The 144179-nt window shown below is 32.5% G+C and overlaps 15 protein-coding genes, 3 long non-coding RNA genes and 1 pseudogene across 21 annotated transcripts; 8 read left to right on the top strand and 11 right to left on the bottom strand.

The window, feature by feature from the left end:
- Nucleotides 1–1353: 1353 nt before the first annotated feature.
- LOC128280719 (uncharacterized) lies at nucleotides 1354–2947 on the bottom strand. Its single transcript, XR_008270845.1, has 3 exons — nucleotides 2901–2947; nucleotides 2343–2428; nucleotides 1354–1480 (listed from the first exon to the last, which is right to left on the bottom strand). It is a non-coding gene; the product is annotated as an uncharacterized LOC128280719 (long non-coding RNA).
- Nucleotides 2948–9877: 6930 nt separating this feature from the next.
- On the top strand, nucleotides 9878–11277 carry LOC108456326 (protein SELF-PRUNING). The gene is made up of 4 exons (XM_017754924.2): nucleotides 9878–10140; nucleotides 10248–10309; nucleotides 10634–10674; nucleotides 10816–11277. The coding sequence occupies exons 1-4, from the start codon at nucleotides 9943–9945 to the stop codon at nucleotides 11031–11033; spliced, it is 519 nt and encodes a 172-aa protein (XP_017610413.1). The 5' UTR covers nucleotides 9878–9942; the 3' UTR covers nucleotides 11034–11277.
- Nucleotides 11278–14124: 2847 nt separating this feature from the next.
- Nucleotides 14125–15178, bottom strand: LOC108455859 (germin-like protein subfamily 3 member 2). Its single transcript, XM_017754425.2, has one exon. The coding sequence runs from the start codon at nucleotides 14983–14985 to the stop codon at nucleotides 14314–14316; it is 672 nt and encodes a 223-aa protein (XP_017609914.1). The 5' UTR covers nucleotides 14986–15178; the 3' UTR covers nucleotides 14125–14313.
- Nucleotides 15179–22823: 7645 nt separating this feature from the next.
- Nucleotides 22824–26950, bottom strand: LOC108454198 (iron-sulfur assembly protein IscA-like 1, mitochondrial; annotated as a pseudogene).
- Nucleotides 23010–25037, top strand: LOC108454197 (protein ABSCISIC ACID-INSENSITIVE 5). Its single transcript, XM_017752575.2, has 4 exons — nucleotides 23010–24125; nucleotides 24546–24617; nucleotides 24733–24762; nucleotides 24867–25037. The coding sequence occupies exons 1-4, from the start codon at nucleotides 23010–23012 to the stop codon at nucleotides 24957–24959; spliced, it is 1311 nt and encodes a 436-aa protein (XP_017608064.2). The 3' UTR covers nucleotides 24960–25037.
- LOC128280850 (uncharacterized) lies at nucleotides 25467–26216 on the top strand. The gene is made up of 2 exons (XR_008271036.1): nucleotides 25467–25762; nucleotides 25913–26216. It is a non-coding gene; the product is annotated as an uncharacterized LOC128280850 (long non-coding RNA).
- A 14761-nt stretch (nucleotides 26951–41711) lies between the features above and the next one.
- On the top strand, nucleotides 41712–48881 carry LOC108454039 (cell division protein FtsZ homolog 2-1, chloroplastic-like). 3 transcript variants are annotated; one of them, XM_053018888.1, is made up of 8 exons: nucleotides 41712–41943; nucleotides 42197–42953; nucleotides 43720–44019; nucleotides 45045–45135; nucleotides 45576–45700; nucleotides 47086–47178; nucleotides 48410–48475; nucleotides 48551–48881. In XM_053018888.1, the coding sequence occupies exons 2-8, from the start codon at nucleotides 42306–42308 to the stop codon at nucleotides 48677–48679; spliced, it is 1452 nt and encodes a 483-aa protein (XP_052874848.1). In that variant the 5' UTR covers nucleotides 41712–41943; nucleotides 42197–42305; the 3' UTR covers nucleotides 48680–48881. The 3 variants fall into 3 exon arrangements, with proteins under 3 accessions (XP_052874848.1, XP_017607826.1, XP_052874849.1); XM_017752337.2 differs by having other exon boundaries at nucleotides 41712–41908; XM_053018889.1 differs by having other exon boundaries at nucleotides 41907–42059.
- A 567-nt stretch (nucleotides 48882–49448) lies between these two features.
- LOC108455515 (protein CIA1-like) lies at nucleotides 49449–52066 on the bottom strand. 2 transcript variants are annotated; one of them, XM_053018891.1, is made up of 6 exons: nucleotides 51868–52066; nucleotides 51670–51734; nucleotides 50614–50676; nucleotides 50220–50271; nucleotides 49916–49983; nucleotides 49449–49674 (listed from the first exon to the last, which is right to left on the bottom strand). In XM_053018891.1, the coding sequence occupies exons 1-6, from the start codon at nucleotides 51928–51930 to the stop codon at nucleotides 49602–49604; spliced, it is 384 nt and encodes a 127-aa protein (XP_052874851.1). In that variant the 5' UTR covers nucleotides 51931–52066; the 3' UTR covers nucleotides 49449–49601. The 2 variants fall into 2 exon arrangements, 1 of the variants encoding a protein (XP_052874851.1); XR_008270762.1 differs by lacking the exon at nucleotides 50220–50271 and having other exon boundaries at nucleotides 49623–49674.
- Nucleotides 52067–57728: 5662 nt separating this feature from the next.
- LOC108454680 (cytochrome b-c1 complex subunit 9, mitochondrial-like) lies at nucleotides 57729–59614 on the top strand. Its single transcript, XM_017753213.2, has 3 exons — nucleotides 57729–57985; nucleotides 58309–58356; nucleotides 59243–59614. Exons 1-3 carry the CDS (start codon nucleotides 57863–57865, stop codon nucleotides 59291–59293), a joined length of 222 nt encoding a protein of 73 aa, XP_017608702.1. The 5' UTR covers nucleotides 57729–57862; the 3' UTR covers nucleotides 59294–59614.
- A 3964-nt stretch (nucleotides 59615–63578) lies between these two features.
- Nucleotides 63579–64346, bottom strand: LOC108456454 (uncharacterized). Its single transcript, XM_017755028.2, has one exon. The coding sequence runs from the start codon at nucleotides 64299–64301 to the stop codon at nucleotides 63936–63938; it is 366 nt and encodes a 121-aa protein (XP_017610517.1). The 5' UTR covers nucleotides 64302–64346; the 3' UTR covers nucleotides 63579–63935.
- Nucleotides 64347–71991: 7645 nt separating this feature from the next.
- Nucleotides 71992–73343, bottom strand: LOC108456226 (uncharacterized). Its single transcript, XM_053018890.1, has one exon. The coding sequence runs from the start codon at nucleotides 73045–73047 to the stop codon at nucleotides 72208–72210; it is 840 nt and encodes a 279-aa protein (XP_052874850.1). The 5' UTR covers nucleotides 73048–73343; the 3' UTR covers nucleotides 71992–72207.
- Nucleotides 73344–83920: 10577 nt separating this feature from the next.
- On the top strand, nucleotides 83921–85455 carry LOC108454942 (uncharacterized protein At3g28850). Its single transcript, XM_017753582.2, has one exon. The coding sequence runs from the start codon at nucleotides 84021–84023 to the stop codon at nucleotides 85191–85193; it is 1173 nt and encodes a 390-aa protein (XP_017609071.1). The 5' UTR covers nucleotides 83921–84020; the 3' UTR covers nucleotides 85194–85455.
- Nucleotides 85456–103898: 18443 nt separating this feature from the next.
- Nucleotides 103899–109746, bottom strand: LOC128280663 (uncharacterized). Its single transcript, XM_053018893.1, has 3 exons — nucleotides 109633–109746; nucleotides 109276–109381; nucleotides 103899–104248 (listed from the first exon to the last, which is right to left on the bottom strand). The coding sequence occupies exons 1-3, from the start codon at nucleotides 109717–109719 to the stop codon at nucleotides 104133–104135; spliced, it is 309 nt and encodes a 102-aa protein (XP_052874853.1). The 5' UTR covers nucleotides 109720–109746; the 3' UTR covers nucleotides 103899–104132.
- Nucleotides 104871–107367, top strand: LOC108455993 (putative pentatricopeptide repeat-containing protein At3g11460, mitochondrial). Its single transcript, XM_017754582.2, has one exon. It carries the CDS (start codon nucleotides 105166–105168, stop codon nucleotides 106996–106998), a length of 1833 nt encoding a protein of 610 aa, XP_017610071.1. The 5' UTR covers nucleotides 104871–105165; the 3' UTR covers nucleotides 106999–107367.
- Nucleotides 109747–110394: 648 nt separating the features above from the next.
- Nucleotides 110395–114231, bottom strand: LOC108457270 (rho GTPase-activating protein 5-like). Its single transcript, XM_017756242.2, has 5 exons — nucleotides 113387–114231; nucleotides 112554–112674; nucleotides 112354–112473; nucleotides 111865–112095; nucleotides 110395–111149 (listed from the first exon to the last, which is right to left on the bottom strand). Exons 1-5 carry the CDS (start codon nucleotides 113788–113790, stop codon nucleotides 110565–110567), a joined length of 1461 nt encoding a protein of 486 aa, XP_017611731.1. The 5' UTR covers nucleotides 113791–114231; the 3' UTR covers nucleotides 110395–110564.
- A 2151-nt stretch (nucleotides 114232–116382) lies between these two features.
- LOC108454770 (probable small nuclear ribonucleoprotein G) lies at nucleotides 116383–117625 on the bottom strand. Its single transcript, XM_017753339.2, has 4 exons — nucleotides 117458–117625; nucleotides 117305–117327; nucleotides 116778–116899; nucleotides 116383–116701 (listed from the first exon to the last, which is right to left on the bottom strand). Exons 1-4 carry the CDS (start codon nucleotides 117490–117492, stop codon nucleotides 116639–116641), a joined length of 243 nt encoding a protein of 80 aa, XP_017608828.1. The 5' UTR covers nucleotides 117493–117625; the 3' UTR covers nucleotides 116383–116638.
- A 3933-nt stretch (nucleotides 117626–121558) lies between these two features.
- On the top strand, nucleotides 121559–122425 carry LOC108456504 (auxin-responsive protein SAUR40-like). Its single transcript, XM_053018892.1, has one exon. The coding sequence runs from the start codon at nucleotides 121851–121853 to the stop codon at nucleotides 122232–122234; it is 384 nt and encodes a 127-aa protein (XP_052874852.1). The 5' UTR covers nucleotides 121559–121850; the 3' UTR covers nucleotides 122235–122425.
- Nucleotides 122426–123376: 951 nt separating this feature from the next.
- Nucleotides 123377–125820, bottom strand: LOC108454140 (uncharacterized). Its single transcript, XM_017752478.2, has 3 exons — nucleotides 124758–125820; nucleotides 124099–124267; nucleotides 123377–123949 (listed from the first exon to the last, which is right to left on the bottom strand). The coding sequence occupies exons 1-3, from the start codon at nucleotides 125544–125546 to the stop codon at nucleotides 123483–123485; spliced, it is 1425 nt and encodes a 474-aa protein (XP_017607967.1). The 5' UTR covers nucleotides 125547–125820; the 3' UTR covers nucleotides 123377–123482.
- A 3209-nt stretch (nucleotides 125821–129029) lies between these two features.
- On the bottom strand, nucleotides 129030–129971 carry LOC128280664 (uncharacterized). Its single transcript, XR_008270763.1, has 2 exons — nucleotides 129924–129971; nucleotides 129030–129234 (listed from the first exon to the last, which is right to left on the bottom strand). It is a non-coding gene; the product is annotated as an uncharacterized LOC128280664 (long non-coding RNA).
- Nucleotides 129972–144179: the final 14208 nt, after the last annotated feature.

A 144179-nucleotide genomic window follows, 5' to 3' on the forward strand; every position in this document is an offset into this window, starting at 1 on the left:
ATGCCAACATTCACAGAATTCCCGAAAATTGGGGCGTTACACTCTCTTTTCCCTTCTTTCGTTTGTGTAAAGAAAAAATGTGAACGCCAAAGTAAACAAAATTGAATAATATAAAAAGTTACCTTAAAAATCTGATTTGTATTCTCTTTGATTTCGTATGTGTATTCTTTAAAAAACTCCCCCTTACAATAGTTTTCCATGGCTTTTATAGCCAAAATTTACAACTTATAACAAGTAGGGTGATAGAGTTAGTGGTCGGTTTAGTGGGGTGTTTAATTTGGGCTGATTTGATTGGGCCCGGGCAAAAATTTGGTCCTACAGAGGTATTACCGGACAAGACACAATTTTCAAACAATCATAAATATGCACTTGCACAAACTTTTAAACCAAACAATCCTTATATATATATATATATATTTATTTATTTATTTAAAAATACCACATAGCGAATATAATTTTAATGTAACTTAAATAATATGCAAAACATACAAATTACATTACACTTCAAAAGCAAACTAAAATTATACATTAATAGAACCCACAAAACCAAATACACATAATCACTACAATTTGATCAACTTATATTCGACATTTGTACTTTATAACATGTACAATCAATTTTTATAATCATAATTAAAGTACTGACTTATACATTATACAACATTCATCTAACATCAAGTAGGTCACTTATATATGATACTCAAACTCATATAATTCCCATGGTTTACTATTCTCAAATCACTATTCATTTAGTCATTTATTATCGTCTCACTTACATACCATATTAAACAAAACAATCTCAATAGATAATCATTATTTAACTTCATTAACCATAACTATTTATTTAACCATTTAAACACTTTAAGTATACATACATTTTCCATGCAAACCAAACCAACATAATTTATGCATATTCGAACATACACATACATCATTAACATTTTTAATCCGTTAATAACCAAAGCCAAGTTTCATTCATTAAAACATAACATACCCTATATCATGCACATCTAAATATACCCTAAACAAGCTTAACATCTGAACTATTGTTTATAATTGACTATACATACACCAAAATCGAATTCACAAACATATACTTACAAAAACATTAACCAATTTTTTTAAAGCATATAACTCACAAAAGTAATAATTAAACTCCAAAGTTAGACATGATCAAGTATATATATACCACCATTATCAAGCTAATTCCAAATCATATAACACATAACTCAAACAATACTTATTTAAATCACATATCATTTTTACCAAAATGAACTCAATCCATAAGCAAACTTAACCAAAATCAAACATGGAAATTTAGCCATTTTTGCATGGCCTTATACAAACCATAGTCAACATTTCAAAAGTATGTTCCAGCCTATACAGACCATAATTCAAGTTCAACTATATAAATACAGAAACAGTGGATAGTGTGATGAACTTTACTGATGATCCCCGAGCTTGTAACTTGCTTCAAAATCTATAAAACAGAATCACATGTATACATAGAGTAGTCATAAGCAAATAAACAATTCAAATTATATAATCAATTCATTTAAGTTAACCAAATTATATTAAACTCATCATTTCTTAATCTCAAACTACAAAATTACATATATAATACATTTCATACTCCACTTTCCACCTTGGCCGAATGTTCAAGTGATCAAATTTATCAAATGTTATTCAACTTTCATAATCAAAATGTCATTAAATAACCAAACATACATATGCTCAATACACAAACTTAAGAATCATAATATAACATCATGTACATTTATTACTTATTTGGCCGAATATACATATTATAATCACATATATATTTCATTTGTATCAAATGCAATTTGTAATAAATAATCAAATTACTCACTTACCTTAATTTAATTAAGTAATAAGCTAATTCATACCTGGTCATTTAGCTCGTTTTACACATTTGATCACACTTATCATTTCCCGTTGAACCATTTGGAATTGGATAGGACACTCAGATAATCACACATAATACCAACATCCCAGACGTGGTCTTACATGTAATCACATATCGGTGCCACTATCCCAGACAGGGTCTTACTCGCACACATATATCGGAGTCACATATTGATGTTATGGTCTTACTCGCACACATAAGTCGGAATCCTATGTCATGACATATGTATCCTAACTATTCGTAAGGTTCATACAGGGCTTTCGGACGTCGTAACTTGATCGAAACAAACACGTGAACATGGTTACCGAGCTTATATACATTCGGCATTTGCAATTAAATATTCTCACATTTCATTTCAGCAGATATAATTTGCATTTAATTAAAATTAAGTATGTCTATTTGCTTATAAACTTACCTCGGACGATGAAAAACCAGTACAGATCGGCTAGTCGACAACTTTAGTTTTCCCTCGATCTAAATCTGATTTTCTCTTTTCTTGATCTAAATTAATATAAATTAAAATTATTAAATCAAATGTTCAATCAAATTTATCCAAAAACATACAAATGGATAAATTACACTTTTACCCCTAATATTTCACATTTTTCACAATTTAGTCCCTATTGCACAAAACACAAAATATGCAAAATGTCACAACAACATAGTTAGGCTGTACCTTACTTATATACATACAAGTCCTTACATTTCATTTATTTCACATTTTAGTCCCTCAAATTATTGTTTTTTCAATTTAACCCTAATTACTCAAATTCATCAAAAATTCCAATACAAAACATATTAATCCAAAACATATCTTCCCAAATTCATCATCAAACATCACAAAACACAAATATTCATCAATGACATAACTCAAAATATTCATCAAAATCAGAAATTCTAGCATCGATCGGATAGTATTCGAAGCAACGATCTCAAAAACGTAAAAATTATCAAAAACCGAAACCAAACTAACCTTGAATTTCAATCAACAATGGTCGAATACCTAACTTGTCTTTTTTTCTTTCTTTTGTTCGGCAAGAAGATGATAAAATGGCTTTATTTTCATGCCATTTGTTTTATTTATTTAACATTAATAATATATTTACCTAACCATCCATTAAAATATTTATAATTACCAAAATGCCAAACCATAAATTCCATTAAAATTTTAATGGTCAAATTACAACATAAAAACCTTCCCTTTAATAAGCCTTAACAATTAAGCACTTCTAATAAATAGCCAGTCACTTTATAATTTACGCGATTAAGTCCTTTTATTTAATCAGCACTCAAACAACAAAATTAAATCACGAAAATTTCACACACACAAATTCACACATAATAAACACAGAAAATAATTTTTAAATATTTTTTTGACTCAGATTCATGGTCCCGAAATCACCGTTCCGAATAGGGTCTAAACCGGGCTGTTACAGTAATTAAGCTTAATTATTTAACAGATTTATGTTTTAATTACTCAAACATTAGTGGATTCTTCCATAATATTCTGCTAGCACATAATATAAAATGGTTTAATTGCCATTTTGTACCTTTAGCTAACTGTAATTTAAGTTATTAAGTCTTTGGCCAAATAAAAACTTATAGCAATAAGACTTTTACAATTTAGTCTTTGTACCCTAATTAAGCAATTAATTCAACAAATTACTTGACCAAACTTTGGGAAACTTTAGTGGAGTATTGGAAATCAGATTGTTACACCGTTGACTGGTCAAAAATTATTATAATATTTTAAAAATTGTAAAAAATAAAAGCTTGTAAAACTTATTGAAAATTAGTAAAATTCATTTAAAAATATATAATTATATATTATTTAAAAGACTAAAAGTTCTAGAAATTGTAAAAATTATAAAAATTCTTAAAATTATAATTCTTTTAAATATAAAATGTGAAAATTATTAAAATTTCAACCAATTCACAATCAATTATCAATTCATACAAATTTTACAATTTATTTAATTTTGTCCTTAAAAAAGGGACAAGCATAACTTTCAATTCAAAGCCCAGATTAGAATCCAACTTCACCAAAATTCATTAGAGACCTTCTATTTTCTATTCATATCAACATTTCGTAACATTTTTCTATTTTATTCAATTTGGTCCCTAATGTACTAAACTAACAATTAAACTTTACAATTTAGTCCTTTTCATATATTAAGCTTAGTTTCTAACAACTCCACATCAAATTCATTCAATTCTCAACAATGACAACTTTTGAAAATTTTAACAGTTTTACAAATTAGTACATGGGCTAGCTAAATCAAGCTCCCATTGCCTCAAATCTATAAAAATTAATGAAAAATGAAAAGGACTTACTTGAAATTAAGGGATGAATATGCAAAGTTTTCAAAAGCTTCATCCAATGGTTTTTTAGAGTGGACGGTGGTGTATAGATGATGAAGATGTTTATCAACTTTTTCCACTATCTTTAATATATATAATTAGTTTAGTTTTAATTAAACTTAATTAATTAACTTAATCATAACTCATTAATCACTAATAATTAATTATTTTAATCTAATGGTAATTAACATCACATCTCACTATCATCCCTTTTTAAAATGAATAAAATTATAAAAGTTATTTAAAAATTATAATAATTTTTTATAATCTAAAAATTATAATAATTCTTACAATTTTTCTTAAAACTATCTTCTAATTTTCAAATTCAATGCTTCTTTTTTTAATTCAAAGTTTAGTTCATTTGTCAAGGTTTTCCTTGTAACACCCCTAACTCGTATCCGTCACTAGAATAGGGTTATGAGGCGTTACTGATCAAATCACATCAATATTACATACTTTAAACATTCATAGTCATAATTATGCAAAAACACAATCATATTGTCCCTTACGAGGCTCTTGAAGGCCTTAGAACATGCTTAGAAGTGGTTCGAGACTAAACTGATAAAATTTGCAAATTTTGGGAAACTTATAAAATTTTCAAGCATTCAAGGGTCATACGCCCGTGTGAACAGGCTATATGCCTCACACGGCCACCAGACACGCCCGTGTCACAGGCCGTGTGAAAACAAGGCATACATACTGACTTGCACCACACGGCCGGAGAAACGCCCGTATGCCATGGCTGTGGAAAAACTGAAGGGGTTACTAACTTGGGTCACACGGTCGGCCACACGCCCATGTGCCAGCTCGTGTGTCACACACGGCTAGTAGACACGCCTGTGTGTCTAGGCCGTGCCAAACCTGTAGGGTATACTGACTTAATTCGAAGGGCTACCCCAAGGGACACACTGCCATATACCAAGGCCATGTGTCACACACAGTCAAGCCACACGCTCGTGTGCTCGGCCGTGTGGAGTGAAAATAGGCTTGGTTGAAGCCACATTTCTCACCCTTTTTCAAGCATACCTAAACCACCACATTTGTACCAATCCAATACATTCAAAGGCAGCCAAAACATACTATTTCATACACATAATATGACATTTATAATCCATTCAATCAATCCCTAAAATCATAAACAAAAACATACCAAAACAACAAGTCTTAACCTTAACTTCTATATGTATTTTCTCACCATCTTATCAACTATTTTATGCCTCATAATATACCATTTCATCATCAATAAACCAATTCATAACATACCATTTCTCAATCATGATACATCATTGATAATTAACCAAATCAATTACTCATCTAGCAAACACATGAATCCATATTAATCTTGCCAAAACATAAGACATTATATGCATCATAAATCACTTATCAAACTTATGAATTAGGCTAACTTATATGCCCATATACACTCCAATATTTACAAGCCAAATCTCATGGCTAATATCATAACTCAAAACATTCCAAGATAATACTAGCCTATACATGTTATATACCATATATACAAAGCTTCAAAAGTACCAACAAGATGATCGATAGTGTGACAATGTTCCTGATGATCCTCGAGTCCAAGCTAGCTTCGATTATCTATAAAACATGGAAAGAACACACAAAGTAAGCTTTAAAAGCTTAGTAAGCCAGACACAACTAAATTACCACATGAATCAACATCATTTCCATTAATAGACAAAGTTCGAGTAAGCACATATAAATACACTAACCTTTCTCAATTAGTGCTTATTCAAATTCACAGGTAATTTCATCAAATACTTCATTTTTCAATACTCGTATAAATCTTGTACGTATCTGTATCATATAACTCGTCCACACATGATTTATCAACTTGACTTTTCCTGTTAAACCATTCGAAATCGTTAAGGATACTCGAAAATCATAATAGCTCGTACAATGCCATATCCCAAATATGGTCTTACATGTCGTCACATATCGATGCCACTGTCCCAGACAGGGCCTTACACGAAATCATATAACGATGTCAACGCCCCAGACATCGCCTTACACATAATTACAATACAATGCCAATGTCCCAGACATGGTCCTACATGTAATCACATCTCGGTAATCTAATGTCATGACATTTGTATCCTATACTATTCCTAAAGTTCGTGTGGGGCTTTCAGATATCGAAACTTCGTCAATTCTTGCTCATATTTTCTCGTTAAACATTCATAGAAATTCAATAACAATTAAACATTTATAAATCAATTTCAATGTATTTATTTGCATATGAACTTACCTCCTATTCAGGGATAAACAGACTAGATCGACTATACGATAACTTTCGATTTTTCCCCGATCTAAATCTGATTTCTTTCATTCTTGATCTAAATATATTCAAAATTAATCGATTTAATCACCAACTCATTCAATTTAGTCCTCAAACACACATTTGGGCATTTTTACACTTTAGCCCCTAAAGTTTCACATTTTTATAATTTAGTCCTTATTTCATAAAAAACATAAATTACACAAAATCTCAATATTCCATGCTTGGCTGAATTACCCTTAAGCCCCTAGTAGCCCATATTTATCAACATTTCACACATTTAACCACACAGTTTACAAATTTCGCAATTTAATCATATTTAAGCATTTTCATCAAAAATCACTTTACAAAACATATTAATCTATCAACAATTATTCATTTTCCATCATCAAAATTCAAAAAAATTAAGCTACCATCAATGGAAACTCACAAATTCATCAACAAATTCAGAAATTAGGGTACAGGCTAGTTAGTACTCAAGGCAACGATCACAAAAACATAAAAATCATCAAAAATCGAACAAAATCACATACCAATTTGAGCTCACAAATATTGAACCCTAAGAAGCTTCAATGGCTTCTTTTCTCTCTTTAAAATTCGACTAAGTGATGAATAAACAAGATGATACCTTGTTTTGTTTTTAATTTATTCATTTTATTACTAAATTACTTTATTAACCTTTACTAAACCATTTAAAATCATCATAATATATGCCCATTTATGTCCATTCCCACTATCAATGGTCTATTCACAACATAAGGACTTCACATTTACTCAACCATAGCAATTAAACACATTTAACATATAGAATGCCACTTTTGCATTTTACGCGATTTAGTCTTTTTTTCTCAATTTGAGCTATTAAATGATAAAATTAGCTTAGGAAATTTTCCAACATATATAATCACATGCTATAAACACCAAAAATAATATTAAAAATAATTTTATGACCTCAGATTTGTGGTTTCGAAACCACTGTTCCGATTTAGCTAAAACCGAGCTGTTACATTCCTAGCATATCATTGAAAAATTTTCAAGCAGACAATTTAGGTTCCATTTCATTTTAAAAATATATATATTTGGAGAAACACATCTTAAGGATTGGTTTGAATCGGATCTAACAAATCGAATCCACTAAATCAAGGATGTTGGATTGGTACAAACTTTGAAGACTCATCTGGGACAATCCAATTTACATTAGTCTTTGTTACTATATTGTATCTTGCTATTTTAGCCATTGTTTGTATCTTGCTATTTTAGCCATTGTTTGACAGGGAATTGATTGTAATTGATCTCTACTATGTTAGCAAGTCTCAAAAACTCTTATGTATTGAGAGACTTGTATATGTTTTGGAACTAAGCATTGATTGAACTTACTTGTTCAGCAAAGAACGTTTTTGAGAGAGTAAAATTTTTGTTGTTTGGTTTTGTTGTTTGAGATCTCAATGGGAGAACTTAGAGGTGAGAGATCTAGCCTTTAAATACACAAGTGAGGTTGCTATATCGGGGAGTGATAGCACTTGAATTACTTATTATATTGGGATTAAAGATTAAGGAAACTGAATTGTGTAAACAATTCCTCATCCCCTAATTTTATTATGTTTTACAAAATATTACATGAAGTGTCCACTTTTACTATCACTTCTTTCTATATTTTATTTTACTTAACTAGCTAACAATAACAAAAATATAATTTCATTAATATAAGCTATGATGTTTGAAAGCATTCCACTATCTTAATCACACAATTGTCGAAAACGTTATTGCACTATTAATTTCTTCTAATGATGATCATCAAAATAACATTATAGAATTAAGCCTTATATTTTCTTTTTTCATCTTATTTTCCTTCTAATGTTTTTCATCTTCCTCTCATTCTTGCTAGATGGCAACAGCATGATTCTCTGCTGAGAATATAATATTGTATATATTGGAAGTTTTCAAATCATAATGAAAATAAAATAAATATATATATTGTTAAGGAGTTGAAGACTGAAAAAAGAAATAACTAGTGTATAATTGAAGCTAATTAAGAAGAATATTAAAATTTATAAGATGCTTCAATTTGACAACTATTAACATTGCTGCGCCTGCACTTGCACTTAACAACTATTAACAAATATCGTGATAGTACGAATGGTTTCTGACAAGACGTGTTAGCTCCCCAAATGCAAGAGAATTTGGTACCGTGTAGCTAATATTAAATATTAATGTTCTTTTGGTATGGAAATCTTTGAACCATATACACTGTATTAAAGTTTCTAGAATGTATATGACATCACAATTTCATTAAAAATTCATCATTTAAAAGCTTAAGTACTAAACTATACACGCATGAATTAAATGAGTAGAAAAGGTTGGAGAACACAGGACAAGAAAGGAGGAAAAATAGTAAATCTCTTAAGGGTTGGGTTAATAAGTAATCATCAAGGGCTGTTTCCGAAAAAAAAATTAAATGTAAAAATAACCCGTCCCTTGAGTGAGATAAGGGCAGGCTCTAATAATAAAAATAAAATTTGACTACTAGCTATGGGAAAACCACCAACTTTAATTTACACCAAGGGAATTTGGAATTCCACTGAATTTGTTAATATTATTTAACATTGAAATGACCCAGGTGCACTACCCACTCAGTGCCCTAAACCTTTATGCTTTCTCTTCTAAAAGAATCTCTCTTAAAATGGTAAAAAGTTGTTTGCAACTGTAATTTTGGGAAAGTTCTATGAATTCATAAACCAATTAATAATTTCTAAGTATCTTTTCTCATTTGCCTTAAATGAAAAAGTTGGAGTTTCCTTTATCAGGCATTGTTAACATTCATGCATTATTGTAAAAAAAAAGAAAAGAAAAGAAAATGATATACAAAATTTGAATCTCAATTACACATAACTTAAATATAAATGCTTTGTAAGTCGATTGTCACTAAACCAATAATTTTTTTCTGCTTATTTTTGGACCCACTTCGTTTATAATTCATTTTTGACCTTAGCAAAGCAGCCAATGAAGAACCGATTCGAGGGTCCCCTAGCTGAGAAATAGGCATGCAATTCTAAGCAATTCTAACTCATATGATTGAATGGAATATGTACAAAGGTACTAATCTTTCTGATTCATTTGTCACCAAAGGAGTTTACAAGAGACTAAAGAGCGAGAGAGAAAAAGATATATACTCCAATCCTTTATAGCCTAGTTTTATTTATAGCTTAGATCTAGAGAGCATACAGTGTTTCCATAGGAGTTCCATACGCTATATAAAGAGCTTCTGCTTGTTCTCGTCCTCCAGCAAGGAACTCCAATCGAGCATATAAGATATATATATCCCTTGATTCTCTGTCTTTAATTCAGAACTCCTCAAATGGCAAGGGAAGTAGAGCCTCTCATGGTTGGGAGAGTCATAGGAGATGTTATGGATTCTTTCATCCCAAGTATTAAAATGTCGGTCACTTTCAACAACAAACAAGTCTTCAATGGGCATGAGTTTTATCCATCAACTGTTGTCACCAAACCTAGGGTAGAGGTTGTAGGAGGTGACATGAGAACTTTCTTCACTCTGGTAATTAAATTTAAAACCCTTCTTCTTATGATGTCATTTTTAACAAGTTGTGCTCCACCTAGGTCTTTCACTGTTTAAATCGAGCTGGTGTTTATGTTGCTTTGCAGGTCATGACGGACCCGGATGTTCCTGGACCTAGTGATCCTTACTTAAGGGAGCACCTTCACTGGTACAGCTCTCAATAATATGTGAACAGTAAAACTTATCAAAACCCTACACAATTTTGGTTTCATCACACACTCATACTACACTCACTGAATGATCTTGAAAAGCAAAGCTTTATGTATTAATTAATCATATTAAAAATTTAAGATAACAAAACCGTATACTTATAATGATGTCATGTCTTTATTATGAATCATCTGCAATAATCAAGTAGTCTGCATGCATTTGACTCGAGAGCTCTTACCAATGGGGAAAAAAAGAGCTACATACAGACAGCAAGATAAAATAATAGCCTGACAGTTTCTTTTGACATCTGACCGTTTTACAGGATTGTGACAGACATCCCTGGCACCACAGATGCCACATTCGGTAGGGTTTACTGTGTAATTAGATGTACTGTTGAACAATTTAAGAAGATACAAGAAACACTGATCTTCTCTTCTCTTCTTACTTTTTATTTTCTTTTTTTTTTTTATGGTTTCTGGGGGTTTGTTTTTTTAAATCAAACAGGAAGGGAAGTGGTGAGCTATGAAAACCCAAAGCCAAATATAGGGATCCACAGGTTTGTGTTCGTTCTTTTCAAGCAGAAACGTCGACAGATAATCAAGTCACCTTGTTCAAGGGATAACTTCAACACTCGACGTTTCGCTTTTGAGAACGATCTTGGCCTTCCTGTTGCTGCTGTGTATTTCAATGCTCAAAGAGAAACAGCTGCAAGAAGACGTTGATTAACCTGCACAAAAGTATATCTGTGATGGGGTGGTCTTGATCAACTAATATTTGTGTGGTTTTTCTATTCAGTATAAAGATATATATGTATATAGGCTTGTTCTCTATTAAAAATAAAACTTTGTGCAGAGATCCATCCTCCTCCAAACTCTGCCATTGGTTTGATTTCAATTAAGAATTGTTGAAGTTGAAGCTGAAATGTTTTTCAGTACTTAAATCTGAAAAAGTGCAACTTTTGAATTATTTATCTGTATGAATTATTACTATTCACTAGTGTAAACGAGGAGTAGTACTTATTTTTCAAACTGCGGAATCATTGGAATTACAACGTGGCACAAAATCACCCATGCAACTCACTATTTGACAAAGTACCATGAGAAAATAATAGGATAAATCTTCAAACTGTATATCACCTTATTATAGAAATTATGATTTTGTATAACTTCATATATCAAAATTTCATTTCATTTAATTAATAAAATAATTAATAATATATAATCATTTTACATATCTTATATACAAATAATTATATTTATATAATATATAAATAAATGAATAAAATATAAAATAGTTATAAAACTATTATCTTTATTTTATTTTGATCACCAAATTATTAATTTTTTAAATTAATCACTAAATTTTTGGAATCAATATTTGTATTACTCTCCTTAGTCGTTGTAAAATGACTGATGAGAAGCTGGTATGAGCATTTTATTAGTATAATTAAATAATCCTTAAATGTTTATACATTCTATCAATATAATTCTAAATATAAAATATTTAATAAATTAACTCTCAAAGTTTATAAAATTTATCAATTTAGTTCTAATTCTATTTTTTCTATCATTTTAATTTATATTTGATGAGTAAATAAAATAACAAATTTTATAAATATTAAGGGTTAAATTTATTATTACTAACCACGAGTTTACAGTAACCTTCAGAGCCTGTTAACTCTACAAGGACAAGATTCTCTCAAATACTTGGACCAGATTGAAGATGTTACCGCCTAGACCTCCCTCAAAACCCCATTAATTTTCAAACAAATCCCGTCTCAGTCTATCCGTTGAGCGGCAGTTACAACGCAGAAGCTTCAAGTTATGGGATTTTCAAAGAGGTTCCGAGCACAAAGGAGAATGAGATTGAGAATGATTCTGCAGGAGGCAACGATGAGTCAGGCCAAGGAGCTGCTATGGAGAAAATGCCACTAGCTCTCTGGAAACACTGGAAATGGAGTGAAATTCTTTTGAAGACCGTGAACCAGACCTTTCCAGTTTTTTGCAAGCACTGAATGAACTTGTACCTATGAGTTTCTAAGCGTGGTAAGGCTTATGGTTGACAAAAAATGAAAATCAATGAGGAGTTTATTTGATTATAAAGTTTTATTCTAAATGTATTGAATATTTTATATTTAGATAAATATTAACGAACTAAATTTATTATTAAATTAATAAAAAAAGCCAGGTCAACACTTCCAATCACTCATCTATGGTGATGAAGTTTGACCAATCTCATCATCTTTTGGACACTCACAAACACAACATGAAGAGAAAAATTATTTAGAGAAAACGGGTCTACTTATTTTATTGGTTTTAGCTGTAATACCTCCAAAAGGAACCCAACTCAGTTTATACAAGAGGAGACTGTTAGCTCATGATGAGGCTGTTATTAACGACTCATCCTAAACAACCAACTCAGTTAGCAGAACTAAACTGATACAAACATACTGAAACAAAACTAACTAATTACTCTAACAGACTACTAAACTACTCTAACAATACCTAACTAATAGGAAAGTGATCAAAATATTTTCTATCATTTTATATAAAATCTAAAAATATACTTATTTACAATTATATTTAAATCTAAAATATTATAATATTCGTTTACAGCTTTATCATTTTAATCAAATCTTATTTAATTATTATATATTTTTCAACATTTGTTACGTGCATTTTTTTGCAATGGTGGGTCTGTGATAATATAATAGTAATTATAAGGCTTAATACTTCCTTAAAAAATATAAGGCTTAATATTACGTAATTACACATTTCAATAATTTTATGTAATGTTTTAGAATTAATATTTATATCCTTTCTCTAGGAAGATGGTATATTTAAGCACGCTCAAATTAATGCCTGTTTACATTAATCAATATGTTGTGATTCCAATTAAAGTACTATATGATGAATTGATGTTAAAATTATTAAAATTACTGAATAAATCAGGCAGAAACTCACCTGAAAGAGATGCTATGTGATAAAAAATGAAAAGCTGTTAACGCAAAGAGAAAAAGAACACGTGTCAAAAAGTAACAAGTGGCCACAATGAGGGGCAAAGAAATTTTCTTCCTACATCTTTAACTTTGAATAAATTTATTTATACTAGATTACGAAATATTCGTGACAAATAAAAAATACAGTTATAAAATTGGATTAGGATTATATTATATTATATTCAGTGTAAAATTACGTAAGTTCAAGTACTTCTTATTTGACATAATGCTTAGAATTAGGCATAATTTATCTCCAACTTATAAATAAGAGAATAATGCGTTTTAGCGTGCTCGAACCTATATCTTCCTGTATTGACAACAATATCCAAGTAAATCGAACTAAGATTCAGTCAGCAATGTTATAATATTTTTTAATTTATAAAATATAAAATAAAAAAATACTTTTATAATAATATAAGATGCTTTGTAAAAAAAAATAAAAATCACAGTAGAAATAATAGTACTTGACAGTAGAAGTATAGATATATAAGTATTAATTCAATAGCAACAATATATATAATTAACCAGTCGCAGTGCATCTGTTCAATTGATATGGAACATTTTCAATGTTGATTAATTTGTTGCAGTGTGAATTGATTCTCTCTTTTTCTTAGTGTTGAACTTTATTCTTTGGCAAGTAGTAAGGCAGCAAGGCCAGGTGATACTAGGATTCCAACATTACAATTCCTCATCCAGACTGCACTACCCCTTTACTAACATTAATCTCGTAGAACCAATGTTTTACCAGGTCAGTAATTAAATTGTTATGTAAATACGGCATTGTTTGGTCAAAGGGAAAAAAAGGAGAACCGATGGAAAACTAAAACATGGACTTTCCTTCATGTATCTGTCTTCCAAAATTACTACAAAAATAGGAACCAAGCTATTGGCAATACATTGAAAATTAAGGAACAGAAACTGTAACATAAACAGAAAACATAATTAACCTTTCATCCAAATTTTTGTAACTTACTCTTTCATATTTTCCAAGACAAGTAAAATGTTTAGTTCACTGTTTTAGGATCAAATCTTCTTCTCATGGTCCCAATCTGCTTATGATTGAGGCCAAAAGCCTTCTCCAAAAGCTCCTCGTTGATACCAGACCCAAAAATGGCAGATGGAATCTTTTGAAGTCCTGGGTTTTGGCTATTAAGACATGCAAATATTGTAGAAGGCTTCTCACCCACATTCATCTGAAAGTGAAGCAGACCTTTTGGAAACACCATAACTTCTCCTTGCTCAATCACCCTGGAGAAAACTCGGTTGTTTGAATCAACAAAGCCTGAATAAACACTTCCTTGCACCACGTAGGCAATCTCAGTGGCTCTGGGGTGAAAATGGGGTGGATTTATCCCACCAACTTTCAAGTCGGCTCGCACAAATGATATCCCTAGTGTGTTGATCCCTGGAAAGATTGTGGGATTCACTGGGAAGGTTGCCAGGCCTGTGTCTGTGAAGTTTCCACTGGATTTTAACCCCGAGAAGACGAAATCATCGGTGGTGGCCTCCGACGAGTTTTTGCAGGGTAGAATGCTGAGATGAGCTGTTTTTATAGATCCAAATTTGGGATTTGGAATGCAGAAATCCTGAATCGGATCAGGGTCCGAGGCTAAACTTTCATCCCCATGCATGATAAATACCACTAGTACAATCAAAACCCATGATTTTTCTACCATATTTTTTCCCTACTAATAAATCAAATCTCTTAACTCCTAGAGGATGTTCAGATCGGTATATATAGAAGCAAATGAAGCATAAAACTTGCTTTAAAGCTAAATACGCTCTAAACATGATTACAAAAGCAATAATCAACAGTTTCGAAAGCAGAATATCAGGAAGTGTGTACTATTTAGGTAGAGGCCTGCATTATTATCACTTGTATATTTTCATTATATAAACAAAATTAAAAAAAGGAAGTCATATTTTTAAATTTGAAGAAAATGATGAAGATTTCGGTAATGGATAATCGCAATGATGATTGCATATTCTTGATGTCGTCCGCGTGGGAAGGTCAATTTACAAGTGTCGAGCCAATCTAATCAAAGTTGAATATGATTTTGTTGTAAATTCGGGAAAAAAATTAAAAACCAGGAAAATTGAAGCCATCCTTTGCTTGAATGTGAAGGAACGTGAAATTTGTCATGATTAATTCCACTTTGTTGTTTTATATGATGATATTTCTTAAATTCAGTGGCGTGTAAGAGTTGGTGGAAAATAAAGGAAAAGTGTTTTTTTCCCTCCTTCTACTCACTTTTGGCCTTGGATATTTATCTAAAATCTTTTCAAACTATCCTATTTTCAGTTTTTATATGCTTGGATGACAAGATAAATAACTACGAAATATTATTTCATAGATTTTATTATTTAGATACTTTAATTTGGATTTATATTTTAATTTTTGCATTCAAAATTCTTTATTTGGGAGAATCACAAGCTTCCTTTTATTTAATTTGTAATATTTTAATCCAACATTCAATAATTTATCCTAAAAAACTCAATAATGTAAATTAAATTACGAAAGAACACAAAAAATAAAATAAGTATTATTAATAAAATATTGAAAGTTTACATAATTACATTGCCTTGAAAATAATTATGATAAAATAAGACGTCATCATTATTTTAAAAAGATATATTATTTAATGTTTTTATATTTGTGTGATTCAAAATTCTTTATTTAGGAGAATGGACCTCTTTTTTGTATTTAATTTGTAATATTTTAAGCCCAACATTTAATAATTTAAAATATAAAAGAAACACAAAAATAAAATAGATATAATATGAATATACAAATATACCAAAATATTATTAAAAAGCTTACATAAATATATTACCTTGAAAATTATTATGGTACAAAAATAATATGAAAACACTAACTTTACGAGAGAGTCGGGGTTAAAGTTTTTGCTTGGCATCCCAATGACTAGAATTCAAATCCTATTAATATAATCCCCTCCCGATTTATAAGCTACCAAGAAATATATATATATATATTTAGTGAACACAACTTTAACATTTTTCCATACAACATAATTATATATACAGTTGAATGAGAAAGTTGCCCGTTCTTTGTGGGGTTAGGCAGTCTCAGACCATCGTTTGGAGCATCAATGCTGATAGTGTATTAGCGTTAGTACGGTAAATACTAGTGTTAGAAGTCAATCAGCATGGACGATGAATTACATGAAATTTGCTTCACAAAGGAATAGCATGAAGCGGAGGAAGAGGAGTTTGAATGCAACAATGCAAAGAATAAATTCAAACACAGGATGGTACCATCCATCAATCCAGATGCATTAACTACAACTTTTTCAAGGGTTTAGAAATTGTCAGAGTTTGTTAAAATCTTTCCGATGGAAACAAATACGTTTATTTTTCCAATTCTTAAACAAAGGTGTGTACTAGAGAAAGGTTTTAGAGGAAAGTCCATGGATTTTTGACAACCACCTGTTAACTCTCGCAAATTATGATGGTCACTTGAGACCAAGAAATTGTGTTTTAAAAATGGTGCAGGCATGGGTTCACTTATATGATTTACTGCTTGGATGGTTTCGACAAGATATGACAATTCGATTAGGCAAAACGGTTGGTAACCTGAAAGCTATGCATATTGCCAGCAAAGATGGTGCTTGGATAGTTACCTATGGTGTCAAGTTTGAAAAATATATTGTTTAAGGTGTCAGGTTGTTTAATAAATATACATGTAAATTTTTATTTATTGCATCAATATTAATTAAAATAATCTAGTCGATCATGTCAACTAATTAGTATATTTGAACCACTAAACTTCTAATTTACTATGCACATGATTTAACAATCTTAATGTAAACTTCTATTATCTCATATGATTTAGCCAAATTAATATATACATTATACTAAGTAGACGAAAATGTGATAGTTTTTCAACACAAAATTTTACCCAATATAATAAATTTAATTAATCATCTTCTCATCTACAATTTCAATATGATATCCGTTAAAATATATATCCTTTTAAAACATAATAATGTATTTGAGACTAACTAGAACATTGTGCATTAATTATCTTGAAAAACAATGTATAAGCTCTTATGGAGCCTTAAATTAATTTTGTACCACCAAATATTGGTTCATCCATTATCAAGTAAAAAATTTGTTTATTATCCCTAAGGATAATATACACTATTGTATTATCTATGAGATATATGTTTCCTTTTCTTTAAGAAATATTAATTGAATAATAAAATTTTTCAAGTGTATGATGTTGGATTTAGCGCCCTAATTGTAGTACATTTGTTCGTATACTTGTATTTTTTAACAGATTGATTTAATAAAATTATTAATGAATTACATTAATACCCTTTGTATATTGTCCTAAATGGTTTTTGCATACAAAGAAAAATAAAAGAAAATATTAGCTTACTGGTTATCTAATATTTAACTACTACTAAGCAGTATTACGTTGATGATAGATTTGTATGTGTGACCCGTATACTTTGATGTAAGTAAAAGTCTAAGTTCAAATAGATAAGACACGTCCAAAAGCTGGTGCATAGGGTATACGACTCCTCTAGTATGTAACATTATTCACAATAGTAGAATTCTTAGCTCAAGACATAGGTAAATGATAACCTCTCATTGACATTACATGATAGATGAAAAGTAAACATAGCCACAGGTCATTTGTCTTTGTGATGAATGATTTAGTTACTATTTGATTGTAATTGACTTTTAATGAAGAAAGGTGTAATGGTTACCATGAGATAAAATAGGATCATACTAGTTTGACGGATTTACCCCAAAGAGATTAATGATATTCTATGAGGTAACGCAATTGTGACAAGGTTATTGGACGAGCACGGATCGAATTTTTATTCTAAGTGTCCCAAAATAGTAGTAGATCACAAACTGGGTGTCCAGAATACAAACATGCAAGAATCTTAATTCAAATTTTATCTGTTCATGTTTTTGTCATGGTTAGACTCCAATTATAATAAGGATTGTAACACGCCTTGCCCGACTCGACCGTCGAGTTTGAGTCACTGGATGCTACAATCGTTGTTAGAGAAATTATGTGCAATCATGCACTTCTCGATTGTTTAAATATATAAATAAACATTAAACACATTCGCAACATGTCACATAATCATTTTTTATTCAAACATGATTTTACGAAAGCTCTTTTGCTAACCTGAGTATGACTTAAGACCAAATTAGAACCAAAATGTAGAGTTTTTAAAAGTCTTGGGCTGACGTCACGAACTCAAATTTTTAAAATACATTATTACTATTTCTAAAAGATATTATATTTACTAAAAAAATAAAAAAAATTATTATAACCACCAAAATATAATATAATAATATTAATAATGGGTAATCTACAAAAATAGTCACTTTTGTTTGCCTCAGGTTACATTTTAGTCACTTATGTTTAAAATGTTACATTTTAATCACTTATATTATTATTTTGTTACAAAGTGATCACTTTACCGTTAAGCTCTGTTATCTCTCTAACGGTAATCGTAGGTGGCAGTCCAACTAGTCCAACTAGATTTTAGGTGACAACTTAGATTTCTAAATGGGATGAAAATAAATTTTTAATTAAAAATTTTAATTAATTAAAATTTTCAAACCTAAACCTTAACTTAAAAAACTGTTCATCTCCTCTTTTTAATTTTTCTTCTGTCTTTTATTTTTTTCAATGGGTTTTTTTTTTCATTTGATTGGAAAAATTATTATTAAGATCAAAATAGTTGAAATCAGCAATAAGAAAGAATAATATGGAATACCCACAAAGAGATTGTGAACATACAAGTTGATTCAGATCATAAAAAATTTGATTGAGAAACCAATTATTCAAGAACTGTAAAAAAACTAGAAAATATAATAATTAGGAACAAAAACAGTGAAAGTAACGACCCTTTTCTGAAAATTTTAAAATTAGCTTGAATGAAACATGTTTCTGGTTGCATTTTATGGGATGTCTATTGACTCAAAATAAAATACATGTTTACAAACAATTTCAAAAAGTAGAAGAAAATATCAAGAGTTTTAATTTAGGGTTTTCATTAAACAATAAAAAATCTAATATTTTGTTTTTCAGTACTGAATAAAAGAGATAGAGGAATATAAAGAAGACATACCTGAACCTTCCATTGAATCCATCTTTATGAAGCAGTCAATTTGATTTCAACTATTTTGATCTTAATAATAGTTTTTCCAGTCAAATGAGAAAAAAAAACCATTGAAAAAAAGAAGAGATGGAAAAAAAATTAAAAAGAGGATATTAACAGTTTTTTTAGTTAAGGTTTAGGTTTAAAAATTTTAATTAATTAAAATTTTTAATTAAAAATCTATTTTCATCCCATTTAGAAATCTAAGTTGGCACTTAAGATCTAGTTAGACTGCCACGTAGGATTATCGTTAGAGAGATAACGGAACTTAACGGTAGAGTGATCACTTCGTAACAAAATAATAACATAAGTGACTAAAACGTAATATTTCAAACATAGGTAATTAAAATATAGCATGAGGCAAACAAAAGTGACTATTTTTATAAATTATCCTATTAATAATTTAAAAATATTGTTTTCATTGTTCAATACTTATATGAAATTTTAATAAAATATTAATGTATTTAATATTTGTACTATATAATTTTATTCTTTTTATTTCATTTTCACTCTCTCTCTCTCTCTCTCTCTCTCTCTAAAAGACGAACATTCATCCTCTTTCTTTCCAAAAACCCCCCACATCGACCATCGTGCGTTGCTGGCTGGCGTCTTTTCTTTCTCAAAATTTCAAGTTCGAATTATTTCAACTCCTCTTATCGATTTTCCTATTGTCTGCTAACGTCGTAGATCTACAAAAAACATTTGAAGCTTTCACCTATATCTCGTTATCTTCCCTCGTTCGACTGCAATGATTCTCTCCCTTCTTTCTTTTCCTCATTGCCTAATCAAAACCTACAAACCCATGCTTTCATTCTCTCTTTTACATTGTTGGCCTGCTGAATCATTCCAGTGTTGTTTTTTTAATTGTTTTGCATTTTACTTTGTTGCTTGTTGAATCATTTCAGTGTAGCTTTGTTTTGTTTTATGTTGAATTGAAAGAGTATTTTCAGAGCCTGAAAGGGATGTTATTCGATGGGGAGGTAGGAATAGCCATTCAGCACTTCCTCTACTGAATGATTTTGGAAATTCGATGAGCCAAATTCATGCTCTACTGTAGCACACCGAACCAACCCTAATATCTATGCCATTACGTAGAACCAAACAAAACATAAGATTACCAACAATGCAAAAGAAAATCAAAACCCTAATCTAATTTTTGCGATGGAAAAACAAAAAGGCATAAAGTGAAACTAAACCCTAACTTTAATAAAGTAGACTCACTAATTTGAGCGACTTGGACTTGGGGCTGCAATCGGGTCTCACTGGGACTTAGACCAAACTAGACCTTCAGTGTGCAGATCAAATTCACACCCTGGCCTTTTTCAAACGGGCTCTTTCAAGCTTAAGAATTTTTCAAAGATCCTAATAGTCTTCCTAGTTGGGCCACAGCAAGACATAATTTTAAGAAAAATTCATTTCTGAAAACGGATTCTATTTAAAAATTAATTCCATACGGGATATCCAAATATCCACCGCCCCATTCGGAATTTCATCCAACATTGTTCAATTACAACAACTAAACTCCCATTTTGATAACTTTGAATTCAATCATAAAATGAAAATTCAATGTAATCCTAAAATTCAAGAGTCAATCCCAAAATTTTACATGAAACTCAATTTTGCTTAATTTAGCTCTAAAAATCAATTTAATTTAAAAAGTCTACATACTCTCGTTTTAATAAAATCAAGAATTTGAAGCCAAAATTAAATGTTTTCTTTGATGAATGAAAACCAAAGGAAAAAAAAAAAAAGAAAAGAAAAAACAGGGTTCCTTAAAATCACTTGAGTTGATTCCCACCACCTCAACTTTATGTGGGATCAGTCCTCGAAATATTTCCAATAATAATAAATAAATAAATAATTGATTTAGCACCCCATAGTAGCGACAAATAAACTCATTTTTCAAAATTAGTAGAAACGCAGATTTCAACCCTTGTAAAACGAAGGAATTACATTACATGCTGATGCTTGAAGAGAGAAATTATAAAGGCCTATTTGTTGCTTTTACTTGTAGTACTACTTATTCAGCTTGAAATGAATACTACATAATAATGCATGGTAGGGTTTTCATTTACCATGCACGCATTATGAGAGTGGAAGCTTAAATTAGCAATTGGCATAGGTAAGATGAATGGGGTCTTGTTGATGAGCAGAGAAGGCCAAACAGCACACGCGTTTAGCTCAGAGCAGCAAAGCAAGGCAGAGGCAGCCACATGGGCAAAACGTGTCGATCAGAACAAGCCTCAGCCGCCCATCTACTACTATTTCGGGACACCCAGTTTTTATTCTCAACTTCCTGCCTGCGTTAGGGTTGATTTAGAATTGACTTTATAGCCTTTGCTGCTCTTTCATTGGGCCCCACTCCTCTCCCACGGGAAACTTATATACCCCCACCTCCCTTCATACAAACAAATGCTTTCATCTTCTTCTTATATACCCACATCTGCAACTCATCATTCCTCGTCTTATTACACACACACATATGTATAAAGCAACTTAGTGTTGGTTTCATAGAGCTTCCCAAACTAAACCCTTTTTTTTTTCAGCTAAATTATCTTCTTCTTCCTCGTTGGAATCAGGTATGTCATACTTACTTATCTATCATATAGTTCTTTTTTCTTTGTGTTTTCATGGTTCAAGTCTTCAAGAATCGTAGACAATTCAAGGAGAAATGTGTTATTAATATTGATTGAAGTTCAATTTTTGAAGCTAATTTGTTCCATGGCCTATCCCATGTATGTCTGTTGTAGTTAATAATGTTTTATGTTACATTTAACTAAATGTCATATGGGTTAATTATATAAATATACCAAAGAAAATTATTAAAGGTAAATATAGATCCATAATATACTAGAGTAGAGGGCGTATAGTAGTTAGCTACATAACTAGCTTTGATAATTTTTATTTTTTTTATTTTTTAGATCAGATCAGATTAAATTGTTGAATCGAAAGTACGTCCGTCTGATTATATAAGTTATTTGTTTGTCTAACTAAAGCTGCTTTGTTCAATTAAGTTGGATTGAGTCCAACCGAGTTTTAGTTCAGTTATTAGGGCAATAATAGAAAGTGATACCATTAGTATTCAGTGGTACTAAACTAAATGATGCCTGCATCCATAATCTTTCCCATAACGGAAAGATTCTTTTGCATTTAATTTGCTTCTCCGCCACCCATATCGATATTCGACTTTAAGAAAGTAGCCCACCATTTTGACTAAATCACATCACTTTTTGAGGTTGAATCACTTCATTGTACGGCTCTCATTAATCCACTCTCTCCTCGCCAGTACAACTTGGAATTAAATTTAGAGATTTGTTCAGCCAAAATAAAATGAAATTAAGATTTGGACATACTATTGCTAATATTTTCTTTTCAAAAAGAATGCTTAGGATTATGGAAAAAGAATAATTAGTATCCTAAGTTACAGAGGAAATATTTTAACTTTAGGGTTGGTTATATAAGAACTAGTGAAGATTAAATTTAAGACCTAGCTGTAAGAAAGTGGTAGTATCTGATTTTTTTTTTTCAGTGTTTAGAACAAGATTTTCATGCTCTCTTTCTTTGTTCTCTTTGTTCGGTCTGAATTAACAGGTTTTAGTCACAAAGAAAAAAGAATGGTGGTCTCCGAGTCTGAGATCGGCGAGGTCGAGTCACCATTGCAGGGGGCAAATCAGCAACAGAAGAACCACCCATTCTCAGAACTTGGAAGGCAATCTTCAATTTATTCTCTAACACTTGATGAGTTCCAGCATACACTGTGTGATGGCGGGAAGAACTTTGGGTCCATGAACATGGACGAGTTCCTTACCAGCATCTGGAACGCTGAAGAAAACCAGGCTATCAACTCCAACAATAACAACACCAATCATCAAATCAACTCTGCAAATAAACAAGATAGCGATCAAGTTCATTTGTCTTTTAATGAAACATCAAGCAGTAAAGGTATAGCTAAGCAGCCTAGTCTGCCAAGGCAAGGCTCGCTTACACTTCCTGCACCGCTGTGCCGGAAGACGGTCGATGAAGTTTGGTCTGAGATACAAAGAGGGCAGCAAGGACAAGGGCAGAGTAACAATAGCAACGTACAAAATGCTGATGAGAATGCCAGTACTCGGCGGCAGCCGACTTTTGGTGAGATGACCTTGGAGGATTTCTTGATCAAAGCAGGGGTAGTAAGGGAACAATGCATGCCACCACAACCACCATCGGTACTGCCTTCACCGCATCATCAGCCACCACAATATGGGCTGTATCGAACGGGCAATAACCCTACAGTTAGTCCAGGTTTTGTTTCCAGGCCTGTTGGCTTTAGTGGGACTGCATACCAGACAATGCCTCCAGGTTTGAATGATGGTAAGACTGGTGGTGCCTACCAGCCAGCTGCGCCACCACTAACAACGGTTATTTATAATGGGAAGGTAACTGGTGGTGGTGGCTATGGACCGGGAAAGACAATCGGAGGGGTGGCTCCAGTGAGTCCAGTCTCATCGGAAAGGCTTTGTACCAATCAAGTTGATAATGCAGCTTCACAATTCGGGATGGAGATGGTTGCGGTACGAGGAAGGCAAAGGATCATCGATGGTCCAATAGAGAAGGTGGTCGAGAGAAGGCAGCGTAGGATGATTAAGAACAGAGAGTCAGCTGCAAGGTCTAGAGCTAGAAAACAGGTACATATTGAATTGAGAGTTATACTATTTGCTGAAGTAAATGCATACAGTTATATGTGTCAGAAACCGGTTTCCCATTATCACAATTTTACTGGTGCCTTGGCCTAAGTGCCTAACAGTTACAAACAACGACAAGTGTCTTCCATAAGTATCCCGGCCATGGATGAACTTGACTAGACCTCAATCTTCTTAGTCTTTGAAAACCTAAGCAATTAGAATACTACAATGTAGGATACAACTCTTTGCTTTCATCTTTTCTCTATCCAACTGGACCCGACAATTTTAAGAATTAGAATACACATGCTTGATGGTTTTAATTGACAATTTCGAAGTTTTTGTTATACCAGCAACAGGTTATTGGAGATATTAAAATATGACTAAAAGTACCCATTTCTTACAAGGTTGGTTTGGTTTTAACAGGCATACACAGTTGAGCTAGAAGCTGAATTGAATCAATTGAAACAAGAAAATGCCCACCTTAAGCAGGCTCTGGTAAACATCATTGGTTTTATTTATTTTCATTAAAATTGATGATTTTCATGAAGCTTTTATCATCTATCATTCGAATAATTTTTCTCCCGTTTTACTTGTATCAATAACATAACAGGCAGAACTCGAGAGGAAAAGAAAGCAGCAGGTAAAGGCATTCATGTTAATGGCAATAATATGCACCCAACTAGTTAGAAAATTCTATACATGATTTACTCTTTGCTTCGTTTCTTCCTAATTTTTTTTTTTCAGTGCTTTGAGGAATGGAAAACGAAAACACAAACAAAAGCCCGGAAAGCTAGAGAAAGACTAAGAATAATGAGAAGTCTGAGTTGTCCATTGTAAAGCAAAAATATGTCACTGCCAGGAATACAAAGGAACAGGAAAATAGAACACGTGGCCTGGAGTTTCAATTCTTACAAATATCTATTCAGACACCTAAGACAGTCTTCATCTTACAATACATTGGCTGCAGTCATTATGAATAATCAAATAGCACATCAGCGATTTGTTCAGTCAAAACAGCCTTGAAGACGGCTTAAATGGAGGTGGTATTTGGCAATTCCCAGAAATCATAATAGTTTATCATAGAACCCTAGATTCCCAACAACTAAATGCCACTACTTGGCTTTGCAACTTGATAGTGACTGAACCATAGGCAACATATCATAGCATGATCCACATAAATTATAATGTTGTAACTATAAATATGTTCATTGAACTACGCCAAGTGCTATCATTTCCAAGGAGTTGATGGAACATACCTATAAGTTTGTATTTTGGCGAAGAATATTAGTTATTGCTGCAATATAAAAAGAACCCCATGAATACAACAATTACATAAACAGAACAAACTGGTATGTACAAAATGATGGCATCTACCATGCGAAATACGTGAATCTATGCACTAGCCATACTCGTACAATCAGTTAGGGGAAACTTTAAGAGCTCCCTGGAATCATTAACTACCACCCTGTTTAGCAGCTTCACCACTAACACCAGCTGTTGTCACGATAGATTTACCGTAACCACACTGACCTTTAGAGTTTGGGTTAATAAAAACAAATTCAGACCTGTGAAAATAAGGTTGAATACAAATCAAAACGCACTGGCCTTCATAACAAAAAGGTGCAGAAAATCAACAATAGGTATAAAAGCCTGTTCTGTAACAGATTGCATTCAGATTGATGCATAGACATGCGAATTGCAGTGAGCAAAACTTCGCTACGTGCAACATCCCAGATAATTACAAAATTCAGTTAAGGAATCTGCTAACAGAAATAATTTTCTTCCCACAGGAAGCTATGTCCATGAAAGCACTCTGAGCAACCGCAAGAAGGCTACACAGGGGAGGTGGATGGAGAGGGGGTAGAATGGCTATTGTAAGTAGCCGTCGTAGGAATGAATTATTACTCACAAAAGAAACGATGACAGACAGGATGAGCCATGCAGTCAAAATAGTCAGAAATATTATGCCCACGCATATGCCGGGTAGGGGTATTTTCAATCTTTTAAGTTCTTCTCGCATGTGTTGAACTGTCAGGACAACAGTATCCATAACAATAGTCAGAAATAGGCCAAGTGTTAGTGCTTTAAATACAATTATTCAATCTGGTAATCACTGCTAATTAACCGTACAAAGCTACGATATTTAGCTAGCGGATGAACCAAAAAATGATGTGAAAAAAACAAAAATAAAGCTCCGAGAAGATTGGAGTTTGAAATACCTCAGTTTATCATCATCAAAAACCATCTTGGTTTCAATCACATGCACAAAGCTTTAGGATCAATTGGTATTTTACGCCCTTGTCCTCAACAAATTCATCGAATTTTCCTTTCTCATCTATCAGTCAATTCCGTAAAATAAAAATAAATAATTTTCCAAAATATTAATGCATTTCGTAATATAAAGAAACAAAAGTCGGAACACTAAGAATATGAGACGAACCGGCGTAATTGAGGGTGTAGAATAAGCGGCTGCAGCCGCGAGCCTCAACACCCAATCAAGGAATAATCTATTGAGCTGTTGAAGAAGGTGACGAATTCTAGGGGCAGCTGATTGGGTCAAAGACAGCGCTTGCCGCCTTAACGCCGCCGGCTCGATTTTCTCTGCGGCGGCAGTCGCGAATAATCGAGAAGCCATCAGTAAGTAGTCTCTAAACAATGTGGTGGCCTGCGAAAGTGATGGAAAGGGGGACGAAACATAAAAATCTCAAAACTATGGTCAAATTCGTAATGCTATACTTAATTTTTTTTAAATAAAACGTTATACTGGAATTTGATTTTTTTAACTTTATATATAAGTTAAAAAAACCCTGAATTTTTTTTTTCAAATCTTTTGCTTCTTTTTGTTTTTGCTCAATTTGCTCTTCGTTGACTTTTTAGTTTATTTTTTTTTTGAGAATTTTACAATAATAAATGATTTTATGAGTCACTTTAGACTCATATTAAGTTTATACTTTTTTATTTATTTTTTCATTATTTAATATGTTTTCACTTTTAGAAGTTTTTGTCTACTCTTGTAGTATGCCTTTTAGTATTGTTTATGCATGTAGTCTTACTTTTGTGAGTAATTTTAGGGTTGGTTTTGTCGTCGTTCCTTCTAGTTTGGTCAGTTCTTCGTTGATTTATGCCTGCCGCTTTGAACTATCCAGGGTTGATTTTCTTATTATATTAAGTTCTTGCAATCACTTCTAATAAGTTGTGCTTGAGTTGTGACAGAATCGGTTGTCAATGTGCCATAATGCTCTATTGATGTTGAAGCTTTTGTTATTTTCTTCCCCAACTTGTATGGTCTTATGAATTTCTCTTTTAAAAAATTTACATATAATTTTGATAAAATTTTGATTTGATTTGATTTAATTTGTAAATTATATCATATAGCATCATTTTATATTTATATATTGTATTTACAAATAATTATATTTATGTATAAAATAAATTAATATTTATTGTTTAAATATGTATATAATTGAATTAACATTATATATATATTTGAACACTAATAAAAGATTCATGTGTGCCTTAAATTAAAATTTATATGTCAAATTGTACATTAAATTAATATTAATGTGTAATTTTAAAATTTATTATTTTTTAATATTAAAAGGAATTAAGTAAATTATACCATTAATCACATGATTGCATTTTTATTTTGCCCCTTTAAAAGCTTTTCTCAATTTAGGCATTTATTTAATAGTTTGTTGAAAAATTTAAATAATTGAAAGTCAATATTTTCAATATATTTTTTAAAACACTTTTTTATAATCCCTAAAAAAGATCATCTAATAGTCTGCCTTGTGGCATGTTTTAGGGTTTGTCTGCCTTGTGGCACGAATATAGTTTTCAGGGATTTTCTAGGGTTCAGCGACATTAAAAATTAGGTTTCGGATCTGGGGGAGAATATGGCTGAAGTAAACGTGGTGGGGGTAGATCTAGCAAATCTCCAGATTATGGAAGAGCCTTTGGTATTGAACGAAGATGCGGTTTCTACCGACTTAAACTACGAGTTATGTCTGGTAGGGAGGGTACTTACCGAAAGTATTGTTAATTTTCCATCTTTAAAAAATATTATGGTAGATTTGTGGCATTCTTTACAAGGGGTTTCGATTACAGAGATCGAGGATAGGCGAATTCTTTTTAGATTTTATAGTGAAGTTGATTTGAAACGGGTGGTGGATGGCATGCCATGGTTTTTTAACTGACATTTAATAATATTCCATAGAGTACAAAGGGGGGAGATTCCATCAGCGGTCCCATTATGGACCACGGTATTCTGGGTGCAGGTTCATAATTTACTGCCGGGATTCTTTACAGAAGGCATGGTGTGACAACTGGGGAATTTTATTGGGATGTTTTATGAGTATGATGCAGCATTGATTACAAAGAGGGTGACTAAATACATGTGGATACGTGTTCTATTGGATGTGAAGAGCCCACTCAAAAGGAAGAAAAAGATAAGTACAGGGAGAAATCAATGCATATATGTGTTATTCCAGTATGAAAAATTACCATTGTTTTGTTTCTTATATGGGCGGCTTAGGCATGGGGAGAATTTTTGTCCTATTCGACTAATCCTAAGTGATCAACAAGTGGAGTTTGGATGGAATATTTCACTAAAGGCAACGCCAAGGAGGGGAAGGCAAGTGGTAAGTAGATGGCTAAGGGATGATACTGATGAAGGAAGATGGACATGTATGGAGTTAGAGGGGGAACCAGGACAAGGAGATTCGGAGATGATGTGACGAACCAGAAAGATATTTCAGAGGGTTTGGGGGTGGAGGGGCGATCTAGGATATATACAAAGAAATCAATAGAGTGGAGGAGGGATGACGAGATTGGAATGCTTGAGGAGAGGGGGTGGATGCCGAATTGGAAGACATGGCTATGGATTATGTAGATGGAAAGAAAAGGTAAAGACACAACACAGAAGGAAGTAGTACTAACATTAGTTGGGGACCAGTGGAGGAAAGATTAAATAATACATTACCGGCGGCCGCTTTTAAGCAGGCCGACCGGGCACAATGAAAATCCTCAGTTAGAATGTTCGTGGTTTGGGGCAGCCACGAGCTATAAATCGTCTCAAAAATAAATTGAGACGCATTCAGCCCCAAATTTTATTTCTAATTGAAACAAAGGTTAATAGGAAGCGTATGGAGATAATAAGGAAGAAGTGCGAATTTGAGCATGGTATTGATGTTGATGCAGAGGGGACTAAAGGAGGTTTTTCATTAGGATGGAGAGATGAATGAATTTAACGTTGAAAAGTTATTCAAAATCGCACATAGATGTAGAAATGGAGGAAAATGATGAATCAATAGTGTAAAAATTTACGGGGTTTTACGGAGCGCCTGTAGAGAACAATAAAAAAGAGTCATAGAATTTGTTGCGACAACTGAAGCATGGGAACGATAAGGCGTGGCTAGTATTGGGGGACTTCAACGAAATTCTATTTGCATACGAAAAACATTGGGGACGTATAAGAGAGGAATGACAGATGAATACTTTTAGAATGACTCTTGAAGAATGTGATTTGAATGATTTGGGGTTTTCTGGGCAGTGGTACACTTGAGAAAGAGGTAGAGTAGCTGGGAATAATATTAGGGAACGGTTGGACAGAGGGGTCGCTAACCAAGAATGGTGGAGTCTTTTTAATACTTATTCGGTACAACATTTACAACATGGCTTATCAAATCATTGCCCGATGTTAGTTGATACGAGAGGGGATACGAGCCTACAAGCAATGTATGGGCAAAGCAATTTAGATTTAGCGCCGATTGGTTGTTGAGTGGAGAAATAGAGGAGCAAGTCAAATAGGGGTGGTTGTCAAACGAGGAGGACATTTTGATGAAGCTTAAATAATTGGGGGGTATGTTTAAGTAATTGGGCAAAGAAAGAAAAAAGGGGCTAAGGAATGTCATTCAAAGGTATTGAACAATATATTGTTAAATTTGAATGCTAAAGACATCAGCGATGAAGTATTAGCAGAGATGACGGAGATTAGATTGGAGTTGAATCTAGAAGCTGATAGGGAAGAGCTTTTCTGGGAACAAAAGGCGAAAGCGAATTGGTTAAACATGAGAGATAAAAATACGGCTTTCTTTCACAGATGGGCTTCGTATCTGCGGAAAAAAAAAAACAGAATTAAAGGGCTTGAGATATCTAAAATAGCAACAGATTATTTTAAAAATTTGTTTTCATCAAGTGCAGTTAGTAGAAGTGATAATTTAAGCGCGAAAATACTTCCTTGTATTACGGAAGAAATCAATGAAAATTTGAGAAAGGAGTTTCAAGCATCAGAGATTTTGGAAGCAATAAAATCTATTGCCCTTCTAAAAGCTTCAGGGATCGATGGGTTTCCGGCGGTCTTCTTTCAAAAATACTGGAATATCGTGGGGAGGATGTTACTAGGTACTGTTTGCAGGTCCTCAATGGTCAAAGGAGTATGGATGAGGTAAATCAGACAAGTATAGTTCTAATTCCAAAGGTGACTTCACCGAAAACTATGGGTCAGTTTCGTCCCATTAGTCTTTGCAAGGTGATTTATAAGATAATTTCAGAGGTATAGTCAACAGATTTTGTCTTATTCTACACTGTTTTATCAATGAGAGTCAAGGGGCGTTTGTGCCAGGAAGGCAGATCACAGCTAATATATTGGTGGTGTATGAGATTATACACTCATTTAAGAAAAGAAGGGGGGTTCAAATAAAGGTTTTTGGGGCAATGAGACCCGCTGAGTCCGTACTTATTCCTTATTTGTGCGGAAGGATTTTCACGAATACTTGATAAAGCGAAGCACGATGAGAGGATTTTTGGGGCTAGGATTGGTAGAAGCAATATTTCAATAGCGCATCTATTATTTGCTGATGATAGTGTGTTGTTCGGGGAGGCATCGATTGAGGGTGCTAATCAAATGAAAACTATAATTAATTAGTACGAAGCAATATCTAGACAACAAGTTAATTTTGATAAATCATTGATTTACTTTAGTGGAAATGTCAAACGAGAAGTCCAGGAACGGGTTGGGGGCATTTTGGGAGTGCGAATTTCCAATAATCCGGAGAGGTATTTAGGGCTCCCTACAATGGTGGGCAGAAGGAAAAAACAGGCGTTCTCTGAGATGAAAGATCGTTTTGCCAAATTGATCAACAATTAGAGTGTTCGGGTTTTTTCGTCTGGAGAAAAGGAGGTATTTATCAAATCCGTTTTACAGGCTATTCCAATATATACGATGCAATGCTTTAAATTACCGATTGCATTTTGCCAAGATCTTGAAAATATTATAAGCAAATTTTGGTGGCTCAACTCTAACAATAATAGAAGTATTCATTGGTGCAAGTTGAGTGATATATGCATTCCTAAATCGAAGGATAGGTTGGGTTTTAAAAACCTGTCTATGTTTAATACGACCCTTTTAGCGAAGCAGGGCTGGAAGATCATCACGCAACCGGATTGTTTATTTGCACGAGTAATGAAAACGAAGTACTTCCCATAAGGGGAGTTTCTGAGTACAAGAATAGGTTTTTACCCTTCGTTTACCTGGTGTAGCATCTGGGGAGCCTGACGACTACTGGAAGAGGGGATTGGCTGGAGAATCGGGAATGGTCAGGGAGTCAATATATGGAACGATGCATGGATCCCGGGAGCTGAAAATGGCAGAGTTCAATGTTAGCAAATCGATATAAGGTATTCTAAAGTATCAGATTTAATTGATAGAGATTCTGGTACCTGGAAACAAGAGGAAATTCGATCTTTATTTGGGGAAGAACAAACACAGAAAATTATCGCAATTGCACTGGCGAACAGCGAGTCACAAGATGCCTTAGTTTGGAGGGGGGATAATACAGGGGTATATACAGCAAAAAATAGATACAAATGGAGCAATACAATAGAAGTTTCTAATATACAACAAAATCCTCTAGCTAAGTTTTACAAAAGACTTTGGGTCATTAAGGTGCCAAGTAAGATTGGAGTCCACTTGTGGAGAGTGGCCAAGGAGTATGTGTCGGTTTTGTATAATTTGAGAATCCGCAAACTGGTGAATAACACGTTGTGCCCAGTGTGCAAAAAAGAGGAGAAAACAGTAAGCCATATCTTCCGGGATTGTTCTTTTACTCGACAAGTCTCACTGGAGCTGGGATGTAGTTCTTCAACATGCAACAGGGAAACAAATTGGAACTTTTGGTTAGCGTCGATATTTGAACATCTTACCGAAGAGAAGTGCACAAAAAGAACTATTCTTTCATGGGCTATTTGGCATAACAGAAACAAAGTGTATCATGAGGGATGTAGGGCTCAACTGCATGAAACCGTGGGATTTATTCATGTATATTATACCGAAATTGTACACATGAGTGAAGTGTTGAAAAGCATAAATGAGATTTACAATAAAACATGGCAGCCACCTAGAGGAGACAGAATAAAAATCAATTTTGATGCAGCTTTCAACAAAAGTCAACACAAATCAGTTTCTGGAATCATCGCGAGAAACAATGATGGAGAGGTTATGGCTTCGTGCACTTGCCCAGGTGTGAATATGGCGGATCCTACTACGATCGAGGCTAGAGCGTGTTTATAGGCAGTCAACATGGCAGAGGAACTGGGATTTCAAGAGGTAGATGTTGAGGACGACGCATTGACAGTTATTCGAAAAATAAACCTGGAATCAGAGGATAGATCTTTTATCCAAGGTTATATCTAAGAAATAAAAAAAAAAAGCAGGCAGTTTTAGAAGCATAAAGTTTTTTCACATACAGAGAGAGGCTAACAAAGTAACACACGGACTGGCGAATGAGGGCTAGAAATTCGAGGACCCACAGTACTGGATGGAAGAGGTTCCTAGCGAGATGGAGGATCTGGTAAATAGGGACCAAAATAGCAACAATGGCAGATGAGGCGTTCATGACAAGTCCGTATCGGAAAATGAAAACGTGATTCGATGAACTCTTGAAATAACTAAAGGCTCGGAATTGAAAAGTTATTTGCTGAAGACGATTCAGAGGAAGAGTCTTAGTAGCAACTGATGCAACAAGAAAAGGGGCTCGGGGGATTGGCTTGTCATTTTTTTTTCTTTTGCTTAAATGGTTTCATTTGTATTGGCAATTGTAAAGACTGATTCATTTATTTCCTGTTTTCATTTTCCCTAGACACCAATTAGGCTGTCAATTAGAAAAGGACAGTTGTAGGAAGAATTTATTGTTTGTGTAAGGCATTGGCTAAAATCCCATCAATAAGAGCATCAGTTGAAACGTTCAAAAAAAAAAAAGATCACCTAATACATTTATTTTTATAAAAATATAGAAAATGATAATATGATACAAATCTACTCACTACGGAGAATTTTAATATAATTTAATTTTTAACATTATATCTTCTTTTAAAGACTTTAGATTTTTAATTTGAATTTGTTTAAATTAATGAGAAATATTTTAAAACTAAAGATAAAACTCTAAAATAAATTTTTTCATAATTTAAAATTTTAATTATCAAACAATTGAGTTATAATTCATATCTAATTTTAATTAAAATAGAAAACATATTTTACAACTTAAATTCAATATTTAATTTCTTTTCAATATCTGAATTTTTAGTACTTATAATTTTAGTTTATCAAAAGTCTCTAAAAATATTAAATATTAAATTTTAGTACTTATTGAAAAGTTATAAAATATTAATTTTTTTAAAAAATTGAAAGCTTGGAGTCTTCGTTTTACTAATAAGAAAAGGAAACTTGAAGTGTAATGATGGTTAGACTTGTATATTTAGTCCCTATACTTTAATTTTATAAATTTTAATACTTATATTTTTAAATTTGTCAATTTTAGTCTCTGCACTTTTCAAAATTTGAAAATTTAGTCCTAACCCAAGCGGTAGCACTTAAATCTGTTTGTTTGCATTTAATTACTAATCTTGTACCATATATACAATTGTAAATTTAGTTTATATTCTTCAATTGGATTATTTTAAGTTCTGTACTTTTTAAAATTCTAAATTTTAATCTTAATACAAATGACAATCGTTAACTTATTAACTGAATTTTTAATAAGTAATATCGAAAATAGCAAATTGATATAACATCGCACATATGATAATGTGTTTACCACATTAAATTTTGAAAATAATACAATTTAAGTCAATGAATTTAATAGTTATCATTTGGTGATAATTAAATTTTAAAATTTAAAAAGTACAAAATTAAATGATCAAATTAAAATACAATGATTAAATCCACAACTTTTACAAAGTACAAAAACTAATAGCAAAATTTAATCTAAGTTTTATTAAAATTATTAAATTTTAGAAAATTATAAAAAATATAAATTACCCAAATATTATAAAAATAAAATACTATTTCTTTTATAATATTTAATAAATATTATAAAACTTTTATAGTATTTTGTACTTTCTTAAATGATTCTTTTATAATTTTAAAAATTAATTAAATCTTCATAAAATAATTAAAAACAATTTAATTATTCATATATCTTTTTCACACCCAACTTTATACAAACCGTCATATCTCATTAGGTACTTGGACGAAAAATAACCTCTATTGATTGTAGTTGAGACTTATTTGCCTTTTATAATTATTTTATGAGAGTTTCTTTAGGGTATTTTACCAATAAAGGTCCATTTCTAACTTTTTTTACGGAAATGGACTGAGTCTTTAATTATTTATCGAAATAGGCCGAAAACGGGGAAATCGCGTTCACGTCAGAGCGTAGTCAGGGTATTTGCCAGTAAAACGCGTCCCTGAGAAAGCGCTTTGTCCACATCAGTAGAAAACGCTTCCCTAAGGATTCGATTTGTGCTGATGTTGACAAAGCGCTTCCTCAGAGACGCGTTTTGCCCGTATTTTTCAAACGTAAAAAATTTGACCGTTGGGTCCCCAACGGTAAAAAAAAAACTATAAAACCCCACTCCCCTTGATTTTTTACACAAAAAAGTCCTCCTATCCAAATTCTCTCAAATTCTCTCAAATTCTTCCAAAAATTCTCTCATATTCTCTCAAATTTTCTCAAAGCTATCTTTAATTTTTGCAAAAAAGCTCTATTTAAATTTTTTTTTGAATTAGTTGTATTTTAAATTAAATTTTTGCAATGGAAAAAGAATTAATTCGTCTCGATAATAAACACATCTCCGTCGATCAAATGACAATGGTAAGTGATAATTTTAATATTTCAATAGTATTTAATATTTTTTTAATTTATGCAATTTTAATTAATTTTTCAATACAATTTAATATTTTTTTCATTTATACAATTTTAATTTTAATTTTATAATTTTTTATAATAGTCTGTAGATCGGGTGTTGCAATGCTATATTCGTAATATGTCTGGTCTTCCATCACCGTTGATAGAGGGTTACCTGCGGGACGCGGGTTTTTGGCATGTGGCCACGATAGGCCGGGGGTGCAAGTTGGACCCGAAACTAATCAGTGCGTTGATAGAGAGGTGGAGACCCGAGATGCACACTTTCCATCTTCCATACAGAGAGTGTACTATCACTTTGAAAGACGTGGAGTTGCAATTGGGATTGCAGGTAGATGGGTCTGTGATTCTTTGGGTGCGCTTATTCTACTGATTGGGGCGCCATATGTTACGAGTTTTTGGGTGCTATTCCGGACAATATTAACGGAGGTCAGATCGAGATGGGCTGGTTACGAGACACATTTTCGGAGCCAGATAATGATTTGACTGAACTATAAAAAGTACGATATGCTTGGGCATACATTCTTGAGATGATCGGAGGTTATCTAATGCCAGACTTGTCACAAAACTACGTACATCTGATATGACTGCTGAAACTCGTTGATTTTAGAGCAACTGGTGAACTTAATTGGGGGTCTGTTGTGTTAGCAACATTGTACCGGGAAATGTACGGGGCGACGCGACCGAACAAAGCCAAAATAGGAGGTTGCCTATCACTACTGCAATCATGGGCACGATTTCGCTTTCCATTTTTACGTCCTCGAGTGGACTAGCCATATACATTCCCACTTATAACGAGGTAAATTTTAAATTAGATTTTACAATTATTACGTAGATTTAAAATATAATTGTTTGCTAAAAATTTATTTAATTAGGTGGAACCATTCGACGAGTTATGTTGGAATACCTACATCTCTTGAAAATATACGGCTTCTATTAGACCAACGGTTGGAAGTACAAGTAAGTTTTAAATGAAATATATATAGATAATAAAATACTCGTTTCTTATTTAGTATTTAATATTTAGTATTTGGTATTTAGTATTTAGTATTTAGTATCTAGTATTATTTATACAACTAATATTTTTATTCTATTAATATAGTTTCAATGGACACCATACGAGGATCCGAAAATTCGGGCAGTAATTCCGGATGAATTATTTCAAAATCCGAACATTTGCCACGTGAAGGTCCCATTGGTCAACTATGCTATCGTAGAGATGCACCAGTCAGATCGAGTATTCCGACAATTTGGCTTCCGACAACCGATTCCCGTGGCACCTGAGGTGCTCGATGATGAGCACAAAATGGACTTACGATAATTACATACGGATTGGCCGAGATTCCACTCAGCATATATCGAAATGTGAGAGAATCGGTATGATTATATACCTATTCGGGAACTGATCATCGTTCCTGAGTTAGCGTGCGTACCAGAATACACGCCATGGTTTAAGATCTATGGGAAGCCATATTTACTGTCTGAAGAAGAGAGGCGACGGCAAATTCGTGTCCAAAGGGAACAACGAGGCCCTTTAAATCCAAGAAGAAGGGATAACGACCCGGGCCCATCAACAATGCCCATACAATCAGCTGGCCCATCAATAGCCCCACACAGTCACCGGGCCCAACAATTTAACCGACGACACCCATATCACAGCCTATTCAGATTATGCCAGGTGCGTATCCTAACCCTTATATATATCCTAACCCTTATATGCTTCCTTTTTCCAGTCCTGTGGTAGGTTGGAATGCATGGCCCGGTTTATCTCCGTTCCCAATTACTCCGAATCAACCGTCAATCTATAGGCTGCCGTCGCACGAGGCGCCGTCAGGGAGCTCTTCTTTTTACCAATCCCCATCACCTTATAAGATTCAAACACCTTCGCCGTGGGTGATGCAAACACCTCCGCAATCATTATTCTATCAAGGTGGCTCATCCTCCCAACACCCACAGCTAGATCTCCAGTCGGATGAACCACAATCCCCGCCGGAGCAACCAGAACCCTCTTCGGAACCTGAACCAATGAGGAATCCAACGCGTAACCGTCGACGACCCCCATGTGGCATTGATTCCGATCGGCACCAACATTGATTTTTTTAATATACTTGTATAAACTTTTTTATATTCTTTCATTTAATAAAATAAAAGTTGTTTTTAGTATTTTAATTATAATTTACTCTTTTATATTTGTAATAAAATAAAAGTTGTTTTTAGTATTTTAATTATAATTTACTCTTTTATATTTGTAATAAAATAAAAGTTGTTTTGAATAAGGAAATATTTTTAATGTTTTCCATCATTTTAATAAAATGAAAATAATGCAACATAATTTTATTACAATAACTATCAGCTATTCCGATTTGGACATGATCGAGTTGTATGGCCTGGGTTCCTACACCATCCGCACAACTTGTGTTGATTGGTTGTTTCTCGAATATTCATATTGTTATCTATTTTAGTCGATCAAGGTCGACCATTTGGTTTACGACTCAAATCTCTATTCGGTAACAACTTAAACAGAGCAAGCGACACAGACGGCTATTTACGTTCATCTGGGACCGGTGGGAATACATGTCTACACACGATGTACATGTATTCTATTTTGTACACTTCGTCAACATAGCTCATGGGATCCAGACGGAGATTCTGACAAGCTACAATTACATGAACGCATGGATAACGAAGTGCGTCAAACCTCCCACAGTCGCAGGTCCTATTTGTCAAGTGTACACGATATTGCCCGCCAACAAGACCTTAGTTCGGTCTGTCAAACTCCATCACACGAAACCATAGGTTGTCGCGATCGTGACACATTGTGTGCATGGTGTTGGCTCGTACCTTCACCTTGTTAATTTCTTACAATACCTTCGCGCATCATACTTGGCCTCCTTGCATTTCACCTTTATACCTCGCTGCTCGCTTCAGAAATAGTACTGCTAAACGAAAATACGTCTCTTGCACAACCGATGTTATCAGCAAATGACGCGTTCCTTTTAGAACAAAATTCATACATTCAGCCAAGCTCGAGGTCATTTGACCATATCGTAGGTCACCGTCGTATGCTTGTGTCCACTGTTCGAAAGGTATGTTACAGAGGTAGTCATGGCCTTCTTCATTAACTGAATGCAAAACCGTCAACATCTCATGAAAACGGTCCTTATTTATCTCATACCATGTGAATATAAGATGATAGTAAAAATTACATACCACTTTTCCATTCAGAATAAATTGAATATTACAAAAGAAATTATATTAGTAAAGATTAAATACCCATATTGGTCACTTGTTGTCGTTCACTTGTAGATCGAAATTGTCCGTAATAGTTTGATGCAACGTGCCTTAGGCAATATCGATGGTGTGTGTGATGCCATAAGCTACCTTGACGCTCAATTGAGGCTAGTATTCTGGTGCCCCGATCCGATATAATACAGATATCAAGTTGGGGGCAGACATGCCTCCTTAGCCTAGAAAGAAAGAATTCCCAAACATCAGCTGACTCTCCCGGTGTTATTGCAAACGCAATTGGAAGGGTTTTCCCATTGCCATCTTGTACCATAGCTAGCAGTAGTCGATGGGTATATCTACCATACATAAATGTACTGTCAATTTGTACCAACGCCTTGCAGTATAGAAATACGTCTCGGCATTGCTTAAAGCTCCAGAACAGACGCTTGAACACTTGGTATCCACGGAGTAATCAGTCGTTGTAGTAGCAGGTGCCGTTTCAAGGTCTGTTATGCAACCTGGGACATATCTCTCCAGCACCTGACACCACTGCCACACTTCATTATATGAAGGATCCCACCCACCATGCATATTTTCCAATGCCTTTTGCTTAGCTATCCAAGCCTTGCGGTAAGAGGACGTGTACTTCAATTGGCTACGAATATTGGCAATTAAGACCGGCACTGAAGTCTTGGGATCTGCCTTCACCGTCGGTAGTATTAAGTCAGCTAACATATCTGAATCCATCTTTGGATGATCTTATGAAACACCTGTAAACAAAGTACGTTAAATAATGCAACATTACGTAATAACAATATTATTCAGAAACCCTAGAAGTTTAGTGAAACTGTACCGCCAACACATGTATGTGGACCTTTGAACTTTTTAATCTCCTACAATCTTGTCTTTTTCCTCAATGAGGCCATAATTTTCTATGAACATGTGTTGTCTTTCACTACACACTTAGCCTCAAACTTATCAGTTTTGGATTTAACCACGTTGTAATTAACCCCGTCCATGATGCTATGCTGTTTCAATGCACCAAGAAAACTATCTTTATTAGAAAATACCTTACCAACTTCCAGTTTACCCAAATCCAAAAATAAACTTGTACGGTCACGCCTTCTGTGTGGTACATCTGTAAACTCTAACGCATCATCTTGAGATAGTTCGACATTATGCATGTGGGCTGGAGGCGAGTACGCCTTGAATCATGGATCTTCTTCTTCTTCATCTGAACCACCTTCAACATCTTCAGGTACGGTTGGAGTAGGCTCCGGTTCAAAAAATAATGCAACTTCTGCACCATTGGGCTTGGGCTCTCGAGGTGGATCCACATCGGACTCATCATCCGACCCACCATCATCTGTAACGAACGAAGTTCCCTTGCTGGTAGACGTCGTTGGGAGTAAATAGTCCCTTCTTGTGGACGTTTCATAACGTCCCCAATCAGATGTTGATTGCCAATTATTAGTAGTTGATGTCGTTCCCCAGTATGTATTTCCAGTATCAAATGTCGACCCACCGAGGTGCATGTCCCATGCACTAACGGAGTCTCGGCCAGGGGTTATGTATTCCATATTGTTACAAAACACGGACGCTTCCATGTTTTGCCACCCACTAGCAGAGTCTCGGGCAGAGGTTGTGTATTTCTCTTGAAAAACAGTAGATGTTGAAGTCGTAAATACATCATTTCGCGATACAAATTGTACATATAACTCGAGGTTGGGTGATCCATTAACAATATGAGTCTCTACTATTGCCTCCAAGCTAAAGGACCTTTGATGTCGAATGAGTCATATCTCACGGGATCAACCGAAGCACAAAATCGATACTTAATAGACAAAACTTTTATTGGAGTCATTTCGAAGATTTTACGCCTAATTCTTTTTCGAAGTTCTGTCAAATCTATGTTTTGATAAAAACTAGTCGCGCTGTGTTCTCCGATTAAAAAACAACACCGTTCTCGGTGTCATGGACCTCACCATCATAGTAAATAACAGCACTAATACGTTCACTCATCTTTAGTTTTTATTCTATTTTAACCTCAGTTTCTCTTGTTGTAACTTATGCAGCCTGAGAATGAAATTTGGCTTATTTACAATCTAAAGCCAAATAGGAACTACTGTAGAAAAAGAGCGTCCATGTGGGAGCTTTTCTCAGTAATTTTTCTGAAAGTGCATACTGCATGAAGCGTTTTTGACATTATTTGTTCAGAAAGGTCATCTCACAATTATTTTTTCAGATACCACTGTATCAAAAGAGCGTCTACGTGAGAGCTTTTTTCAGTACTTTTGCTGACAGTGCATCCTGCTTAAAGTATTTTTTACACTACTTTTTCAGAAACGTCTTCTCAAAAGTATTTTTTCAGATACCACTATAGAAAAAAAACGTCCACGTGGGAGCATTTTTCAGTAATTTTGCTGACAGTGCATCCTGCTTGAAGCGTTTTGGATACTATTTCTTCAGAAACTTCTTCTTAAAATTTTTTTTCCAGATACTACTAAATAAAAAAAAACCAAAAATTTATTTTAAATACACTAATACATAATTTATATTGCATATATTTTTTTCCAAAACCCTAAACACAAATTTAATTACTTAACCCTAAACTCGAATTTAATTAATTTTTTAATTAATATTTAATTTAATTAATTAATTTTACACCCTAATTTAATTAATTAAACCCTTACAAAAACCATAAACCTTAAAAAAACCTAACCTTAACCCTAACCAACCCTAACCCACCCTAACCCTAACCCTAAAAAACCCTAATCCCAACAGATGAAAAACACGGGCAAAGCGCGTCCCTGAGGAAGCGCTTTGTCCACATCAGCACAAATCGCGTCCTCAGGGAAGCGTTTTCTGTTGATGTAGACAAAGCGCTTCCTCAGGGACGCGTTTTGCTGGCACATACCCTGACTTCGCGCTGACGTGGACGCGATTTCCCCGTTTTCGACCTATTTCGGTAAATAATTAAAAAATCGGCCCATTTCCGTAAAAAAAGTTGGAAATGGGCCTTTATTGGTAAAATACCCGTTTCTTTATCATTTAAATTTTAAGGGCTGTTTTTTTTTTAAATTCTATTATCTTGAATATTAAGAGTAATTAAAAAAAATCTTAATCTTAAATATACTTGGAGAATCTAAAAGCACTCCTAACCTAACCGTCAATTAGATAATTTCCATTTTTATTTTGATAGACAAACAAAACAACCTGACAAGGAAATCACATAGCTAAAGCCAAAAACAGTTTCAAGCGTTGTAAATCAACGCACCTTCTCCCCATTTCAACTCCCTTTTCTGCTTGGCACCCAAATGCCTTTAGGGAACCTTGCCGTTTCTGCATGTCATCCAGGTGAGGTCTTTTCATTTCCTCTCTCTTTATCACCCGTATGCCATTTCCTCTTTCCTTTTTTTATTATCATTATTTGAATTTGTTTCGGCAACTATTTGATGTTAGACTTCACATTTTAGACGGTCTTTGTGCATTTATTCTGCGTTTTGAGGTTTATTTTTAACTTCGATTTTAAGTTGGCATTGACTCCGCCAATTATATTCTGCTTTAGCTAAAGGATTATGTTTTGCTTTTTTACTCCCTAATTTTTTTTAATATGATTTTGATTTTATTATGTGTTTTGTGCAGATATAAAAAATGACTGTGCTACTTGAAATTTAAGCTATTTAGGACACTAAACTTTTTGCGTTGTCTCTCGTAGCTTAAGTAAGTTTGATTTTCTAGTGCTGCCCTTAAAATGGCGACTGCTACATTTCCTTATTTTACACCTTCGGATAGTAGATCAATGGGGGTACTTAATGTTCTAGGAGGGAGAGTGTTAATGGAGAATCCTTTAGGGAGATTTAGCTGCCTTAAAATATATGAGGGAAAAAGTGGGTTTTCTAGTGCCAGCCAAAAGTCTACCATGCCAAGTTTTAGATGTTCTGCCGACGCTCGCAGTATCAGTCACTACCAAAATAAAGATCCTTTTCTGAATCTGCATCCTGAAGTTTCAATGCTTAGAGGTGAAGGGAACAATACAGTAACCAACCCAAGAAAGGATAGCTCTAGTGGAACTGTTATTGAAAGCGTAGGAGACATGTCTGGTTCAAGTAACTATAATGAAGCTAAGATCAAAGTCATCGGTGTTGGAGGTGGTGGTTCAAACGCGGTTAATCGCATGATTGAGAGCGCAATGAAGGGTGTAGAGTTCTGGATTGTTAACACTGATGTTCAAGCCATGAAAATGTCACCTGTCTTTCCTAAGCACCGCTTGCAAATTGGTCTGGAGCTAACTAGGGGTCTTGGTGCTGGTGGGAACCCAGAGATTGGTATGAATGCTGCCAAAGAAAGCAAGGAGTCAATAGAAGAGGCCCTTTATGGTTCTGATATGGTATTTGTTACTGTAAGTATGCCTCCATCTACAATTTTAATCATTCCAGTAGAATTGAGGTTATTACGTTTTACACTTACTAATCTGATTTAACGAGTGTCTTAGGTGTAAACTGTTTATTTTATGAAAAAATGTATTACAATTAGTAACAGAAAGTTGAGCAAAATATACCATACAAGAAAAATAGTTATGTTCTGTTTACTATTATTAACTAGATTAGTTAAAGAATGTTGTCAAGGTAAATATTTCAATTTTCCTATTTATAGTTAATATTCATTGATCTAATGATAAACACAACTCATCTGGCTACCTATACATGGTTTATTGTATATCCCTTCCCATCAAATCGAATGGTTTCAGAGTTATATACAAAGTCTTTGTGTCCAGAAATGGTAAAATTTATGTACTATTTCTGCAACAAGGAGCTCATCTTGTTACTATGCGCTAAGCATCAGATATGTATTAATAGTCATTTAAGTTAAAAATCCATAGTTCTTTTTCTTTATATTTGATCATACTGTTTCCTGGAGTTTGATTAATCTTTTAATTGATGATTCATGAACTATTTTACTTCATGATTCATCTTTGCCATTGATACTTTTGTTCATTAAATTGCCAGTGGCAAAATGTTTTTGTGCTGGTACTGTTGCGCTTGGTGTTTGATATATTGATATTTAGCAAGTTAGAAATAGGATCAGATCATTGAATCATGGTTTTCTTTTATCTTCTGCTATCTTCCTTTAACATTTTACCTAGGACTTCAAGTTTGCATTTGCAGGCTGGAATGGGCGGTGGAACTGGAACTGGTGGAGCTCCTGTAATTGCAGGGGTTGCAAAGTCAATGGGTATATTGACTGTTGGTATTGTCACTACCCCTTTTTCTTTTGAGGGAAGAAGGAGAGTTGTTCAAGCACAGGAAGGAATTGCAGCTCTAAGAGAAAATGTTGACACATTAATTGTTATTCCAAATGACAAGTTGTTGACTGCAGTTTCCTCGTCTACTCCAGTAACAGAAGCATTTAATCTGGCTGATGATATTCTTCGACAAGGTGTTCGTGGTATCTCTGATATAATTACGGTATGGGATTCTTCCAGAAACTATCACAAAACCCTCTAATCCGAGTTTCATAATTGTCTTAATATCCAAATATTTAGACGAAAGAAACATAACTGTAATGTCATTTCCTTTCTTTCTCCTTGCATGGTCCTTGAAAATTGATACTGCCCTTCCAATTTTATTGATGATCTTATGGGAATTTGTTGTGATATACTACAAACAACTATAGGATTTGCAAGGTTTTCAGAACCAAACTGGTGGTCAAATTGGTCAAGCCATTGGTTCGCCGGTCCAACCAGTCCGTCTAGTTTGATTAAATAAATCATTAAAAATTCATAAAAAATAAATTAATATTTAAAAATAAAAAAAAATCTGGTTCAACCGAGTTTTTTGCCTGGTTCAACCGGTCCCTACTAATTCTTGGGTCAACTGGTCGAATGCCTTTCTCCAGACTGATACCTCGATCAACCACTTCGATCGGCCGGTCCGGTCCAGTCCAGTCCAGTTCAAACAACTATGTTGCGCATCTTAAATTCGCCTCATTTATTAGATGGCAAGGATAAACTAATATAGTTTGGTGATGCTTTTCTATCTCATTTCCCCCCTTCCAATATGAAGTTTCTGGTTCATAGGCTTTGGGTGGTTAAACTGGTGTGTCCTTTTATACCCTTTATCCATATGATACTTGATGGGTGCACTTTTCGTTGAAATATCTTGAGCCTTTGCTCTGGTAAATAACATCTATTATTCAATAACGAGCATGATCTTTATGCTAAATATACCTGCATTTTCCAACGTTCATATGATATCAGACAAAGTTGTAGCAAGTGTCTCTGTATGTTAGAGAGTCCAGATACCTTTGGTCATTGATCTGCTAAATCTACTGATATCAGGGTTCTGGATGGAACCTTGGAGCCTGTAAAAATCAGTATATTTTCACAACTACTATTCGTATGTGTAATGTTTGGGCTGCATAAACATAGAAGTATTATGAGCTTTGGACTGTACCTCTGCAGTCTAATTGATTTTGAGTTTCCTGATTGCAGATTCCAGGGCTAGTGAATGTGGATTTTGCTGATGTGAGAACTATAATGGCAAATGCTGGTTCTTCACTGATGGGAATAGGAACTGCAACTGGTAATTCAAAGATTTCAGCTTGTTTGTCTTATCACACATATGCTCCTACTCCTTTCTGAGCAAAATGATATAAGCATGAAGTGGGGAAAAAGAGCATACCTTGATGCAAGAACCTGACCGACCATCCTGTTACATTTTCCTCACCTATGTTTTGGAAATGCCAAAGATGGCACATATTGGACAATATTTTTCTCCGAAGACAATGTGTCACTTTGAATGCATGAAGTTTTTACCTCTTCTTTTCTTTTGCTCTCTGACAAAAATAGAAGTGATGGTAGCTTGTCCATTTTCTTTCCTTTTACCTTTTATTGTGAAAGAAACTAATTTTTACATGGCAGATGGACTTTGATCTCTTCTCTTCATGATGCTTTAGTTTATTAATTGGTAATGCAGAATTTTAAATTGTCTTCTATTGACAAGTCACTTTGTCTGCTTTGTAGGTAAAACAAGGGCAAGAGATGCTGCACTCAATGCCATCCAATCACCTTTGTTAGATATTGGCATAGAAAGGGCTACTGGAATTGTCTGGAACATAACTGGTGGAAGTGATTTAACCTTGTTTGAGGTAACCCTCTGTCTCTAACTCCTTCAGTGTAGCAGTGGTGGCTGGGTGGCTAATTGGACACTGAACCTACTACCTATCTATTTTTTTTCTATATTTTGTGCCCAATATTGCTGGTTATATGTGAGTGGAGCCCTTGCAGGTAAGAGGAGTTATTGAAGCCTGAGCAGTCCCACCCTCTATGATAATGGGCTACTCCTTTATAGGGAGAAGCAATTGTTGGAAATGTCGCACCTTCAGCCTCTGATTGCTTCAGAAATATGTTTGAATTAACGCTTGAGTTCATTGTGGCCTTGTGTTTTCATGACTGGCCCTTGAGCTGCTAGTATTTCTCGATGATAACATGTAAAAGCGATGTGTTATCCAAGTGCTATCTATTGAAGTAAAGGGAGGCTTATGAAAGGGCTCCCACTTGATTTATTAATAGAAACATTTATTTATAGAGGTAAAAATAGATGATTACATTTAAAATAGAAATAAGATAAAATAATAATTTAAAACAAGGATAAAGATAAAACAAATTCATTTGAATATTTCAAATCCTAAGGTTATGTTATTATGCCCCGTAAGATTGATGGTCAATAGAGCTACAATCTAGGATTGATGATGACAAAAAGAATGTGGACAGCTGATGGGAAAAAAGGTGGATTTTGTCACTGAGAGAGCTGTGATGGCGGGCTCTTGTGAGTTATGGCAGCTAACTGAATCGAGACTATTGTGATTTTGGAGACTGCATTGTGATGTAGTATTGTGAGTTGTGGTTGGTGTATCCAAGATGTGGTTTGACATCCATTAGGCAAGGTCCATCAACCGTCTACCAATATAGTCGGGGCATGAACCTCACAACTTTGAACTAGTAGACAGGAGCCGATGATTGGTTGTTGATAAAGAAAGCTGATCACTTGGCTTTAGTGAACGAGAGTTGGCATTGTTCCAGCCAAGGATTATGCTCATTTGAGCGAAAGGGTAGAAAAACCCATATAGGCCAGGATTAAGAATCATGTCGCTGGACAAAAGACTCTAATACCATACCGAAGTAAAGAGAGGCTTATGAAATGGCTCCACTTAATTTGTTAATAGAAACCTCTATTTATAGAGGTAAAAACTGATTATTACGTTTAGAATAGATTATTTGAATCTTTCAAATATTAAGATTACATTATTGCTATCTACATCATATGTATAATATTTTAAGACATTTAGCAATTGCTCACAGCAACTTTAATCATCACACTCCGCACCAATAACCAGAATAGTCTTCAAAGTGATTGAAATATTATACTGCATAGACCTTGGTTATCTTGAATGTTCCTCTTGTTCTAGATTTCGCCTTCATGTTTCATTTCTCTTCTCATATGCGTCATGTGACATCTGATAATTTTCTGTAGGTTAATGCTGCCGCTGAGGTAATATATGATCTTGTGGATCCAGCTGCCAATTTAATATTTGGAGCAGTGATAGATCCATCTATTAGTGGCCAAGTAAGTTCATGCTTATTTTAACTTATTCCAAAATTCAAGACTCAGAAACAGTCAACAGCTTGTCTGTATTATGATCACCATGCTTAGAATAGGCTTACTAACTGTAGTTCTTAGTCAAGCATGTGTGCTAATTAACAGTGATTCAATGAATTAAGCATTCTGAAAGGTAGGATTAAAACCTGGCAAGAGGACTTTATGGATGATCTTACTGTTTAGGCTACATGTTGGTAGGATAATTGATTCCTTGCTTTTGTGCTTGTCCATATCAATACCAGCAAAGTATCCCAAGCATCTCTAACAATGAGACCATAGGATCTCATCTTAGCTTCCTGGAAGTTTATTTAGGGTGGGTTCTTCATTATGTTTCAAAAGTGCTTTTTTGGAGCTAAAAGCACTTTTGGCATGCAATAAAGAATAATGTGTTTTTGAAAAGTACTTTTGAACTCAAAGACAAAAGCTAAATTTGCGTCTGGAAAATGCACTTTTAGATTCGAATAACATTTTCAATCCTCATTTATAATCCAACATATCTTGTAATATTTATATTAAGTACACAATTATTTTCCTATTGAAATGCATTTCAAATATATAACGTCATATGTTTGAATTTGTAATAATTATTTTAGCATTTAAATTAAAATTTTAAAAACAATTTGTATTAATTGCTTAAAGAATATTTAAAATTTATATTTCATAGAGTGAGTATTTGGTACACTGGCAGTGTACAAAATATTTTCCCTCATATTATTTCTTATATTTTATTGAAATATCATAAAATTAATGAAATTTAACATCATTTAAATACATATTTTTTACTTTACAACATCATGTTTAAAATAGACATTTTCTTTATGGAAAACATTTTTGACAACAATACTAAACACTTCAAAAGCAATACGAAATTTTTTAAAAGCACTTCTTTGCAATACTTTTCAAAAGCAATGAAGAATAAGTTAAAGTGAATATTCGAAGTTATGTAGAATAAGTTCAAAATCAGCTTAAGAATACACATTGACTTCAAAGCAGACTGTTCATTGATGATGAAAGCCATATTAGGCTGGTCACCTCTGTTGGTTCCTCATTAGGATAATTAAATGAAGCATGTTGATGGCAAAAAAAAAAAAAGACACATTTTTGCATGTTTGCACAGACTAGCAAGACCTGCAACATTCATTGTCGTCAATATGAATCATTAATTTGATGGAAAACATCGTTTTGGGTCTTTATTTAGGTAAGTATAACTCTAATCGCCACGGGATTTAAACGTCAAGAAGAAAGCGAAGAGAGGCCCCCTCAGGTACTGCTCTCCCCTACCCCCCTCTCTCACTGTCTCGCATTGGCCAATTCATACAGGATTCTCATTAAAATGCAGGCGAGTCAGGTAGCACAGGGAGATACTGGTCTTGGAACTAACCGGTGGCTGTCTTTTGGTGAAGGCAGTTCTGTTGATGTCCCGGAGTTCCTGAAGAAGAAAGGGCGGTCACGCCATCCGAGAGCTTGATGGTTCTTTTGCATAATGTCTCAACTCAATCTGAGATTCCTGCTCTCCTTGATAAGTAGAGTATATTTCTGATTAGGTTAGAGCAGAAGTTGCTTGTGTTGAGTAAACTTGAGTAGCTTGTACATAGTGCCTTTGGTGAGAAAGTAAAGATGAGATTATTCAGTGTTTTCTTTTTATCCAATGGTGAAGTTAATTTTGTCAATATGATCCTATAATGGTCGTCAGATTTTAGTATAATAATGCAGCGAAATGCAACACGATAACAACGCATGACCTATACATGTTGTCACACCAATTTCACAAATGTATAATAAAAAGCTTTAGAAGTAGCAAATTACAAACACCCTACTATTGCCAAGGAATGCAACTAAACCATGTCATTCACAAATACCGCAATTCATTTAATCAATTATAATTTGAAATCATGTTATGTGAAGTTCATTACTGTCTATAAATGCTTACCGCCCATTCAATTGTAACGGAAAGTTTTACAGGTGAAATGCTATCCATTTTGGTGGATTCTATTTTAAGAAATTTCAGATTTTATTCATATGAATATAACTTTTAAAATGGAATTCATACTTTCAAAACCAAACCTTATACAACAGTCCAACATTTGTGACCCTTCCCCTAACTTAAAGCTAGCTCTTCTTTATGCAAATGAAAATTCATGTTCCAGGAAAAAACTAAAACAGCTGGTAGGCATCTACCATGAATCAGCTGGCTTGCCCAAACAAGCAGATTTGACGAGACAAGATGGCTAAGTCTATAAAGGAAGGGGAGTAGAATCAATCATAAATTTTACACAGCAATTCTGCTTTATATACTATTTCTTCCCAAAACCACAACCATTACAATCTCACTTATACAAATTTCTCAAACCGTACATATATCTAAAATCCCAAAGGTAAGAAAAAAAAAATCAAGGAATCCTGATCAGGACAAAGTTGCCAGCTCTCACACCTTGTTCTTGCAGAAGCAAGTAGACGTTTTTCCTGTTATTTTCAATGATAGCAAGAACAAAATTGTTAGCTAAAGTTGAAGCTCTAGACAAATACCACATGGTTAGTATAAGCTTTCTGTTTGTCAACATGATTCTTTCAATAAGCCTCAAATACCAGTTCTGAAAGCAATATTCTCCAGAAAACAAACAAAGAGAAATGCTGTAATTAAAGAGAAGAATGTTGAATTTATAAGAAAGTTCTAACTCAACATATATAGGAAAGAAGATCTTACCCCAGGGCACCACTGTCTTGGGCCTTCTCCTTCTTCAATGGCAATTGATATGAAGGTGGTCCATTCATCTGAAATAAAACCAAAAAATAGATTAACCTGCTGAATTGCCACTTTTAAAACTTAACAAGTATAGAGGTGTAAGGGGCAGAGACGGTTATCCAGCCAAGAACTCTTAATGTGCACAACAGGACAATTTGCCCAATTTTTTTGGCTGGTATTCAGCAACCAAAGAACCACTCCACCGACACCGAAGCATGTTTTAATTCACATGTGGAACGAATGAGAGGCTAAAAGAATCACACACCAAACCATCTTTGCTTTCTACAAACAACCGTACAGCATCATCAGCAGCTCCACTGTCAATAATTCCCTCTTGTAATGGTCGTAACCCATACACAATAGGTTTCAGATTAAAACTTAAGAGAACTATGTTACTCAGATAATAAATAGATTAAAAGTAGGACAAATTAAATAAAATGATACAATAAATTATATTCTTTTTGAAACTACAAATTGCTACTCAAACAAGTTTTTATTTATCGACTAAAATCAAATGCTTCCTCAAAAAAATTTACTTTTAACATTGAATTGAGCCCTTCATCTTCAATCTCGAAGAATGTAGAAAAAATGGGTTATTATCCTTTTTTGTTCTCAAAATAAACATAAATGCAGTCCAAACAATGAAATGGTGTCAATACCTTGACCAGTGAACTGAAAAGATTGTTCGATCATGAAAACCTGAGAGAATGCACAGATGATTCCTGGACAACCATTAAAGTGAAAAATATAATCTTTATGTATTACAAGGTCTTAAATGAGAATAAAAGAAAGGAAATACAATATATCAATGCCGGCTAAATTAGTTTTGATCCCTTCAAGATACATGCAATGCAATGCTTAAAAAAATTAATGATTAGACTAGATCTTATATATTCATTGCTCAGTATATATACACGTATTGAACAAACATGTTTATCAGAATAATTATGTTTACTGTTTGCTAGGAATGCTACAACTCCCAGGCTAAGAACTGATGTTTCAAAGTTTCAAACAGCAAAAATGAACTCCTTGACATTAAAATGTGAGCATTAATAGCTTTCAAATGAAGACCAGAGCCATTAGTTTATCATTGATCCTGAGTTTTCGTGGTGCAAGCAAACTTATTGCAGGTAGCCAGAGAAAGTTCTACACAAATGGAAACAAGACTCGAGGAAATCAACAAACATCTAAGTCCTAATAGCTGCTAACGGCCTAGGTTATGATTCAATAAACAACCAAGAATTAACAAAGGTGAAATTTTCCATCTTTTTTTTAAATGGCATGTTTCTAACCAGGGCGCATAACCCTCTCCAGATTGCATCCTTATGATGTCTGCTTCCCATAATTTCAGGGTAAGGTCATCACTGCAAAATCAGTTCAATTCATTTTAGCACTTCTTACAACTGATTATTTATTTAACTTTTTCTGATGCGATCAGCAGATACAGAAGTTCTAATTACTGCAGATAGAAAAAGTTGTTATAAATACCCACAAGTTACCAATTTGTCTCCCTTAGCATTAAAAGCAAGCGACCAAACGGTGGAAGAGTGACCACTGACCATAAACTAGTAGACAAAAATCTTTAAGGTATAATAAAATTTCAAAGACATCACCACAATACTTAATAGGTACATATAAAAGTACATGTCAGGCAATACAATGAACAAGAAAATGAACTGAAACAGAACAGATAGAAAGAGTTCTAGGCTTAGTACTTGCTAGATTCACCTAAAGTTTGCACACAGTCCCAACCACCATCAGCATCCTCTGACCACCAAACCTACAAGGAAAAGTGAATGTATCACAATTTGATCTCATTTCTCAATCTTGTTGGCATATAATGAAATTTGCAAAAACAACCAAGATTTATATGGTGTTGTTAAAGAGGGATATCCATCTAGCTTATACAGTACCTTTGCAGTGTTATCGTAGCTACAGGAAAACAAAATATCCATTGTGGGATGCCACCGAACCATTTTCACATCCTGAGTATGACCTTGAAAACCTGAATACACTCAAATTCATTCCCTGGTAGGATTTCCCAAATCCAAACAGTTTTATTTCGCCCACATGTCGCAAGAAGAGAACCTGATGCATTCCAAGATACACTTTTCACTTATTTTAAATTGCATATTATTGCACCTTATTTAAAATATATTTTTGCGTTTAAACTAATTAATAATATCACATTAACTATATTAAAATAAAAATTAGATTCTATTGTAAGTGAAATGAAATTTAAATTAATAAAGTAAGTATAGTCAAATTAGAATGTATAAAAATGTTAAAATAAAACTTTAGTTAAATAATAAATTTAATATTTTACTAACTTAATTAGTGTGGGTTCAAATCTCATCATATGCATATATTAAAATATTAAAGTATCTTCAAATAATATAATTTATTTTAAATGTGAAGAGACATTAAAATATTATTCGAATTGAGACTTAGTTGATGATCATGATACCAACTTAGTGAAGGGCTTTATAAATAGTATAGATGTCTACCTTAAAAGAGTAATTATTAAACACAAGACATACCACCCTAACATAACTCAAAAATATTGATTCTATCAAATAAACTTTAATTTATTTATAATAAAACAAACATAAATACTATCTTGATTTTATCAAAATAATAACAATATACCTCAATTTTTTCTCATACCAAATTTTAACTCAAAATATCTTACCAATCTCAATAAACTTGGGGCAAATCTATGATAATGGTTAGATTGGAGAATACCAAGAGAGATGAATTGAGTTTTTGAAAATTTCTACCAACTTTTTTTCTAAATAAAAATTAAAAGAGGAAAAAGTTTGGAACTTTGGATACTACGATTTAATAAAGTTTGAACTCAATTTGCCTATCTCCATTATTTTAATAAAGCTCAACTAAAAATGTAACACCCCTTAACCCCAACCCGTCGCCAAAATAGGGAGGCATTACCGAAATTAAACATTAATAAACGAACAATACCGAGTCATAATTCTGTATTTCAATTTAAAATTTCTCAAATCCCACCTTTAAGTCCCTTAGATGGACCTACGATGCCCAAAATATGCTTAGAAAGTGATTTGGAACTAGACCAGAAACTTTGGAAACTTTTCCTTGAGAATAAGGACACACGCCCGTGTGGCCTGCCCATGGGGCTCCCATAGTCGTGGGGCCAGCCTGTGGGTAGATCTGACTTGCTCACATAGCCGTAGAACTAACTTGTGGGCAATTCTGACTTTACCACACGGTCTGGGCACATGCCCATGTGACTTGGCCGTGTGAAAACATGATTTTTCGCCATTTTAAAGCTATTTTCACATATCAAACACACCTAATTCATGCCCAATACATTGACTTATAAATCTTGATCAAATAACATTCATCTATTCATTTCAAATACTTCTTAAATGTTACAAATTACTTACACTCAAAACATAAATATATTAAAGTGACTAAAATAAAACCTAATACATGCCACATTTCCAAAAAATAGATTCATCACCAGAAACTAAGTTGAGGTCGGGATTGACTCGGATGCTGCACCAAACTTCAACTTTACCTAGCCTGCGCACGGAAACAAACCGTACGCTGAGTATTGGAAATACTTAGTGGTATTACCATAATTCAAATTAAAGCAAATATAAAATATCATAAACATGCATAGATAATTAACAAATCATACATATAATTCATACCAAGTTATCACATTTCCATTGTATCATTTTCATTATTTGATTCAATATTTCATCAATAAGATTACCAACTATTCACGAACCTTTGGTTCATCTCTCAATCACATATAAATATCCAATTCACATTCAAATATGAATAATTCATGAACCTTGGTTTTATGCCTTCAATCTCATAGCACAAATTGCATTTCTCAATTCATCTTACAATATCACTTTCTCATTTCATTCAATAATTCAATTTATCAAATTCATTTGATTTTTCTCTTCACATATATTTCCCCTATTAACATAACTCGGACTTTGGAGGATACACGAATCCAACCAAACAAACCAAAGTGGCGGCCAACGCCTCATCGGATAGTTCGAAGCAATAAATGACGACCAACGTCTCATCGGTTAAACCAAAGCAAAGTGGCGACCAACGCCTCATCGAATCTATCTGAAGCAAATATGACACACCAAGTGTCTTATCGACTCGAGGTCGAAGAATCTCTAAACTCTTCCTATCCTATGGCATGCCAACTATATCCACCCTAGCCCGACTAGTTAATAGGGTATCGAAATCACATATTCATATCACTTTCACTTTCAGTTGATCATAATCATTCGAATTCAAATCCATCGCAATAATAATTCAATCACAATTTCAAATTCACCACAAATCATTATACAGTTCAATTTCACACATGTATACATTCATCAATCAAATCCAATTCTCATTCAATTCAAATATCACTACTTACCTCAATTTCATTTTTCATGCACATATATTGAAATTAAACATTTAATAATAAATAACTTGAATTAAGGTAATACAAAACGATATTTTCCCAAGCTACTCCTTGATCACTTTTTCCTTTCCCTTCGCATTCAACGTCTCGGTTTCCTTATTTTATAGAAAATAATAACTTTCCATGCAACTTTAACCTAAATTCCAAATTTGTCCTAACTATTTTTCATCTTCTTCCTTTTTATAATTCATATTATTTCCTTATTCAATTTCCATCAAAACTTTAATATAACCGTCAAACTTTTATCATTTTTCCATAATTTTGAATTTCTATCAATTTAGTCCCTACAACACAAAACTTATGACCTTGTTTACAATTCAATCCTTTAATCAATTTAAATCAAAATTTCTATCAATTAAACTCCTAATTTCATCATTAGTTCAACATAAATCCTACTTAAAAGTATATCATCTTTCAATATTTTCACACAAAATCAAAAGTATTCAACTTTAGAACTTCAAAAACATCAAAATCACTACGAAAGGGACTTAATTGATTTACCAATTTAACTTCCAAGCTTTCAAACCCTAATTTCTCCTTTTTCTTTTCTTTTCTTCTTTCTTTCTATTTCGTTTCTTCTCTGTTTCTTTTCTTGTTTTTCTTTCTTTTATTTATTCTTTATTTCATTTTATTTCTTTCATTTACTTAATTAATAATTAATTATAAAATATCTAATTAATACAAATAAAAATACTACATGGGTATTCATACACACATGTACACATGTAATATTTCATCACCATACATTTGTCATTATCTCAATTAATTGATAATAATAATAATAATAATAATAATAATAATAATAATAATAATAATAATAATAATAATAATAATGAGTAAATATCTTTTACTTAATTTATAAGTATATTTATATATTATATACACTTGTTCTAATAATTTAAATACACATGTATTTATTTTCTAACTTACACATGTCACTAATTTAGTTTAATTACTAATTTAATCCTTTATCCTTTCTCTATTCTATGATTAAGCTTTTATGCTCTATTCAATTTAATCATTTCTACTAATTACTTCTAATTAAAAATAAATTCACGTAATTAAAAAATAAATTCACGTAATTAAAATCTAATTCAACTTACAACTAACTTCGTAAATATTTTTATAAATATTTACGAACTCATTCTTAAGACGAAAGCCCTAAACTCACTTTTCCGGTGCCAGTTAAATATGGGTCATTACAAAAAATTTCACCACTTCATATAAGAATTGTTATCTTTAAATGAAAATGTATAACATTTACAATCTCTATCTTTTCAAAGGCTTAGATAGAACTTTCCTCTAACTTTTATGGTATAACTAGAATTCTCTAACTTTTACAAATGTTCAATTAAAAACCTTTTTAGTTTTTGTGGCTGAACTAGTAACTCTACCAATTACAATTGGTGAAAATAAAAAGCATACAAATAAGCCTCTACAAGACAAGTGTTTATAGAAATTAAGTTATTTGAAGAATGAAAGAGACTTGTAAAAGGTTTAACAATTAGTTCTCTAGAGATATGTATAAAAAGAATAAAGAAAGAATGACAAAATAAAAGTACATTAGCTTGCTTTGTTGCTTAGATGTACATCTCCTATATCTTGTAGTGTCTTTGGCTTGTATTTATATCAATAAATGAGTTTGTAGATGTTTGAAGCTATTGAGGGTGACATAGAGTCATTGCAAGCATTAAACTTGCCTTAACCTAGGCATCAATACTTACCAAAAGGGTATCTATACCCCTCATAAAAGTAGTCATTTATAGCTGTTAAAGGCCAAGTATTGATACATGAAAGGTATGAATCGATACCTATAGATCAGGTATCGATACATTGCCTTTTATTTTGATTATTATTATTATTATTAGAGAGAGAGAAAATTGTGAATGCTTAAAACAAAAAGAAATGATTTAAAGAAGAAAAAAACTAAGTAATGGGTGAATAATCTGTAATCTAATATTATTTAAATGAAAAAGATATGAAGAAAAGAATGGAGAGAGAGAGACTTATAATTTAGAAAGTGCCAATATTTTTTCATCTTTTCTAGCTTTAGCAAAAAAGAAATACTTTTTAGATTCACCACTATCTTAGTAAAATTTGATCAACCAAAACTAACACTTTTCCATCTTAAGAAGGGAAAACATACTCATATGGAAATTCAACATTAATGGAGAGTTTTCTATGAGATCAACATATTAGAACTATAACAACGAAAAAGATATAAGAGGAGGCCTTATTGGTATAAAGTGCCCCAAATTTTGGAAACTCAAACTCCCTCTTATGCGTATTATATTCCTATGGAAAATATGTTATAGAAGAATCCCAGTTAGAGTTGAGTTAGCTTAAAGTTCAATCAATGTCACAATTAATTGCTTTTCATGTCACAAGTTCTTTAAACCAATAAGACATCTTTTTGTTAACTATGAGTTTACTAGAGCTATTTGGTTTGGTAGTTCAATTTCTCTCAAAATCCAGGCTTTCAACCTTAATACAGTTTCTCAATGAATTTCTAAATGGCTTATGATGGAGGATCTTAGCTCTAAAGACGCTAAAGAGTTTTAGACTTCATTCATTTGTATTTTGTGGGGTATATGGAAGGTGAAACCTCAACTCAATAAAGATTTCAAGATTTATAATATATTTAAGCTCTTCCATTATTGAATTTTTTGTAGGAGAAGGTATAATCATGGCTCTAAATAATAATATATAGAATGGTGAATACAAGGGTGATAGAATTTAGAGTGGACTAAGATTAAAGAATGCATTAGAGCTTATCACTAGCAATTAGAAAAGGAAGAGGAGTTGGCATCTTCAATGGCGCAACTATACCCTATTGATAACAACAAATATAAGATTCTTATTTGTAGAAGAATTTATGTAATGTCATAACTACAAGTAAATATATACATTATACGTCTAATTATCTCTTATATACATGAATAGAGAATTAACAAATGTAGGCTTTTGAGCAAGGATAAAAAATGAAGCAACATCATCACAGGTCGATCAGAGGCAAACTAGAGGCTTAAGCTTGTATGACATCATAGCTTTGTTGCAAAATTTTAAGATGGTTAAATCTTTGGACAAGAATATTCTTGCAATAAGAGAAGTATATGGTTAAATTAGGTTTAATTGATCATAACTGAGTTATTTTCATATTTATTTTGTAAAAAAAAAAAGCCAATGAAATAGAAAGAAAGAGGTATATTAATTAAATTAAAAAAAAAAAGGAACAGAAAATCAACAAAATCAAAATCCAACCCAATTGGGCCGTTGGCCCAGTAAGTGTAAATCCATATTATTCGGTTCCACCGGGTAAGGTAACCCTCCTCAAAAGAAGTTCACCGTTAAACAGAAATCCCTATTTCTGCAAACCCTAATCTCAGATCCCCAGTAAGTGAGACTCCATTTACCTTTATCCAATCGCCATGGATTCTGCAACTCGAAGAAGAAGTCAAGGAGGCCTCTTCGAAGGTCTCTACAGAGTCATCATGCGACGTAACTCTGTATACGTCACCTTTGTCATCGCCGGCGCTTTTCTCGGAGAACGCGTAAGTTTTATCCCTTTTTCGCATTGATCTCACTTATTTTGACTTTCGTTCCGTTGTTTTAATCAAATTTTATTGTTGATTTTGAAAGAAGGTTCAATTTAATTGTGGATTAAACTTTATCCCTTGTTCGCTTTGGATCTCTCTTATTTCGACTTCTGATTGGGATTTTTTTGGTCCGAGGATTATAATTGCTATTGGTTTTGGTTTTTATTGTAAATGATGAGTTTCTAAGAAATCTTTAAATGTTAATTTTTGTTTATGAATTTTAGTTTGATGAGAAAGAAGGGCGAATATTCTTATTATAATTCATTCGACTTTCGCAGGCTGTGGATTATGGAGTTCATAGGCTCTGGGAATACAACAATGTTGGGGTAAGTTTTTCTAATTTTAATATCATATTTGTGGTGTATTTCAAGGCATAGGCAGCTTATTAGGTGTGGATTGTTTGCAGTACCAGTCGCAATTTTGGTTGTTTATTCAACGTTAAGTTGCACAATCACACTCGGATTGATATTTGATTGCATCGTGGAGAGGATAAAATTTAGTCAAAACACCCTAGTACCAGTCTTTTTTTATGGTTTTCCGTGATCATGTATATTTCTTAGTGATTATGTGAGGTTGCTGTGTCTTTAGGTTATCAATTTTCATTCAAGAACTATCCTATTTATTCTTCCATAGTTGAGTTAGTGCTATTAGATGCTTGGCTTGGGAAACTGGTCTTTAGAAGAATTTTAAACCGTGGGAATATGGCTGTTATTGGTAGGCTTTATGGAGAAAGGATCTTGGAATGATTGTTGTTTCCTTGCAAAATTAAATATCATGAATTTTGAAATTTGGCTGTTTAATGAGTAAATGCTACTATCTTTGTAGAAGGCTATAGGTCCTGTTCAACAATTCTAGCATTTTACATTGATATGCTGTGTGGAGGCCACTGGCTCCTTATTCATATTAAACCTCTTAGGTCACATTTCTAAATTTTTTCATCTGATGTCAATTGTGTGCATGGTTATGTCACATGTGTTGCTGAAAGTGAGTTGTTTTTGCTTCTTTGCTTCCTCGTCTCTCTCATTTCCTAAACCTTGTAAAATATTGCAATTTGATAATTATCATACAACACAGCTTATCCATTTTGGCTCATCATTTTTTGCAAAGTCCCTTGTCAACTGCATATTTGCTGATCTTTTTCTGCAATGATCAGCTGCATCCAGAGCTTATGTGGTTCACGTATTAACTTGTTCGTTTGTTTCTGTACTGCAGAAACGATATGAAGACATTCCAGTGCTAGGACAGCGGCAATCAGAGGAATGAAATCATTATGCCCTTTTCTGGATGTTTTGAAGAAGTCATTGAGGCTTGGGCCAGAGCATATATCTAATTAGGTAGCTATGCTCATTGTTGCAATAAGCTGTTAATTGTTTTTGGTTCTTGACCATAAGTTGGTTGAATTTGTCATTTAAGATTTTTGATTATTCTGATTTGTGGATGGATATAATGTAAGCTGGTCTGCAGCGCATCAAAATGACTGAACCTACTTTGTCGCCATAGTTGCATTTGCTTCAAAGGATTAGGTTCTGTAAGTTTGTGCTTTGATTGCATTTAGATCAATGTTTACAATAAGAGGGGTAAAAACTCGTCTCTGGTCATTTTTGGAAGGGAAAGAGAAACATGATGTTTTGCCCTTTGTTTTTTGAGTGCTCGGTTTCTATGAAACGTCAGAAACTACTCCTTTCATATGCCATGAAAAACGTGAATCAGTACCACTGACAGGCACTGGGGAAAAGAGCGTAGCATGCACTTTGAACCGTCTTTCAATTTGAAAGCACAACTTTACAAGGCAATGTTATTGTTAAGCCATTTTACTTTCATTATCTATTTAAATATTTATACCAGTGAAAACCGTATGTGCTATTGGGGAAGTGGGTGTTGCAGCCGATATTAGAGGGTAAAGATCATAAATTTATTTGAAATTAATTTTGCTTGCATATAATGTTGTTAACATTCACTGTTGGGGAAGGAACCAATCAAATCTTCAATACAGAGAGAAACCTTGGAATCAGATTTAGAATGTTAACTTGTCAGTAGTTGGATTTGGATCTACTTAGTAAATCATATTAGATGAAGCGGTAAAATGGTTCTTTCTTTAAAAATGGTTCTTTCTTTACAATTGTGTTTACTCTTTTATTAGGAGCTCTTATCCTTTCATTGTTATTCTGCTCTTTTATTAGGAGCTCTTATCCTTTCATTGTTATTCTGTGTTGTGTGTCCTATTATAAGTAAATTTAAAATTATAATTTTTTTTTAAAAAATAATAGCATTTTTGTCGTTACAAAGCTAGGTTGATGCTCGGTTGATTGGTGATATCAAATTCAGTAAAGAATTTAATGCATATTAAAAATATTATTACACGTGAAGTGATGATGGTATAGTGAGGCATGGTCGCCATGGTGGAGTCTAATGGTGGTTCAGCTAGTGATGGTGGACAAAGTGTTGCCTGAGTGTGGTGGCTAAGATGGTAGGTGTGAAGAATTTCTTTTTCCGAGATTTTCTTTTTGAAAATTCTTCGTGACATGAAAATTAAAATATTATGCGTAAATTATATAAATTATAAATTATTATGAGATAACGAAACTGTTTAAAATGAAAAAAAATTAGGTGCCCTAAATAAAAATTTATAAAAGTTGCGTGATCATTTGCGTAGGTTGCACATATATATTTTACAAAGAATTTTTTTCACTCGTATTGTTAGTGTGCATATGATTTGTAATATCTTTTCCCCCTAAATAACTCCATTTAAACAATGCTTTATATTTGATAGAATATTTTTGTGTAAGGCGGTGCTAGTTGGCTACTAAGCTTATGAACAAGATTTTCAAAACTGGATTGGGGTTGTATCGGTCGTGCCACTAGTTCTTCAGCTCAACCAATTCGATTGAATAAATTATTAAAAAACTACTAAAAAATTATTAAAAATCTAGTTCAGCCTGATTTAATCGGTTTTCAATCTATATTAATCCTCAGATTAATTGGTTCAATCTCTTCTCTAAATCGATATTTTAATTGATTCTTAGTCTAATTTACTGTTCAGTCCGATTCGTTTCAAACAATCTTATTTTTGAGGTTTCTTAGAAGTTCAAGAAATTGCAACATTTGTCCAAGGTAAAGTCAAATAGAGTGATATAGCGTCCTTTTGAAACGTTTTTAAGGAGAAAATGATGGTGGGACATAGACATTCATGTATGCCTGCTTCCCAAATTGCATTAATCGGGAAAGTGAGAACTCTTAATAAGTAGTTGGTTTAAAGTTTGAACTTAATAATTCTTACCACACAGGTTACTTGGACTGGGAGCTTGGACTTTGTTGCCGGAGTGTCGGTATTGATTACGATGATGTGATATCAGATATGGATTGGGAAGACGACCAAAGTATGGAAGATGCGGAAATGAGGTTTTGAGTTGGAAAATGCTGCGTCGGTTTGGCCCCTCTCCCCTTGAAGGGATTGGATTCCGTTCGAAATTAGGTTTATGGAGCTCCACACGGACTGCGGCCACTTTGCTATGCACAAACATGGTTCATCTAAGGTTGTAAGTAGTATATACAAGAAGTTGTCTTATGAGTATTTGTAATAAAAAAAGAAAAAGAAAAAACTTGTAATATGTAGCAAAAGAATTATCTTTCCCTAACCCATGATGTACTGTACCTATAATAATTATACAATTAGTGGTGGGTTTTGTAAAAATGGTGATTTCTACGAATGGTTGAATTTATTTTACAAGTTAACTTATGCTATAAGAAAAAAAAGTGAAATTTATTTTTCACAAATTGATTTTTAGTTTATTCATTACATCGCATACATCAATCAATTTTATCTCAACTCAAAAAAATTGTGAAATTATAAAATAAAAAAAATGTATTACTCTGAATTTAAAAAAAATTAAAATAAAAAACAAGTGTTGTACTTGAAATATCCACTACTGCACTTGGATTCGTGGTTAACTGCACAATAAGTTGGAATGCAGCCCAATAATTTAATATGAAATGTTTCAAACCATTTATAGAATTGGTAAATAAAAAAGCAAAGCAATAAATTGGGATGTAGGTAACTTACGTTTACGTGCATTATTGGCCACTACATTTAAAAGCTTAATATGCTTGTAAACAGTTTTCCCACTACCCTTTTCTTTAATATTGTCAAGGAATATCCAGGAACTGCATTTTCTGCTTCTTCATCTTTTTAGTGAAAAATGAAAGAACTTGCACATCAAATGAAATTTCAATAATATATTATATCCATATAAATCACAGCATCAAATCTTTTAGGTAATGGAAGACCAAGTGTGTAGTAATGTGTAGCTTAAGTGCAGGAAGCATTCCAGTCAACCACCAGGCCTCATAGTGGAGGATGTTCCATCAGAATCTGAACACCCTCCTGAGCTGCTACACTCATTCAAGGAAGTTTCAGGCAATTACATCGAATACACATACGTTGTTTTCCGATATTTCCCACGTTACTACATTTTGTACATTGTTTAAAACCCTTTCTACTAGCTTACATTCTAATGTAAATCTTTAAAAATGAACCTTCTTCCTAAGAAACAAATTGAGGTTTTGTTGTTTTCGTTCAAAGTAAATTGAGATTTTTTTATTGGTGCTGGCATTTCAAGAGTATCATGATTCTGTATTAGAAAAAAGAAAGGGACTATCATGATTCATTCCATGAGACACACCAAAGCAAAACTCGCTTGAACTTTTCCCACACCATATAATAATGGAAATTTTACTGGTTCAAAGTTGACTTTTCCTATCAGTTTATACAAGAATTGCCTATTAATTATGAGCAATAGCACCATTACTATCATGGGTGGAGCAGTAGACGCACCAACATAACTCTAATAATCACCTGCATCATCATATATTCTTACTGCAACTCAGAATAGTAGGAGTGTTGGATACATGTATATGCTCATTTCTTTCGTATATTTAAAAGATCATAACTCATATTCGAATATATAGCTTAGAGGTGCTTCTGGTATGATTGTGGTTTGGTTTAAAATCAGCCAGGCTCTAAGGGGCGCATAAGTTGCTTTCATTCCTTTTTCCTTTTCAAAACCTTCCTTATGTTGAGATGGCTATTAGAAAAGCTCCCTTTTAGTGACTTGGCAGGTGAGACAGAGACAGGCATAACCCTCAAGTTGGCTTATATAGATGCATTTAGGCTCTTTACAATGCGGTAAAATATCCCATCAAAATTTACTCTTATTCTCGCATAAAAGGGTGCTGAGATTTGAAAGTTACATGTTGTTAGGTGAATGTTAATTGGATGAGTCATTGGCTAAAAGCCGCTTGTACCATGCCTTTGAGGCATCGAAAGCACTACCTGTTGAGTTTCAGACCAGGAAATAGAGATCTGTGCTTTTGTTGGTAATTTTTAAAATACATTGGCATTTCCATTATTCAGAAAAAAATACAAAAAGCTTTTGTTCTCGTTACTGTTGTATTACACCCAGTTACAAGCCGAAGTTAATTACTTCATTGACCTTAGCATGTGCTAGAGTGACTGATACTCTGTTTTGCTTCATTGATCTCTCAAAGGTGATTGTATGAGGCAGCTAAGGTTCATTAGATTCCTTTTAAATGATAGCAAAATTAATGGATGTTCACAAGGACATGAATTCAACACCAGTTTATCTACTAATTCATTTTCATCAAGGAGACATCATCGTATCTTGTGGTGACAAGCAATATTGTTTTAGTATACTTAATTATATCTACTCTTTGTGTAAGATAATCCTAGCTAACAATATTTTCTACTACATGATATGCTGCGTTACTAGTTAACTTCAGCTATGGTTTGTAATACAGGCTTCGACCCTCTGCAGCTATCATCATCAACATCAGGTGTGATGATTCCATTTGTGGTTTGTTTACTTTGTATGTTGTGAGATGCAATGTCCTAAGCTGAAACTCCTCCATTTTGAAGCAGCTCTTGCAGTTCTTGCTTACTAATTATCAACTTAATTCTGACAACATTGGGACTCCTTACTTGGTCATCATTCACTTCTGGATTTGAAAACCTCACTTTCTTTTTCTTACCCTTTTTGGATGGTGATGGAAGAGGTATAAGGTAATACAACTGTCCTGAAATCAGCTTTGCATCAGGTTGAAGATGGTGGAAGCCTGAAAATGAATCCGACAGTGCATGACCAGAGAAGTTTGATAAAACTTGTTCAACTTTGACGGGGGCTTGATATTCAAGGATTTTGCCATCAGGCTCCATAATTCTTATAACTTTCTCTTCAACAACTAAGCAATTCCCCATGGCTTTGTTGCTCACAATAAGACGAAAAAGAAAAGATTGTTGAAATTGAGTGTAAGAAGTGCATAGATTTTGGTATTTAAAGAGAAGGTTTATGGCAATGCCCTTACAACATACAAATATTACACAAATTGCCTTATCCTGGACTGGACCCCATTTGTTTGATTTTTGCAGGTATATAAGCTGGACTTGAAAGTCGTCATTTCTCAATCAATCATTCCTATTTCACAGCTTCAAAGAAAAACAAAAGGAACACTTTATTGACTTAGGGAGAGTTCTTTTCAGCTAAATGGAGAAAACCCGGCAAGGTAAAGTAGGAGAAAAGCATGATCAACTTGGTTGTGCAATGCCATACAACTTGATCTTCTCCTTTTTAGGTACTGCAACATGACAGTTAATTTGCCTGTCTTTTCATGTCATTTCTTTTATCATTTTGAGGTTAAAATGACCATTATAGAATTGTGTCATCTGCAGACCACAATTTTATAGCGTAAGATGAGCTTGGATCCCGTTGGACCGCTAAAACTAAAAAAGTGTTTGACCATTATGCTCCGTGGACGCGGCTCTGTCGTTGACCCCATGTTTGCAACATTGACTATTTCCTTGCTCCACTTTCTTCATCAGAATACCTGCTTGCCGTATCTTACACTCTTCGCAAAGCCAAGGTTAAAGTATCATCAGTGTGATTCTCATTCATATTTTATTCGAATTTAAGTTGTGGATTTATCTTAATTTGGGTCTAGAATATAGAATACTAATGTTGTTTATACACTGTACTGATTCATTCCATCTTTTTATATTCAGCCTGCAAACTGCAATTTTCATTACTACTTGTACTTATCTGCTAAGATTCAAGTGCCGGCCAAACTGATTCAAATGATTGATTGAAGGTAATGAGTCCCCCCAAGTTGGCTGTCCGAGGCAAGTGGTGGTCCAGTAAACCAAGTAAATAAGGACAGGTGAGAGGATTTCAAAGGCAGAATTGGAAGTATAAAGGAAAATACATGTGGTGCTTTAGTTGGAGAGAATATGAATGAAAATGACGGAGACCCACTTGTGATAAGATAGAAGAAAAATATTGGATTTAGTGGTGAGTGATGGTGTCAACACGCATGCTTCGCCAATGGATCATGGGCAGGATAGGATAGATAGTAGTTCATGGTAGAAACAAATTAAAAAACCCATCTCTTTTTGTACCAAAAATAATAAAAAAGAGTAATTGAAAACAATTATTGGGTACCAACATTCTTTTGTTGCTCTAAATTTAAACCAAAAGCTGTACAAATATATTGATGCCCTTTTAGAAAGTGGGATACTTTATCTATTCAGTTGCAGTTAAATAGCCAATAAAGAAAGCACTAGTATGGCTTTACTACTGCTGTGATTTTGGCAATACATAAAAACTCAAGATTTTAATTATTTTTTCAATTGAAAAACTCAAGATATGTACAAATGCCAGAACCCCATTTGCTGGGTGGTTATGAAGTTGGGTTGCTTGTTCCAGTTTGGCGACCAAAAGATCTATCAATTCAAGTATAGCATAAAAATATCTTGTCCCCTTTCCTGTTGCTTTAAGGATATTTAAGATCTTAAGGATTAAAATGGTGTCATTAATTATGTCAGGCTGATGAATTCTGAAGTTGACTTTTACATTATGGTTATATGAAAACAGGAAGATACCCTATATTCCAAGAGTCCCCATAACGATGGTAAAGTAGCCCCAGGCATGGAATTTTAGGTTTGTGTCTTGATGTATTTCATTACAAGATAAAATTATGTCAGCCTGATGAATGGTTAAGGGGAAAGAATCCACTATGTAAAGGCATTGCTCCGAAATTTCATACAAATGATCTCACCATCATGGAAAAAGCAGGCAGGATTTAAGCGTAACTTGTAATTTCAGAATCACTTTTCTTATGAATGCCATTATCATCCCAATCAAAATCCATACTCCTTTGTTGATGAGTTCTATTTACATGGAATTTATAATGGTTTCATATCAATAAAAATATTCCTTTCTCGTTCCCCTTGTCTGATAAATAACTTATATACAAATGAAACTTTTGATTTTTCCCACAACATTCCCTTCGCGTCTGCAACTTTTGTTTTGACATGGCTCATGGAATTAGGACGCTTATCTCTCAATGGTTCTACGGCACCGCCATCTCAAATTCTCTTCCTTGACTCAACTATTGATTTACTTTAATATATCCTCCACAACATTGTAGGTGAAAATTTTGAGAAATACAATTACTTAAAACGTTGATATAAAATTTTTTTTAAGTTGAAATGATTAGGTAAATATATCGAAATTCGTAGTGTTTTAAGTTTAAATTCGTAGTGTTTTAAGTTTAACTACTTTATGAGCATATTTTCTATTTTTATAAAAATATATATTATGAAAATAATATAATTTATTTTAAAAATCAATTTTATTTCAATAATTATTCAGCTTAGTTACCAGCTGACCTCTAAAACTAACTCAATTAAGAATTTAATATATAACTAGAAATTTTATCACATGTAGGTGTGTGTAAACCATGTATTTAAAATATAGAGATGTGTTTTAAAATAATATACAATAAATAATAAAATATATAATTTGAAAATAATTAATAATAAATAAAATATGTAAGATATTAAAATAAAAAATAGATTAAATTGCAAGTAAAATGAAATTTAAACACATAAATACATCGTATTATAAATACTAATGAGTATAATTGTTTATCATGGTCTTGCCATTAATCTTGAGTTGGAGTTGAGTTAACTTATGGCACCAACTTAATTAACAATATTATTAATTTTAGAAATCCTATCACATGCGTATACGTGTGGAAACCACGTATTTAAAACTTAAATGTGTGTTTATAATTTGCATAATTTTTATTATTTTTAATTAAAAAGACTAAAGTACCCTTAAATAAAATAACTTGTTTTAAATATGAAAGGCCATTTTTGTAATTTTCTTAATAGACTTGGTACACAGTTGGCTCGTGACACCAATCTAATCATGGATTTTATTAATAGTATAAATATATAACTGGTGAAGGTAATGGAGTGTGAATAATAAAATTAAAATGTATAATAATATTAAAATAAAGTTTAGTTGAGTGGTAAATTAAAATTTTACTATTATAATTGGCGTGAGTTTGAATATCAACATATGCATATTTTGTTGTTTTTTGAAGTGAAAAGATAAAAATACCCTCGAATAATATTATTTATATTAATTTTGAAAAGACATTCTCATAATTTTCTATCCAAATTGATGTCCGGTTAACTCGTGATATCAACTCAATCAATTATTTTATTAACAATAGAGATATAAAGTATAGATAGCACATTTTTGTTTTTTATTGCCACGTGTACTAAAAAATTAACCGACACGTGAACTAATCAAGTAGTCAAGTCATCATGAAATATCTACATAAAAAAATAATTGAACGTAAATAAAATTAAGGATCAATTTACCGTTGACACTATCGTTGAGCATAAATAAGATTAAGTGCCAATTTACTGTTTAATTTCAAAAATAGTTTTCAAGTTTAACCAATATTTGTAAAGTCAAAAGTAATGGTGAATAGATAATTTTTCAAACCAAACAAAAAAGTTGAAAAAAACATATTAATTTTTGTTCTCAAAATCAGGTGTCAAATTATAAATTTCTCATTCATTTATAATAACTATAAAAGGTAAATATGATTTATATATTCAAATTAAAATTTACACATAATTTATATTAATTAATTAAAAATATTTAAAATTTATATTTCATAAATTATAATATTAGCAATGACTTATCATAAATTATTTATTATATTTGTATATATTTGTTAAAAAATATTAAAAAACATGTCATCATTGTAGTAATAATAATAATAATAATAATATTTACATTATTGGATAAAAATTTAGCAAGATTTTAAAAGATTGATATAATTAATCAAATATGATATAGATTGAAAGGATAAAGTTTGGATTCAAATGTGCAAGTGATTTCCTAAATTTTATATGAAAATGTAAAATTGTCTTCAAAATAATAATAATTTTTTAATATTTAAAACATAGTTTACATATTCAAATAAAATTTTATATAACAATTCATTTTGTTTGCTTAAAAGTATTTAAAATTTATATTGGATAATCAAAATATTAATAATATTGTTTTCTTATATTTTTGTTGAAATATCATAATATTAACTAGAAATCTTATCACAGCATATGCGTGTGAAAACCACAAATGCCAACTTAAAAATAATAATAAATAATGAAACATATTGTTTAAAAGCGATTAATAATAACACATAAAATATATACGTTATTAAAATGAAAAAATTAGATTAAATTGATTATCATGGTGTTGTCATTAATCTTGAGTTGGTGTCAAGTTAACTTATGACACTAACTCAATCAAATGCATTATTAATATAAATATATATATATATATATATATATATATATATATATATACACATATAACTGATGGAAGTAATAGAATGTGCATAATAAAATTAAAATATATAAAAATACAAAATAAAGTTTTAATTGAGTAGTAAATTAAAGATTTTTCTAATGCAATTGATATGATTTCATATCTCACTCACAATATGTATATTTTTATTGATTATGTTAGTGAAAAGACTAAAATACTCTCGAATAATATTACTTATTTTAATTATTAAAGGATATTTTCGTAATTTCTTAAATAAATGGGTGACTTGGTTGAAAGTAACACCAACTCAGTCAGGAGGTTAAATAATAGTATAAATGAACTTTAACATCATTTGAATGCATATTTTTTACTTAAAAACATCATGTCTACAATGGACATTTTATTTCTCAAAAGATGCATTTAAATCTTAAACAAAAGTTTTAAGAAACACTTTTTCAAAACAATTTTCAAAAGTAATGAAAAACTAACCCTTAATTTGTTTATATTGTAATAATTTAATTCTATTTTGTGATTAATTAAATATAGTTTAATTCTACTTCAAATAATTTATTTACGTTGTATTTTTAATGCACATGTAGAGCTCAAATATGTTACTAAAACTTGTTGTGGTTCTGGTTCGGCTTAATTTCCAATATTACAATGATGCACATCTTCCATTTATGGGAAATACTTCACCTTTATTTGTGTCTCCTCTCTATCCCAAACATTCTTGCTATGTGTAACACCTTCACATGAGCGATCCTCTCGCCCACAAAAGGGGCTCACACAACTGTCCATCAAGTGGCACTTAATGTGCACATCGCACCCCAATCACTATGCCACCCAAATCTACTCATACTATACGAACCAAAATAGCACATACCTTGTTGGTTATCCACCAACACCCCCAACATTAGCAGCGGTATCCCAACCTACCCCAACCAACAACACAAAATCCCATCGTGTAGAACCCAGTGATACTTCGAATTACGAGCTCAACTCAGACTCTTGCAAGAACAAGTAAAGCTGCAGTCGGAGACAATAAATTAAGAAGAATGCACAAGAAATATAGGAACTCTAGATCATCTGAAACCAACTGCTCAATACACGAGTTTTATTCTAAATTTAGCATTTAGTCTTCTGCAATCCATGGTCTAAGGTTTAAGATTTCTTTTTATATGCTTTGGAAATATTTGTTCAAATCTCACTTAAAGATTTTGATGAATGCGTCACTCTCCCTGTAGTACTTTTTCAAATACTTTCCTCGATGAAGAATTTAGGAATCATGGTAAAAAATTTTGATGCCCCTAAATATACTGTTGTTAAAAAATAATATATATTATCTATTATACTATAAATAAAATAAATTAGAGTCACGGGTTAATTCGAATACCAACTCAATTAGAAAAATATAAATATAAATCAAATTTATATAACAAATATGCAGGTTTTTAAACAAATAAAAATCACACTTGAACTTTTGCCCTTCAAAAACCAAATGTCTTAATTTGCTCATTTACAATTTCTTTTTATTGTTTTTATTATTATTATTTTAACAATAATTATTATATTTTCAAAAGAAAATCCTAGCCCAAGTATTTTTGTTTCTTTCACTCGTAAAACGAATGTGTCATAAGACTAATAATACAGAGTATTATTTCTTTTGTGTAAGTTAAAAAGGATTTCATCCTTTCTCTTTTAAAGAGTGTTTTAAATCACTTGTAAAGCCCAAAAATACTACTAAATTTTGCTTTGATTTAAGATCTCTCTTGCCTCTAATCACTAGCTCTTCAATTGTATGACTTGGGTTAATTTGACCATTACTTGATAAAATTTCTGATAAAAAAGTTTGGTTTAAGAATTATTTAGATTATTCTAATTTTTTAGACATTTTAAAGTGATAATATGCATTTAAATTTATTAGTATTATGACATTTCAATAAAAATATTGTAATTCATTATAAATATTTAGAAATATAAAATATTTTTTAAGCAAATAATATAAATTAATTGTAAAATTTAATTTGAATATATAAGATTTTAGTATAGTGATGGTACTGGAATTTGGCATTTTGGACTTTGCTCCTTGGCATTGCATCAGCTGGTGACGGTAAGAATGATGATGGGTCATTTTTTTTTATTAACAGAAGGAACAAACTAGAAAATATAGAGTACGAAAGTAGCTTGCATCAGAAAATAAAGTATTCGTAATACATAATGGGATCATAGCAGTTAATAATAAAATCAAAATCAAATATCTGAGGTTTCATAAGTTGCTGCCCAATCAAGTCGAAATATCAGATAATGTTTTAATGTTGCACTTTGAAAACCATTAAGGAATGTCCTTCAATTTGGACTCGCAGTGACTATTACTATTAATGAAATTAATTTAGTAAGGTTAAGAGCATAGTGACACTAGTGGCCCTTGGGTCTGCCGCTCAGTTACTCAGGTTCTTGATCCTTGTTTACTTCACCTATTAACATTCAAAACAACTTCACCCTCCACTCCGCTCCGCTGCACCACAACTCACGCAGGAATCGTAAATTATGCCTAGAATGTTGTACCCTCATGCCAATATATTTACTCTGCAGTTTCGACTTTAAAATGATGAGGCCCCACTGAAATTTGAATGCTAATAAATTTTTAGTGCTTTCACGACACGCTTGATTACAGTCGCGCTTTGACATGCATGCATTTGTGGCAATGACTACGCACTTAGACCAAATGCACCTACCTTGTTCATTCACAGCAGTAATGCACTTCCGTTCTCTGTCTTCATGTTATGTATCCTGCTTCATTCATTCAACTTTAAACTCACCCTCAATATAAGTGCTTCAAATTCAATCTTTCATTTTGTTTAATCAGATTAGAGAATAAGATCTTTTGTAAATTAAAATTCTTAACTTTAAAATAATATAAGTCACATCAGATAAGAACATTTGGAACGATTTCAAAAGAGCAGATAGCTGCAAGGCCATGTCAGCCATTGAATGGTACAAAAGCTGAGCTTTTTGGTTGAAAGCTTTGGAATACAAAATATTTCTCTACTTTAACAACACCTAGATTTTACTGGTTTTATTCAAAAAAAATTTCTTCTTATTGGAAAGAAAGAAAATTGCTTTCTTCATTTTTCTCCTCAAATTTAGCATTGAATGATTTGGTTCTAAATTTATAGGTAATTTAATAATAAAAAAACTGTGCCCATTTTGTAAATTTTGAATGTGACTTGTGACGATAATTATGTTTAAAAAATTACATTTTTAATTTCTTATTAAACGAAAACTTTTACAAACTATGTATTCCAAAATTTTAAATCACTTGTTATTTACAAACTGTTGCCACATCTAAAATTAAAAAGAAAAAGACAAGAGTAGACATTGGAAAATTGTGCTTGTTTTTACCTCCCCAAACTGCCACCGTAGACCACGCCTTAGCTATGGCCCCACCACTAACAGAACCTTTTCCAACACTGCTTAGATTAACGGCTCCGATCTTCTACCAGATGCGAACCGCTTCATTCCTCCTAGACTGACCGGCTCAGTCTCCGTAATTTCAGGCTCCATCGATATTGCTTCACGACCATCTGGCGGCAAGCGACACCTAATGTCGCTGTTCCTCGGCGGCGAAGGCGCTTCTGGAGGCAGACTGCGTGGTTCACGTGCTTTTTCAGTGGACCCAAAAATAGCACAAAAATTTGGAAAGCAACCGCTTCTGCTTCTTCTTGCCGTTTTCTCTTTAACTGTTTCGGCTTCGGCGGATTTTTGGCGGTTCTTTCTCAGCGAGCGATTCCGGTCTCTCCTCGATTTCACTCTTCCCATACAAGAGACCTTAGGCGAAGACGGTTCAACAACTGGAGGATCGGTTTTAACGGAACCGGATCGTTTAGGAAACAATCTTGTAGTTGCAGGCTTAGTATTCTTCCTGTTGTTGGTCTCAGCAAAGCAAGATTTCTGCGGTTTGGGCAATCCGATGATGGAAGCTCTAGGCTTTCTCACAGAAAAGCGTTGAGAATTGAAGTCGGGGTTCAAATTAGGATTAAGATTGGTAGAGTTGGGAGCTGAGTTTCCTTTATGCGACTCTTTCCGTTGGTAAAAAGCATTGCGATCGAACCAGTCGAACTCGGAGTCTTTGGATAACCAAAAGGATTCAGGCGGGAAATCGGCCGGGATTTCATCGTCGAGAGATGTGTCAGCCGTGTGGAGGTGGTCGTCTGGATCGTTTTGGGTGGTAGCTAAAGTCTCGCAGACGATTTTGTTATCGCAAGAAGCACCGGCGCAGGCCGAAACAAGGGTTTCTAAATTGCCCTGTGGCATTGTACCAACAAACGAAAGAAGAAGAAGAGTTAAACGAAGAAGGAGAGAGAAAGTTGGAGAGAGGAAGGTTGAAGAAAGGAAGCTGCCTTTAAATAAAAAAAGAAAGTTTTTTATTGTGGAAATTTGATGAACAGACAGAAAATGAGTTTTGGAGGGAGAATTTCTACGTTGTTGACTGCTGCGTGCCTTGCTTCCTCTCTTTCGTGGATTTTTAGTTTTACGTTATTATTTTATCATTTGTATTTTTCTTTTTTGAGTTTAAAAAAAAAGGAATACCGAAGCAAAAAGTACAACTTTTAGCAACAAGAAAATGGAGTTTCCCTTGTATTGTTGTATGTAGGGAAAAAGAATAATTACGTCGATGTAATGATGATTTGCTTTGGATCGATGGAATATTTCGACATATCTCTACTACAAGATTAGTTACCTTAATTATTCAATTATATTGGTGCGGTTTGATTAGGTTTAATTAGGTCTGATTGCTACAAATTCTCCGGTTATATTGACTATATCAACTTACGATACATGCAAGTTTTGGTCTTCACCTACTGTGTTTTTTATTTTAGCGTAATTAAGGGTAGGTTCTTTCCTTTTTAACATATAATTGCTTGTGATTGTATGTATGAATAATCATTATTATTGGATCACCTAATTATTTATTTTAATTCTGACGAGGTTATATATGATTGAAAATTTTTGTAGGATAATTTTTTAATGTAAATTTAAGTTATATATTTTTATAAGAGTTAAAATATGATTTTACTATTATATTGACATATATTTTTATATATTTTAAAATTTTATTATTTTAAAAATTAAACTATAATTTTATCATATATTAATTTATAATTTTATAAATTTTAAAAACTTAAATCACATTTTCTCCTTTTAAGAGGCAGAGGAACCTTTCGCCCTGTATAACTTTAAAATTCGCTTTTTATTTTTTATTTTTTAATGTGTAATTATATTTTGTTAAACAAGCACGACTAGAAAATAACTTTTTATAATTATAAATTTTAATGACACCTTTTTAACAATTAATCTATAATATTCAAATATACCTAAAAAAATGTAAATACTTAATAAGATTAAGGAGGTTGATTTTTTAAAATACTATAATTAGAGTTCTGACTGATCTAATAAGAATTTTTACAAGTTACTGGTTTCAAGTGAATTTTAAGGATGTGAATTAAAATTTAATTTATAAAATATACTAAAAATAATTAAGTTATCTTGAAAGGATTTTGAAGAATTTGTATTAAAATTTTATATGGTATATATACAACATCTCCTTGTTGTATTTAATATATTTATTCTTTATTAATTCAATATGTAGAGTATTTTTAAAATATTTTAATATTTTATAAAAAATTGACCTAAAATGTAATTAAAATGAATTTAATATTTACTTATTTAAATTACTTTTAACTCCCAATTTAAATTAATTTATTTTATTATAATTTTATACATATTGCATATTTAATTTTCACACTTATAAAATTATGATTATTTTGAATAGAATTTAATGTTTTTTTTCCTTTTTATAAAGACTACATAATTAATAGCACCGACATCAGATCTGAAAATTTCTGATTTATCGGTGTTTCCAACAAATTCCATTTAACTTGGTTTTTCCAATAATTAAATTCTATAATTAAATAAAAAAACTTGATTAACAAGCATCGATCTATATGAAATTTTAATTATTCTAGTCTGATCAACATCAAATAATTATAATATCATTGATCATATATTTACGAGTCTGTTAAAATTGATGTCGTAGAGTAATTACATTGTATAAAATATAAGCTGATTTGCTTTTGTTTGATTCTTCTACAACCTTCTTTGCACCAGATTTATGCCTAATGAATTTTCAACACTTATCCCAAAAAAATGAATAGGATGTTTTGTAATTTATAGTAATATAATCATTTATAATATTATTTTAAATTGTTTTAATTAAAATTTAAATATGTTAATTTGTATATCTCTTTTTAATATATTTTAAATTTTAATAAAATAAAATTAATTTAATATTTTTTACATTAAGTGATAGTATCTACTTATTTTATTCAACACATTTTCATTGAAAACTCTATCTTAAGTAGAATATTAAAATGATTATTAAACACATTTAAATTATTAAATGTTAAAAAAATCATTAAATATTTTTAATAAAATGAAAATTTTCAATGTTTTATCAAGCACACCCTTAATGAAAGAATAATCTAGATTAAAGTATAAAAGTGTAATTATAATTTACTGAGCGAATTATATTTATTAATTTATTGTGGATTACTTTCCTAATAAAATTATGTAATTTTAGGAAAATGTTGTAACTAATTAATCAAACTTTTATCTACGCTTATATTTGTATAACTGTTATTAGTAAAATTGTCCAAAATGTAGGAAAACAAATTCAATATAGTTAATCTTTGATGTATGCAATGGAATGTTTTATTACTTCATTAGATGAAGTAAGAGATTGTTGCATCTTCTTTTTAGAAATAGGTGAATCCGATACAACCAACTTTTGGAAATGTCTAATTGCATCTGTCAAAACAGTAATCTTAATTAGATGTTACGTGTATTTTATTAATTCATATGGTTTATGAACTTTATTAGATTCTCCCAACTTCGTTTTTATAACATAACATGATTGAAACTATAATTTTAAAACCTGGGATTCTAATATTTTGCCCTTATTACTTCATAGTTTTAAGGGTTAGTTTATATATTAATACGGTGGAAATAAATTATTTGAGAAATTAGGTTGAAATTTTATTAAATTTATCGATTTATATTTTTTTTAGAGAGAGAAAGAAAAATGTGTCTTACAGGACGAGTTTTCACTTCCATATAAGTGAAAACGTGTCACATAAGACATATTTTCAGGTCAGAAAATAGAAACTCATCCTATAAGGCGCATTTTCCTTTCAACGGTAACTATTTTAACAGCCATAAAAATTCCTATATAAACCCCTCCAAACTCCATTCTTTTCAACCAAATACTCCATACTCGTTCTTCCTTCCTAAATTCTCAATCCTCAATCTTCAATCCCCAATTTCCAATTTCAAATTTTAAATCCTCAATCCTTAATTTTTTTTTTAATTTTATTCTCTTCGATTTTATTCTTTTCTTATAAATTTAAATGGCAAGTCAACTTATTTGTTTGGATGATAATGCTATCTTCAACGTTCAATTACAACTGGTAAGAAAATTTATTAAATTATGTAAATTTAAATAGTTAATTATTATACTATTTAGATTATTAATTTTTTATGTTTATATACTCAATCTGAAGATCAGATTTTGGAGACTACATAAACAATTTAAGTGAAAGTGTACCGAAGATCATTTATGGACACATAACCTCCAACCCGTATTTTAACCCAATTTTTACCTGTATATTGGCAGAAAATACCAGTGCCACCATATGGCTATCCTTCGTCACTTAAATATATATATTTTTCAATCCAATGATGGCCTAATGATAGGCAACCGTTGGTGGATAAAAAAATGGTGGCGCCTTCATCCCCTTGTCTCTCCGGCCCTCGGCACTATTTATTTCACTCCATTTTAATAAAAAGTGATCGAAATATCATTTTGATATTTAAATATTATCAACTTAAAAAAAACCTAAATTAAGCTATTTAGAAGTTATTCTTTCCCCCTTTTTAGCAGTCCAAGATGTTATATCTAGTTTTGTTGTGGATTTCCATGGCCGACTTTGATTCTTTTTCCTTTTGGGTTTTAAAAAGTAAAAGATAAAATGATTGATTAGGTAAAGAAATAGTTGGGGGGTGGGAGGAAAGTTGGAGGTCATTAGGTACGACTAAGTAGAGACAACACCCTCTTAACAAAACACTGCTCATTCCCCCCTTTGTCTATAATCACACCCTTTCCTATTTGGAGGACAGATAGATTGATAATAATAAAAGAAAACTATAATAATGCTCTATTCATATAATATTCAACAATCTCAATTTATTCTTTAAGTTATAACGCCTTATATATAAATGACAAGCAATTAGTAATAATGTAGTTCTTATTTGGATCTTAGCTATATGCAATAATCCTTTCATTTCTTACTTATATCATTTCTAATTATATTATTATTCAAGTTTTTGTTGTGTTGTTATTATCAATTAATTAGATTTCTACTCTTTTATAAAATTTCAAAAAATAAATAAAACTATTCATAAAACTTAATCATGGGTTGAGTCGGGCCAAGGCAAAAGTTTACGAGTTTGGCATGATCTAAAAAATGAGCTTAAATTTTTACTTAAGCTCGATCCAGATAAAAATGCTAAATTGAGCTCGATCCAACCCGCTCGTATTAAATTTTTTATATGATTCTTTTAAAAATATATATAATACATCAAATACACTAAAAATATTAAAATAAATGTTTGTTAACAAATTAAAAATACACTAAAATATTTACAATTTAGCAAGCAAATGTCTCTACAATCGTAACAATAGAATAGCAAAATGGTAGCAAAACAATAACTAGATTCGGGCCAATAAAATTTTACTCGAGGCCTGACCCGTTTAGAAAACGGATGTTATTTTTTATTCAAGTCTATTTTTTAGATCTATATTTTTGCCCAAACCCTTTAAATTTTTAAACGATTTTTCGGATCTGGGCAGATGGCCCAGCTCATAATTAGCTCCAACTTAAACTTAAGATATCATAATTTATCATATTTATTTCAAATTTTTTAACATCTTCCATCTCTTAAATATGAAGATACAAGTGCTTTAACGCTCAATTCATATTCTTATACACTAATAGTAATATCGATACCAATCGAATTAAGAATTAATTAGTACATTATTTTTACTCTCATAAGTAAAGTATCATATGTGTTTTTATATAAACTTTTTTATTTTTTCATCTCTATCATATATGTATCATAATGAAGGCATGATATATAAAATATATATGAGATGATATGGTTTGGGCATTTCCTATGATATCATATGCAAACTCACGGAAAACGTCAGACATGAGCAGATTCCAAGGGTTATCTTTTTATTTTTGTTTTATTTTTTCTGTATGAGCTACTGCGCTTTTATATATAATCATGTTCCTCTGGCAATTACGCGTAGTTCGACTTTAGTTCTTTCCATTAATTTTCGCATATTATTTAATATATTTATAAATTTATTTTTATGCCTTTTTGGAAACTTTATATCTATATATATTAAACCTTAATAGAGTGTAAAGTAATGTATTAGATCTTTTATTAGAAAAATGTCTAAACGAAACAAAGAATAGTGTGATTTAGAGTTCACTGTTATGGGATCTTACCTCTCATCATCACATACTAATATTTGGTTCAATACAATTTCTTTGATCCAATCATGAAATATTAATGTGTTGAGATTTTGGTTCTTTTTAGATGGATATTTATTTTAATGTGATGTGTTTAAATTTTTTTTATCTTATGTTATAATATTTAATTTTATTGTTATTGTTGTTTTACACTAACAACAAGTAAATGAAATTTTATCATTTTAACCAAATTTACCTCAAGTACTAACAAAACAATTTCATTAATATAAATACTTGATCTTTTATATAGTTTGAAATGTTGGTTGTTTTTTTCTTTAAACCATAAAAGGATATTAATTAATAAGGTAAAAAGCTGTATTATTTGGCAAAAAAAGAAGAAGAAGAAGAAGAAGAGAAAGTCGTATGAATCTGAAGGGTTTAGCAGGCAAGATATGAAGAATGAAAAGAACAAGGCTTCCTTCATTTTGTTTATGTAGAATGGGCTCCGCCATCCCAAAAGGCGAAAGAAAGGAAGCAAAGCCGCCACCCAGCAGCCGCACTTGAGCTTCTAGATTACCAAACCCTTCTACCAAATTTATTCTTCCATTCCATGCTTTTACTGTATTTTAAAAAATTATATTTTCATCACTCCATTATAATTATGATTTTTTATATTTAAATCCTTAAAAAGAAAAAAAAAAAAGGAGATTGCAAGAAGTGGGTAACAAAATGTGATTTGAATCAATGTTTTCAAATTTTGAAATAAATCGAATAGGTTACTGTGTTATATAAAATATACAAGTTCCCAAGATTATCGTGGAATGATGTGATAGAGAATAAATCAATAAATAAAACCATTGTTCCAACTTTTCTAGAAGCTTAAATTTGGAAACCTTTTACCCACAAATATTAATAAAACTGACATGGGAGAATAACTGAAATAGTAGTGACCCGTAATGTCATTTGCCCTCTACTGCTCCCTATATTTAAAAAAGTTGAAATCTAATTTCTTTTATTTCCTTAATATTATTAGCGTTTTCTTTCAAACTTTGTTAAATTAACATCTTCCTTCAGCTATTCTCATATGGTGCAACATTAACCATGTTAAATTAAAAAATAATAATAGAAATTAAAAATGAAAATAGTGATTGAACTAGAATCTTTAAATTGAAAATATAAGAAGATTAAATTTTTAACTTTTAAAGTATAAGAATTAAAATTTAAATTTTGTAAAACTGTAGGGACTAACAACAAATTTCAACTTTTTGGACTTTAACTAGAGAACCAAAATAAAGGGTAGAAAATGCAACTCCTTCATTATTACATCATAGATTAAATTGATTGACTTAATTTTTCTTTTAACCGGAGATAAAATTAATTTAATATTTGAGAATAATCCCAAATCAACAAATAAAATCGTCAAGATTAAATTTTTTATAACTTTTCAAAGTAAGTATATATTATTATTAGTTTAACTAGAGGCACCAGATAAATTTATACATATTATATATGTGTTATTATTAATTTTAAATTATACATTTTATTATTTATTTTATGTTTTTGTTAAACGTCTACATGTGAAAGATTTTAAAACGATGTTTGCAAGTAAAATTAAGTAGTGCCAAAAGCAGTGTCAACTACTTCAAGCACTAGAGATGAACAAAACAGAAAAACAATAAACACAATATGATAATTTATATAGTTTGATTTCTCTATGTTTACGGGGCCTTACCCAAAAAGATAATATACTATCTTAGCACCGTGTACAACAAGTGATTACATATATTAATACTCACCAGATTAGGAGCTCACTTTTGCACCCAAGATCTAAACAATTCTTTTCTAAGTTTTCTTCCTAGAAACTTGGAACAAAAACTAACACATTTGATTTTATACTAAATACACTTTAAAGAAATGTTTGTTAACGAGCAGAAATAATTGCTCCCAGTTTAGTACATCACTTATACAAGTCTTCTCAATTTATAAGGAATTTAGACTTGCTAACATATTATATATCTTCAATGAATTTAGGATAATTCTTGAATCTTCAGGATCTACTTCCAAGTTTACTCGATCTAATTTCTTCAAAATAAAAAAGTCAATTTCCTTAATCCGATCTAAAGTAATTTTTAGAAATGTTGTTATAAACAATTGGAGTATCATAGATGGGCTTGCACACAACCATAATGTTAGAAAGGCAAGTTTATGAGTTGAGAAGTGTTAAACATCAAAGGTGCTCCTCATAAAGTGCCTTAACAAACATATTTTCCAAATGCATGATTTCAATATCTATATATTTTCCAAATGCATGATTTCAATATCTATATGCATGTGATAAAAATTTTAAATATTTTGATAACTTTTTTAAATATTAATTAATTTAAATTGAAATATAATAATAAATTTACATATTTAGATATGTAACTTTGTTAATTGTACAAATTAAATATTTATATTATTCAACTTTGCTGGTGAGACTTCGGTTGAATTCATAAGGTTTAATTTCTGACATTTTGAGTATTTATGTTCAAGTTTCACCCTATGTAAATTATAGGTGGATGCAAATTATTTTAGTTTAAATTATATCTACCAATAACTCTTCTCTAACTCTTAAATAGGAGGATAAGCACATTTCAATGTGTTCAAACTAACATCTTTCTGCACTGATAATAATGTTAATATTAATCGAGCTACGATTTAAATGCGTTGATTGTGTTTTTATATTCTTTAGCAGTCTCAATTCGAGGAAAACCAAATACGTGATAGATCAAAGTCTGGGCCTATATTAGTCTCTTTACTTGACATAGGAAACTGACCCAACAAAAGGTTACTCATCTGTTCCATTTAGTTTCATTTTGTGTGTTTGTTTTTAATTCGAATTTATCTGGGAATTGGTTTGCTTAGTATTCTGGTTACCATTAGCCAACGAATCCGCGAGAGGCTTCAAATTCCACAACAAATCCTCCTGGACCAAAGCTTCTTGAAGCTCAGCATGTAACTCTTTGTTAAGTGTCATTAACTTTTAGGATTTATGTAACTTCTAGTGCCTTTTGAACCCCTGCAATTTGAGATATGAACACAAATAAACCCCAAGACCTTTCCAATTTTCCTTTAAAAAGTGTGTGAAATTATCGTGTCTCAACCACCCCGCAAAAAAAAAAAATTGAAAAGGACCTCTGCTAACATTCCCAATATCAATCAACCATTACAAATGGTTCAACAATAGCCCCTTTAAGACCCATATCTCACCGGCCATGGTTAAATAACAAAGACAGGAAGTGATTGCAACCTCTACAGTCTACACGACTCATTGGCACGCCACCACCCTTCTCTTCTTATCATCTTCACTTAAAATCGCCTGCCGATTAGCACCGGTCTTCTAATTTCTGAGCAATCAGATCAAGGGTGTTCCATAACAGTTTTCTTGTGCAACCTATTAGGACTACCATACACAATAGATAAGCAGATTTGTTGTGAAGTAGTAGTATCCGTAACATGAAATGAAAGAACTGAAAGTAAAGAACCTGAACTAGTCTAACATACCCAGATGCCGACTGAACCCCCCCCCCCCAAAAAAAAAAACCAATCTCGCAACAACAGTATCCGCTTTACCTCCACTGAATCTTGTTTCAACAAATGCAAATATATTGGGCTCATGTTCTTTACAATATTCTCCGATAAAACACTGACATAAACAAAATTATCACCCACATAGTGTAGGAAAGGTAATCTGGTATGATATTACGAGATTCAAATATTAACAAATTATAACACGTTTGTTTGTGTTACCATATTATATATATATATATATATATATTTAAATATGAATTTATTTGAGTTTTAATAAAAACCTTTCTTTTAGTTTTAAATTATGATAAATAATTTGATAATAATTAATATTTTAAAATCGGACTGGTGGTTGAACTAATAAAGTCATCGGTTTGTATATCCTATTGGTTTGATTAAAAATCATTAAAAACTCAAAAAATTTTAAAAATCCGGTTCAATCCATTTTTAACCGATTTTATTAGTTCATATCAATTTCTACTCTAACCGATTCAAAATCATTCTTGAATTGATACTTCAAATGATTTTCGATTCAATCCAATTCAAATATCATTAATTAAAACATGTATATCTATCTATAATAATAATAAAATTTGTAATTTAATTTGATGCAACTATTTCATTAACATTGAGTCAATTGAAAAAATCTAAAATTTCATTTAAAAACAATGAATATAGTTACAAGATTTTATAAAAAATGTTTAAGAAAATACTTCTAGATTAAAACTACTCCTTAAAATACCCTATTATATCCATTTAAAATCTATCTTTTAAGTATTACAAAAATCACAATATATTATTTTGTATTCGAGTTTAGTATTTTTTAATGTAGTATTTATGTTATTTTTATCTAATATAGTACTTGTATTTGATAAAAGTTATATGTTTTGGCACTCAAAAGTAATGATATTAACTTTTAATTTTCATTCGAGTTTTAAAGTTGATTTAATGAAAGTTAATTGTTAATATTAGGTTTGAAATTTTCATAATTTTGTTAATAGAATAAATTTAGTGCTAATGTGAATTTGTTTAATTTGCATTTGATTTGTCAAATATAGTCTAATAGATGTGATTTAATTCGGATTTAGAGTTGATTTAATGAAAGTTAATAGCTAATAATATTAGCTAATTATAAATTGTCATCAAGTCAACTTTAAAAGCCGAATTAAATACTAAAAAAATTAACATTATTAACGTCTGATACCAAAATGTACAATTTTTGTCAAATACAAAAACCACATTGGACCAAAAAATAATACAAGAATCACATTCAAAAAGCTATCTTGACCCAATGACAAAAATATTATGTCGTAGGCATGTTCCAAATAACTCCATTCCTCTTTCCAACTATAAAAAACAATTGCTATGTTTAAGCATTAAAAAAAATACTATCTTTAATTTTAAAAGTAAATATATGGTTTTTTTGTTCTTTTCTTTCACAGATGTTACATAATCTTATTTTTATTTAAAAATACTAATTCTAAAATAATATATTCTTATAAATTTAAGATTCAAAATTTAACATTTCTTAATGCTTCCAAAACTATAATCCCTTTGCATTAAAAATTAAAATTGACAGTATTATATTTCTGAAAATTATAAATTTAATTTAAATTATTAATGATTATAAATTTAATTTAAATTATTAATGAAAAACCTTTCTTTTAGAATGTTTTATATACAAGTTCTATGATAATATATTCTTATGAAAAACATCATGCTAATTTGTAAAGTTATGATAAACTAAATCTTTTAAAATTAAGAAAACATGATAAAACGGTGGGAAATTGATGGGAAGGAAGAGAATAAGAAAAAGGACGAAGAAGCAAACAATCCGAAAATCAATAGGTCATTAAAGAGTTAAGGGAAAAGTAAGAGGCTAAAAGGGAAAACAAAAAATAAAGAACATAATTACAAGGGGCTTCCGACAAAAAATCCCCCATGATCTAGCCCCACTAACCCACATTCGAAAAAATCGACCGTTGGGGCCCGTTCTAAGACAACCAACCGTTACCATTCAAAACCTTAAACTAGTAACTCCTCCCTCTCTCTCTGTCTTTCTCTTTCATTTAAGAAAAAAAAAAAAAAAACCAGAACAAAGAAAAATTCCTCCCTGAAAAAAAAATGGGTTGTGTTTCTTCAAAACTGGTTAAGAAAGAGATGAAACGAGAAATGGTTCTCAACAATGGCGGCGACTTCGCCCATCACGTGGTTTCTCTCAAGTCAAGCACTTACGGGGTCCTGAAACTTGACAACGATGAACAGCAACAAATAGAAGAAGTTGGTGTTTCAAAGACTAAAAGAGCTAAGAGGTCGCCTCCGCGTGAAGAACCTGAGGTAATCAATGCCTGGGAACTCATGGAAGATCTTGATGAAGATCATCTTGTCAAAAGGACTCCAAAATCTCGTGTCAAAACTCCACTGAAGTTGTTGAATCAGATCGGTTCCCCATTGAAAGTGAAGAAGAGCGGTGGGAAAGAGAACAAGGGAAGCGTTGTTAATGGAGATGGTTTGGGGAATGGGAAGTCTGATTTTAGCCCCAAATCGATATTGAGAGTGAACAATTCTATGGATGGCTCGTCCTGTAAAGTAGTGTTGAAGTTGAGTTATCCGGTGAAAAGCACGAGAAGCGAGGGGCTTGAAGGTGGTGGTGGTGATTTTGGGTTTTCTTCGCGGAGAAGGATTTTCAGTCCGCTGTTTGATCCAGAACTTGTCGCTTTGTACGAGAAAGAGTTGTCTGAAGAAGAGGAACAAATCAAGAGGATAATTTCGCCCCAACCCGAAACCCGAAAGCCCAAGAAATCTCAGGACTCAAAGGTTACTCTTCAAGATTTCGAGCCAAAATGCCGTGCAGGTGCTGAAAATTCAGTTGTGATTTACACAACAACATTGAGAGGGATTCGAAAGACCTTTGAAGAATGCAACAGAGTGAGATCCATCGTGGAATCCTACCGTGTACAAATGTTTGAGCGCGACATATCAATGGATTCAGGGTTTAAGGAAGAGTTAAGGAAGGTAACAGGCTCAAAAGAAGTGAAAGTTCCACTAGTGTTTGTTAAAGGAAGGTTGATTGGGGGAGTTGAAGAGATTGTGAAGTTAGAAGAGGAAGGGAAGCTTGAAATGTTGTTTGAAGGGATTCCCATGGCGGTTCCCGGGTGTAAAGGCTGTGGTGGGGTGAGATTTGTGATGTGCAATCAATGTAATGGGAGCTGCAAAATTTTAGACAAGCAGCTGAACAAGATAAGGTGTGGTGAGTGCAATGAAAATGGATTGATACAGTGTCCTATTTGTTGTTGATACAGTTGAATTAACTGCCCCTCTTTTTATTCATTTTGGATTTGGGATTTCCACTAAGTAATGGTATTTTATCTGTTCTCAAGCTGTAACAATGGTATCTTGAAGAACTTGGTTCTTTTTTCTTTCTAAATCGCATTTAGGAAGTGGGGCTCTAAAGTGGGTTTTAGGCCTTGTTTGATTGTTTCTTTGTATAACGTTGGTTGTATCGTTTGACACGGCATGAGTGAGCTTTGCCTGACCTTCAGATTCATGGCTTTTTCAATTCTTGTGTCAACTCATTGTATGCTTTATCTGCATGGTTCTTTATCACTTCCAAAGATACAGAAGAGGTGTCTTGTAATCATGTGAACTAAAGAATAATGGCTTGAAGTAACCGTGTGTACAAGTTGGATAGCCCCATATACATCATGTAAGTGCGAGAAAAGTGAGATGGAACTCCTTTAGAAAGTTGTTCACAAAGATATGCTATAACACAAGACAACACGCGCCCAACTCTAAAAACCCCTTGAAAGCAATTTAGAAATGGAAATGTTGTGATGGTGGGGAAACAAATATCAGTAAAATAATATTTACAAATTTGAATTTGAGTTAAAAATCTGCATTTAGTTTTTTCAATAAAAATATTTTAGTTTTAATTTTAAATAGTTCAAAATTAGAATTGGAAATCAATTTTTGAATTTGTAAAATCAAAATTATATTAAAGTTATACCATTACTATAAATTGGTGTTGAATATTTAAATATATATTATTTGGTATTTGTGAATATAATATTTAATAACTTTATATATAGTTTCATTTATTAAAATTTATATATTTAAGTAACTTAATAATTTTTTAATTTTTATATTATAGTATTATATATTATACAAATTTATTTTTTTATGTATTATAAATTGCATAATACATAATATAATATAATATAAGTTTAGAAAACGGGTTAGGCTGAGTCCAAACCTTAAATATTTGAATCCGAGTATAGTGCAAGTTCACCTTTTGAGTCTAATATTTTTGTCTAAACTCTCCCAAATTTTAAAGTGATTTTCGAGTTTGAGTAAGTAACTCAATTCTTAAATAGATCTAATCACAAGTTAATTAAATACTAACTTAATTAAGAAATTACCGTAAGCTTATTATTTTTAAGTATTAATATGAAGATGTTTTTATATTTGAAGTTAAGAAAACATTATCACCTGATTTTTTTTTTAGCATGTCAACTAGTAAACCGCACCACAAACTTTTTCGTCCATTTCTAACTAATTTGAACAAAGGTAATAACTCAAAGAGATAAATAAAGGCATGTTTTTTATTATGGTTGGAAAGCCATTATCCAAAATACTGTTTAACTTCCTTTGTTAGATTTATAATGTTTTACTCACCCCAAATGTATGGTTTCTTGCTTCTTTAATAAAAGAAAACTGGATGCTTTTGATAATTGATTGATATATCAAAGACAAGTGACAATATCCAAGATCATGAAATTTCATAGCATCTATAAAAATATATCAAAGACAAGTGACAATATCCAAGATCCTTAAAATGAGTTCTTTTTAGGGTGTCAAAACTACTTTCTATTTTTGTTCTCTACTGTCCCTGGTATTTTGTAGTCATTAACTGATACCGGATGTCTGTAATGATAAGATTATCCTTGACAGTTATTTCCCACTTTAATGAATGATGGAGCCATGGAAAAAAAGGAAGAATTATAAGCTGGACTGCCAAATTAAGGAGTTGCAGCAAATGGTTCTCCCTACTGACTTGCAGAATGTGTTGGTTGCATCATCTAAGTTAAGGTCAATAGCAATAAGGCGCCGGGTGATGAATCATGATAGATTAAGAAGGCATTTGACTTCTTAGATTGGAACCTCAGGTCATGAAATTTCTCAAGCTCTTTGTCAATTGTATGAAGAGTTGTGCTACCCCGCCAAAGTTCTTTAGTTTTAGATATTGGTCTTGCTGTCAAGCCTTTCAAATACCGTTGTGCAGGTATCTTAACCTTACACATTTATGCTTCCAAATGATTGATTGATTTTTACCAAAGAAAAATTGGAACCAGCATCATGGACACATTTTTCAGGATCTTTGGCTTGAAATTAAATCCCTCAAAGAGTAAGTTGTTCTGTTTTGGGATCAATCAAAAACTGCTACAGGAAATAGTTGATAAAACTGGTTTTAAGATAAGGATCACTTCCTGTAAGATACCTACAAAAAAAAAAAATCAAGGTTCCGTGGAAGGGATTGCAATCCTTCGGTTGAAAAATAACCTAAAAGATAAAAGGTGTAATTTATCCTTTGCAGGGAGACTTAAACTTATTCAAGTGCTACTGTTTAGCTTTCAAAATTTCTGGTGTAGGAACCTAGTACTGCCTCAGAGAGTAGCGAAGAGGGATACTCGGCTATGATATGCGTTGCTTTGGAAGGACAGGGAAGGTAGTGCGAGCGGCTAACGTTAGTTGATAAGCTATTTGCCACCCAAAAGATGAAGGAAGGTTTGGTTTGGCTTAAAAGATCTGCTCACGCGGGACAAAGCCTGCATTATGAGAAATCTTTGGTTGATCATAACTTACGGCTTGCATGGATCGAAGCATACGAGTTAGAAGGTAAAACTGTTGTTCAAGTTCCCTATCTTCAAAGATACAGTAATCAGAGTTTGAAGAAGATCTTCAAATATAGAAATTTTAGGAATTTTTCATATCCAAGGTAGCTTGTCATAATCCCCGGCCAATACGACTAGTCGAGGTGGGGGTGAGGGTGGGTTGTTGGCCTTTAGAATCAAACAAAGTAAATAGGAACTTATTATCCATCTAAGGATCCTCCAATTGAGAATATACATAGGCCTGAGATGAAAATAAATGTCTATCTATTTTGTTTAGTTATACTGGATTAAAATAATGCTTATTAGTGGCAAAATTATAATGCTTTAGGCATGAAAACTTAGATTTCATCTTAAGCAACCCTATTCCCCTCCCCAATTATCAAATAATAATAATGCTTCATTATGGGAACATATATTAACAATTATTTTATTACATTTGTAACACCCTATTACCTGACCCAATCACTGAGTCCAAGTTACAAGGTGTCACATTCATTATCGAAGTAACTACGGTCAAATGACATTCAATTACAAACCGTTAAACATTCAAATGTAACTAAAGTAAGTGTATAAAAAGATACATAATCATTTCCGGGTCTTACACGAGCTTATGAAAGTTCTTTTGTTAAGCCAATGTCGAAATAAGACCAAATCGTAAGGATTCTAAAATTTTGGGTTGACATCGCGACGCCGGGGGTTCCTTGTCACTACACATCTTTTTGTTTGTTGCTCGTCGTGACCTTGAAGCAATGACGTCGCCACATAAATTTTGCTCTGTTTTTCATTCGACGTTAGAAGTTTTTCATCGCAGTTTGACTCATTGTTTTCATAAAAACCAACTTGGTACAAGTTTGAAAGACCTGAAATCATATTTAAACACATTACATACTACCATATCAATAACTTACCAAAGCATTTAAGACAATTTGTGCAAAATTGGTACTTCCCAAGTACCATCAAACTACTAATTTCTAACATCAATTAATTAATCTAATTTATACCATTCATATTTCTCAAAACCAACCAAACACATAAAATTTCATAGCCTTTAACTCTAAGGCTTCAAATCAACTTTAGAAGACATAATCAAACATGATTTCTAAACATTACATAAGATCACAACTTGTCAACCTAACTATTTGAGACATTAAACCAAAATACCCTTAGGTATATGCCAAAGAACCAAAATGAACCACTTTATACAAATATTGTTGAGTCGAAAATGATAATTTGGATGTTGGCTTCAAGTTCTAGGGCTTCGAGAATCAACTGAACCTACGCATGGAGAAAACAAATAGTATACTTAGCAATATAGGTCATTGATACATTTATTGTTCAAGTTATTATAAATTAGTATAAAAATAAAAACATGACAATAAGTATGTGAACTCAAATTGTAACTTTTATAAGTTCATATATATATATATAAATGTCCATATCCCATCAGGTAAGCCAATTTGCCTAACATTTCAACATTATCATCAAAACTATATTTTTGTTACTCACCTTTCAATTTCATACATAACATAGGCATTACTTTAGTCAATTTGTCATGACATATTCCATTACTTACCTTATACTTACTGGTCAATTCGTTTCTGGAGTCTACTGACTCATTCAAATTCGTTTTAGCCCCTACGGCTCAATTTCATTTGCTTTACATAATAAGATACATACTTCTCATTTTGAGTTCATATATGAACATATTTAAAATGTCAAGCATCATATTAGTTCATTTCGAAATGATTTTCCAAACTTATTATTAATGAGTCATATTAATCTAACTCGAATTTCAAGACTGATACACAGAATAGACAACTTGCATTTCAATCTGACACCATAGTGCATAATCAAATATACCAAAGAAAAGTTACTGGTACACATAGTGCATCATCGGCAAGCCGAAGCAATCATACTGACATATGAGGTGCATCATTGGATGAACTGAAGTAATTATACTGGAACATATAATGCATCATCAAATAAATCAAAGCAATCACGCTGGCAAGTAATTGTTAAAAAAAACACAGTTTGAAAATGGTTTTCTTGCATAGCAAAAAATTAAAATTTTGAAAATTAACCCGGTTTGTGATATTTATAGTAATAAACCTTAACCAAATTCGTACATGTGTTTTTTGATAAGCGAATCCTTGAATTGCTTCGAGTGTGGGTTCGAACCAATTGAATCAAAACACATAAATAGAAAAAGTTTTCCTTTTCGAGTGGAAACAGAAATTCTCTCTTCTTTAATAGAAACCGATAAAATTGTTATTCTGAAAATTATATTTATAAGTTGAGAATATATTCCCTCTATTTTTAGGTAGAATAACAATCTCCCAAAAGTTGTGTTTATGGTTCTACCGATGCCATCTATTTATAAGGAGAGAATGTAGAACCCTTGTAGAGTTGTAGATATTTATTTTAAATAGAAAAACAACATCCTCCTTAGAGCAGCAGAGGAGTGAACGACTCACCCTTATATTTCTACTAGGGTTACTGCCCCCTTCATGTTATATGAGAGGTTTTAGGCTTCTCTCACATCGGGTCAAATTACAAGTACTTCCTAGGCCTTTTTGATTTGATACTATATAATATAATTCAACCCAATTCAATATTTCTATTTCTCAAAGTAAACTTTAATATCTACATATTATATAATTTTCCCACCTCAATTTTACCTCGATAAATTTTTAACGATTTTACCCTCGATAAAATTTTGAGAAAATTCATTCAATATGTCACAACTCAACATGTTCACCATGACTGAATGATATATTTTCATTTTTAGCCTTCAAAATAGTCTAAAAACATAAACTCATTCTTCCATCATTTTTTAAGTAATCCTCTATAGGATTGCAAGTTTTCATTTTCATTTTCATTTTCATTTCCATTTTTGGAAACCTATTGCAAGTTTTCATTTTCATTTTCATTTTCATTTCCATTTTTGGAAACCTACATTCATTTTCAAATGATTCCATTTCTTCATTTTGGAGAAAACTATAATCATTCATGAATGTTTCTCATTTCTATTTTTCTATTCATTCCGTTCATTTCTATTCAAACATAAAATTCATTTCTAGTTTTAACGAGCTAGTGGAGGGACCGATTAGACATATGTAGTTGAGACTTAAATGATTTATAATTAAGTTTTGATTTTTCACCTATTAATTAAAAATTCATTTAGTCATAAAGTCATTCCACCATAGTATCGTGATTAAGCTTTCCCCAACGACATACCATTATGAAAGCAACTACTCAGTGCTTGTCAAATAACCTTGTCATAAGTGTGATACCCTCATAGGATATCCTCGATCTATTTGGGATAATATATGTTCTCCCAATATGATCATATTTTATCTCATGATAACCAATACTTCTTCCTTCATGAAAAGTCAATCACTATAAAATAGTGAACAAGTTATTTGTAACAGTCCGTTTTCAGTGAAATTGGAATAGTGGTTTAGGGACCACAAATCCGAGTGTGGAAGGAAAATTATTTTAATATTATTTTATGGTTTGCATTATGATTGAAATATCGTATGAAAATTTTGTTGAGAAATTTTATCGATTACATGTCTAATTTGATGAAAATGACCAAAATGCATAAAGTGAAAAAGTTGGATTCTAATTGCTAAGAGGATCAAATAGCCATGGAATTCAAAATTGGAGGTCCTTATATGGCAACTAGATTATTTAGAGGAGTTAGTAGATAAGTATGCTTAGTCATCCATGGAAAATTAAATAAAAAAAATGATGAAATTAGAAAGTGAATAAAATAAAAGATGATAAATAAATAAATATCTAATATCATCATTTATCATCATCTTTCCTAATTAAAAAAAGATGGAAACCCTAACTATGGTGTTGAGTTTTTGAGCAAGCTTAATTGGCCTAATTAGATCCAGATAGACCAAATACGGAGCTAGATCGAGGTAAAGAAAAAGTAACGAATTAGTAGCTTATAAGCTCTCGAACATTGTCAAGGTAAGTTCATGTAACTAAATTGTATATTTATATATTTGGACTGAAATGTGAATTTTGTAATAACCATGTATGAAATTAATCACATATCCGACAATGTCTAACAAGTGTTAAGACCCGTTTGAATAAATAAAATTCGATGGATACAGGGTTCACGTATTGGTTGTGGTCTTGCATGTGCTGTGGACACACCACAGCTTGAAAGAGCGTCCCGTTATTAGCTCTCATGAGCTTCCCGTTATATGGTTCTTACGAGCTTCCCGTTAATAGCTTTTCGGAGCATCCTGATTGGTTGTGATCCTGCATGTGTTGTGGACACACCACAACTCTTATGAGCGTCCCGATATATGGCTCTAAGGAGCTTCCCGATTAAAGGCTCTTTGTGAGCTTCCTGATTAATTGGCTCTATAACACCCCTAACCTATATCCGCTGCCAAAACAGGGTTTCGGAGCATTACTACCATTTGCAGATCACTTAAAAAAATTAAAATACTTACCGATTCAATGCATCATATAAAATAAATATATTACCATTCAATCAACAGTTTGACACTTGTATAAGCATCAAACAACAACATTGTTAGTATACTTGCACATATCTCATATAAATTCAACATTGATATATCTATTTTCTCGACATGTCGCACTTGAGTTTAATAATAGTCTCAATTACATAATTTCCTTGTATCAACATATCAAAGATAATCATATATGTACATATCATGAAACATATCATGCTCTTACCGTTTCTTCACAAGCATATATCATTCATTTCATTATATCAATATTTTATGCCTCATCATTTCCATATATTTTATGTATATTTATGCTGGTAATAGCTTATATCAAACTTAACATAAATTATATTCCATGTACTTATACTTATTTCGTTTATCCATTTTCATAATTATTTCATACAACGCTTTTGTACATATATTTCCATATGACCAGTTCTTGTAAACATTTTACACAACCATTTCATATAACCATTCGTCATCTGATACATTTTACCTGAATATCAATTGTTCAACAGATGTTATAGCGTCTCCTATCCACGGTCTTATTTATCTTTGACGTGATGCCATAGTGTCTTTCAACTATGGTCTTACTCATTTTCTGTCATGTTGCCATGGTATCTTTCAACCATGGTCTTACACATCTCATATCAGGTTGCCATGGTATCTTTCAACCATGGTCTTACACATTTCATATCGAGTTGCCATGGTATCTTTCAACCATGGTCTTACACATTTTATATCGAGAGCACACTCCTGAACCTCATCCTTACATGGGATTACCGGTCAGGCTAAATCCTGTAATATAAACTCATAGAGTATTGTTGGGATTACCAGTCCAGGCTAAATCCCCTGCAACGACAATTACTCTAATGAGCTTGGATCTGAATTACCAGTCCAGGCTAAATTCAGACCCTAATTTGGATTACCCGTCTGGGCTAAATTCGTTTTACACATATTCTTCAAGAGGGCTATATCAGGATAGGATCACCCGTCCGGGCTAGATCCTTTTTACCGTCAATTCCTTTTCAGAGATCCATCGAATTTTCCTTTCATTCAAACGGGATTTCTTCCTATTTTATCAAATATATCAATGTTTCATAAATTTCCATATAATGAACATTCAAATCATATTCATATCAAAAACATGCATTTCAAGCATTTAAGAATATAATTCAAGTTACACGAACTTACCTCATTGCTTGTTTGTGTTTATAATTTCATTAATCTGATATCTTTTCTTTTCCACGATCAAGTCTCATATTTGAGTCGTCCCGATCTTTATAAATAAATTTGATCATCATTTTCATTCATTTCATATTCTAATGCATTTAATTAATGCTCTAGGCAAAATTACAATTTTGCCCCTAAACTTTTAATTAATGACGATTTCATCCTTAGGGTCAGGAAAATAAAATTCTTGCAATTTAATCCTTATTTCCAGCTATTATTCTCATATATATTGATAACAATCCATGAATTCTATAAAATATCAGAATTTTTCATAATTTCAACACTTTTCAATTTAATCCCTAAAACATGTTTTCCCCCTATCTTGAACTAAATTAATAATTTCATTCAATTTTGTAATTTAAATAATAAAATAATCTATTTCATGCAATTTGGTCATTTCTGACATGTTTATAAAATTACCCATAAAGTTTTACTTTTATTCAATTTAGTCCCTGAGCCTAAAATATGCAAATTAGCCATGCTAGATGAATATTCATACATATTTTTCCTCCTCCTCCTCTCCATTCCACATCCTTAATGTAGATAACACACTTGTAAGTAACATTATCCATAATTTTTATTATTTACTTTTATGAATATTCAAGCCGTCTATCTGCATCATAGTCACTAAATTATTTATATCTGGATCTATAGAACTCCAAATTAATATCTGATAATTTTCCTTGAATCTAGATTCATATATATTCTTACCATAAAAATGTCAGAATTTTTGGTTTAGCCAATAAGTACAGTTTATTCTTTAAAGTTACCCCTATTCTGCTGTCCTACGATTCGACCCTTTTCACAAAAATTAATTATCTCCTCATATAGGATTCAAATGATGTTCTTGTTTGTTTCTCTTAAAAAATACTCATTCAGAATTTTAGAAATATAAATTTAAGCCCCTAATTATTTTTATTCAATTTTTTATGATTTTTCAAAGTCAGAACAGGGGAACCCGAATTCATTTTGACCTTGTCTCACAAAATTCATTATATCTCAAAATTTACAAATCCATTGCTTACTATTTCTTCTATGAGAAACTATACTCAATAAGATTTAATTCTATATTTTTTTCATCTTCTAATTCGATTTCTACAATTTATGGTGATTTTTAAAAGTTATTCTACTGCTACTGTCCAAACTGTTTTTGTGCAAGCTATTAATTACCATGTTATAACACCCTTATTTTCTTTTTCTACACCATTTCTCATCACTTTCTCTTATTTTCTCTTCACTAACATATCAAAAACATAGGACCTTATGTAAGAAAACTCTACTATAACATTATTTCCATGCTTTGTCAATAATAACAAACTTAAAAACATATTGAAATCTTGATATACTTACCTTGTTCTATTGATACTAATCTTTAACTTATTTTCTCTCTCCTCCAGCTTCTATTTCTTGAATCCAACTTGATATTCTAACTCCCCATGCTCTCCTTAACATCTTTGTCTCTTGGTAGCTATGGAAATTCATTTGATTTTTGGGTGAAAATGGTGAATTTTTGGTAAAAGGACCAAATTGTAAAAAAAGTAAAACTTTCTTTCTTCCTCTCTTTCTCTCACATTAGTGCATGGGAAAATATGGATGAGAATTTCTCATCTTTCTTTCTTTATATACTAATAAAATAATAATAAAATATTTTATTAAAGTATTAATAAAATAATATTTATCTAACTAAATAATTATAAAATATCAAAATATCTCTAACATCATTATTACTCTCTAGATTTCTCTCTCTTCCAATTGACCATTTTGCCCTTCATTATCTTTTAAAATTTCATCCTTGAGTCATCATTTAATTTGGTAAAATTACAATTTAGTCCCTCATAGTTCTTCATCTATTCAATTTGGTCCTAATTCATCCATTTTCCTTAGTTTCTAGATCATTCCACTCTTAAATTATTTACACTATTGGTCCTTTAATTTTTTCATATTTACACTTTAACCCCTCAAATTATGAATATTTACTCTTGTGCAACAAAACTTTTCTCACTTTTACAATTTAGTCCTTTCTTGAATTAATATATCATAATATACTTCTCAATATTGACATAACTCAAAATTTCCCTTTTTGTCACTTTATTTCCTTATTTTACTATATCAAAGATAATATCTTACTATAAAAATTTTCAGAGTATAACAGGCTCTCCAAAGCTTCCTAATATTGGCTCTCCTGAAACTTCTCGATATTGGCTCGTATGAGCTTTCTGTTAATGGCTCTCAGGAGCTTCCCGTTACATGGCTTACATGAGCTTCCCATTATATGGCTCGAAAGAGCTTCTTGTTTATGTGCTCATATGAGCATTCCCAAATATGAATTGACGGATTACAGATTCGTACACTTCATGTGTACTACCCTTGTATCCATCGATATTTTAAATGATTCAACAGGAAAAATTCTTATTTGAAACAATGTGAGTATGAAATGAATTATTACCCGTAAATGCCTGAAACACATGAAAATTATGTTACTTGACATGTTGAAAAATGAGATGAAAGATACATGTGTATGAAACTTCTCTAATGATTATGTACATTTGAGATTATGAATTACTTGACTAACATGCTTGTTGAGGATATGTGCTACGGCTTTGGCCAATTTGCTTTGAGTATGCTTTGGATGTATTTTTGTATGCTTACCTTAATTGTAAATGAATGGTAAGTTAATTTCCCATTATACGAACTTACTAAGCATTAAATGCTTACTTTGTATTATTTCCTCTATTTTATAGTCATCCGAAAGTTCATTGGGTTGGAAATTTGGCGGAGATACCAAACACTATCCATCAATTCTTTTCAGTATATGTAACAAACTAAATTTTAGTTATAATGGCATGTATAGGCTAAAGCTGAATTTGGACAATGATGTCATGTATGTGTTTAGTTGTAATTAGCAATTGGAATGGCTTGAGTTGGATATAATTTGATATGTATATATATATATATGTGTGTGTGTGTGTGTGGCATTATTATGTTGTTGTGTTTGATTGAGTTGAGCTAGTCTATTTGATATGAATAAGTAAATACGTGATTATGACAAAGTAGGTAAGTTCAGATATTTGAATTTATGAAGTGATATTACATGTATAAAACTTGATTTTGGTTGGGTTTGAATGTCTTATTATGGCCTATTGATGTTTCAAAATGTTTTGGTTGATTGTTGCCAAATTTGGGTGAGAAATGTGGCATTGGTAATGGCCTATTTTTATCCACATGGGCAGAGACTCAGCCGTGTGTGACACACGCTCTATCACATGGGCGTGTGATGTAGCTGTGTATCTCCTATATCTTAAAAATTGAGAATCAGAATGCTCAAAATTATCCACACGGCCTAGCACATGGGCGTGTAGCTTGGCCATGTAACCCCTACACCTAATTAATGCAAGTCAGTATGCTCACACGGTCTAGCACAAGGGCATGTAGTTTGGTCGTGTGACCCAAGTCAGATAGTTACATGGGTATGGATACGGGCTGAGACACGGTCGTGTATCCTATTTTGAATACTCACACGGCCTAAGACATAGGCGTGTCTCTTAACTGTATGTGACACACGGTCTAGACACACAGGCATGTGACCCCTATATCTAGGAAAATTTTTGAAATTATACAAAAAATTCTTTGAATACCTGGATTAGTCCTGACTTATTTCTATTACGTATTTGGGTCTTGATGGCTCATATAAGGACCAATACGATTGATTTATGATGTGAATAAGAAATGATATGAAATGTTTGTACTTGATCTGTAAACTCCGGTAATGCTCCATAACCCTGTTCCGGCGACGGATATAGGTTAGGGGTGTTACATCATCCATCACAAAGACGGACAACCCATGGTCACATTTACTTTTCATCAACCATGTAATGCCAATGAGAAGATATCATTTACCTATTTTTAGGTTATGAACTCCACTGTTGTGAATAGCGCTACATACAACAGAAGTGTAATGACCCAAATTTTACCGTTACCGAAAAAGTGTATTTTCGGGTCTCCGTTTCTGAAAAATAGATTCGTAAATATTTATTAAAAATATTTACGAACTAAAATGAGTGGTTAATTAGAGTTTAATTAAGTGAATTTAATTTAATTAAGAGTAATTAAGTAAAAGGACCAAATTGAATAAAGTGTGAAAGTTGAATTATAGATTAAAAGAAAATAAAAAGGACTAAAAGGGCAATTATACAAAAAGTATAAATTGAGGCAGTTTATCGTGAAGAAAATCTAAGATTTTTTTTGTTTAGTATATTATTATATTATTATATTATTATATAATAAAGATACTTTATGTTTTAATTATATTTTATTATATTATATTATATATATAAACTAAAGAAGCAAATGAAAGGAAATAGAAACAAAATGAAACGAAACAGAGAGCAGGGGAGAAAAAGAAAGAAAGAAGGGGAGAAAAGGGAAAATTGAAGGTTTGAAGCTTTAAGCTTTAATAGGTAAGTCAATCAAACCATTTTTACTTAATTTTGATGTTTTAGAAGTTTTAGAACAAAGTTTTGATGAAATTAAGTTGATATTTTGATAGTTATTAGATTTCTAGATATTGTCCATGTTAAATAAAATGATGAATTAAGGGCTAAATTGATAGAAATTCAAGTTAAAAATGATACAAGGATTGAATTGTAAAGTGATTCACAAGTTTTATGCTTTAAGGACTAAATTGAAAGAATTTCGAAATTATGGTTGGCAACGGTATGTAGTATGAATTTTGAAATTTACTAAAAATTCGTAGTGATTCTAAATTAGTCTCGAATTGAATTTACTGTTCATATTGGACCGCGAGGGCCCATTAAAGGGACGACATCTTAAAACTAGGATGTGTGTGAATATTTATTTTAATTAATGACCGAAATTGGATCAGTCTTGTTGGTAATGTCTCGTAACCCTGTTCCAGTGACGGTATAGGGTTAGGGGACATTACAAATTAGTGGTATCAGAGCTATTCGTGTTTAGCGATTCTCGGACTACATCGAGCTCGAATTGAGTCTAGAGGTACATGCCATAATTGAGTCGAAATTGAGTCGGGATCGAATCTTGATATATTTGTTTGGTACTATTTTATAGTGAAAATGTTAGACAAAAATATCGATGGTATTGATTATGAAATGTATCTTTGAGACGAATAGTCTCGTGAATTAGATGAAACCGAATCAACAACACCGGGTATAAACTCAATGGGTAATTAATTCTTGAATGATGGTGATGAAATAAAAAAATGATACATAATTATTTAGAATTATAATGATGTTCTTGATGAATAGAAGAAATTGTATTTGTTATGATATATGCCCTCCTGTTTCTCAATCGGTTCTCAAGTGCTTCAAGGTCTGAGTTTGTGCGAATGGGTAACATATCATTGTCAATATTTTGTACATATAGTGTGGAAGAATTGAAAATTACAGCTGAAAATGATCTTGAAAGAATTGAAATTTGGCAAGAGAATATTATCAAGGCTGTAAATGAATTGCTTGGTTCGTCGAATAAATGATAGGAAGGTATGATATTTCTACTAAAAGATTCAATTTACCAAAGGTGGAAAATATTGATTTATGCTGTAACTATGAAAGGGTTATTTGGAATTTTCTAAAATGAGTTCTGAAAGAAATATATGTTAGTCGAGATTTCGATTAGAAATGCAAAGAAATTTTGAAGCTTAAACAGGTCATATGATTGTAATCGAGTATGAAGGAATTTGTTTGATTGAATAAGTATATCAGAGGGTATATTCCAATAGAAACCATAATGTACAAGTAGTTTGAAGATGGTTTAAATGAAAACATAAAGTCGAAGAATGTAGAATAAAGAGCGGAATATGAGTTAGATATGATTCTTCTGATCATTATCTTAGTGATTGATTGAAGAGAGTTGAAAGAGATATTACTTAAATTTCAATACAGAATACCACAGTTATTAGAGGTAGATTACTCTGTAACCTAGAAATGCGAGTGGTAGTCGAAGTGTGATAAAGGATTTCACTATAAAATCTGGAGAATGAATATCAGCTAGGGCATATGTTGATTGTATATAAGAAGAAGTTTCTCTACCGGATGTCATTACAGGTACCTTCTTCTTTTATCGGCACTGATATGATTATTTTAAATTGATATTGGTTTTATTTATTCGTATGATTGCATGAATTTAGCATTTATTAAAGATTTTTCTGTTCAGTTCGACGAATTATTGGTTGAAGTATCAAATTTTTCGGATCAGTATTTATTGATTGATAAAATTACAAGAACTGTTTGATAATGATATTAGGGTACTATTTCCTAATTGATTTGATGTTATTATTATTTGATGTGATTTCAAGAACGGAATGGTTAATTCTACATGATATGGTGGTGAATTGTAAGCAAAAGTGCATTATACTGCAAGGTTAGAACGATGAAAATTGAACTAATTGTTTATTGTGATATTGAACATGTCAACACAGAAGTGTGCTAGAAAAGGGTTGTGGTATTTACTTTGCTTATGAATTGGATATTAAAGTATCTGAGTCAAATTTTAAATCAATGGCAATTTTGATGTGTTTCTAGAAGAGTTACCCGAATTACTGTTGGTTGAAGAAGCTGAATTTATTATAGATCTTGTGCCTGAAATAATATTGAAAAATGTATCTAAAATCAGAGAATTTCTGAGATTAGTCGGTTATTATCAGAAAGTTAGAAAAAGATTTTTGAAATATATGGTTATCATAGAAAGATATGGCATTGCAATGATCTGATAAATGTCAGTAAAGTTTTAATCAGTTGAAAACTCAGTAAACTGAAGCACTAGTTCTGGTTTAGCCTAAAATCCAAGAAAGAAACTTGTGATTTCTGAGGATAGCGATGTTTGACGCAAGAAAATGAATTAACGGTTTATGTTTTGGAAAGTTAGAACTACATGAGAAGAATTATTTGATACATGATTCGAAAGTGATAGCTATTGTCTTTGTATTAAAGGATCATGGTTTTATAATTGAATATCATCCGGGAAAAAAAAAACAAATGGAGTTATGAACACTCTATTGTCATTATCTGATGATCGCTCAATTCTAATTGAAATAAAGGTTAAACTTACTTCTCTACAGCAGGTCTGCAAAGTTCAGAAATGTGATAATAAATTAATGGTTAAATGGGTATAGTGAACAAATGATTTTGATTGAAAATTTCAGATTGAATTTGATGATTATTTGCTGTTTAGAAATAGAAGCTGTATTGAAGAATTCAGAGCTTAGACAGAAGAATTTGTATGAAATTTATAGCAATACTATGTCTATGCATTCTAGAAGAAATAATATGTACAGTGATTTGAGGAAGATGTGTTGAAGACTGGGAAAGAAAAGTAGTACTTTGAAATTGTATATAAATGTTTATATCAGATACAGATATCTTCAAAACTGTTACAGCTAGAAAGGATATCAGAATGGAAGTGGGATATAATTTCTATGGGTTTGAATTGGAATTATCTCGATCTTTGAAAAAGAAAGACGTCATTTGAATAATCGTCGAAGGTATGGTAAAGTCTGCAAATTCTATTCAGGTATGAATAAATTTCTTAATAATTGTCTGAAATATAGGTTTCTGAGATTATCAGATTTCATGGTATGGTGGTTTCTATTATTTTTTTTATTGAGATACGTGGTTTATACTCTGATTATAGAACAAGTACAAAAGTTTTGGGTACTTGATAACAGTTTTCAGCACTGTATAAAGTTCTGAATGATTATGATGTAAAACTGCATGAGATCTGATTAAATACAGCGAGAAAAAGAATATGCGAAACTATTTAATTCGTGAAATTGAAGAAAAGTAGAAGTGATTCGAGATAGATTGAAAGCAGTTTTGACAGACAGGAATTATATGTGGACTTGAAACGTTAGGATATCGAGTATTTTGTTAGTGATATGATATTTCTTAAAGATTCAGTTTGAAAGAAAATTTTGAAGATCAGGTTGAAAAAGAAATTGAATTCTCGTTCTGTTGGGCCATGTAAAATTTCGAAAAAAAAAAGTCAGACTGGTAATATATTATTGGGTTTTACTTCCAAAATTACAAGAAATTTATGGGGATTATCAGGATTTGGTGCTCAAAAGATGTAAATCAGATCTTTTACATGTTATATCGACAAAGGATATTGAGATTTGACGCAATCTATTGTATGAGAAAAGATGGTTGAGATACTAGCTTTGAGCGGTAATGTCATAATATTGAGGAAACAATACGGGAACCGAAAGAAACAGTGAGATCACTGAACCCCCACCTCTTTTTTAGGCAAATTTCGAGGACGAAATTTCTTAAAGGGGAGAGAATTGTAATGACTCGAATTTTACCGTTACCGAAAAAATATATTTTCGGGTCTCCGTTTCGAAAATGGATTCGTAAATATTTATTAAAAATATTTACTAAGTAAAATGAGTGGTTAATTAGAGTTTAATTAAGTGAATTTAATTTAATTAAGAGTAATTAAGTAAAAGGACCAAATTGAATAAAGTGTGAAAGTTGAATTATAGATTAAAAGAAAATAAAAAGGACTAAAAGGAAATTATACAAAAGTATAAATTGAGTCGGTTTATCGTGAAGAAAATCTAAGATTTTTTTTATGTTTAGTATATTATTATATTATTATATTATTATATAATAAAGATACTTTATGTTTTAATTATATTATATTATATTATATTATATTATATTATATATATAAACTAAAGAAGCAAATGAAAGGAAATAGAAACAGAAAGCAACGAAACAGAGAGCAGGGGAGAAAAAGAAAGAAAGAAGGGGAGAAAAGGGAAAATTGAAGGTTTGAAGCTTTAAGCTTTAATAGGTAAGTCAATCAAGCCCTTTTTACTTAATTTTGATGTTTTAGAAGTTTTAGAACAAAGTTTTGATGAAATTAAGTTGATATTTTGATAGTTATTAGATTTCTAGATATTGTCCATGTTAAATAAAATGATGAATTAAGGGCTAAATTGATAGAAATTCAAGTTAAAAATGATACAAGGATTGAATTGTAAAGTGATTCACAAGTTTTATGCTTTAAGGACTAAATTGAAAGAATTTCGAAATTATGGTTGGCAACGGTATGTAGTATGAATTTTGAAATTTACTAAAAATTCGTAGTGATTCTAAATTAGTCTCGAATTGAATTTACTGTTCATATTGGACCGCGAGGGCCCATTAAAGGGACTACATCTTAAAACTAGGATGTGTGTGAATATTTATTTTAATTAATGACCAAAATTGGACTGTACTGACTGGTAATGTCTCGTAACCCTGTTCTGGTGACGGTATAGGGTTAGGGGACGTTACAAGAAGTCATACACCCAACACAACAACTTTCGGCTCCTTATCTATTTGAACTCAAGCTTTGATTTACATCAAAGTTTACGAGTCACACATATATAGTCCATCATCCACTCAGGATTTAGGTCTGTCACACTATGAACATCATAAACAAATAAATTCATAAACGAATTTAGGGTCTATTCTGCTTAGGTCCTATCCGATGTATTGTCAGCCCAATCAATCAACCTATGTCTCTATCTTCTAGAAGTTATCCACTCTAATGTCCAAAATAAGGCATCTCCCTAATTGGACTTCATAGACGACATATTAATTTTTCAATTGGTTTGCTCATTTTCGATTAGGTTAAGAAAATGTTTTGGTTCATCTCCTAATACAAGTTGTCCTTTTGCCTTACGATTTGACCACGTAACGCCGCTTAGTATTAGTTAAACATTAGACAATCAGTGATTTTCCTTGATTTTTTTAGAAAATTTTAATTAAGCTCCCAAAATTTTTGAAAAAGTTTCATTTCTCTCTTAAAGTTTTTTAAAAAATTTAATTACACCCATCAAGTTTTATAAATTTTCATTATACCTTTTAATTTGTTTTAAATTTTTTGAAAAAGTTTCACTTCTCCTTAAAGTTTTTTAAAAAATTTAGTTAGGCCCTTCAAGTTTTTAAATTTTCATTATACCTTTTAATTTGTTTTAATAATTTTAATTAAGCTCACTTAAAATATTTGAAAATTCTCATTAATCTTACAAATTTTAAATTTTAAATTAGACCCTAATTTTTTTAAATCTCATTAAACTCCTAAATCTTTTTAAAAATTTTACTATCCCAAACTTAATCCCACTGCATGCATAGTGTTTTGATCTAATATTTCAGTTCATCCGGATATTATTCCATCTAACTAACAAATGTTACTGATGATATAGTAGATATACAGTCATGGGGACCTAGTATACTGTATAGATAGCACAGGCTGTTTGCTTACGCAGCCATTTGTATTCTTTGTAGTTGTTTGGATAAATAAAGAATTTTACTAATAAAAAAAGAAGAGTTCAATCTCAATCAAGAACATTGATAACATAGTTTAGATTTCTATGAAAATTGCTTTCGTTCAATATGGATCATATCTGATATTAGTAGCCATTGAGAAACAAGTTAAAAAGTATATACTATTGAATTTTGCAGGGTGAACACCTCTATAATTTCGTACTAACCATCAAAATGCGACGAGTTCTCACAGCTCTTAAGAAACCTCTGAAACTCGGTCTGCACTGCAAGTAGATAATGAACAGTCCTGCTGTTCTTAAAACTTGATCAGTTTCCTAGTTCTTTGCACCAAAGCCACGTGGACTTGGTCTTGTTGATGCGTATTCTGCAAACTGCATTCTGGATTCTGATCTCCTCGCTCTTCTTGCAGTACCAGGAGGAGCCTTATACATGGAAGAAACAACAAAAAACATCAATTATTACAGAATATAGCTTGCCTAAAAATAATTGAAGTGGCATACGAGTCCTGTTAGAATTCCATCAATCTTAAATGAGTTTATAGTTGCACAAAACTTTCCAAATAAGTGTATATACAAAGTTGCAGACAAAGCACACCTTTATCTATCTGTTCAACACAAGAAAATAATTTGCATGGATGAATAACCTAAGGATGTTGCATCAAATTTCATGACAGATGCTATTGATATTACCTGAAGCCGTCCTACATCTACCTTCTTCTTTTTGGCCTATTCTAAACCTTTCTTTTCTATTTCATATGGTTTAACCTCGGTACCCGCTTTATAAACAGGAACTCCCACCTGTAAACATAGCACAAGAGATAATCTTTTTGGATAAAGACTAATGATGGGTAAATATATTTGTCATAACAAATTTTCCAGTTCATGCATTAAGCATAAGGAGCAATATGAACTCAATTGTTTACGTGTGTACTCATAAGTCTGGTACTTTTAACTCGTTTGAAACTAAAAACAATTGGTATTGTGTGCAAACTAATGGCATCTTCCCTTTTTTAAGATAATTAGCTAACTTTGAACAAACACCTGTCTTTCCAACCCCTGCAGACCAGCGAATAATATAACAGTAGGGCCGAAAATGACCGCAAGCGACAGTCGAAAAGTGCATGGCTTCTATTGCTCCTCCCCCCTTCTTTCTGATTAGATATAATCCATTATCTTGTTATTGAATTCCCTGCTACGCAGTTCACCTTTGCTATTTTACATCCAAGCTTTAGTCCGATCGTGGCATTACGTGTAGCGTTTCACTACTTCTTTTTCCTGTCCCCGCCCAAATATATATAACGGCTTCAACTTCTTCCCCGAAGTGCCATTTTTTGCTTCCTATGACTTGGATTCCATGGAACACTCAGTTGAGAGAGTTAGCAAAGCAATGCCAATACCTTGAAGCTCTAACTCTCTACCGCCAAATGCTGCGTTGCGGTTCCTCCCCAAACGCCTTCTCTTTCCCTTTCGCTCTCAAATCCTCCGCTTCCCTTCCCCTTCCTTTTTCCGGCCAACAACTCCACTGTCAAGTCATCAAATCCGGATGCTCCCAGGAACCCTTTGTTCTTACTTCTCTCATCTCTATGTACTGCAAATTCAGTTCCCTCGGAAACGCCCGCAAGGTGTTCGATGAAAACCCAATATCCAATCAATTAACGGTTTGCTACAACGCTTTGATTTCCGGGTACGCGTTAAATTCCCGGTTTTTTGATGTTATTGCTTTGTTTTGTAGAATGAGGGAAATGGGCGTTTCGGTTAATTCAGTTACAATGTTGGGCTTGGTTCCGGTGTTCTCGGAACCTGGGTACATAAGCGTAGGGATGTGTTTTCATTGTTGCTGTGTGAAGTTGGGGTTGAATCTTGATTTCTCTGTTGCTAATTGTTTAGTTACAATGTACGTGAAATGCGGGGCCATTGAGTTTGGTAGGAATTTATTTGATGAGATGCCCAAAAAGGGTTTGATTACTTGGAACGCTATGATTTCAGGGTATGCGCAGAATGGACTTGCGGCTGATGTTTTGGAACTCTATAGGAAAATGGAAACTGCGGGGGTTTGTCCAGATGCGGTTACATTTGTTGGGGTTTTATCATCTTGTGCTAATCTTGGTGCTGTTAGTGTTGGCCACGAGGTTGAACAGCGAATAGAGTCTAGTAGACTTGGTTTGAATCCCTTTTTGAATAATGCATTGATTAATATGTATGCTAGGTGTGGTAATTTGGTCAAGGCTCGAGCTATTTTTGATGGCATGCCTGTTAAAAGTGTGGTTTCATGGACAGCGATTATAGGTGGATATGGAATGCATGGATATGGAGAGATTGCAGTGGAGTTATTTGATGAGATGATTAAGAGTGGTATTCGGCCTGATGGTGCTGCATTTGTGAGTGTTTTATGCGCATGCAGTCATGCGGGGTTGACTGAAAAAGGCTTGGAATATTTTTCAGAAATGAAGATGAAGCATCGGTTGCAGCCGGGTCCAGAGCATTATTCTTGTGTGGTGGATCTTCTAGGTCGGGCTGGTCGGCTAAATGAAGCTTTGGAGCTCATTAAATCAATGCAGGTAAAGCCAGATGGTGCAGTCTGGGGAGCCCTTTTGGGTGCCTGCAAAATTCACCGAAATGTAGAGATGGCAGAGTTGGCGTTTGAACGAGTTATTGAGTTTGAGCCCACAAACATCGGTTATTATGTTCTGCTATCTAATATTTATTCTGAAGCTGAGAATTTGGAAGGAGTGTTGAAAGTTAGAGTAATGATGAGAGAGCGAAAGCTGAAAAAGGATCCAGGATTTAGCTATGTCGAGTATAAAGGAAGAGTGCACCTTTTCTTGGCCGGGGATAGAAGCCATCCTCAAAAGAAGGAGATATATAGAATGGTGGATGAGCTGGAAACTTTGGTGAAGAAACTTGCTGGCTGTAAAGACAATGAAGAAAGGAGAAACAAAGAAGCTTTAATTGATATGGGTGTTCATAGTGAAAAGTTGGCAATTGTGTTTGGACTATTGAACTCTGAGCCAGGGACAGAGATTGTGGTGATAAAGAACCTTAGAATGTGTGACGATTGCCATTTATTTTTCAAGGGTGTCAGCAAGATTGTGACTCGTCAGCTTGTTGTTAGAGATGCAACCCGTTTCCACCACTTCAGAGATGGACACTGTTCATGCAAAGACTATTGGTAATACAATACTCGCTTGAGGGTTCCATATTGCGTTCCCTGGTATCCTAGATGTTCTGCAAATAATAATAAAAATATGCAGTACAAAGATTGATTTCATATTGAAATTAAGAAATCTGTTGGAAGCCTGTGGAGTGCCGGTTCAGCTAGGTGGCTGCAAATGTAATAATATATGCTCAAATGCTCTATGGATACCAGAAAATGAAACTGAGTCTAGAGAAAGGGCTGATGATCAACCAGCCATTGATTGATCATCCCTTAAGAAGCTAGTTTGCTCAACAGTCAGAATGGCTGGCGTGGGAATATAGATATTGCTAACTCATTCTGCCATTGCTTATTTTAATTTACATGTGCATACAATTCTGAAGAGAAATCTGTCAAGCAATTCTTATTTCCGGTTGTAGCTGTTCCCTATTTTGTACTTATTTCCCTTCTGTACCAATAGGTGACAACAGTTGCTTTGTAGAATCAATGCACCGATTTCTTATACTCCAAGTCTCAAAACCAGTCAATTGTGGATGAAACGAATTACACCATAGTCGATGAAATTCTAGTGTTAAATTAGTTTTCTACAATGTCTGGTCTCTGTGAACTGCAGTCAAAGCTTTGAATTAGAGGATTAATTCACCTATTCCAGATATGTCGAAACTCAATATAGATGAATACACTTTAACGATCAGCTAAAATATACATTGCAAATTGCAAATTGTTTGTGAGGTTCGTGTGGTCATCAGATGATTCAACGATTATCTGAGATGCCTGTCAAACGTGGCTAGTGTTGTTAAACAAAAACTTTTGATACAATTCAGCTGTATATGTTAGTATGATCATAACCAACATTCATGCATCCATTTCCAGAGGCAGATCACATTATTTTTTGCATACCCTAGCAAAAACGAAGATTAAAAACCCACCCTCTTAACACTTCATTTTTTGGTTAACCATGTCAAAATGGTCAGCAAGGAGGTAAAATAACTAACTAAAGCTAAACTATTTTTCGTTAACACAAGAGTTAGATAGATAATATATGTGAAACAAAATGATGATGATGTTTGTATATTTATATTCCATAATACCACATTGTTAAGGTATGCAACTGCAATTTTCAGATTGTTAGCTGGCAATTTGGCTGTAAAACACTTATGCAAAGTACACATGATGCTAAAAAATGACAAGGCTGTCATAGCTTTTGTGTGGAGATAGAGTGAGCAAAATTTGATTCGATTCGAAAAAGTTGAAAAAAATTTGAATTTTGAATTATTCGAATCGAGTTAATCGAATTAATCAAGTTAATCGAATCAGCTCGATTTTTTTTTCGAATTTCAAGTTCGAGTCGAGTTGAATTTTCGAATTCGAATAATTCGAATAAACCGAATATAAACTGTATTTTTTTTTTTTTTAAATTTTAGGCTTTTATTTAAACTCAATTTCCCCCAAGCCCAAACATTTTATATTTTCTATTTCCCTAAGCCCGTCTCCCTAAGCCCCAAAGATTTATTTTCCCAAATCTCAATTCCTCCCCCAAATCAAACCCCCAGCAAATTCCAAACCCTAAATTATTTTTCTTCTTCTCTCCATTTCCATCCAATTCAAATCCTAAAATCTATTTTTCTTAAAAAACCCTAAAATAAACCCTCATTCCTTCTTCTTCTTCTTCTTAATTATTTTTTAGTTATTTACTCACTTATTTATTCACTTATTTACTTCAATTTTTTGTTGTATGAAAATTTTTTTTTTGAAAAATTACATAAAAATAAACAACACTAAAGTTATTTTTTTTTAAATTTAACTTGAACAAATATATTCGATTTGATTCGATTCGAATTTCATCTCACTCGACTCGATTCGAGAAAACTTCAAATTAAGTTAGATGATAACATAAGATTCGAAAATTCGATTAACTCGAAAATTTCCAATTCGATCGAATGCTCACCCCTAATTGGAAGTGTGAATCCAGTGCAGAATCGTAAATAATAGCTTGATGGTGAAGAGAAAATCAGATCACGTGTTAGATAGAATTATAGCAGCTCTTTTCAAACCCAATAAGATGGTGTGATTATTGAACAAAAAATGAGCACTTTCAGCTTGGGAAATTTAAGAAGTTGGTTTGATTCTGAGTAAACAAACAGCATATAAGTACCAACCTTGAAAGACTTAGCAATGTGATATGGACCAAGTAACAACATATCAGTATCAACCTTGGTTTGATTTTGAGGGTCTTTGATCACATTCTAAGATAAAAGAATAACATGAACAAAATAATAAGAAAATGAAAGAATACCTACGTCTGGCAGTGGCAAGGCTTGAGCAAGCAGAGCTCTTTTCTTCAGCTGGTCTCTTTCACATGATAATATTTCAGAATACTGATTGAGAAGAGCCAAACTCTTCTGCTCGTCAGCCAATATGTACCAAAGATGGGTTTCTCTTAAACATCAAATAAAGAATAAATGAACAGACAAGGTTCAGAAATTTATCACGAATGTAAGAGCTTGCAACATCAACTAGCATTCATGGACTATCACCCGAAAAAAACAAAAAGGAGAAAATTTGCAAGGTACCCATTTTAGTTAAGTGCATAATAACATAAATTCTAAATGAAAAGCAACGAATTAGCATAAACAAGGAAAGAAATCATTACGTTGGAGAAGGAAGCTGCAGGGGAACCAAAGGGGGGAAAGCAGTAGGAACATCCCTCTGGGCGCATCGTATGTATGTCTCTTTGCATGGAAATAAACACGAATTCCTAAGACGCATAATGAATTCTTTTACCCCTTCAACTTTGAGGAAAAAAAATCATTTTAATCCATTATTTAATTTTTAATCTTTTTAACTTTATAATTTTTATCAAATCATTTCAAAATAATAAAAATTTAATGTTTTTAACTTTGTTTACATGACATAAACCTAAATTGTTATATGAATGATATGTCAATATTTATTTACTTTTTAAAATTTTAAAAATATTTTTATAATTATTATACTTTTTAAATAATTTTAATGATTTTTAAATTTTTTGAATTTTTAAATTTAAAAGACCTAATTAAATGCTAATGTGTTAGCTAATGACAATCCACTTATATGTCACGTCAATCTAATTTAAAAATATTAAATGTTCATCCATTGTGGGATAATTTAATAGAAATTACAAGTTTAAGGATTAAAAAAATGAAAAATTAAATGCTGAAGGACCGAATACATAGTTACACCTTTTGAGAAATACATTGGGTTTTGCAATGGAATAGAATGACGTTATGGTTAACACAGTGCAGGTTGGCTGGATCAGCTTCGGTCTGTCCTCTTATGGGGGATTACGGTTGTTTATGTTTTAAGACTCAACTCGAGGATGAAGAATCAGAAATAAATCAGAATGAGGCAAGGAATGTTAAGTCAGCGTGAAGCATTGAAAAGTAAAAGAATCTCCATTCAAAATCACATACAAGACACACACATGACCTCATACACCGATATTTCAAAGGACCAAAAACAAACCAACCAAAACCAAACCAAACACAACATACCGACTTCTACCAGTTGGCATTTCCCCCTCCCCATCTGACTACAACATTAGCATTACCTCCAAGCTTCAAAAAGCTCGGTTCTCGTAATTATCAGCCCCACAATCCTCGTTCCCTTGTTCTTCTGAACAGCTCCTGTTCCATTACCAACTGCCTGTTCGTTTGCCTTCTTTGCTCCCATCCTTAAACCTGAAGCACCTGATTGATCACTTCTGCTCTTTCCACATGTACTTCGCAGGCTGCCATTTGCTAAACAGTTCATTTGAGATACTAAAGTACAAGGACAGTTATTGGCTAGAGATCGGTTTCCAGCACAAATGTTCTCGATTGAAGTTAGGAAACTTTGAGGGCCAGTTTCAGTTGTCAAATTCTCTTCAGCAGAGTGGGTAGGGCTCTCTAAGGCAGGTTCTTGAGCAACAAAAGCTTTCTCTCCTTTGTTTTCGTTTTTAACCTCTTCACTGGCATCTTTGAGTAGTTGTGAAGAGCTTTGCTGTCCATTCTTATCAGACGGCTCTAAGCGAGAGACAGGAGCAGAGTCTACCATAGAATCTTCTCTTCCTTTAAGTGTTCTAATAATAAGGGTCTTCAGAAAATTCATCACCTGGACTGCATACATCAATGCAGTTAAAGGATCGGACATCTGCGATAAACAGTAGTGGAGTTAATTAAACTATGAGTGGACCAGATAGCAAGAACAAACCTAAATGACATTGCCTATTGCCATACACGATCCTAAATTAAGACTGATGGAATATAATCACTATTAAAAATACATGTCACACTTATAAGGAAGAAGACCTTTACTATGCTTCAAGGAGATGTTGCTTTAACTCTTCATTTTTTCTAAAGTACTCATGTCCAATCACATATCCAAACATGGGGTATTGAGGTTCAATCCTCCAAAATATGGAAAAACTTGGAAAAGGATTTATCCTACCTGTATCAGATACAACTTGTATCTAACACTCAACTGGAGTATCAAGTAGCATAGCTTTAAGGTGCCCTAGAAAGGCCTTCTGGAAAGTGGAATGAACTCTCTCTCTTGAAATAGATCATATTTTTTAACCGAAAATCTTTTCTAAGGTCCTCTACTTTCACTATGTTTTCAAAAAAAAAAAAATGCTTTGAGTTTGAGTACAAGAGTATAAGGGATGCATCCATGCGACTAGTGTCAAAATGACATATGCTTAAAACGGTTAGCACCTTTATGGCCAGGGCTACGGAAAAAATGTTGTAGAACAATTCAAAAAAGTTTTATTACCATGCCAAATAGGTTCAAATCTCAATAACCAACAATTGTGCACTAAGTCTGGCATGTGTATTTAGACTAAAACTACAAAAAGATAATTACTCACTTGTGTCATGTTTGGAGCAAACACCATGGCAACATTGCGTGCATTCATCTTGTTCAAATGTTCCACTTGTACAACATCAGCCATTAAGTTTATTGCCCAATCCAGTAGAGCAGCTTCGGTTGGAGGAAGGAGCCGTACAAGCCGAGCACACTCTTCTTCTGACTCGGCTTGCATTACTTGCTCTGGAGGAAGCGAATCCAGAACACCACTAGGAAGTTCCCTAAACCAAGCCTGCAGAGTCATAAAAACGACAACCGAATTGAATGATCCGTACAACTTGGGCAGTTCTCAACATTGTTTGCAGATATCTTGATAACATATTGAGCCTCGGAACCAGTTCTTTAAAAAGTTCAGCTCTCCTCAATATTTTAATTACTTATATAAAAGAAGCGTGATAAAATATAAGACAACTATGAACCCAACATACATACAAGAAACATGTTCATAATACTCAGTACAGCCAAAGCTATTAAAGAGCAAAGAAAATACCTTTATAAGACCAGCCAAGCAATGTACATCAATCCCATCTGGTATAACTCCCCTATTTAGTTGTTCCCTGACATACTCCTCCTGGCTGTTCTCTGCATTAATTCTGAAAATTCCTTCTGCCTAAAGAAAATATAAGAAATTAATTACTAAACTGGATACTTAAGCAATTATATAGCCATAAATCACAGATAGTAATATACCTGGAGGCCTCCCCAGGCGTATAAATGACTTTGCATCAGGAGTAGTATTGTTGGAACACTGTTCCCTCTAGAGTCCAGTGAGAGCTGCATAGATTCTGTCGAAACCCCAAATACACTCGCACTGCACAAGAATGATATCTTAGCCAATGAAATAAAATTAGCAGAAAGACTTGGACAACAGTTATCACAGAGCAAGGTATCTTATCATCATCTCTTTTTCCATACATTCACTTACATCAATGGTATGTATTCAACTACAAAATTGAAAATAGTGAATCATAGAACAGATATAATTTCAGTAAGAATTACCCATCAAAACAAAATTAGCAAAGAGTAGAAACCAACAGCAAGGCAAAAGGAGTGCAATGAAGAGAAAGTCCCCCACTTTTGGGGAACAAATTTGCATCCACAAATGGAAGCAAACTGGGGAGAACCCAGTGGTGACCTTCATTACTATGGAATTCTATATATGAATCAAGGCCTCTTAACACAGAGAAATTAGTCATCATTTGAAGTTCCTAAAATGGATGGCCTTTTACAACTGTATTTTCATATTTAGGTAAGAAAGGGGAAAATACTAAACCTTTTCCTCGTATTCCTTTCATAGAAAGGACAAATAAAAGTTCAGAAGACCGAGTTATACGAATGAGAATTGAAGAATTCAGGAGAAAGGGGGAAAACCAAGTGAGCAAAATGAAATTGACAAAAGAATCTCAAGAAAACATCTACAGTAACCAAAATAACCAAACCCCAGAAAATTTATTCGACAAAACCATATGAGAATTTCAATTATAAGTTTGAAGAGAAAAAAGAATGTGCATTGATAAACTTGCCTGGCACTTGGAGCTCTCCTGGGGACCTCAGGCTCAAATTCAACCGGCAAACCAAGAAATCCATGGAACCTATCAAAAGTCACATGAGCAACATGTCTAACATTGGTAGGCAACCCAATTTCCATTGAACAAAGCTCTTTACTTCCAGAAAGGCTACACCCAATCAAAGACTTCCTAAAAGCAGCCACCAAAAGCGTCAATAAAGACAGCTGATCCCCTTCCCCTTCTCTATCCCTTTCTTTCCTCTCTTCCTCTTCTTGCCTATCCTCTTCTTCTTGGTCACTCTCTTGGGTTATTATATCCTCCACAGTGCTTACGTTAGAGTTAGTAAGGGCGTGTGGAGTGGAGGTGGAGCTTGAAAATGAAGGGAAATGAGATGGGGATGATTGGAGTACTTCAGTCATAATGTTTTTCCTTTATTGGGGTCAACGATTTAGAGCCAAGAAACAATTTTTCTTTATGGAAAAATGGGTTTCTTTGGAAGGACTTAATGGAACAATGGGATGTAAAGATTTGATGTCTACGTAGAGTTGGATTGAAGGAAAGATTTTGGATGGTAGGAAGCAACTATCATCACTTTTCTTTTCTATTCTATATAATTTTCTTGGCTGGCTTTGGCTTTGAGGACTGAAGAAGCAAAGTGTAAAGATTGAAAATTTAGGGAAAGGGAGAGAAGTGGTGGTGGGTGGTGGAGATGAAGAGATTGAAGGAAAATACCAGCATCATTCACCCCCCTAAAGCTACATTCTATGAGCAAATGGGGGCATTGAGGGACTGCTTCTCTACAGTGATTTATCTAATGTTTGTTCCAGAGCCAATGAAATGTTGCCATCTACGCATTTAATAATGGAATTCCTTTTAGCAGCTTGACACATGGTTATGTTGGGATTAACCATATGATATGATATGATATGATAATGACTTGCACACTCTAGTTTCAAGTCCTTCAATTTCATAGTTTTTTTCTTTTTCTTACAAGAAAATTCTTGTTGAGATGTGGTTATTCCAAAAACATGTCATTACATCTTACATATTATTCGTCGAGTGAGATTACAGATGAGAATATATACAGGTTTCTTTTTCACACTTCTCTATTAAATTTTACACTTAATTTCAGTGTATCATATATGAGATTATATGCAGGATTTTGTTTTGGATCATTATAACACTGTACATTTTAGAAGGTTTGTGATGTAAAAGAGTGTAGTCATTTTCGGGGGCATAATGACATCTAATCCCAACATTATTTACATAAAAGAAAATTTGTCTTTACATAAATCAAACTGGTTCTAAATCCGACAGGTGTAAAACACTTTTGTTATAGTCTTAGTTAAACTGGATCATGTCAGAATCTTGATCCCACCAGCTTCCTAGCAAAAATCCATGAACCTCAAAACTCAACAAAATTGTCCTCTCACTTTGCTTTTTCGGTTTACCATTCATTTGGCAGAGTAATTATGAAGTTAGTGTTTTAGAATTGAAATTGATTTTTTATGGTTCAACTTCATTGATTAATCATTTGTTAGAAGATGATTGCTCTTTAGTGAGCCAAGTTCCCCTAAATGGAGGATAAAAAAGCAAAGGTTTGGTAAGCTTTTTGAAAGAGAAAGTTCCAACTTTAATAGGTTTGCTGTTGATGATAACTTAAAAAGTATTTTTGAGCTTTCAAGGCAATGTTTTTCAGAATAGAGCATAGAGTATCCCCCAATCTTCCACATGCTTGTAATTAGATTGGAAAATTATAGAAAAATACAAAGAAAACAATAATGATCTCCATTGTCTCACCAAATAACTCTTTGTTTGTCAACTAAATACTCATTATGAATATAATTAAAGAGTTAAGGACCAGGAAACAAAATAAGGAAAAGTGTTGCACAAGTAAATTAATCTGCCAATAGTAATCATATCCTTAAAATCTTAAAAAATGCCACCAAACATGTGCCACCCACTTTCCACATAAAAATTTGCCAATTGGCAATAACAAGAAAAGATGGATTCCATTTCGGAGCTGTTGTTGCCTGTTGGATGAGCTGTGGATGATATCATTCAGAAAAACCCATTTTTCCCCCTTTCTTATCACTGATTTCTAGTTCAAATTCCTCATTTCTTCTGGATATTGGGATAGATAAGATGCCCTAATTTGAACATGCATCCAATACTAACTAACAGCCGAATTTGAGAAACATAGTTGATGAAGCAATGAATGGTTGAAAAGGGTTGCTTCGTTTGCAAGGGAGATGCCTTTACAAAGGGAAAACATAAAGTGAAAGTGAAGGAGCTGCTTCAAGCAAAAATAGTCTTTAGGCAAAACTGTTGCCCGTTGTACAATGTCCACTGTTTCAAATTTGAATCTAATTTCACGGCTATACTTCACATCTTTATACTTTGGTTCCGTACAGCCTCTGCTCTTTTGGCCTTTTTATAAGTGATCGTTAACCCCAATGCCATGAATTTTGCAGAATGATGCTTGTTAAAAGTGCCAGCCATGCTACATGCAAAAGTGTAAAAAGATGAGCTTTCTACCCTAAGCTTTCGTTGGTTTTTGTTTCTTTCCTTTTTCTCTGTTCTTCTTTTTGGAAATACACACACCCATAATATAAACATAGATCAGCTGGTGTGGGATTCTGATGTCAATGGCCAAGCCAAACACCAACGGCTAAAAACGAATCTGGACAAACTTTTAGAGGTACCCTACAACAGCTTGTAAAAAGTTCCTGTAAGAACAAATACCATCTAGCTTACTTCCCAGGAACCAACGGCTGTAATGTAAACTTCCTAGAGTTTTTTATCCGAAGCAAGTAGACTAATCAAGTTTAGTGGATACTCCATAGTTTAACAGTAAAAACAAGCTACTTTTGTTTTTTACCCTGTGTGAATTAAGGTTTGGCCAAACCATGGATGGTTAAAGACTTAAGGACTAATCTAATCCAGAGGGGCAGAAATGAATGCATTGAAGCACAAGAACAATAAAAGCTTTAACATATTCAGCACCAAAGTTTCAATGAGGCCTGAGCACTAAAAATAAGTATTGCAGTAACCATTCTCTACATTCAATTAAATCCGTTTGAAATGCACAAAGGGCAATCCATCGGGTAAAGTTGAGAAACGAAAAGCAGATTCCATGGAGACCCATCTAACTTCCAATAAATTCTCAATTACATAAAACTTCCCAATCCCAAACTAGCAGTGATGCCATTGAAACAACAAAGCCAAGAGATACATCAAAGTGATAAATCAATAGAAAAACCAGAATCACTGCATTCTGCCAACAGGTTCAAGAGCTTCAACAGTAACAACGCTATTTCCTCTGATCACCTGCAGCGTATCAATACCAATTACAATGAGGCTAAAAAATTCAATGATATACCCAAAAACATAGCAAGGTACTCACCACCATGCCTATGTCAGTTTTCTCATTGCCATTCACCTCTACTGTGTTGTCAACCACTAGATTCATAAACTGATCAAACCCGCGAAGCGTACCAACAACCATCCGATTTGCATTCAGCTTGACTGCAGCATTACATACCAACAGAATTCATACAATTAAAATTACAGAGTATGTAGATTAGCATCTGCAATCTCATAAAGCCACATGCAACTTACAAGACTAAATAACAGAAGCAACAAATTCCTTACACATTAAGGCACCGGCGTATTAGCAAATACCATAAGAACGCAAACCTAAATCTAAGATTGACTGTAGCTCATAAGTAGCTCAATATTCAAAATATGCAAAGTAATAATCATTACTATCCACGAGAATATATAAAAAAATCGAACATCATACACGAAAGAATAAAAACTATTTTTTTAACCTTAAAAGTCATACCAAAGAGAAAACACATATTAGGTGCAGACAATAAACAGGGGACATTCGCTTTACTACTATGCAAAGAACAACGAAAGAATACTTACTCTGGAGTTTCTTGTCCATGTACCTGTTACATGAAAACAGCATCAATAAAAGAACTAAGAAATAAGTAAGGGGAAAAGAAAGAAAGAACAAAAAATCAATTTTTCAAAAGAAAAAAAAAAGTATTGAAATGTGTGGGAAGAAAAGGAACTTGCTTTTTGAGATCTGGAGGCTGGCCTGATCTGCTCATAGTGACGGGAGGTTGGTCTACTGCGGAGCGGGAGAGCGAAATAGAGGGGAATAGGGTTTAGGGGAGGAAGAAAGCTGTGATTCCTAGACTAAAAATGAAAGCCTCTGAGATTGTAGAGGGCCTGATGTTGATCAAGAGGCGGCCCACGGTTGAAAATTTCAAATGAGATTAAAAAATAATATTAGATAATTAAAAATTAATGACAACTCGGGGGTTTGAGGATCGAACTCGTGATCTCTCGCATCCGAAGCGAGAATCATACCACTAGACGAAGCATCCTCAAAGGCTTGGGCTTGCACTATAATATTTATAATTTTTTTTTATAGATAAATTATCAACTTGGTACCTCTACTGTTTTTAATTAATTTGGCCCTTATACTTTAATTTTGTTGTCAGTTTGGTCCCTGCACTTTCATTCCAATCATCCCCTTACCCCCAATCCAAATTTTCATTAAAAAAATTATATCAACAAACAACACACTGCCACGTGTCAAGAAAAAAACACTTAAAAATGTTTAAAGAATATTAAAAAAACATTTAAAAGCCAACCGCCCACCAAAATTAAACTAAAAATTAAAATTTCCTAATTTATTTTTGAAATTTATAAAAATAAGATTATAAGTATGCAAAATAAAATAATTAAAAATCATAAATTTTAAAAACATTTTTATTTGGAATTTTAAATTTTTTGAAAATTTAAGATTATTATGAAATTTTTAGAATTTTATGGTATTTTTACTTTAAAAACTCAAAATTTCTTTTAAAATGTCAAAAATTCATAAAATGCAAAACATAATCCAAAAACAAAAAAAAAAAAACAAAAACAAAAATGACATTCAAAAAAATCCAAAAAATTTAAAACTTGATAAATTATAAAATAAAAAATCAATAATAATATATTTTTGAAAATTATTTTAAAATTCATAAATTTTAATAAATACGTTGTTTGGAATTTTGAGGTTTTTAGTTAGAAAACCATAAAATTTTAAAAATATCATTATAATCTTAAAATTTATTTTAAAAACCCACATATTCCAAATAAATTCTTTTACAAAATTTTATGAAAATTTTTAAATTTGTAATGTTTTACATATCTTATAATCTTAAAAAATTTACATTTTCAATAATAAATTATGTTTTTTAGGTTTTTATAATTGTCTGGGTTTAAATATTTGTTGGGTTTTTATTCGTTATAGTTTTTTTTGTTTTTTATTTTTATTTTTCATTTTTATATTTTTTAACATTTTTAGTGATTTTCTTTCTTTTCTTAACACCTGGCTACATGTTATTAGTTGGTTTATTATTTTTTAATGGAAATTTGGGTTGGGGTAATGGGATTAACGGAATAAAAATATAGGGGCCAAACTCATAATAAAAATAAAAGATAAGAGCCAAATAGATAAAAAATAATATAAGTACCAAAGTGATAATTTAGCTATAGTACAAGAGCAAATAGTGATAATAAGCCTAATATTTTTGGGGCTTCAAATATTCTATAGGTCCTGTTACTAAAATTATATTACTTAATTATTAATAAATAATTATAATTACTCAAAATATATATATATATATATATATATAGAATAATTAAGTTTATTACTAAATTATCTATTTGGACAATTTTGTTTGTATGAAGGCATGGGAATTTCTACAAATATGAGAAGAATTTTATTTGCATGACCTACTTAGAAATACCATGACAAGCTAAAAACTCAAAAACAGTTTTTTTTTCTATTTTCTCTATTTTCTAATATTTAAATATTATTCTATAAAAATTACTACAGAGACTATTTTCATTAGTGCAAAACGTAAACATTCATTAGGATTCATTATATACTCAATGTATATTTTTTTCGTAATTCTTTTGCATACCAAAATATAAATTGGGCAAACAAAACCTTAAAAAAATATAATTATACATCTTAAAATCTTCAATTAATTTCTCATAAGTTAATTTTATCCACACAAATTATGAACAGATTTTACCTTTAATTAGAATCTTATCACATTGATTTCATAAAATTTATTTAAAATTTTCATTATTTCAATTTTAAATTTATGTTTTATTGGAAAAATAAAATTATTACCAATCCCAACAGGTAGAATTTTATAGTTTGTAGTAAGATTTCTTTTATGGGATACATCACCAAAATTTGACACCATTTCCGGATATTGGTGTCTTAAAATTATTAATTTTTCATAAAGAGCAGCAATGGTGATCTAAAAAAGAAATTTGAGAAAGTTGTATCACAATAACTTTGCATTCATCATCCGAAACTAATGGTATCATTTGAATTAAAATATGAATTAATTCATTTATGGCTTACTTTTTTATGATCTAGAAAATAAAATATCTACATAAGTAAATTAAGGAATTTCATATGATACGTTCTACCATGAGACCTCATGAAATACTCAAAGAAAAAAGCAAGTTGGCTAGTCTATAAAATAAAAGATTTACTATTTTATGTGTCTCCTAAATCTATAATCACATGAACGGATACAGTAAGTTATTACTTTACTTTTATTAAGAAGGATATTTGCAATATCAAGTATAAAGACATTGATACTCTTCCTGACCTTGGGTATGGAGAGATAATCAAACAACAGCTAGTTAATGTCACCATAGAATTGTTCATTAAATGCTTTTATGAAAAGAAAGATGCAATTAGTTTGAAATGTAATAGTGAACAAAACTTCTTGCAAAGTCAAATAACTTTTTCAATAGGACCTTCTAAGAAAAGTTAAAAAGATAAATGTTGCTTCTCTCAAAAACAGATTTTCTAGTTAGTCTTGTTGCAAAAGTTTGTAATATTCATACTAATATTGGTGACCCAATTAATATGTATCCTACATCCCAATAATATCATTATTGTACCATAATCATTTTAAGTTAAATGTTTGATCCAATTTCACTCCTTACCAGAGTTAAGCCAACCACTTGAGTCGGGGTGGGTAAGCATTGTCTAAATATGCGTCTATCCGTTTTCCCATATGAAATGGTGCACATATTCAACAGCAAGACCCACCATGCCACAATTATCTCATTCCCTTATTATTTTCCTGCAAATTTGTCAAAACTCATTTGTAACCTTCAAACAAACCGAAACCGTAATCATTTTCTTAAATAATTAAAAAAAAAAAAGTTTTCATCTGGTGTTGAGTCAACTCTATTTGTCATGTAATGATGATGATTTTCTACTTAAATGTTGGCCCAACCTTTCTTTTTCTGGCCTGGGGTGCAAAACTCTTCAAACCATGTCTTTCTTTTTCTAGATTAAGCCATGCCTATTGCCATTTGTCAACTCTTAGCCCTTCCCAAACTTCTCCTCTCCGGTCTCACTCCAGTCCTTCTTGTCTCTCATGGAATTATTAATAATAAGATTATTATTTGCTTATTGCTCCTTACACGTTTTGGATGTAGAAGTTCGGCTTTATAGAAATGAAAATAATAGACTTATTTGACTATGATTTTTATTATTAATTAGCTTAATTCCCACTTCATGGAACCCCATCCACCAACTTTTCTACTTGCCAATATAAAATTCATTTGTTTAATTTTTTCGTCTTTTATACTTTTTTGCAAAGAATATCACAACCTAATAGAAACTTAATAGAGATTAACTTAAATCCAAACTAACTTAAACATAATCATATGAATTAACTCTGTTTTCTTTACACTTTTCAACCAACATTTCAACAAGACAAGTAGAAACTTCATTGAGATTCCCACCTTAAGAAAAGGATGTGAATAAGACAAGAAGTGGTCCATTTGTTTGCTTTGAAGATTATGATACTGTCTGTCTCTTTTTCTCTTTGGTGATAATCAAAGAACCATAAACAATGATTAGTGGTTGGCATTAGATTTCAAATATAGAAATGATTCTTTAGCAGTTGATTTGTGCATTGTAGACCCTTTAAAATGGTTTACATTACCCCTTTGTCACTCTTAAAAGAGATTGAAAACCAATTTGTCTTTTATTGAAAGAGTGTTAGCCACCCAACATTGTTTTACCAACAACACTGGTGCATAATGTCTTATCAATCAAATTTCAAAAAATGGGTTGAACCCCAACATCATCATTGGTCTCTAATATTTGTTTGAAGTCTAAAGTTAGATTCTTAGTCCCTATTTAACTGTTGACAAGTCAAAGTAAATGTTAGACATTTTCTTACAAGTTAGCCAAACATGTTCATAGATTCCCCAATTATTGATAAGTCAAATGATGAAAAATTCTGAGACATTCCCCTCTTTAGCCACCTCCCACTAGGCAGTAATAAACAAGAGCTCAGCATCTCATTGTCTTCCCTAACTGCTCTCTCTTCTTTTCAGGCTGAAGAACAAAAACCAAATAAAAATGTTGGGGAAAAAGATGGGTTCCTTGAAGAAGCTAGCCAAGAAGGTGAAGAGCATGCGGGGAGGAGATGGTGAGGAATCAAAATATGAATGGTTGCTAAGGGAATTTGAGGAAATGACATCGCCTACTACAGCCTCAACCCCATCAGGGTCATTTGCTATTTATGTTGGAGAGAATGAAGAAAGATTTGTAGTGCCAACCAACTTCTTGTCTCATCCACTCTTCAAGATGTTGTTGGAGAAGTCTTACAATGAATATGGTTTCCAACAAAGGGACAAACTAGTTGTTCCATGCAGCGTCTCAACGTTTCAAGAAGTTGTCAATGCTGTAGAATGTTGTAATGGGAAGTTTGATTTTGGAAAACTAGTTGAGGAATTTCTTTAATCTCAAGTACTAGGGAACCATAATCTTTTTTTTTAACATATGTTTGGAGTTTATAGTTGTATGAATGCATTAGAGCTGTAGTTCTGGTGTACCCTACACATGCAGTTTTGCTGCACTGCTGATTTTGATCATGTTAATAACTTTCCTTGGTAGATTTAGATTGAATCAAGTTCAAAGCTACTTTAGGTGAATTGGTTCCTAAACTTCTGCATGTAAACATTTGCAGAAGAAGAGAATTTGATACATTACAATTAAAATGGATCATTTCCAGGTTTCTTCCTTTGTCTTTCTTCTGTCTCCACCAAATCAGAGACAGGTAACTTTGACCATTAGAATTTCTACTTGTTTGACTATGATATTTCTCAAGCTTTATTCAAACCAAACCACTATCAACCTTCTTTCAGTATTCACATTTCAAACTTTCAGTTCTTGTGGCTTTGTACACATTTGCTTTGCTGCATTCAACTTTTTGGGACTAAAATGCAAACTACTTGGATCTGTAGGTAATATTTTGGTTTAAGCAAGGACAAGAACCACATCAAGAAATCAGCATTTGAGATGCTTAACATTTTAGCCAACATTATGTTGCTCTGATTGGAGTGTGTTTATTGTTTTTTCTTAGTTTTTGCATTGCAATCCCAAGGAAAAGGCGGCCACAGTGGGAATAAACTTTTCTTAGTTATTTCAGATCAACAACTTCTTGGGCCTTTGAATTTATGAATGCATTAGCTCCTGCATGTCTGTCAGTAAATTTTCTGCATGCTTCTTCAGGAACATGACCAAAGCCCATCAAATCGAGGATAAATGGTTATCAAAGTTAATAATCAGCAACATGGGTTCTAACTAGGCTCCACAATATTAGAAACCCACACAACACGAGATGTTTCAAAATTTATACCATTTGAATTATTGGGATATCAAATTTTAGCTTAAACTCGATTATGATATAACAAAGTACAATTAAAAAGACACGAATTGTAGGTACCTGTCTTTAGATTAGAAGGGTTGTAAGTTGTAACATATCATGAATTCGGGCATATTAATTGAGCCTGAGCGATCAAATCATCAATGGTATGCATCAATTTAAATTCAAAGCCGGCATGGGTAAAGATTCGCTCATGAAATAGTGGGCTAAATGTAAGTTAAAACAATCCCAGAATGGCTTATTCATTTGTCATTTACGATAACAAAACTAGTACAGAAATTGTTCATGGAGCAAACATTTTTCAGAGAATGAAACAAGAAAAACTAGCTATTAGTCTGCAGATTGACACTACCGTCTACAAGAATTCTTTTCATTGAATCTATCAGTTGTTGCATTTGTTCTCTGGAATGCAGTGGCGCAGGATACACGCACGTGCAGTCCAAACATCCATCTCGTATGGTGTCAAATATTGCAATGGTTGGACCGATGCCGTGAACCGAAGAACACCCCACATAGTCCACTAGGCCAATTTCTTTGTGCAGTTTGTTGGATTCATCAATCACAGGATCTTCGAAAACCGATATGAAGGCAGTCCTCATAGATGATGATGGAGTCAATCCAGGGTTGTCAATGGCCTTGCACATGAGGAAGTTTAGGTCATTCATATCGGAGAAATGCTTGTTGTTGTTCTTGGCATTGGAAAAGGACGTATAACATCTGTTTGCTAACTCCCATACTTCATCAAGGGCGGTCACATCATGTGTATTCAGGATTGCAGAATGGTAAAATCCTAAATAAAAAAGATGATCAAACAAGATGATTATCGCATCATATGCAAGACCCAAGTGCCAAGCAAATCAACAACAGACTGAGATTATTTTCCGATCCCTCAAAAATCAATAGGATTAGGATGATAATAGCAATGAAGTAATTACTTACCAAAATGATTGCTACTGAGCACTGGCTCGAGAATTGACCGACAGTCTATGAGGGTTACAACAGCATATTTTTCCTTTTGATGATCAGGGAAGGGTTTGGTGGACCGAGCTGCAATCATACCAGCAGCTGCCAGGGCTCCACAGAGTTTAATACCCCTTGATTTGCAGCCCTGTAAATGGTATATGATGAAGCAACTTCCAAGCTCAAAACAATTTAATCACATAAACCATGAGTTTTAGAATGATCTTAGAACAAGTCCGGTAAAAAGGGAACCATAAGATCAACAATGATAGTGATGATGAATTATATCAAGCACTAAAAGAAGTTAAATACATAAAGCTTCCAAGCAGATCAATTAATACTCAGAGCCCAAAGTAAAAGTTCATGCAAATATCACAAGATGTAGATGGCAGATCCCCAAGATGTTGGCCACAAAGAACTTCACAATGGCATTTCCTGAAATCCTAATTTTTTAATTAGAGTCATGAAACTTGTGGCAACCGAAGATTCCCTTTTAATTCGAACCGGAGACAAGTTTTTCGAGTTCAGTGCTTTGTACTCTTAAAATATCTCAAAAATTACAACGTTGCAGACTCGTAGTTTTGAGTTTTACCTTAAAAATTGAACTTACAGACTTGTGAAAACAAAGTGTTACTTACAGCAACAAGCCTGTCGGTATCATCTGGGTTCATCTTCAACCTCACAACCTGAGAGTGCCGAGCCGAATTAGCATCAATGAAGTTGAGATTCGCCAGCTTGAAAGAGTTCAAGGAGTAGCCAAGCAAGTCAACCCCACGCGCCCAAAGAGGCTTATTAGCCTTACCACTAGGAATCAAATCTTCAATCCCCACTTCTTGCTCTATCTCCTCCTCCGCCTTGGCTCTTCCGCCACCCACCATCTCTAATAATTCCCTCAACAGTCCCACCGCGGCAGCGCGGTCACAAGCTGACGTGTGTAGCCGGAACACCAAAAACCACCTTGCGTCGCTTATAGTGTAAAGGCTGGCGAAAAAGACATCCCAGTCAGCTTGGTCACCATCAGTGCGGTTCCATGAGTTCCTATTCAACTCGTGCTCGAGTAAAACGTGGTGGGAATCGATGTGGGAATCGCCCAGGGAGCTTTGGAGTATGTGAGAAGTAGATTGAAGATCAAAGGATTGGATTTGAACATGGGGGTTAGAAGGCGTTACGAAGTAAAAAGTGTTGCAGGAAGCATCAAAGCGGACCCTGGAACGGAGGATGGGATGAGAAACTTGGAGCCTGCAAAGGAGTGCTTCAAGGAATGAGATATCGGGGACATTAGTGAGGAGGAGGGACAAGACAGTGATGCCAGTGCCACCGGGCACGGCTCTGCACCAGCTATACTCAGCGAGACCAACTGCTCGAACCTTGGGTTCGGGTGTTTTGGGGTCTGGATTTTGGGTTTGGGTTTGCTCAGATTCAGACATTTTACTTGACAGACCTGTGGAACTTTGGAGACACAGAAATTGAGGATAAAGCCAGTGAAGAGGAAAAACTGTCTGCGTTTGCCAACGTTTTCAAGCAAAAAATTGAGCTTTTTTTACGTCAAAAGTTTTCAAAAAAAAGATGAAATTTCATTTCACCCAAATTGGGACGAGGGAAGGAGTAGGGAGTCTTGTTTTTTTTCTTTGATTTTGATGGATAGTTTTCGTTTTCAATCAAAACTATATAATCAGTTTGACATGGCAACAAGCTAACGATAGTACTTGTTTTAAGCCTATTAAATGTTATACAAGTATGTACAAAAGAAAATGGCCATTTTACTAAAGTAATCCAAAAAATTTTGATATCTACAAAAATGACTCAGGTTCAAAAATAATCACAGAAATAATCTGAAATGAATAGTAAAATTGGGTTTTGGCCTGTCAATTGCCGGCATTAACTCATATTTTACACCTATGATTGTTAAATAATTGTGTCAGGCTTTAAAAAATTAATTTTTTTAGTTTTGTCCTGTCAATGGCCAGAACCATGGTATTTTTTTTTAAATCGTATCATATTAGTATACAAAATAGGAGATAAAAAAATTTTGGGTCTTGGCTTTGTCAATGGCCGACACCCATCAACCAAAAAAAATTGAATTTTTAGAGCAAAAAATTTTTTACTCTCTAAAATACGAGTTTTAAAAAAATTTTTGAGTCTTTGGCACATCAATGGCCCGCACCAGTACAACAAAAAAAATTTGAATTTTTTCAAAAAAATTTTTACTCTCTAAAATACGAGTTTTAAAAAAAATTTTTTGGGTCTTTGGCTTCATCAATGGCGGCACCAAGACAACCAAAAAAAATTCAATTTTTTCAAAAAATATTTTTGCTCTCTAAAAATACGAGTTGTTGGAGTTTATAAATATATAATAATACTCAATTATTATAAAACAGTTGTTGAGTTTCAACATACTTTAACAAGGTAAAGTAAGAATTTCAAACAGAGCACCGGAAGCAACGATTATACCCGGGTAAAATATGAATTTTTTTTAAAACTCGTATTTTAGAGAGCAAAAAATTATTTTTTGGAAAAAATTTGAAATTTTTTTTTGTTGTCTTGGTGCCGCCATTGACAAGCCAAACCCAAAAAATTTTTTTTAAAACTCGTATTTTTAGAGAGAAAAAAAGAATTTTGAAAAAAATTCGAAATTTTTTTTTGTTGTACTGGGTGCCGGCCATTGACAGGCCAACACCCAAAAAAAAAATTTTCTTTTAAAACTCGTATTTTTAGAGAGCAAAAAAAAAATTTTTTTGCTCTAAAAATTCAATTTTTTGTTGATCGGGTGCCGCCATTGACAAAGCCAAGACCAAAAAAAATTTTTTAATCTCATATTTTGTATACAAATATGATACGATTTAAAAAAAATAGCATGGTTCCGGCCATTGACAGGCCAAAACTAAAAAAATTAATTTTTTAAAGCCTGACACAATCATTTGGCAATCATGGGTGCAAAATACGAGTTAGTGCCGGCCATTGACAGGCCAAAACCCAATCTTACTGTTCATTTCAGGTTATTTTTGTGATTGTTTTTGAACCTGGGTCATTTTTGTAGATATCAAAATTTTTTGGATTACTTTAATAAAATGGCCAAAGAAAATAAATCATGGACCACTTGTTTGTTTTTGGATTTTTTTGTTGAAAGGTTGCAAATTTTTATTGAGAAAAAAATTAAGTATTTATTGTGTAAAATATAAATTAAATAATAAAATTTATTATAGGTTTTGGTATTTAGGGGAGTAGTTCATAATTGTGAATAAAAACATCTTAAAGGCTGAATAATACAGAAAATAAAGAAACTCATAAAAACTTTAAAATAAATTAAGAGGAGGTCTTCAATCTTGATGGAAATCTACTTCAGAGTTGACTCTAATAATACTCTTCGGGTTGCTTTTTCCAATATTCTTTAATGGCCCCTCTTCTCTTCTTCTATTTAGTATTTATAGATTTTAGAATGCTCAGAAAGGTTAAAAATTACGTTTTTTTCGTGTGTTTGGGATGCAAATCGCAAAATCGGCATGGTCTGACACATGGTCGTATGCCAGCCCATGTGGCTCACATAGTCGTGTGTCCAGCCCATGTGCCTCCTGAAACCTACTCTATTTGCCTGATTTTCTCTCGTTTTTCGCTCTTTTTGCTCCCAGATGCTCTCCTAAGTATAGAAATATGAATTTAAAGGATTAAGAACATAAAACTCACCAATTTGCATAAATAATCATCCAAAAACGCATTAAGAACGGGATTAAAACATGTTATTTTATCACTTATCAAAAACTTACATAAAAAATTAAACTCAAACAAAAACGACTCAAAAGCTTTTTTTAGAGTTAGAAAGAACGCAACTGCCACATATACAAGCCAAGTCATGAGTTTTTGCATATGTTCAAACATCAACCACTTTAATAGATCACATGACATGCTGTATGATAACCACATTCAACAATCAATTCATTGGAAAGTCCTTCAAAACCACATCCATCAAATTAAACATAGACAAAGTGAGTCGACTTCAACATGTAACGATCCAAAAGTTAGTAGTGTCGGAAATGGTAGTTTTGAAATTTCATTTTCGATATTCAAGTCCGTAATTATTAATTATTTAATATTTATGATGTTAGTATAAAGCTTAATTAAAATTTGGTCTTTTAGTTTTGTCAATTAGATAGTTAACTATGGTACAAGTGTAACGACCATAAAGTCAGTGGTGTTGGAAAATAATGTATTGGGACCTCGTTTCTATAATTTACAGAGTTTTTATATAAATGAATTAAATTTTGGATAAATAATTTTACCAAATTAGTGACTGATTATGTAACGCCCCCTTTACCCGAGACCGTCGCCGGAGTAGAGCACGAGGCATTACTAAACTTATTTGAGCACTTAAACAAATTCAAACAATTTATATCACACTTTCCAGACAAGCTGTCCAACTGCGTTATAGATGCAAAAAAAATCATATCTCGAGTTACAAAACTCGAAATCTAAATCCGTAAATTTTCCCCAAATCTAGGCTCATATATCTACTTACTAATTTTTTCTAGAATTTTGGTTGGGCCAATTAGTACAGTTTATTAGTTGAAGTCTCCCTGTTTCAGGGTTCGGCTGCTCTGACCCCTGTTCACTACGAACCAAATTTCTCCATGTACAGAATTCAAATAACCAAGACGTTTATTTCTATTAAAATAGACTCAATAAGGAATCCATACATATATAGTATGACTCATAATTAATTTTTATAATTTTAATGATTTTTACAAATTAGAACAGGGAGTTCAAAATCACTCTGACCTTATCTCACAAAAATTCAAATATCTCCTGATATGAAAGCCTTTTGCTTACACCGTTTCTTCTATGTGAAACTAGATTCAATAAGATTTAATTTCATAATTTATTCAACATATAATTATATTTTTATGATTTATGGTGAATTTTCAAACTCAGACTACTGCTACTAACCAAAAACTATTTTAGTACAAAATGTTGTTAACTAGTTTATAACATCTTTACTTCATTTCATTTAAACTCTATACATGCCATATAAATCTTCAAACATAAAACAAAAGCTACCGGAATTGATCTGGATAGTGTGCTTTGTTGTGTTGATCCGATCTACCCACTTCACTTCAAGTCAATCTACATAAAATATTAAACACACACAAGTAAGCTTATTGAAGCTTAGTAAGTTCATAGGTTAAAAGTAATGCTTACCAAACATAATATTTCCAAACAATACCAAAACACTTACTAAAGTTTCCTGCGATTCACAACCATTGTTATAATAATTCACATAGTTGAGCTCAACAAGAATAACTACTCAATCTCTTCCATTTGGATCACTTCTCGCTTATTTCTTATAATCAAATTAGGAAACGGCTTACGAAATTGAGTACGTCGTTGCTCAATGCCACGATTCACAACTCAGTATGGTTTTCCTCATTGAAATACCATACCTACATTTTTTAACTCGGTATGGGAAATGCCATACCTACATTTCTTAACTCAAGATGGATTTGATAATACCATACCTACATTTCACATTTCAAGATGGATAATACCATACCTACATTTCACAACTCAGTATGGATGATAAAATACCTACATTTCACACTTTGCCATGGAACAACCATGGTCTTATCCAATCAATTCATCACACGTCACGATACTAACGTACTCAATCCTGCGTTTTTCCTAATTTGCATTTCCACATTTATTCTTTCATTAACAAAATCTACACAATCCCACAACAAATTCAGTATATAATAACACATTATATACTTCAATCATTCACAAATAAACATCTAATTTCAACCATATGAACTTACCCGGCTAATTTGTAGAAGATATTGAAATTTAGGGACTATTCGCAACTTTTTCTTTTCCTCGTTCTTCTTTGGATTCTTGATCTATAATATAAAATATTTCTACTCATTAGCATTTATTTGATTTCTATTTCACTTCACAATTTATGCTGTTCAAATTTCGAAATTGTACTTTTACCCCAAAATTTACAGTTTTCACAATTTAGTCCCTACTCAATTCACCCATCAATTGAACTAATTTTCTCAATTAACACTTTATTTTATCATTATAAACTATTTCAAAACCTTTTATATTCTGAATTTCAACAGCAACCTTCAATTCACAACTTTTTCACAATTAGGTCCTAAATATCATTTACTATCAAAATCACTTAATAAAACCACCTTAATATGAAATTAGAACTTAAATTTCATAATAATTCATCATAAAATTCTCTTATCCATCCAGGGTAACTTCCAATTTCACCCATAAAATCAAAAACTAATGAATTCTACAAGTGGACCTAATTGTAAAAGTCATAAAAACATAAAATTATCAAGAAAAAGCAAGAATTAGACTCACATGATGTAAAAATATGAAAACCAGCTTTCTCCAGACCTTCTATGGCGTTTTGGCTGAGAAAATATGAAGAAATGTCTAGATTTTTCAATTACATCATTATTTAACTATTAACTTTTATCTATTTCCAATTTTGCCCCTTGTTCACATTGTTTTCTTGCTTATTTCATACCCAAACCGTCCAGCCATTAACCTTTGGGTCTAATTGCTCTTTAAATCCATATTTTTAAATACTTAAGCTATTTACTCACAATTTAACAAATTTTGTGCTATTTTCAATTTAATCCTTTTTAATTAATTAGCCATCCAAACGTTAAAATTTTCTAACGAAACTTTAATACTAACTCAATGACACTCCATAAATATTTATAAAAATATTTATAGCTCGATTTTCAACTTTGAGGTCTCGATACCTTATTTTTGACCCGTTTGACCTAATAAATTCTTTTAATTCACTAATTTCACCATTTCACAAATTCTTCTAAATTCTTACTTGACTCATAAATATTAAATTACTATCTTGTTCAATCTTATTTGTCGAATTTAGTGATCTCAAATCACCATTTCCGACACCACTTGAAAATTAGTAGTTATAACTCTCCCCTTTTAAAAATTTCGTCCTCGAAATTTGTTACTGAAAAATAGATTTGGATCTCTGTGATCTCATTGACTCCTCTGTTTCCCAGGTTGCCTCCTCCATACCATGTCGATGCCATAATACTTTAACCAATGGTACTCTTTTGTTCCGCAATTCCTTAACTTCACGAGCCAAAATCTTCACTGGTTCTTCTGAATAAGTCATATCTGGTTGAAGCTCAATTTCAGATGGGGAATTACGTGTGAAGGATCGACCTATCGCCTTAGCATAGACACATGAAACACATTATGAATCTTCTCAAGTTCGGAGGTAAAGCCAAACGATAAGCCACAGGACCAACCCTTTCCACAATTTCATATGGCCCTATGAATCTCGGACTTAATTTTCCCTTTTACCAAATCGTAACACCCTTTTCCATGGTGAAACTTTTAAAATACTCGATCACCCATGCATATTCTATGTCTCTTCGTTTTAAATCCGCATATGACTTCGACGATCTGAAGCGACTTTTAGACTATCTCGAATAATCCGGACTTCTCTTGGTTTCTCGAATCAAATCAACCCCAACTATTTTTGATTCACTCAATTCAGACCAACACAATGGAGTCTTGCATTTTCTACCATAAAGAGCCTCAAATGGTGTCATTTTTATACTAGACTGATAGCTATTGTTGTAAGCAAACTCAGCCAACGGTAAATACCTTTCCAAACTGTCACCAAACTCGAGTATACAACATCTTAACATATCTTCTAAAATTTGAATCACTCGCTCTGACTGTCCATCTGTTTGAGGATGAAATGCTGTACTAAAATTCAATCTGGTGCCTAAGGCTTCTTGCAATTTATTCCAAAATCTTGAAGTAAACCTAGGATCCCGGTCTGAAATGATAGATATTGGAACTCCATGTAGTCTCACAATCTCTGACACATACAATTCTGCTAACTTATTAAGTGAAAAATTTGTTCTGAGTGGAATAAAGTGTGCTGACTTTGTCAATCTATCAACAATCACCTATATCGAATCTTTCTTTCTCGTAGTCACAGGCAATCCTGACACAAAATCCATTAAAATATGCTCCCACTTCCATTCAGGAATCATAATGGGTTGTAATAAACCCGTTGGCACTTGATGCTCGCTTTAACTTGTCGGCAAATCAAACATTTTGCAATAAATTTCAAATTTCTCTTTTCATACCAGCCACCAATATGTCTTTTTCAGATCACCATACATTTTGTACTACCCGGATGAATAGAATACATACTATTATGTGCTTCGAAAGAATATCATTCTTTAAATCGAATTATTGGGAACACAAATCCTATTATGATAGCGCAATATACCTTCATCATCAATCTTGAACTCGAATCTAAATTATCCCGAACCATTTGCCGTTTCAAAGACCAATTTTGGATCTTCATTCTGCAGCTTCGAATTTGTTGAAGAAACATTGGTTTTACCTTCAATTCTACTAATACAACACCTTCTTCATTAAGAGCCAAATGAGCATTCATTGTCGAAGTGCAAACAAGGATGACTTTCGACTCAAGGCATCAAGAACTACATTAGCTTTCCACGGATGATAGTCAATAACCAAATCATAGTCTTTCAAGAACTCTAACCACCGTCTCTGTCTTAAGTTCGGTTCCTTCGAGTCATTAAGTATTTCAAACTTTTGTGATCCGTATACATATAACACTTCTCACCATATAAATAGTGTCTCCAAATTTTTAAGGCAAAAACAATTGCAGCTAACTCAATATCATGTGTAGGGTAATTCTTTTCATGTGGTTTTAATTGCCGTGAAGCATAAGCCACCACCTTTCCCATTGCATTAACACACAACCCAAACCATTTAAAGATGCATCATTGTACACAACATACGGTATACCGATTCGGTTGAGTTAAGACCGGAGCTTCATAACATTTTCTTTAATCGATCAAAGCTCACGACATTCATCGACCACATAAACTCAACATTCTTCCGTAATAAACGAGTCATTGGTGAAGCAATCATGGAAAAATTCTTTACAAAACGGCGATAGTATCCTCGCTAATCCCGAAAACTTCGCGACTTGCTTACATTCTTGGTGTTTTCCAATTCACCATTTTTGAAACTTTACTTGGATCCACACGAATTCCTTGGTGATATAATATGACCCGTAAATCCAACCTCATGAAGCCAAAACTCACATTTACTAAATTTCGCATATAACCGTTTTTCTCTCAACGTCGTAGTACAATTCTCAAGTCTTTGTGCATGTTCGGATTCGTCTTTGAATAGACCAATATGTCATCAATAAATACCACCACAAATCTATCCAAATAAGACTGAAAAATTGATTCATTAAATCCATAAATGCAGCAGGGCATTCGTTAAACCAAAAGGCATTACCAAAAATTCGTAGTGACCATACCGAGTTCAAAAGCGTCTTTGGCACATCACACTCTTTAACCTTCGGTGATAATACCCGGATCTAAGGTCTATTTTTGAGAACACTGCAAAGACCTTTCAGTTGATCAAACAAATCATCGATACGAGGTAATGGATATTTATTTTTAATTGTTACCTTATTCAACTGCCTGTAATCAATACACAATCGCAACGAACCATCTTTCTTTTTCACAAATAAGACAGGTGCGCCCCAAGGTGATGTACTCGGTCTGATGAACCCTTTATCCAATAACTCTTGCAATCGTGTCTTCAACTCTTTTAACTCATTGGTGCCATTCTATACAGTGTTATTGATATTGAGCTGCATCGGAATTACATCAATTGTGAATTCAACCTCACGATCTGGGGGTAAACCAGGTAATTCCTCAGGAAACACATCAGTAAACTCATTAACAACTGACAATTGTTCCATCTTCAATTCAGAACCCCGAGTATCAAGAATATAAGCTAAAAATGCTTCATTACCTTTCCGAATCAATTTTCGAGTCAAAAGGTGAAATAATTCGACATCATTCTTTTATCCCCAAACTCATTGAAACTATTTCCCGTCGACATTTTAAATTAATCCGTTTTTCTACAATTCACTATGGCATCGTGTTCAATCAACCAATCCATTCCAAGAATAACATCAAATTCTCGGAAAGGTAACAACATTAAATCGCAGAGAATTCACGACCTTGTATTTTCAGTGGACAATTCGACATATTAAATTAACCAACACACTTTGCCCTAGTGGATTAGTGACTTGCAATTCAAGGTCATGGACTCAACATCATTTTCTTTTTTCGACACTAATGCAAAGGCAAATATATGAATGTGTAGATCCGGGATCAATTAAAGCATATACGTAATCATCAAAAGATAGAAATTACCAGCTATCACATCCGGAGCGAAGCTTCTTCCCTTGCCGGATAGCATATGTACGCAGGTACTCTTGTCTCGATCGAGTGCAGATCTCTCGTTCCCGAATGAAACAGTCCAAAGAAGACTACTTTGACCGAACGTTTACCTTTCTGAGGAGTATTTGCTTGCTTCTCCCCTTGTTCTCTATCTTCTTTTAATAATTGAGGACAATCCCGAATAAAATGATCAGTTCCACCACATTTATAGCAAGCTCCGGCTCTTCCCCAACACTCACCAATATGAAATCTACCACAATTTTTACATCTAAGTCTCGGAATATTTTGCACACTACTAGCACTAGCTGCTGGTTTCTTAGTTACTCCGACATCTTGTTGAGTCGTTTTACTTTTATTCGACCGTTCCGGGATTATAACAGGTCGACCAGAATCATTTCGAACTTTTGGCGAAAAAGTCGAAGTTGGTCTAGAGAAACTTCTTTTGTATACCTCTTTACCTCTTCTTTCTCTTTGCATCTTTCTGTTATACACTTCTTCCATCTTTTGAGCTCGATCAGACAGAATCACAAATTCCCGAAACTCTGTACCTCCAATCATCATTCTGATTTCATCATTAAGCCTTTCATCATTAAGCCTTTCTTCAAATCTAATGCACATTTCTTCCTCTGTCGGTACAACATCCCGAGCATATCTACTGAGATACACAAATTCTCTTTCATATTCGGCCACTGTTTTATTCCCTTGTCGAAGATCAAGAAATTCTCTCTTCTTCTTATCTAAATATCTCTTTCCCACATACTTCTTCTTAAATTCGTTTTGGAAGAATTCCCAGGTAAGTTTATCTGCAGGTACCACTGCCTCAATGGTTTCCCACCAATTATACGCTTCTTCTTTCAATAGCGAAACTGCACATCCCAAATAGTCCTCCGGAGAACACATCATCTGTTTAAAAACTCTCTCCAAACTCTTTAACCAATACTCTACTTTAACCGGATCATCGTCCGATCTCCCTCAAAATTCTTCAGCTCCAAACTTTCTGAGTTTTTCAATTGGTGTTCTTTTGCTAGATTCATCTATTAAAGAAGGAGCAACCGGGGTTGTAACTGGTGGTACAGTAGGGGGAGAAGGAGGTTGTTGTGCCTGACTTCTTCCTTGTATTGTTTCATGATACCACTGATTCATTAATCCGTAAATCATATTTTTAAGTTCTTCCTCTCTCATCAAATAAATAGGGACATTACCACTTGTTCCCTGCTCAGAAGTCTGTATTCTACTATTAACTTCCTCTTCTTGACTAGCATCATCGGGTTTATCAGACATCTTTACAATCTATAACAAAAATTAGTAATTAGATCGGATCATTCACATCACACTATCATAGATTTATATGGCATGTATTTTTAAACATTTTACACATCAAATTCGTTCCGAGAATCGACTAAACCAAAGCTCTGATACCAATAAATGTAATGCCCCCTTTACCCGAGACCGTCGCTGGAGTCGAGCACGAGGCATTACTAAACATATTTGAGCACTTAAACAAATTCAAACAATTTATATCACACTTTCCAGACAAGCTGTCCAACTGCGTTATAGATGCAAAAAAAATCATATCTCGAGTTACAAAACTCGAAATCTACATCTGTAAATTTTCCCCAAATCTAGGCTCATATATCTACTTACTAATTTTTTTCTAGAATTTTTGGTTGGGCCAATTAGTACAGTTTATTAGTTGAAGTCTCCCCTGTTTAGGGTTCGGCTGCTCTGACCCCTGTTCACTACGAACCAAATTTCTCCATGTACAGAATTCAAATAACCAAGACGTTTATTTCTATTAAAAATAGACTCAATAAGGAATCCATACATATATAGTATGACTCATAATTAATTTTTTATAATTTTTAATGATTTTTACAAATTAGAACAGGGGAGTTCAAAATCACTCTGACCTTATCTCACAAAAATTCAAATATCTCCTGATATGAAAGCCTTTTGCTTACACCGTTTCTTCTATGTGAAACTAGATTCAATAAGATTTAATTTCATATTTTATTCAACCTATAATTATATTTTTATGATTTATGGTGAATTTTCAAACTCAGACTACTGCTACTAACCAAAAACTATTTTAGTACAAAATGTTGTTAACTAGTTTATAACATCTTTACTTCATTTCATTTAAACTCTATACATGCCATATAAATCTTCAAACATAAAACAAAAGCTACCGGAATTGATCTGGATAGTGTGCTTTGTTGTGTTGATCCGATCTACCCACTTCACTTCAAGTCAATCTACATAAAAATATTAAACACACACAAGTAAGCTTATTGAAGCTTAGTAAGTTCATAGGTTAAAAGTAATGCTTACCAAACATAATATTTCCAAACAATACCAAAACACTTACTAAAGTTTCCTGCGATTCACAACCATTGTTATAATAATTCACATAGTTGAGCTCAACAAGAATAACTACTCAATCTCTTCCATTTGGATCACTTCTCGTTTATTTCTTATAATCAAATTAGGAAATGGCTTACGAAATTGAGTACGTCGTTGCTCAATGCCACGATTCACAACTCAGTATGGTTTTCCTCATTGAAATACCATACCTACATTTTTTAACTCGGTATGGGAAATGCCATACCTACATTTCTTAACTCAAGATGGATTTGATAATACCATACCTACATTTCACATTTCAAGATGGATAATACCATACCTACATTTCACAACTCAGTATGGATGATAAAATACCTACATTTCACACTTTGCCATGGAACAACCATGGTCTTATCCATCAATTCATCACACGTCACGATCTGAACGTACTCAATCCTGCGTTTTTCCTAATTTGCATTTCCACATTTATTCTTTCATTAACAAAATCTACACAATCCCACAACAAATTCAGTATATAATAACACATTATATACTTCAATCATTCACAAATAAACATCTAATTTCAACCATATGAACTTACCGGCTAATTTGTAGAAGATATTGAAATTTAGGGACTATTCGCAACTTTTTCTTTTCCTCGTTCTTCTTTGGATTCTTGATCTATAATATAAAATATTTCTACTCATTAGCATTTATTTGATTTCTATTTCACTTCACAATTTATGCTGTTCAAATTTCGAAATTATACTTTTACCCCAAAATTTACAGTTTTCACAATTTAGTCCCTACTCAATTCACCCATCAATTGAACTAATTTTTCTCAATTAACACTTTATTTTATCATTATAAACTATTTCAAAACCTTTTATATTCTGAATTTCAACAGCAACCTTCAATTCACAACTTTTTCACAATTAGGTCCTAAATATCATTTCCTATCAAAATCACTTAATAAAACCACCTTAATATGAAATTAGAACTTAAATTTCATAATAATTCATCATAAAATTCTCTTATCCATCCAGGGTAACTTCCAATTTCACCCATAAAATCAAAAACTAATGAATTCTACAAGTGGACCTAATTGTAAAAGTCATAAAAACATAAAATTATCAAGAAAAAGCAAGAATTAGACTCACATGATGTAAAAATATGAAAACCAGCTTTCTCCAGACCTTCTATGGCGTTTTGGCTGAGAAAATATGAAGAAATGTCTAGATTTTTCAATTACATCATTATTTAACTATTAACTTTTATCTATTTCCAATTTTGCCCTTGTTCACATTGTTTTCTTGCTTATTTCATACCCAAACCGTCCAGCCATTAACCTTTGGGTCTAATTGCTCTTTAAACCCATCTTTTAAATACTTAAGCTATTTACTCACAATTTAACAAATTTTGTGCTATTTTCAATTTAATCCTTTTTAATTAATTAGCCATCCAAACGTTAAAATTTTCTAACTGAAACTTTAATACTAACTCAATGACACTCCATAAATATTTATAAAAATATTTATAGCTCGATTTTCAACTTTGAGGTCTCGATACCTCATTTTTGACCCGTTTGACCTAATAAATTCTTTTAATTCACTAATTTCACCATTTCACAAATTCTTCTAAATTCTTACTTGACTCATAAATATTAAATTACTATCTTGTTCAATCTTATTTGTCGAATTTAGTGATCTCAAATCACCATTTCCGACACCACTGAAAATTAGGCCGTTACAAATTAAGGTATAAGAACTAAAGTGTAAAAGTGATAAAAGTTAATCACTATAAAATTTTAATTAATAAGAGGACCAAATGAATAAATAGGTCATTATTAAATGGCCAAACGCTGGTGATAGCTAACTATCACCCAATAAAATTTGTTAAGGTTAATGTTAATTAATTATTGATTAATTAAACTAATTATGATTAATTATAAGTTAATTAAAGGCATAATTATCGAAAATACCTTTAACGTTTATGGGTTTTGGGGTTTGAGCCCTTAACCTTTTCTTTTATTAACACCCTTAATGTTACAAACATAGGAAACCATTCTTTTATGAACTCAACATTAGGCCCTTCAATTTGGTAAGTAAATTAAGTCATTTTTTTTGTAATTTTTATGTTTTTGAAGTTTCAATAGCTTGATTTAACCAATCCATGTATCAATTTGTGAAATTTTTAAAGTTTTCAAAAGTTACCATTATGGAATTTTAAATATTTTGGTACTAAGTTGCTAGATTTTAAGTTTAGATATGAAAATGACTAGTTTATAAAGTGAAAATTACTAATTTCGAACATATGGACTAAAGTGTAAGTATTTTAAAATTGGTATGAAATTTATGTGATTATTGATAATAGAGGGTTGTATAAAGATGAAATTGAGATCAATTTCAAAATCAAGGCTCAAATTTGGAACTTATGACTATTTTAGTTCCAAGGATTAAATTGAATAAAATGAAAATTTTAGGTGACATCTAAAATGAAATTGAATTGATATATATTTATAATAGGTTGTTATTGATAAATTGAAATTAATTATTATAGATTGGGAATGGAATTAATTAGAAGATAGTCATAGAAAAGGAAAAATTGTATATTAGTCCTTGACACCTTGTTTTTGTTATTTTGCGGAGTTGTTTACGTTATGTTTGATCTATATTATAATTTTTTTCTGTGTGTTATATTGTAATGTCTTTTAGTATAGTTAAATATAATTTGATGATTTTAGCATCTATGGACTAAATTGTATAATATGAAAAATATTATTACGAATGAATACAATGTTTTGAATGGATATGGAAAGTTGATATACTTGAACGATAATTGTTTGACTATGATATAATTAAGTGAATGAATTATATATGGTATAAGTTCCCGCTTGAACGTATTAAAAGATAGAATACAATTGATATGTCAATAGGGTTATTTGCGCATTGTATGGGATATATGTGATGGTACAAAGATATTATCACTACATGAGAAAAGACTTTTAGCGGCGTTTTTTTTTTACCTTTAGCGGCGTTTTTAAGCGCCGCTATAGCAGACGCCGCAAAAATTTGTGGCGCTTATTTTAAAAAAACGCCGCTAAAGAGCATGACTTTTAGCGGCACTTTTTTTTTCAAACGCCGCTAAAGACCATGACCTTTAGCGGCGCTTTTCCCGAAAACGCCTCTAAAGATCATGACCTTTAGCGGCACTTTTCTCACAGACGCCGCTAAAAATCATGAACTTTAAAAATTTATTTTATTTTAATTAAATAATATTTATTTTATGTTAAATATTATATTATGTTTAATTTTAAAATTTGAACTTTAAACTATATACTTTTAAGGATAAATAAAAATATTAATTAAATTAAATTTTCCATTAAAATTTAAACTTCAAAACTAAATATAAAAATTAATGAATTTAAATTTAATACATAAACATTGATTCAATATGTAATTTAATACATAAAAAAACACACACACACACACAGAGACACACAAAATATTACAATTTCTAAAATAAAATTCATCCTGATGAGATTATAATGCAAAATCATCATCACCTCTCATTGCAATGCCTGCATATATAACTTAGTGAAGTACTTTGATCTTGATCTTGGTTAAGACTTGTTCCAGCAATAAAGAAAATTGTTAAACGGAATCTCGGTCATCTGACTGAGCAAAACAAGGAAATTAGCTATACCATCTACTGTAATGAAAGTGAAATCAGTAAAAAGTAAACCCATAATAAAAAAACTGATGTTAAAACTGACATCACTCAAAAATGCCATATGATTAGAAACATTAGGTGATGTTAAAACTGACAGGTTTAGAACTTACAAGATTAGCTACCACTTTATCCCCAAACACAAACAAAGACCCAGTTTCTTTAATACCTAGACAAATTAATATCTGAAAACAAAAGTTTGGAATATGTCCAGTAATAAGGTCATAAAAATTGATTGACCATAAGAGAAATCATTTCAAATTACCATCAATGCATGCTGAATGCAACAAGCCAGCTGCAACTCTTTTGACCTAATGCAGGGATAAATAATGAAGCCAAAGGTCCATAGTTAGCAGAAAGAAATTGACACGTCCACCGCAGACATTACATCCAAGCATACATATCAAAAGCATATCCAAAATAGTACTGCAAGAAAATAGAATCTATATCTTGTGAAGCATTTCCAGTTTCATACCAGTAACAACAACTGTGTGCTCTGAACCCAAAGCAGCCAATTTAATTGTAAGCCCGCTCAAGCATTCCACTTTGGTTGGCTTATGAACTGCTTTCGCAGCCTCTGTATGTACAATATGCCATTCATCCCAAACAAGTGAGAATATGCTGATTACACAATAAAGCTAATAATAAGAAAACAAAGCATTGACAAATAGGCAACTTAATAATTTAACTTAAATATTATAAGCATTCAAATAAAAAGGAGCTCATTTAGCTATTACTTTTTCCAAGGCCAAGTTGCCCACTTGAGTTCTTCCCCCACATATAAAGTTCTCCATCCTCTACAGGTCAAAACCACATTTTACAGAAAATATACAAAAGATGGAATCAGAAGCAAGGACATAACACAGTGAATCTTGAGTTCATTGGGGAGGGGGGTTCGTAGAAGAGGGAACAAATGAAACAGTAATATTATGTTCGTGTCTATTCCTGGAAGAAAAATGTGAATCCATCTCATCGTATTATTTCAGAAATTCTAATAAAAAGAGACTTGTCACTTTTATAAAAATATAGCCTTTATTTTAAATACCAACGGTTTGAAATTATTTTCCAATTTATAAAAATGAGCAACATTAATTATCAAGCAATTCTAACCAAAGCAGTTCATCCTGCATACCAAAGCCAGAGTTACTAATTTATCTTATGTAAGTGTTATTTCACAATATCAGTCATTTGCAATCAATCTTAAAAACATGGCTTGGTTATGCAATTGTTAGACAGCATCCTGGTAAAAAAAAAAACATTGTTATATTAGCAATCAATCATTATTGAAGAGAAAACAAAAGTGAAAATCATGTGATTAGCAATCAAACATTGTTACATCAGCATGTTTTAGGATATCAAAAATGCATCAAACAGATAAGCCAATTATGTACTCATACAGCTTAGCAGAAACAGACAAAGATAAAAAAAAAAAAACTTTCATATATTACTTGTGTAATAATTTCCCAAGAATTTATATATTTAAAGCTGACTCAATGTATACATTTAAAGATGATAATACAATAGATGTAATAATTGAACAAGATACTATCTGACTGTAATATTTTTGTTATTTATTTTACATAATAAATATTTAAAACTATTTAATATGAAGCAACTTTTTGCATTTTCACAAAACAATTTAGAAACTGCAAATATTTTTTTCTGGCCAAGATTTGTAAAGCTTAGTGCTAGTAGGCAGATGCAATAGCCTATGCATCGCATTTTTATTTTTGTTTTATTTCACTAGAATAATCCAATAGTTTATAACTTATTCCCTTCTATCCACTGCAATATTGCAATAAAGTACATTAGAAACTAGGATATTGGTAAAAGGCACACATAAGGTCTGGGGCTAGGCTTGGAGTTGAGGTGGGTACAAAATGAAAGCAATAATTCCATCCTCAAGAGTCCAAGCACGTAGAAATGTAATTTATTTTAACAAAATTATATGGCAAAAGGAAATAATGGCACGGTCTCAAAGTTTGATCATGCAACATGATAAAGTGTATGATTAGCAGCAGGTGGTGGGAATAAAGGCAACATGCTATGAGGATGTTTCATTGCAAACTAAGGAAAATAACTTATGTTTCTTCTTGGTGCAGTAAAGAGAACACCTCAGATTTGATCAAAGCTAACCTCAAGATGATCAGTAGTTATAAACAAATAAAAGAAAGATTTAGTCTGAGTCATTTTCAAGACTTTATCAACTTCAAAAAATGCAAAGAAGTAATGCTCAAATTCCAATACTGAACTAATGAAACAAATACAGTTCACAAATTGATGCATAACATAGATTGAAGGACTTGAACAAAGAACGTAACAACTAAGTAAACATAGTGGAGAATCACATAAGAAATTAAAAACCCAACATGCGGTACATATATCACAGCCACCAATCATAAACAAATTTAAATATACGGGACTCACCAATATGCAATGCAACAATCGCAATTTAAATTGGTAAAACCAGTACTAGGAGGCTCTAACATAACAAAACCTGTAAAATTGAATACCTAATCTTTATATGAGTTCCAGCATACAAATTCCAGTTCTACCATGACCCATTAATAAATAAAAGTTTCTCAAATTATAAAGAAAAGGTTGACAGCAACTAGTACATAAAAGCTCCAATTGCAAACAAAGAGAAAGCACCAGATAAATAACAATGTCATTAAGCTCCAAGTGTGTATATATATGTATAAGTAAAAAATAACTTCAACTTAATTTTGTTTTCTTGTTTCGAGCTTGAGTTATTGAGTAAGCTGAATTCAAATATTTTAACATTTGACTACAAATAACTTGTAAGACTAACCAAGTTCGACTTGAATTAGAGCTCGAGTATAAATAATTTAGTTTGAAATCAAATATGTCAAATTGATTTTTTATTTGATAAATGAATTTAATCATGTCTGATTAAACTAACCCGAGCAATTTAATTTAATTTAATTTTATGAAAATCAAGCATTAAAAGTGTAACTTAATTTTATCTGCCACTGCCACCATTTTGGATAACACCTGAGAAGTGAACCATCCCATTTCCTGTGGCAAATAAGAACACTCATTGATGAGTTAAATGCTTCAACTAGACCAAGAATATAATCAGCATTAATACTTGAAGAAACCTGCTAAACTCTCTTGTATATACAACACCAATCACCCACATCAGCTTCCACCCTACAATGCCTATCACAAAATATTAAGCAAAATACCTTACCCGATCATGGTATTCAACATAATAATCATGGCTGTCCAAGCTATAGTAGTTCCTCTTCGATCTTCTAACAATAACATAAAACAGTATTTACTTACTTCGAGCATCCCATAGACGAACAGTCTTATCACCAGATGCAGTTGCTATGAGATCAGCATGTTTAGGGTCCCAACATAGTTGATCCACACTATCAGTGTGTCCTTTCAATTCGATATCTTTAGCCTTTCCCTGCACCAGACATTAGAGAAAATCACTATTAAAAATAGGGAATTTATTAAATTTCCAACATTCAAGACACAAACCAAATCAATTTCAGATAAATTGTGCAAAAGGAAACATGTTTTTGGAGAAGATACAATAAAAACGGATGTAAAAGACTAAGATGCCAGCTATCAAGGTATCTAAAAACTACTTGTATTACTGTATGTGTATCCTAAAAGCAGTTACTTTACTTGAATGAATTTCGA

Source organism: Gossypium arboreum, chromosome 9 (assembly GCF_025698485.1).
Source record: "Gossypium arboreum isolate Shixiya-1 chromosome 9, ASM2569848v2, whole genome shotgun sequence".
Taxonomy (NCBI): Eukaryota; Viridiplantae; Streptophyta; class Magnoliopsida; order Malvales; family Malvaceae; genus Gossypium; species Gossypium arboreum.

Excerpts from the sequence above, each read along its gene's own strand:
- LOC108455515 (XM_053018891.1), bottom strand. The coding sequence starts at position 51,930 with ATGGTTCGGTGGCATCCCACAATGGATATTTTGTTTTCCTGTAGCTAC. Across the intron at positions 51,735-51,867 it reads GCTACGATAACACTGCAAAG|GTTTGGTGGTCAGAGGATGC; the intron begins GTACTGTATAAG and ends TTTTCCTTGTAG. Across the intron at positions 50,272-50,613 it reads TTTTCAGTTCACTGGTCAAG|TGGAGCTGCTGATGATGCTG; the intron begins GTATTGACACCA and ends AATTATTGACAG.
- LOC108456326 (XM_017754924.2), top strand. The coding sequence starts at position 9,943 with ATGGCAAGGGAAGTAGAGCCTCTCATGGTTGGGAGAGTCATAGGAGAT. Across the intron at positions 10,141-10,247 it reads TGAGAACTTTCTTCACTCTG|GTCATGACGGACCCGGATGT; the intron begins GTAATTAAATTT and ends GTTGCTTTGCAG. Across the intron at positions 10,675-10,815 it reads CACCACAGATGCCACATTCG|GAAGGGAAGTGGTGAGCTAT; the intron begins GTAGGGTTTACT and ends TAAATCAAACAG.
- LOC108456504 (XM_053018892.1), top strand. The coding sequence starts at position 121,851 with ATGTTGGGGAAAAAGATGGGTTCCTTGAAGAAGCTAGCCAAGAAGGTG.
- LOC108456454 (XM_017755028.2), bottom strand. The coding sequence starts at position 64,301 with ATGGGGAATTGCTTAGTTGTTGAAGAGAAAGTTATAAGAATTATGGAG.
- LOC108454140 (XM_017752478.2), bottom strand. The coding sequence starts at position 125,546 with ATGTCTGAATCTGAGCAAACCCAAACCCAAAATCCAGACCCCAAAACA. Across the intron at positions 124,268-124,757 it reads ATACCGACAGGCTTGTTGCT|GGCTGCAAATCAAGGGGTAT; the intron begins GTAAGTAACACT and ends TACCATTTACAG. Across the intron at positions 123,950-124,098 it reads GCTCAGTAGCAATCATTTTG|GATTTTACCATTCTGCAATC; the intron begins GTAAGTAATTAC and ends TTTTTTATTTAG.
- LOC108454039 (XM_053018888.1), top strand. The coding sequence starts at position 42,306 with ATGGCGACTGCTACATTTCCTTATTTTACACCTTCGGATAGTAGATCA. Across the intron at positions 44,020-45,044 it reads GTATCTCTGATATAATTACG|ATTCCAGGGCTAGTGAATGT; the intron begins GTATGGGATTCT and ends TCCTGATTGCAG. Across the intron at positions 45,136-45,575 it reads GGGAATAGGAACTGCAACTG|GTAAAACAAGGGCAAGAGAT; the intron begins GTAATTCAAAGA and ends TCTGCTTTGTAG.
- LOC108454197 (XM_017752575.2), top strand. The coding sequence starts at position 23,010 with ATGCTCTCTTTCTTTGTTCTCTTTGTTCGGTCTGAATTAACAGGTTTT. Across the intron at positions 24,126-24,545 it reads GGTCTAGAGCTAGAAAACAG|GCATACACAGTTGAGCTAGA; the intron begins GTACATATTGAA and ends TGGTTTTAACAG. Across the intron at positions 24,763-24,866 it reads AGAGGAAAAGAAAGCAGCAG|TGCTTTGAGGAATGGAAAAC; the intron begins GTAAAGGCATTC and ends TTTTTTTTTCAG.
- LOC108454942 (XM_017753582.2), top strand. The coding sequence starts at position 84,021 with ATGGGTTGTGTTTCTTCAAAACTGGTTAAGAAAGAGATGAAACGAGAA.
- LOC108454770 (XM_017753339.2), bottom strand. The coding sequence starts at position 117,492 with ATGAGCAGATCAGGCCAGCCTCCAGATCTCAAAAA. Across the intron at positions 117,328-117,457 it reads CAGCCTCCAGATCTCAAAAA|GTACATGGACAAGAAACTCC; the intron begins GCAAGTTCCTTT and ends TTCATGTAACAG. Across the intron at positions 116,900-117,304 it reads CATGGACAAGAAACTCCAGA|TCAAGCTGAATGCAAATCGG; the intron begins GTAAGTATTCTT and ends GTAATGCTGCAG.
- LOC128280663 (XM_053018893.1), bottom strand. The coding sequence starts at position 109,719 with ATGCAAAGAGACATACATACGATGCGCCCAGAGGGATGTTCCTACTGC. Across the intron at positions 109,382-109,632 it reads CTGCAGCTTCCTTCTCCAAC|AAGAGTTTGGCTCTTCTCAA; the intron begins GTAATGATTTCT and ends GCTGACGAGCAG. Across the intron at positions 104,249-109,275 it reads CTTGCCACTGCCAGACGTAG|GCTCCTCCTGGTACTGCAAG; the intron begins GTATTCTTTCAT and ends TCCATGTATAAG.
- LOC108456226 (XM_053018890.1), bottom strand. The coding sequence starts at position 73,047 with ATGCCACAGGGCAATTTAGAAACCCTTGTTTCGGCCTGCGCCGGTGCT.
- LOC108455859 (XM_017754425.2), bottom strand. The coding sequence starts at position 14,985 with ATGGTAGAAAAATCATGGGTTTTGATTGTACTAGTGGTATTTATCATG.
- LOC108455993 (XM_017754582.2), top strand. The coding sequence starts at position 105,166 with ATGACTTGGATTCCATGGAACACTCAGTTGAGAGAGTTAGCAAAGCAA.
- LOC108457270 (XM_017756242.2), bottom strand. The coding sequence starts at position 113,790 with ATGACTGAAGTACTCCAATCATCCCCATCTCATTTCCCTTCATTTTCA. Across the intron at positions 112,675-113,386 it reads AGGAGAGCTCCAAGTGCCAG|TGCGAGTGTATTTGGGGTTT; the intron begins GCAAGTTTATCA and ends ATTCTTGTGCAG. Across the intron at positions 112,096-112,353 it reads GCTTGGCTGGTCTTATAAAG|GCTTGGTTTAGGGAACTTCC; the intron begins GTATTTTCTTTG and ends ATGACTCTGCAG.
- LOC108454680 (XM_017753213.2), top strand. The coding sequence starts at position 57,863 with ATGGATTCTGCAACTCGAAGAAGAAGTCAAGGAGGCCTCTTCGAAGGT. Across the intron at positions 57,986-58,308 it reads GCGCTTTTCTCGGAGAACGC|GCTGTGGATTATGGAGTTCA; the intron begins GTAAGTTTTATC and ends CGACTTTCGCAG. Across the intron at positions 58,357-59,242 it reads GGGAATACAACAATGTTGGG|AAACGATATGAAGACATTCC; the intron begins GTAAGTTTTTCT and ends TCTGTACTGCAG.